This window comes from Crotalus tigris, unplaced genomic scaffold (genome assembly GCF_016545835.1).
Source record: "Crotalus tigris isolate CLP2741 ecotype Arizona unplaced genomic scaffold, ASM1654583v1 scf7180000023966.114003, whole genome shotgun sequence".
NCBI classification, from domain to species: domain Eukaryota; kingdom Metazoa; phylum Chordata; class Lepidosauria; order Squamata; family Viperidae; genus Crotalus; species Crotalus tigris.
Genome location: NW_024100299.1, coordinates 1 through 114003, shown reverse-complemented (window position 1 = coordinate 114003; position 114003 = coordinate 1). Strand labels below are relative to the sequence as shown.

Below are 114003 nucleotides of genomic sequence, written 5' to 3'. Positions count from 1 at the left end.
TCCATATTTTCTATTCTATTCTATCTTCTATTCTATTCTATTCTATTCCATATTCTGTTCTATTCTATATTCTATTCTATATTCTATTCTATTCTATATTCTGTTCTATTCTATTCTATTCTATTCTATTCTATTCCATATTCTGTTCTATTCTATATTCTATTCTATTCTATTTTATTCTATTCCATTCCATATTTTCTATTCTATTCTATTTTCTATTCTATTCTATTCTATTCCATATTCTGTTCTATTCTATTCTATATTCTCCATTCTATATTCTATTCTATTCTATATTCTATTCTATTCTATTCTATTCTATTCTATATTCTATTCTATTCTATTCTATTCTATTCTATTCCATATTCTGTTCTATTCTATATTCTATTCTATTCTATTTTATTCTATTCCATTCCATATTTTCTATTCTATTCTATTTTCTATTCTATTCTATTCTATTCTATTCTATTCTATTCTATTCTATTCTATATTCTGTTCTATTCTATTCTATTCTATTCTATTCTATTCTATTCTATTCTATTCTATTCTATTCTATTCTATTCTATTCTATATTCTGTTCTCTTCTATTCTCTTCCTTTCCGTTCTACAGCCACCCAGAGTCGTGACTGCCGTAAGGCCAGGCCTCTAAGGGGCTGCTTGAAAGGGTCCCACTTTCGGAGACTTATAAGCTCCAGGGGATGGGTGGTGGGTGGGTGGTGGGTGAGCAGGAGAGCCCCTTTGAGTCGGCTTCTGCCGGTTGGGGCCTCCCTGAACGAGGAGCGCCGGCAGCATCCTGGCCAGGTGCCCTTGCCTCCTTCCTAGGGCTGAGGGGATTGGCTGGCTTCCCGCCTACGGTCGGTCGGACCCGAACTCGAGACCCCTTGCTTTCTAGCCCCCCCCCCGCCTCTGCCCCTGCTCCAAAGAGGCTCTCTGGGGCTTAGTCGCTGGCTGGGGGAAAAAAAACGAGTGAATAGTTCCGAATCCGAGCGGAGAGGGGACCCCGAGGCGAGCGGCGCAGATGGGAACGTTTCCCGGGGTCGTGCAGAATCCACTTTGGGCGGCCAACACCCCAGGAGACACACACACACCATTTGGGGAGGTCAGAGAAACGGGATGGGGGCGGGAAAAAAAAAGGAAACGAAAGGGAACCGTCACAGGTGCAAATGCTCGGCCGAAGCAGGCCTCGGATGCACCAGGCTGGGAAAAGGATTTGGGTCTAGATTGCCGATTGAGCCGGCACGACGTTATCCGGCCGGCAAACGTCATTTTTGAGATGCAATTTGGGCTTCACCCCCAGAGGTCTAATTTTCCGATCAGGGCTCCTCCGTTTTTCCCTTCCCTCCCAGTTCGATCGGAGTCTGACCTGGGGGGGGGGTCCCTCTCTCTCCCCAGCTGAAAAGGGACCCGGATCCAAGACAGGAGGCCGCAGCCGAGACCCCCCAAAGAGCAGCTGGAGGGGCTGGATTCCTGAAGAAGACCTGGGGGGGAGAGGGGGAGGACCGCATTCTTAAACCTGACATTCTCGGTGGCATCGGGTTCAAAAGATGGAAGCAAAGGAGGAGGGGAGCGCAGGACCCCCCCCCCTCCGAATGGCTTCTCTGGCGGGGATGGGGGGAGCCCCCCAGCAGCCCAGGAGGCGGTGGGCCCTCCACACGGTGGGGATGGGGTGGGGGCTTCATTTCGGTGCCCGCTGCTAGGAGGGGCCCTGCCCAGATCTTTTCTGTTGGCATTCAGCCTCAAGAGAGGGGGGGGGACTCCTGCTTCCCCTTCCCCACTCTCTCTCTCTTTCTCTCTCTCTCCTCTCCCTTTCTCTCTCTCTCCCTTTCTCCTCTTTCTCTCCTCTCCCTTCTCTCTCTCCCTTTTTCTCCTTTCTCTCCTCTCTCCCTCTTTCTCCTTTCTCTCCTTTCTCTCCCTTTCTCCTTTCTTTCTCTCCCTCTCTCCTCTTTCTTTCTCCTCTCCCTTTTCTCTCCGTCTCTTTCTTCTTTCTCTCTCTGTCTCCTTTCTCTTTCTCCTCTCCCCTCTTTCTCCTCTTTCTCTCCCTTCTCTCTCTTGCTCCCTCTCCTCTCTCCCTCTTTTTCTCCTTTCCTCTCCCCTTTCTCTCACACCTCCCTCCCCTTTCTCTCCCCTCCCTTCTCTCCCTCCCTCTCCCTCTTTCTCCTCTTTCTCCCCTCTCCCTTTCTCCTCTTTCTCTCCTCTTCCCTTTCTCTCCCTCCCCCTCTTTCTCCTTTTTCTCTCCTCTCTCCCTTCTCTCTCCTCCCTCTCTCCCCCTCCCTCCATCTCTCTCCCTTCACTCCCTCTCCTCTTTCTCCCTCTCTGTCTCTCCCTCTCTTTTTCCCTCTCTCCCTCCCTCCCCCTCATTCTCTTCTTTCTCTCCTCTCTCCCTCTCTTCTTTTTCTCTCTTCTCCCCTTTCTCTCTCCCCTCTCCCCCTCCCTCCCTCTTTCTCTCTCCCCTCTCTGCCTTCCCCTTTCTCTCTCCCTTTCCTTCCCTCCCTTCCCTCCCTCTCTTCTCCTCTTTCTCTCTCCCTCTCTCTTTCTGTCTCTCCCTCTGTCCCTCTCTCTCTGTCTGTCTCTGTCTCGTTCCAGGCCTTGGGCCTGGGTAGAAAAAGGCTCTCCATCCCTGGCTTGGCACAAGGGTCCTGGGCACAAGCCCCAAAGCGGGCTCTGCTTATTTCAACGGAGCTGTTAGGTTACGCTCCGGAGCTGGCAAGGGGGTGCGTGGTACGCACACGGGGGGGGGAGTGCCCCCTGCAAGGTCCTGTTTGCTGCCTTCACCCTGGCTGGCCCGGGGGGAGGCCGATGCCAAGAGGGATCCAGGGATCCAGAGCGTGGTGGGAATTATGGGCAGGCATTCCTTGGGATGGGGGAGGGGGGGCAACTAGAGCTTGCAGTAGCTCTCCCCCCTCCCCTCCCCCCCGGGGGGGGGGCTTTGGCGGAATCTTCCGGATTCAGGAGGCTCCGCCGGGCCTTGCGAGGCTGCCGGGCTGCATCTCCCCAGCAACGGAGATGGCATTATACAGTTCCCATGGAAACTCCGGCGGCGGCGGCGGCGGAGGCGCAGCAGCGGCAGCATCATTCGGGCAGGCGGGCAGGGAGCCGGCGGTGGCGCTTGGCAGCTTCGCGGAGCTGCGGCGCTCTTTGTCTGCCTGCCTGAGCGGCCGGGCGAGGGCTCCGGGCTCCCGGGGAGGCGCGCTGCAAGCCCGGCGGCGGAGCCCACCTTCCCAGCGCCCCAGGACCGGGTGGCGGAGCCGGGCGGGCGGCTGGCACTTCCGTGCCCGGCCTGAGAGGCACTCAAGAGCCGGAGAGCGGGGCTGAGGCCGGGCGAGGGCTGCAGCAGCCCCGCCGCCCCCGCCGCCCCCCACAACAGCGCAGCAGCGGCGGCGGCAGCATCAGGGTAAGTCAGGGGCTGCTCCTTCCCGGGAGACCCCCGGGGTCGGCCGAGGGAGGGCGGCTGTCCGGGCCCCGGTGGGGATCGCGGCACCGAGGGACGGGGCTGCCGGCGGCAGCCTCGGCTTAAAGCGCCGCCGGTGCCGGAGAGCCGCTGGCGCTGAATGCCGACGGCTGGCGCTGCCCCGGGCCGGGAAGCGCCGAGCGCCCGGCCAGCCCTCCTGGCCGGCGCTGCGGAGCCCGGAGGGGACGGGGAGGTTCGAAGCCGGGGACCCTCCCAGGCGGAGCTCCGCCTTAGCCATTTGGACCCCGCCTAGCTCGGGCCCCAGCCAGGGGGAGTCTCTCCTCCTCTTCCTCCTCCCTCCGAAACAAAAGGCCCGGCACCTTTTCTCTAGCCCCGAACCTCCCCCGAGCCCCCCCCCGCCGCCGCCGCTTGAGACGGAGGACCCCGGGGTGGGTAGAGACCGCGCGCGGGGCTGCCTGCCCCTTTCCTGCCCGCTGCTCACGGGGACGATGCTCTCGGTCGGAGCCTGCCGCTGCCCCCCCCCCCGCTTGGAGAGCCCAGCGGGTGGACCGGGGGGGGGTGAACCAGTCCTGGGCGGGTCGGGCCCTCGGCAGTAGCGGCGGCAGCGGCGGCAGCAGCAGCTGAAATTCTGGACGGCAGCCCTTGCCCATCCGCCGGCCTGGGAGGGGTGGGGAGCGCCCCTTAAGGTAGCACCCGGCAGTCCTGACTCCCCTCTGGGTCGTTTGCCCAGACAACGGAAGGCTGAAATGCTGAGACGCCTCCCGGCACTCTTTCTGCTCGTCGCGTAAGGCCGTGTCAGCCACCCGGGGCGGGCTGCCCGCCTTTCAGCGGAGCCGCCCCGGAGCCAGCTGCTGCCCCGTGGCTTCAAGGGAAGCGGGCTATCCCAAGAGCCCCCTTGCCCCCTCCCCCGGTCAGGTGGACAGAGAGGTTGCGGGGGGGGGCTCCCTGATCTCTCCGTTGCCTTTGGGAGATTCCTGGCTTTGGAAGGAATAAGGGGGGGGGTCCGTCTGCTCAGATTTGGGTAGAATGGAGGGAAGCTCCCTCTGCGGGGGACGGCGTGGGGGGGGGTGTCCCAGCTCTGGGCCCCGGTGTCCTTTGCAGCGCGGGGGGGGGGGCGAGAGCGGGTCCACCCAGGTGCCCATCCTGGCATCCGGTTCCTAAACTGGCCAGCTGCTTTTTACATTCTTGGTCCAAGATGACCGACCCGGGTAAAACGGTGCAATTTAACCTGGTGTCAAAACACGTACACACACACACACACACACACACACACCACACACAACACACACACGGTATATTGTTTGCGTGGGAGGTCCGCCGGACAGGTGAGGATGGACAAACACGTTGTGCCTCAGGCCCGGAGGGGGTTATATGCGATAGTGTGTGTGTGTGTGTGTGTGTGTGTGTGTGTGTGTGTTTCTGCTTGCTTGCCCTGTGCAAATGGCCTCTTCAGAGCCAAGCTGGGGGGGGGGGGAGGGGAGAGAAACGGTCCCCGCTTTCTCCCCCCTCCAAGGTTTGTACTCATCCAGCATCCCCCCCCCCTTTTTTTCCCTTAAGGGAGATCCTGGTGGATCTCCAGTTTCACTTTCTGCACCTGAGCAGTACCTGCCAGACCCATCCCTCCCTTGGTGCGGCCTTTGCCGCCCCCTACTCAAAGGGGCCGGGGCCTCCCCCCCCCCAGGCCCAGCAGGAGACGGGGCGGCAATCCCGGGTCTTCCCAGCAGCTGGAGCTCCCCTCGGTGGGGAACGGGGGGGGGGGGATCCGCACAGAGGTTTCCGTGGCCCTTGGGAGAAACCCGGAGCGTGGGGCTGCCCCCCCTCCCCCAGAGAAGGGAGGGAGCGGGGGGGGGGCGACCCAGTTGGATGGACCACAGGAGCGGAATTCCTGGCTGGGAAGGATGGGTCCTTGCAAGTGATGGCCAGTGCTGACAGGGGCTGGATGAATGGGGGGGGGGCTTTTGCTATAATGCTCAAATAAAAGGTTGGGGAGCCTGGATCCCAGCACACGTGTGTGTGTGTGTGTGTGTGTGTGTGTGTGTGTGTGCGCGTCTGTCTCTCTCTCTCTCTCTCTCTCTCTCTCTCTCTCTCTCACATACTCTACTTGGTATCAGTTGGGTAGGTGGGGGGGGTGAGTTTGTCCAGGGACAGGATTTATCTTTAGCAGGTTTCTTTCTTCTTTTTCTCTGGACCCCCCCCTTAGAAAAGGGCATCTGGGCCAACCTGGCCAGCCCCCCCCCAAGCTTTTTCATCCTTGGAATCGGAGCCTTCTTGGTCCAGCCAACTCTATCTGGGACTTAGTGGAGGGCTGGTTTCCCCCCCCCCCGCGGTTACCTTTTCCTCCCGTTGTTGCCAGCAGTGCCTGCCTTGGGGGGGGGAGGGGAGGCAGCTTGGGGTCAGCACGGCCTTCCAGGGGAGAGAAAGGAGCGGTGCCAGGGGGCAGGACTTATCCTTCCTTAAGCCCCTAACCTGGGTGGGGGTCTGCCTCTGGCCCAGTGGTGGGATTCAAATAGGGGAATGACCGGTTCTCTGCGTGGATGCCGCTTCCGGAAGTTCCTTCTGGGCCTCCCAGTTCTGCCGAAGGGGTGCGGCTGAATCCCACCACTCTATCTATCTATCTATCTATCTATCTATCTATCTATCTATCTATCTATCTATCTATCTATCTATCTATCTATCTATCTATCTATCTCTACCTGCCTACCTACCTACCTATCATCTGTCTATCTACCTACCTACCTGATAATATCTGCTATCGACCATCTCTTTCCTATCTCATCTAATCTATCTATATCTATCTGCTATCTATCGATTATCTATATCCATTATCTATCTGTCTATGCTATCTCATCTAATCTATCTATATCTGTCTATCGATTATCTATTTGCTATCTATCTCATCTATATCTATCAACTGTCTATCATCTATCTATCTATTATGTCTATCTATAGATTATCTTTCTCTATGCTATCTCATGTAATCTATCTTTCTACTGTATATCTATGTATTTATGTATCTATCTATTATCTATGTCTATCTATCTATCCATTATCTATCTGTCTATGCTATCTATCTTATCTAATCTACCCACCCACCCACCCATCCATCCATCCATCCATCCATCCAGTGGTGGGATTCAAATATCTGAGCAACCAGTTCTCTGCGTGGATGCCGCTTCCGGAAGTCCGTTCTGGGACTGGTGGGCAACAAAACAGGAGCCCCCGGTTCTGCCAAAGTGGTGCGAACTGGCTGAATCCCACCACTCATCTGGGCCCCGGCCGCCCGCTGGCTCCCGCTTTCAGGGTCGGCCTCAGGAGAGTCGGGAGGGGGGGTTCAGGGGGAGGGTGTTTCCGGGAAACTGGACAGGTTGAAGGAAATCTCCCCCCCCCCAGTTCGAGAGGGGCCTTGGAGGAAAGGAGAGGCGTCAGCACCCAGCGCTGGGTTCCGTTCCTGCGTTTTGCCAGTCCAGGAAAGGATCTGCTGGCTTCAGTCTCACCGCAGGGGGAGCGCGTACATCTTGGTTAGGATCTCGGGCGGGGTGGGGGCTTCTCCCTGTGTGGTGCCAACCCATCGGATCCCACGGGGGCTCATCTTTTCTGTTCCAGAGCAAGCGGGTCAGAATTCCTAGTCCTGGGCCTGACACCCCCGCCCCCCCAAAACTTTCCATTTGTTTTCAATCCGAATAGAGCTGGAAGGGACCTTGGAGGTCTGCTAGTCCAGCCCCCTGCTCCAACAGGAGACCCTAGACCAGTGGTTCTCCACCTGTGGGTGGGGATCCCATTTGGGGTCGAACGACCATTTCACGGGGGTCGCCAAACAACGCCGTCCGCCATTTTTTCCCTCCTTTTCCTTAGCTGTACTCCTCCCTTTTATTCTATTGGCTTTGGAAAGCCAATCGAAGAGACTCTCTTGAACAGAGTCTAATTCTATTGGCTTTCCAAAGCCAATAGGAATTGTCCAGGCTGTCTCTGCCCTGCTGAGCACGCCAAAAGTCCCATTCTGCAAACGGGGCTGCACCCGTTGAGTAGTCCTCGACTTACGACCGGTTGAGTAGTCCTCGATCAATCAATCGATCGATCAATCAATCAAGAGAGCCGAAAGGGACCTCGGAGGTCTGCTAGTCCAGCCCCCTGCTCAAGCTGGAGACCCTTTAGATCATCCCAGACACGTGACTGTCCAGTCCCTTCTTCCAAACCTCCAGTGACGGAGTGCCCACGATTTCTGGTGGCTGGCTGTTCCGCTGGTTAATTGTTAGGGCAGATCCCACGATGGGAGACCAGCAGCCTCTGGGAGCGAGATGGGGGGGGGAGGAGAGGGCAAGGTGCCCCAAAGGGCATGAAGGGGCTGCAGTCTCCCCCCCCCACAGAGCAGGCCAGGGAGGGCGGAGGGGCTCCCGATCCAGCTCCCTCTACGCCAGGAGCCCCACCCCACTCCAGGCCAAGCCCTCCTCCCTATCAGAGATGGAGGGGGGGGCAGCACTTCCCCCTGTGCTGGCACAGGCTGCCTGCTTGTGGTATGACTGCTTCTCTCTCTCCTTTCTCTCCCTCCTCTCCCAATTTTTCCTTTCTCTCCCTTTCTCTCTCCCATTCCTCTTTCTTTCTCTCTTCTCTCCCTTTTTCTCTCCTCTCTCCTCCTCCCCTCCCTCCCTCCCTTGTCTGCGGTCACATTTCTTTCCCTCCCTCCCTTCTCTATCCCTTTCTCTCCTTTCCCTCTTCCTCTCCTCTCCCTTCTCTTCTTTTCTCCTCTCCCCTCTCCCTTTCTCTCCCGTTCCTCTTTCTCTCTTCTCTCCCTTTTTCTCTCCTCTCTCCTCCTCCCCTCCCTCCCTCCCTCCTCTGCGATCACATTTCTCTCTCCCTTCTCTTTCCCTTTCTCTTCTCTCCCTTTCTCTCCTCTCCCTTCTCTTTTCTCCTCTCCCTTTCTTTCTCTCCCTTTCTCTTCTCTCTCCTCCTTCCCTCCCTCCCTCCCCTGCGATCACATTTCTCTCCCTTCTCTCTCCCTTTCTCTCCTCTCCCTTCTCTTTTCTCCTCTCCCCTCTCCTTCTTTCTCTCCCCTTCCTTTCTCTCTTCTCTCCCTTTTTCTCCTCTTTCCTCCCTCCCTCCCTCCTCTGCGATCACATTTCTCTCTCCCTTCTCTCCTCTCCTCTCCCCTCTCCCTTTCTTTCTCTCCCCTTCCTCTTTCTCTCTTCTCTCTTTTTCTCTCCTCCTTCCATCCGTCCCTCCCTTCTCTGCGGTCACATTTCTCTCCCTTTCTCTCCTCTCCCCTCTCCCTTTCTTTCTCTCCCCTTCCTCTTTCTCTCTTCTCTCCCTTTTTCTCTCCTCTCTCCTCCTTCCCTCCCTCCCTTCTCTGGTCACATTTCTCTTCCTCTCCCTTCCCTCTCCCTTTCTCTCTTCTTTTCTCCTCTCCCCTCTCCCTTTCTTTCTCTCCCCTTCCTCTTTCTCTCTTCTCTCCCTTTTTCTCTCCTCTCTCCTCCTTCCCTCCCTCCTCTGCGATCACATTTCTCTCCCTCCTTCCCTCCCTTCTCTCCCTCTCCTTTCTCTCTCCCTTTCTCCCACCTCTCCCTTTCCTCTCCTCTCCCTCCCTTTCTCCTTTCTCTCCTTTCCCTTCTCTTCCTTTCTCCTCTCCCTCTCTCCCCGCCCTCCTTCCCTCTCCTCTTTCTCTCCCTCTCCGTCTTTCTCCTTTCTCTCCTGCCTTCTCTCCCTTCCTTTTTCTCTCTCCCCTCCCTCCCTCCCCTCTTTCTCTGCCCTCCTTTCTCTCCCTCTCCTCTCTTTCTCTCCCTCTCTCTGTCTCTGTCTCTTTCTCTATCTCTGTCTCGTTCCAGGCCTTGGGCCTGGGTAGAAAAAGGCTCTCCATCCCTGGCTTGGCACAAGGGTCCTGGGCACAAGCCCCAAAGCGGGCTCTGCTTCTTTCAACGGAGCTGTTGGGTTACCCTCCGGAGCTGGCAAGGGCGTGCGTGGTACACACACAGGGGGAAGGGGGGGCACCCTGACACGGCTCTCCCCCCGGCCAGGTCCCCTTTGCCGCCTTCATCCCGGCTGCTGGCCCAGGGGGAGGCCGATGCCAAGAGGGATCCAGAGGCTGGCATCTGGGCTTCTCAGGTGCACAGCTGGAGCCCACAGGCCAAAGTCTCTGAACCCCCCCCCCTTTCTCTGCTGGCATCTGCCAGTTGGGTCACCCCCCAAGGGCCAGGCCTGAGTGCCAGGTCATTTAGCCAGCCTTGTGTGTGTGTGTGTGTGTGTGTTTGTGTAGGTTCCAAAGAGCTCACCACCTGGCCTTGGTTACTAGCAAAGGGGGGGGGCTCAGAAGCACCTGCAGGTGAGCCCCACTGCACTCCTTGGCCTTCGGAGAGCCCCCCTCCTGGGTGCCAGCCGGCCTCCTCCTGGGCGATGGGCTTGGGTGCAGAGTCACGGCTACTCCTGGCCTTCAGAGCGCCCCCTTGCGTGCTTTTCCAGGGGGGAGGGCCTTTTCTGCCCCCCCCCGTTTGAGGCCTTCTGTTACCGCTCTCGGAGAACTGCCCTGCCCCAGACGGGAGAGCCGTCCCACGGTCTCCCTGGGAGAGGTCTGGGCCTGGCAACCGTGGCCTCCCCGGGGGGGGCTGAATTATAGCCCCCAAAGCCACAGGAAGCATGGCAACCTCCCGGCTGCTTCTGTGGCTTGAGCAGGGGGCTGGACTAGAAGACCTTCAAGGTCCCTTCCGGCTCTATTCTATTCTATTCCATTCCATTCTATTGTATTCTACTCTATTTCTGTTCTATTCTATTCCTATCCTATTCCATATTTTCTATTCTTTTCTATTCTATTCTATATTCTATATTCTGTTCTATCCTATCCTATCCTATATTCTATTTCTATTCTATTCCTATCCCATTCCATATTTTCTATTCTATTTTCTATTTTATTCTACTCTATTCTATATTCTATTCTATATTCTATTCTATTCCGTTCCATTCTATTGTATTTTACTCTATTTCTGTTCTATTATTTCTATTTCTATTCTATTCCTATCCTATTCCATATTTTCTATTCTATTCTATTCTATATTCTATTCTATCCTATATCCTATATTCTATTTCTATTCTATTCCTATCCCATTCCATATTTTCTATTCTATATTCTATTCTATTCTATATTCTATTCTACTCTATATTCTATATATTTTATATTCTATTCTATATTCTATTCTATTCCATTCTATTGTATTTTACTCTATTTCTGTTCTATTATTTCTATTTCTATTCTATTCCTATCCTATTCCATATTTTCTATTCTATTCTATTCTATATTCTATTCTATCCTATATCCTATATTCTATTTCTATTCTATTCCTATCCCATTCCATATTTTCTATTCTATATTCTATTCTATTCTATATTCTATTCTACTCTATATTCTATATATTTTATATTCTATTCTATATTCTATTCTATTCCATTCTATTGTATTTTACTCTATTTCTGTTCTATTATTTCTATTTCTATTCTATTCCTATCCTATTCCATATTTTCTATTCTATTCTATTCTATATTCTATTCTATCCTATATCCTATATTCTATTTCTATTCTATTCCTATCCCATTCCATATTTTCTATTCTATATTCTATTCTATTCTATATTCTATTCTACTCTATATTCTATATATTTTATATTCTATTCTATATTCTATTCTATTCTTATTCTATTCTTGCTTGTGCTGCACACGCACACACACCCTTCAGCTGCTCGTCTTTCATGACTTAGCGTGGAAAGCTGGATTTCGGGGTCCCTTCAACACCACCCCTGGGGCCTCTGCGTGGACTTTCTGGGTCTCTGTGGCTTCAGGGGGCTCTGCTCCAGCCACTGAGGACCCTGGGGGGGGGCAATCTATCGGTCCCATGGCCAGACCAGGCCCAATGCTTGTTGAATGCCCAACCTTGGCCTTACGGGAACAGGCTTCTCTGCCCCCCCCCCCAAGAAACCGGGACAAACGGCGCTTAAACCTTTTGGCAGAAATGCCGGGGAGGGCTCCTTCCACTCTGGCCAGGCCCGCCAGCTGGCTCAGCTGTTCGGAAGAGGGCTCTTCTGCCTGGGCGCTTGGCGGGGGGCCTCCAAAGGAAATCTAAACGCCCCCCCCCTTTTCTACTGCCCTCTGTTAGCTGGAGGTTGGTGCCTCCTGGGCTAGGCAGAGGGAGGGTAGGGGCTGTCCCTCCCCCCAGGCAAGGACTGCCCTACATGCAGAAAGCAGAGGCTCTGGCTGGCTTTGTGACGGATGCCCCCACCCCTCCAATGGCCTTGGCATGGCTGGGCCCCACAGCTACCCTCAGTGGGGGCCTGCACGCCCTGTGCCCACCCCGTGACCCTAGACATTTTGGGGCTGCCTATTAGGGCTGGGGGGGGGCAAACCCTTGCTCCTCCTCCTCCGCCCTGCTGACTCAGGAATTCTGGGAGTTGAAGTCCACGAGTCCTCAAAGGGCCAAATTTGAAGACCTCCCCCCCTCACTAAGTCAAGGGGAAAGCAACCTTGGCTCTTGAACGCCTGGTGGACTTCAACACCCAGAATTCCTGAGCCTGCCCTGCCGGCTCAGGAATTCTGGGAGTTGAAGTCCGCGAGTCCTCAAAGAGCCAAGGTTGCCTACCCCTGGGTCAGGCTCGGGGAGGGAGGGGTTACCAGGGGCACCCCCCTCCCCCCCCGGAGACCCCAGGCCGCCTTCTCCACTGCAGGATCCAACTTCACTTGCCCCCCCATGAGGGGGGCGTGGTTTCCTTGATCCAGGGGAGCCCCAATGGGACTGAGTCACGTCCGGCAGACTTGGGACCCTTTTCTGCCCCCCCCCGCGTGTGTGAGTGTGTGTGTGTGTCAGAGAGAAAGGGGGGGCGCACCAGCGGCGGGTGGTGGGTCTATGCCAGAAGCATCACTTCTCCCCTCCCTTTGGGCTCTGCTCATATAGGTGGGGGGGGGACGACGACCCCGCAGAGACGGTCGCCTGTCCTGGATTCCGTCTCAGGAGCAAAGCCGTTTGGGGGGGGGAGCCAAAGCTAGATGGCGGCGGCTGCCCCCTTGGGGGGGGGGCAGAGATGCTGCCCCCTTGGGGGGGCAGAGATGGTGCCCCCCTTTGGGGGGGAGCAGAGATGCTGTCCCTTGGTGGGGGCAGAGATGCTGTCCCTTGGGGGGGGCAGAGATGCTGCCCCCTTTTGGGGGGGCAGAGATGCTGCCTTCCCGGCGCCTCCAGACGATCCTCGACGGATCCCTTTGCAAAAGCCAGCCGTCCTTTGCAGAAGCGGGGACTGCCTTCGGGCTTCGAGACGGGAAGGGCGGCCGGGCGGCCCGTCCGAGGAGTCTCGGGGCGGACGGTCCCGACGGGGCGGGCCGGGGGGGGGCGCCTTTCCCGTCCGCGGGCGGCGGAGGAGAGCCCTGGTCTTCCCGGGCGGGGGAAGGGGGAGCGACAGAGGACGCCCCCCCCGCGCTTCCCTCGAGGGGCGGAGGGGGCCGCTTCCCCCGCCCGGAGACTGGCGGGGGTGGGAGGGAAGCGGCAGCACCAGCAGCAGCCGTGGCCGGAGCCTGGCTGCAAATGGCGGGCAAGGCCGAGGAGGAGGAGGAGGGAGGGGGCCGAGGCGGGAGGCAAGCCCCGCCCCTTTTCCTTTAGCCCGCTCCGCTGACCTTCAGAACAGAGACAGACCAAAAAAAAAAAAAAAGGGCAGCCTCCGCGCTGCGCATGCGCCTCTCTGCCTCCCTCGCCACCGCGGGACCCCGGTAACGGGGCGGGCCAATCAGAGGGGCGAGGTCTGCAGAAGGCCCGCGGGTGGGTGGGGGTCCCTCCCTCCCTCCCTGCTTGGCCCCTCCCCAACGGAGCTGGAGGAGCCGGACAGGGGGGCGCGAAGGGGATTCCCTGCCCGGCCTCGGCCCTGCCGCGCCGGCTGCTCCCCTCCCCGGGAGTCGAGGGGGCGGCCGGGCCTGGGGTACCCCACCCGCCCGTTACCTGGCAACGCTGCCTCTGTTGCCAGGGCGACGCGCACCGCGAGATGCCGCCGGCGGACGTGGCCGCGCTCCGCCCCCCCCCCCCGGGCGGCAGGGCAGCTCCGGCATCAGCGTCTCTTCCCCCGCCGCCGGATGGGCGGCCGCTGCTTCCTGCCCTCCGGCTGGGTCGGGACTGCGGCAGCCGCGCCCCGCGGGGACGGCAGCTCCGCCGTCTGTCAGCCCGGGACGGCGGACGGCAGCTGCCTGGCCCGGCCGGCAGCCCTTCCTGGGGGATGCGGGCTGGAAGCGGCGGAGGGAGGGGCGGGAGGGCGGGCAGTCCTTGCGTGTCCGCGGAAGGACGGGCAGACGGCGTGGCCGGCGCGCTCGCCCTCTCCTCGCCTGCCTGGCGCCTCGCCCGCCGGCAGCCGCCCCTCCTCCGCCCGCGGCGCTGCCGGCAGCCCCCCGCGCCCGGCTCGTCGGCGGAGGAGGGCTCGGCCCGCCGCTGCCGCCGCCGTGGGCCGTCGCGGCCGCCCTGCCGGGGCCCCTTCCCCGCTCGGCCGGCGGCGCTGTTAGAAGTGCGAGCCGAGCGCCCAGCAGCAGCAGGGCTCGGCGGGAGCCAGGGGGAGAAACGGCGGCGGCGGCGGCGGCGGAGGAAGCGGGGAAGAAAGGAAGGCGGCGGGGAGGCGGAGCGGAGCCGGCCCGATGGCCGCCGAGGAAGTCAGCGGGGGCGCGCGGAAGGCCACCAAAAGCAAACTTTTCGAGTTTCTAGTCCACGGGGTGGTGAGTAGGGAAAGTTGGGGACTGGGCGCCAAGCCGGGAAGCGGCCTGGCGCCGGGGCGGGAGGAGCGCTCCGAGCCGGCCGGGGTGGGTGAGGGGGAGGGTCGCCGCTCCTCCCCCCCGGTATGTGCTTGGACCCCGGGGAGCAGGTGCGTCGCCTGGGGGGGGGCGGCCCGGGAAGTCTTCCCCCCCTCCGTGTGAACGGACTGGCTCCTTCCCGGAAGGTGGGCAGCAGGGCGAAGGTGCCCAGCCCGGCACTTTGCAGCTGGAGCGGACAGGGAGCAGCGCTGGCAGATGCTGGGTGGAGGGCAGGCAGACCGAGAAGCCAGGTCAAGCTGTGCCCCAGAGGAGCCCCTTCCGAGGGTGGCCCTCTGAGCCCCTGCTGGCCGCTGCCGGAGCCCGGGTGGCCCCGCCGAGGCTTTCTCCCTCTCTGCCAAGGGCCACCCGGCTCTTGTCTGTGTCACCGGGAGGGGGCCAGGATGTGCTGCAGTTGCCAAAGGACACGGGGGTGGGGGGGCAAGTCGACAGGCACTCCGGAACCCAGGGTGCACTCGGTGGACCATTGATTGGCCTTAGTTTTCGTTTGCGGAGGCCCAGGCCCACTCCCCGTGGGTCCTCCGGTGGCCCTTCCTCCGGGCAGGAGGGTGCTTTATAAGGAGCCATCACGGTGGGACGGCTGAACAGAAGGGGGAGGCACAGGCCTCCTGCCCGGGTAGGGTTTGCCCCGGGCTGGGTGGCCCAGGGGTGCCCCTCGCCCACCTCATTCCGGCCCTCTCCTCCCTGCGCTGTAGACCCGGCCTCGGTGGGGCCTGGTGCTGGCAGTTCCCAAAGCCTCTCCTGAGGCCGGGGTGGGGGCAATGGGTGGGGGGCTGGAGAGCTGTCTCTGTTGGGTGGTGCCGCCCAGATGGGGAGACCCCTGACCTTTGAACCAGACCTATCCAAATCTTGCAGGGCCCGGCTGGACCCCTCTAGAAGCCGCACAGAGGGGAGGGGAACGGATATATATATCTATATATGTGTATATATTATATATATCTTCCCAAGATGGGTTCAGGCATTGCTAGGGCTTCTTTCTGTCCTGTGGCGGGATCGGCCTTATCTCTTCCTCCCAAACGCTCCTCCGCGCTTGGAGTCCCCACAGACAGGCTTTGGCGGGGGTGGACAAGGAGGAGGAGGAGGAGGAGGAAGGCCGTGTCCCTTTAAGAGTCTTCCGTCGTCATTTTTTTTACCAAAAATGAGAGAGGAGGCTCTCCAGCGGCAGCTTCCGAGACTCCATCGCTCCTCAAAGTTGCAGTTGGCACTGAATTCCCGCCAAACTCTCTCGGCAGGCCTCCCTCTGAGTAAAGTTGCTTCTCGCCTCTCCTCACTTGAGCCCGGAAGAGTCGAGGAGGAGGAAGGTGGGAGAGGGAGGGAGGGAGGGAGGAAGAAGAGGAGGAAGAGTTGTTAGAGAGCCCCTTTAGCTCAGAGGCTCCCAGGCTTTTGTACACCCTGCACCCCTAGAACGCTTCTGAGATGTGACTTCCAAAAGTTTGAAATAAGGGCAACGAAATAGGTGTGTATGTACACTACTGTGATTTTGAAAAGCTGAGTTTTTTCACGCTCCCCTGGAATATCGTCTCGCACCCCTGGCTGGGAAGCACTGCTTGCCTGAGGTACTCCCCCCCACCCCACCCCGGAGGGTGGTCCCTAGTCTTCCTCCCCCCCCACTTGGAGAAGAGGACGGGAAGATCTCCCGAGGCCCCGGGCTGGGTGGACGGAGGGAGGAAGGGCCGCAACTAGCCAGGAGGGAGCCGGAGGAGCGCCGGGCTGGACAGCCAAGGGCCCTTCAGCGTCCTCCGGCCAGCTCTGACGCCTGGCAGCCATAGTAATAGCACCCAAACAATAATGGCAGGAATAATATTTTAAAAAAAGAAGAAACACGGCCTGGGCGATACAGACCAAGGTTTGGCAAATGTCCCTCGCGGCTTGGTGGCCTTCCCTGGGCCCGTGGCATCGAGGGCAGCCCCCGTGTCTGCCATCCCTGCACGCCGCAAGGCCGAGGGCACTCAACGGGCCGCTTGGGCCAGATGGCTGTGGCGAGTGACTTTGGCGTGATCCACCCGGATCTCCCGCCTGCCTTCACCTGGGTGATCCCGAAAGGGGCCGGGTGACCGATTTGGCCAAAGGGGGCGAGGCTGCCTGTCGCTGCCCTCCCCGTGGATGGATGGGCGAGCTGGGTGTCCTTCCATCGACGGTGTGGAGGTCGGGTGACCGTAACCTCGTGTCCCAGACCGTGTTCTGCCTCCATGGCCGATCGGGGGATCATAGCTGGCCTTCATGGAGCCAGGCTGAGATCACGGCAAGTGCCACCACCACCACCGGCCTTCCTCCCACCCACCCACCTCTGGCCTGTAAGGAGAGGAAGAGGCAGCGTCGCAGCCTCTGTTCCCCGGGTCCCCAAACCCCCCACCCTCCCGGGCCATGGACCGGCACCATCCTGCGATGCGCCAGGAACCGGCCCAGGCAAACGAAGGACGCCCCATCTGAGCACGCGTGGGGTGCGGGCAGCCTTCCAAACCACGTCCCCTCCGGTCGGTGGAAAATCTTCATGGAAAGCAGCTTCTCTGGCTTCCAAAAGATGGTGGGGGGGGGCTGCTGATTTAGACCCTGGATTTCTTTCAACGTGATGGGTGGCTTGGTAGGTTCCTGGCTGCTCCTTTCCCCTTTGTGAAGCGGAAATGGCGTCTGCTGCCTCCTGTAGTTTGGCCTCTTGGAAAGCTTACCGAGCACCAGGCAGAGGGTGGGAGGGACCCCCATCCCCCCCCCACAGCTCCCCATCCCCCCCCCACAGCCCTTCTCCTCCTGGTGAGAGACCTTAGGACGGTGGTGAGCAAATGGCCTCCCTGGGGCTGTTGTTCCTTTTGCCCACCCAACAGAGGTGTCTCTTCAGGCAGCGGACGGACAGACGGGACGGATGTAGGAGGCCAAACAGCCCGTTTCCATTACCTTGCAGGGGGGGGCTGCCCCAGTGGCTGATTCCTTTTCTTGCTTAAAAAGAAAGCCCCCCTTCCCGCAAGGGAGGGAAGAGCCGATCCGAGGCTCCCACGGATGCCTTGATTTGGCCGTTGTGCCCAGCCCTGCCGCAGAGGCAGATGGAGGTCTGGTGAGGGATGGCCATCCGGGCTTTGCTTGACCCCATTCAGGGAGGGGAGCCAGTTGGCCGGCTGCCTCTTTGGGCCAGAGGTTCTGATGGGGTGGGAAGCCTTCTGCAACTTAACCCCTCGTTCTGCGCCCTGGAATGAGGGCTTAGAAGCGAGACGCCCGGAGGGGACCATGGTTTGCCCAGTCCCTGCACCGTGTCTGTTGGGTGTCTCGTGCCCTCTTAAAGGGGCTGCCCTCCTTTCCAGCTGGCGCCCTTCTTTCTTCCCAGTAGGGGTGGGAGGCATCCCCTTTCCACTCAGCTCACCAGTCTCCCCCCCCCCCCTTGGGGCTTGGACCGCCCACCGCTTTCTCGCGGGAGTCCAGCCGGAGCACCAGAGGCTCCCTTGGGGAGCGCTCGTTCCCAGGGCCCCGCTCCGGAGCAGGACTGGACCAGGCCGGCCAGCCGGCCGTGGGATGTTTTGACCAGGGCCTGGCCGTGATTGACAGGAAGCAGCTGAGCATCCAGAGCGGGCAGCAACAGGCGGCCCCAACTTGGCGGCAGGCGTGGCGCCAGGGAAGCTGCCAGGGGGGGGGTCCTGGGCCAGGTGGACGGGACATGTGGTCCTGTTGCTGTCAGACTGGGGATGGGGGAGGGAGGGTTGGTAACAGCAGCAAGTGTGCCCTGTGGGAAGAGGGTTGCGTTGACCCCCCCTGCTGCCCCCCTCCCTCCCCTCCTGGCCCTGCAGCCCCCTGCACAGCTGCCACCCAGCAGTGGGGGTGGGGAGGGTCCTCGGAGCCCGGCCAGCCTCCTTCCAGGCAGGGAGAGCCCGAGGGTGGGGGTGGGGGGAAGAATGAACGGGGGGGGGGGCAAGGCTGCCAGCCCCTGCGTAGCAGAGAGGAGCTGTTCAAGAAACAGCTTCCAATGCGGAGAAGGGTCCCCCTTGGGTCCCGGAAGGTGTCCGGGGGGGGGGAGGGAAAGAGGCTGGCAAAAGCAAGCGGAGGTCTGGGGCCCTGGGGGGGCAGGGCCCGGGCAAAGGCCCAAACAGGGTCTGGGGAAGAACAGGTGGGTGGCTGGGCCTGCCTTTTGGCCTGCTTCTCTCTCAGGATGGGACCCCAGGCCCCCCTGGCCGCGTCGGCTTCCTGCAAGCTACCCATTGGAGTGGGTGGGGGCACTCTACCCGCCCTGGGGGGGGCGGGCTAAAGGCTTTCGTCCTTGGCATCTCTGCGGCCCCGTCCCCTGCTCTTTTTTCCCCAAAGGAAAGGCAAAGCCGGTCAGGGAACGGGGCGACCCAGCTTGGAAAGACCCAGAGCGGCTGAGAAAGAGGCTTTTTCTCCCAGAGGACCAGAAATGGCTGCCTCAGGTTTTCTGCGGGGTGTCCCACAATTAGGCGCCGTGAGGGATTGAGCAGTCCGTGGCCACGTTCCCGCCTTGGACCGATTGGCAGCAGGGGCGTTGGGCTGCTGTTGGAAAGGCCAGACTTGGGGGTGGCCTTAGTCAAGCTGGGCCCCCTGCTGGGAGGCCCCCCCCCTCAGAGGGAAAGCCACCGGAAAGAAAAATTCCCGCCCCCGGGGGGGATCCGTGCTCCGGACCAGGCGACGGATTCTCGGCAGGCCCCGGCTGTTGCCGTCCAAGGCCGGATCGAGGGGGTAGCCAGGCTGGGTGGCTGGATTGTGTGAAGGAGGGCGCTGGCCTGGGGGGGGCAATTCCTGAGAGCTGGGCAAGCCCACAATGGGGGGGGGCTTCTCTCCTGGAAATGGGTTCCCCCCCCCAAGGGCCAGGTTCTGCAATGGCCAAAACATCCGGGAGGGGAGGTAAGGAGGCCACGCAGGACGCAGGGAGGGGAGAGGAACATCTGCCCCATGGGTGATGGGGTGCCAGCCCCTCGTAAAGCAGTCGCTCCCCTGGGAACAGCTGCTGAAGCTACCGGGGAAGGGGGGCCTTCAACCTGTCTCCCAGGGACCGTGGTCTCTGGGGACTGTCCCAAGCTGTAGAGGGCCCAACATGTATTCGGGAGGGAGGGGTTACATGTTCAGTCTGGCTGGGCAGTTCAGGTGTGATACGGCATCCGAGGGGGTGACCGTCAGTCCGTAGCCACGGAGAGAGATGCTTGCCCTTCGTCTTGCTGCCGCCACCCACCCGTGCGGGGAGACGGACACATCCGGCCGGCCTGCCTCAGCGGAGCCCTGGCTCAGTTGGACCTGGGACTCTGCTTAGGGTGACCCAGTTCCTTGCTGGCGAGGGACAGGCCACGAGACCACCTACTTGCCGATGGGAGGCTAAAACCTACGAAGAACAGTTGCGGGAACCGGGTCTGTCTTGTCTAATGAAAAGAAGGACTGGGGGGGGAGGGGGACACGATAGCAGCCTTCCAATATTTGAGGGGCAGCCCCAAAGAAGAGGGGGGGGGGTCAAGCTGTTCTGCAGAGCACCAGAAGGCAGGACAAGAAGCGACGGATGGAAACCAAGGAGAGAAGCAACCTGGAATGAGCCAGCGGCTCCATCCGTGGAGGTTTTTAAGCTGGACAGCCACCTGTCTGAAATAGCATAGGGTCTCCTGCCTGAGCAGGGGACCGGACTAGATGACCTCTGAGGTCCCTTCCAGCTCTGTGATTCTGTTATCCAGGCAGGCTAGGGACATTGCTTCGATTTACACAGCGGGACTCCATCTGGGAGACGTTGCGTGGGACACAACCTTGGGGTGTTGCCTGGGCCGAGAGGGTGGACGGAGTCCGAGTGTGCAGCTCCTGAAGAGAAGGGACGAAGGGTTGCCGTGGCGGTGTTTTCAGAGCAGGGGGGCCAGCCCAGTCGCCTTCCCTCTCACACCCATGCCTGCGCTCGCCGCTTCCTCCGTAAAGGAGTTGTCATCGGCCGCTGTGAAAGTTCAGACGAGCGAGAAGTGGGAAGCTGGGCTGGGCAGGACGTGTGAAGAGGATTTATTGCATCATGCTGTATGCCACTTTCTCTGGTCAAGGAAATTATCTTGCTTAAATAGGAGCCAGCCATGTGCCACAGCTGCCAAAAAGGCCAACACAGTGCTAGGCTGCCTTAACAGAGGGATAGAATCAAGAGCACGTGAAGTGTTGATACCACTTTAAAATGCCTTGGTAAGGCCACACTTGGAATCCTGCATCCAGTTTTGGTCATCACGATGTAAAAAGGATGTTGAGACTCTAGAAAGAGTACAGAGAAGAGCAACAAAGATGATTAGGGGACTGGAGGCTAAAACATAAGGAACGGTTGCTAGAATTGGGTATGTCTAGTTTAACGAAGAGAAGGATGAGGGGGGACATGATAGCAGTATTCCAATATCTCAGGGGCTGCCCCAAAGAAGAGGCAGTCAAGCTGTTCTCCAAAGCGCCCAAAGGCAGGACGAGAAGCAACGGATGGAAACTAATCAAGGAGAGAAACGACCTAGAACTAAGGAGAAACTTCCTGACAGTGAGAACAATTAGCCAGTGGAACTACCTGCCTCCAGAAGCAGTAAATGCTCCAACACTGGAAGTTTTTAAGAAGAGACTGGACAGCCATTTGTCCGAAATGGTATAGGGTTTCCTGCCTGAGCAGGGGGTTGGACTAGATGACCTCCAAGGTCCCTTCTAACTTTACTACTATTACTAAATTCCCGTCAGGGCAGGAGGAAGACGGTTCAAGGACTGGAAAGGCATCCATGAGCCCAAACTCCAGATGGGAAGGTGGAGCTGCCCACTCAGGACAGATGGGAAGGTGGAGCTGCCCACTCAGGAGGGCGAGTGGCTCAGCCCCCACCAGGGAACGCATGAAGCCCCGTGGCTATTTAATGGGTTTATAGAGTGTGTGGGGGGGGTGGCTTAAGGCAGGGCTTTTCAACCTTATCACCCATTGTACCACTTTTAGGATATGGCAACATCTGAGGACCACCAGTCGCCTAGCAAGGGGTCAAAAACTTGATGACCCCCCCCAAAAGGAAAAAAGTGATAAAGTACAGGTAGTCCTCGACTTACAACAGTTTGCTTAGTGACTGAAATTACAGTGGCACTGAAAAAAGTGCCCCCCAAGCCACAGCCGAGCAAGATGCCTGCCCGCCCACCCGGTGGCGCTCTTCCTCCTGTCCGAGGTTTTCATTGTTGTGAGCATTTCTGTTGAGGATTGGCAGCGGGGATGGGGTGGGGGGTGTTTGGTTTTTATTCCCCCCCCCCATCTGCTGGGTGGTTGCAGCAGGTTTTGGTCCCTTCACATGACCCTGGGACACTGTAACCGTCATAAGTATGAATCAGTTGCCAAGCATCTGAATGTAAATCATGAGATCCTGGAGATGCTGCAACATTCCAGCTGATTGGCGCTTCTTCTGGGCTCAGCAGAAGTGCCAGGATCAGTGCTGAGCTCCAGCTGGAACCTGGTGCTGATCCTGGTGCTTCCACTGACCCCTGACAGCCCCGAAGAAGCGGTTCTGCTGAGCCCTGACAGCCCTGCAGCTCCAGCCATCTCTCGCTCAGGCTCGTGCGGTGCTGCCACCCGTTCAGCTCATTCCCCCACTACCACTTTTCTAGGATGGGCGCGTACCACCTGCCAGGTGCCAATGTACCACAGGTAGTACCTGTACCACTGGTTGAAAAGCCCTGGCTTAAGGAACACTCCACCGAGCACTAGAAAGCCTGTGGCTGAACGCACCGCACCTCGTGTGTGCAGAGGCGGGGCTCCATGGCGCTGTGTGGGTGTGGCTGGTTCAGAGGGCCACGAAGATCGGAGTGACGCGAGACCCACAAAGGGGAGCATTTCTGAGATCCGCAAAGGCGCAGGGGGACAGAGAGAAGAGAGCGGCTGGCCTTTTTCTAGAAAGTGGGGGGGGGGTGAATGAATGGAGAAGAGGTAAAAGGCTCAGAGGATGATAGGATGTGGGGCAGTTTGGGGGGGTCTGTTGGCAAGGAGCAAAAATGGCAGGCTGACAAATGGGCTTCCGCCCACCTTTTCACGTGGGAAGGAAAGCCGGGCACGTCAAGGGGCCGAGAAATTCGGTGGGAACAGTGGGACGTCTGGACAATCGCAGAGCAAAAGACTCGGGAGAAGAAAGGACGGGCACGGAAGGGCCACGCAGGCCGCTCAAGGACCGAAGGGCTGGCTTGACCCTTGGGAGAGCCGGAAGGCAGAGCAGGTGGAGGGGACGGGAGGCCGAGGAAGCCGCGCCTGGGTAGAAAGGATGAGATCCCGAAAAAGGGAACGGCCGGGAGGTGGCAAGAATCGATCCCGAAGCAACGGGCGGGCCCGATGGGAGCAAAGCGGGCAGAGGAAACGGCAGCGCCTGTTTTGGGTTTAAGAGTCCCTTCACTTTTTCTGTGGATTCCAATTTCTGACCGTTTTCTGTGCTTGTTCAATCCCTGAAAGGAACTGGCCTAACCACTAGAGGTCCCAGGAATTTCCTCTCCTCTGGAGTGGGAGAGAGAAAGATGCTTTGCGGGAAGAATGGCGATGCCCACATCTTCTTGTGGGATTACAAAATAACAGGAAGAGCCTCTGAAGGGAGCCTGGGGGGGGGGGGGAGGTCCAATCTCGTACTCCTAAAAGCTTCCGGTAGCTTCCACCGATTAACCGTTCTCGCCGTCAGGAAATTTCTCCTCAGTTCCAGGTTGGGTCCCTCTTTGATGAGAGAGATTTCTTAAAGCAGCGGCCGGTCCCGGGGTGGGGGGGGGGAAGGGAGATAACGCCTCTCTGAACGAAGCCCCCCTGGGTGCCGATCCCACTCCTGGCAGGGTCTCCTTAATTTCCCCTGTATGTTTTCCTGGCATTGCTCGGCTGCCTTGCCAGCCCAGCAGCCGATGCCCCAGCCCCCTTGTGGAGGCAGCGGGGGTCCCTCTGTGGCCTTGGACCCCGGAGCGCAGGTGGCCGCTGGGTGCCGTGGTGTCAATCCGTGGCTCCCGTATCCATCCTCTGATCTGTCTGGATCAAAGTCGTTGATATAAACGTGGATGAGCAGGAGGGCCCGGACTGACCTTCGTCTGGAGGGAGCCAGGAGTCGGGTGCGGCCTCCTTCCCGGCACGCCATTGGCCTGAACGCGGTCGCTGCGGGAGAGGAGAGGGGGATGTGTTTAGTCAAAGGCCTGGTGGCTAAAAGGAAACTGTTTTATGCCTCCAGCAGTTCAAATTTGCGTTGGTGGCTTCGGGTAATTACTTTATGCTGGAGTGAAACCAAGGGGCTTTTTATGGTCTCCTTGGTGCTCTCCTTCCTGGCATTTCACACACCAAGCGAGGTAACATCGTCGGTCCCGGCACTGAGGCGGTTACCTAGTTTGGTAATGAAACGTTGGCCAGAGCTACGGTTCAGCCCTGAGCCGCGAATATTTTCTCTTACGGCCCCCTGAGGGCGACGTCCAACGAAGGGCCCAGACCCTCCTGCCGATGGCCGTGGCTCCCCTGGTCCTCCAGGAGGGGAGGGCGGCCATGGCGGAGGGCCCTCCCTTGGACAGGAGGCGGGCAGTTCCTCCGGCCCCCGGAGGATTCGAAAGCCTTGGGAGCCAGCGGGCCTCCCCTCCCCTGCTCCTGTTGGGGGGGTCTCCGTGCCAGTCCTGCCTCTGCCGCCTACCTCAGGCCACCACCTGGCAGGCACCTCTTCCGTGGGATTCCATGTCCGCCCTTCCCGTCTTTCCACCCGGTCCCCCTTCCTCCGCCGTCTCCTCTTCCACCACCATCACCACCACCACCACCACCACCACCTCCTTCTTCTGCTTTTCTTTCCTCCTCCTCCTCCTCTTCTCCTCCTCCTCCTCTTCTCTTCTCCTCTTCCTCTTTTTCTTCTCTTCCTCCTTCTCTTCTTTTTCTTTTCTTCCTCCTCCTCTTCCTCCTCTTCTCTTCCTCTTCTTTTTCTCCTCTCCTCCTCTTCTCCTCCTCCTCCTCTCCTCCTCCTCTTCTTCTTCCTCTCCTCCTCCTCTTCTTCTTCTCCTCCTCCTCCTCTTCCTCTTTTTCTTCTCCTCTTCCTCCTCTTCTTTTTCTTCTTCTCCTCTTCCTCCTCCTTTTTCTTCTCCTCCTCTTCTCCTCCTCCTCCTCTTCCTCTTCTCCTCTTCCTCCTCTTCTTTTTCTCCTCCTCCTCCTCCTCTTCTTCTTCTTCTTCTTCTCCTCCTCCTCCTCTCCTCCTCTTTTTCTTCTTCTCCTCCTCCTCCTTTCTATCCCCCATCGTGGGTCCTTTCCACTTGCTGTGCTGCCCCTCCTGGCCTTTGGGGGAGCAATGGCAGATTCCCAAGAGAAGGGGGTTCCCTCCCAGGAGGGTCTGTCATGGGTCTCCAATCTCCGCTGGCGAAGGGAAAGGGCTGGTGCTGGTCCTGTTGTTTCTTGGCTGCCCCGGGATCCACCGGCTCCCCCTCCCGCTGGCAGACCTCCTCCTTCAGCCCTTGGTTAGAGAGGCCACAGGTGCGAGTTAGGCCTTTGGCCGCCTTTAGTGGGCCTCTCACAAAATGGCTGCCCCAGAGAATGGCAGTCTGTTCCCAAAATGGTTGCCGGAGACCACTTGAGCACCCGGCAAGCTCATGAAATTCTTCCTGGGCTGCTCTCTGTGGCCTCCGACGATCTCCTCCTTTCTCCCCGGCAAGGTGGGCCCGTTTCCACAGACGGCCCCGAGCGGCAGCCCTCCTCCATTTTCTTTTCCTGGGGTGGGTGGGAAGGAGGATCATTCTTAGATAAGTTCCCCCAGCCTTTCCGTGCCCCGTGGCAGGTCCCCAGTGCCCCATTTTGGAGCATTGTGAATGTTTACAAAAAGTCTGCAGGCGCCCCCCCACCCCCACCCGGTCTGCTCCCAGCTGAGGCCCTCTCGCTTGTCACCCCCCCTGTTGGCTTTCTCCTCTCCCAGTTGCTCCCCAGGTCTCTGGGCGTGGAGGGGGGGGTCTCTGCCTTGGCCCTCAGGTTTGGGCGTGGAGGGGGGTCTCCACCCTGAGTCTCCCCAAGTCTCTGGGGAGAGGGGAGGCTGAGGGGGGCAGCAGGTGGGGAGTTTCCGGAAGAGCCGTGGGAGAGTCTGCTGAAGAAAACTGGGGGCGTTTGGGTCTCGTGATCCGTCCACCTGGGGGTTTGGCCCTTTGCACCTTTGGGGCGTGTCCTGCAGGGCTCCCTTCCCGGTGTGCGTGTGTGTCTCTGTGTCTGTGTGTGCTTCACGATTGAAGGACAGCACAAGCTTTCTTGGGGTGTTTGGAGACCCCATTGCAAGCAGACCCACCAAAGAGTAGCGTGGCAAGCCCCTGTGAAAGACACGGGCCGCTCCGGGGAGAAGCATTCGGACGCCCTCCGGCTCCGGCCTGGTGGGCTCTGGGCCTCGGCAGCTGTCCGGCTTGCAAGGGCCCCGGATCTGAGGGGGAGCACTCGGCTTCCCTTGGCCGGGTTCGAGGCCTCGTCCTTGGCCACCCGTCTCCCCTCCGGCCCCCGATCGGCTCGGCTGGGCACCCGCTGCGGCTGAGGGCACGGAAGGGCTCCCGGTCAGAAGGCTCCAGCACGCGGGCCTCTTTGCCACCCTCTCCGCCAGCCGCGGCTCCGGGTCAAGGGGCCAGCCGGGCGGGTGGATGGCTCAGGATGGCTGGTGCCCCTGCAGGGCCTGTTTCATTAACCCCCCCCCGTGCGTGCCGCTCCCCCTGGCCCTCAGCCCGACTCCCCCATGGCTGATGCCCCTCTCCTTCCCCGTCCAGCGTCCTGGGATGCCCTCCGGCGCTCGCATGCCCCACCAGGGGGTTCCCATGGGTCCCCCGGGCCCCCCTTATGTCGGAAGCCCCTCCGTGCGCCCCGGGATGCCACCGGCGGTGATGGAGCCCACGCGCAAGCGGGCGGCCCCCCAGCCGCAGCCACAGCCGCCACAGCAGACGCCGCCACAGGCACCGCAACAGCAGACGCCACAGCCACAGCAGACGCCGACGCAGACGCAGGGAGCTGCCCAACAGAACCGATCCCGCAGGTGAGTGTGGGGGGGTGCAGGAGTGACAGGCGAGCAAGGCAGGCACCGAGGCCTGGGGGGGCAGCTCTGCGGGTCCTCCTCGCCCTTTGGCTCTTTCCTTCTGGCCTAGCTGCCTTTTCCCAGAGCCAGGAAGGAAGGAGCTGTCCTCTGGGGGGCAGGGGGGGCAGTTGGGGGCCACACAGGGGCTGTCCCTCTTCCCAGGTTGTTTCCCGGGAGGGGGAGCCTGGAACTGGAGGGCAGCCTTGCGAGCCTGAGTGGGGGGGCCTGGATGCTCCCTTCTGTCTGCCTGGCGCATGCCTCGCGGGGGGGGGGCTGTCCGGAGGAGGGAGGGAGGGAGGGGGCACCTGCTCTGCCAGCCCAGCCTGTGAAAGCCACTCAGGCAGCCCCCCCCTCGAGGCCTGAGGGGGGGCACGCGATTCTCACCCTCTGGCTGTGTGCCAACTGGCAGCCAGGGCTCCTTGCCCTATAGGTCTCCTGGCCTGCAGGCTCCTGGGGGGGCAGCCGGGTGGACCCCCCGGGAGCCAGTCCTTGTCCCCATCCCTGGGAGTCTGGGGGGGGGAGAAGGAGAGACCCCAGAAGCCCTTCCGGGACCAAGAGCCCCTCCACCGTGGCGGCAGCTGTAAGGGGAACCTGTGGGGGGTGGGCTCCTTCTGAGGCTGGGCTCAGCAGCCGGGGGGTGGCTTCCTCTGACCGCTGGTCCCCCGGGGCCTCGGCCTCTGTTTCCTTGCGCAGTGTGAAGAGGAGGAAGATGGCGGACAAAATCCTCCCTCAAAGGGTGAGCAGCTCTTTCCTGCTTTGTCCCCCCCCTTCCCAGGGTGGGAGGGTCCCCCAAGGCCCCAGGGTGGAGGGGGAAGAGGAGGGGGAGGACTGCAGGGTCCTGGGGGCTCTCTGAGCTGGGTGGTTTCCTTGCAGACGTTTCATGGCCAAACTAGGGAACGTCATCAGTTCTAGAAAGGAGTGGGGTTGGGGAGGGGGAGGGGGAGGAGCTGGGCTGAGGCTGCCACCCACCTGGCCATAGCTGTGAGGACACAGCCTTCCAGGGAGGGAGGGGGCAGCTCCAGCAAGGGAGGGAGGTGGAGGGGGGAGGGCTGGACAGGGTTAGGAGGGCTCTCCAAGACAGCAGAGGGAGGGAAGGACCCGCCGGGCATGGTGGCAGCTTTGATGGTGGGCCCGCCCCTGCCCCCCACCCCCTGCCCCCCACCCCCCGCCCCTGCCCCCCCCCGCCCTGTGGTGCAACAATGCCATCTCTGGGTGGGCAGGCGGGTAGAGGGGGCGGGTGGGGGGGAGAGCTGAGCAAAATAAAAGCCGGACCCCTCTGGGTGGGGAACAGCTCTTGCTGCCCGGTTGTGGCCGGAGGGACCCTCGGTCTCCCTTGGGGTGCCCTCCTCCCCCAGCGCCTCGTCCAGGGACCTCAGCCGGGGTGGTGGGGGGTCTGCTCTGCCACAGCAGAAGCCACTTTCCAGACCTTGGGGGGGGTGGAGGGGGTCCCCTTCCGGCTGGCTTCCCGCCTCCCCCCCCCCTCCCCCCCCAGCAAATCTGAGATCGGCAGCTTCCCCCCAAAAGGGGCAGGGGAGGTGTCCTGCTCCCCCCCCCCGTGTGTGGCAGCCATGCTGTGCCTCCTCCCCCCCCCCAGATCCGGGAGCTGGTGCCCGAGTCTCAGGCCTACATGGACCTGCTGGCCTTTGAGCGGAAGCTGGACCAGACCATCATGCGGAAGCGGGTGGACATCCAGGAGGCCCTAAAGAGGCCCATGAAGGTGGGAGCGGCCAGCCCACCTGCCCTGGGGGGGGGGCTGGGCAGCTGCAGCCCTCGCCTCCTCCTCCTCCTCCTCCTCCTCCTCCTCCTCCTCCCCTCTTCGGGGCTTCTAACTCTTCCTGTGGGGGGGGGCATTCACGGCCAGAGTTTTGGGGGAGGGTCTCTCTGATGGAGCCCCCCCTTGTTTGAGCTCAATTAGGAGGGAGGCTGGGGTCCGTCCCCCTGCAGCTGCCCGGGGAGTGGGTGGTCCCCCCCCTGGAAGGGGCTCCCGGCGGCCCTCACCAGGGTCTCTGCTCGGCCCGCAGCAAAAGCGGAAGCTGCGCCTGTACATCTCCAACACCTTCAACCCGGCCAAGTCGGACGCCGAGGACTCGGACGGCAGCATCGCCTCCTGGGAGCTGCGGGTGGAGGGCAAGCTGCTGGACGACGTAAGCATCCGAGGCGTCCGGGGGGGGGGCACAGGCCAGATGCCCCCCAAGGGGGCCAGCCACTGATGGGGCAGTGTGAGGAGGGCTGGGGGGTGGCCAGAGCCAGTGGGGAGGGGAAGGGGTCGAGTCCGTGGGGGGAGGGCTTGTCTTCTCCTGATGGGGCTGTGTCCCCCCCCTCCGCAGCTCAGCAAACAGAAGCGGAAGTTCTCGTCTTTCTTCAAGAGTTTGGTCATTGAACTGGACAAGGACCTCTATGGACCGGACAATCACCTGGTCGAGGTAACTGGCTTGCCCCCCCCTCCCCCCTCCCCAGGCAGAAAGGAGGGGCTGCCCTCCGTCCTCCATCTTGGGTTGGTGGGGGGGGGAGCAGAAATTCAGCGGAGCCACAGAGAGAAGACAGAAAAGGTACGGTGTGTATGTGTACATGTGTGTACTTCCATCTCCCCCAGAGTTCCTTTCTCTTCCTGGAATAGGGAAACTTTAACCTTTAACCTTTAATCCTCCTGTGTGTCCCCCGTGCCTCCCCACAGCCCCGCCTCTGCTAAGGATTCCCCTGACTGGCCTCATTATTTGTATAGCCACCGCAAAAGCACTTAGACTTATGTGCTGCTCCACAACGGCCCTCTCTGAGCAGTTTACAGAGTCCGCCACTTGCCCCCCCCAATCTGGGTCCTCATTTTACCGGACCTGGGAAAGACGGAAGGCCGAGTCGAACTGCCGACCGTGGGAATGCAGAGCCAGCCTGCAACGCTGCGTTCCGGCCACCGGGGGTCCCTCTTCTGCATTTGCCCAGGGCCACCCCTCCACCAGCCTCCGGGTTCTCTTGCTGCTGCAGCCGCCTCCGCGTAGGGTCTTCCCAGAGGGCAGCTGAAGGGCTGACAGCGGGCAGAGGTGGGACAGGAGCGGTGGCGATCGTCGGTCTCCGTGCCGGCCTGCTTGATCAGGGGCAAGGCTGGCGGGAGTTGCACGCCAGTTCCCGGAAGGCTGCTGGCTGATTTCCCATCCCCAGCACGATGGGCTTCCTTGGCCGAGCTGCCTGCCTCCCCTTGACACCCCGTTGGAATTGGCAGGGCTGCGGACGAAGCCCCTGGGGACGCGGGACAGGGCGGGGCCTAAATGGACTAAGCATTGGGCTCGCTAAGCACTCAGGGCGGCGACAGAAGGACCCTCGGGGAAGGTGAGGGTCTCTCCCCCTCAGGGGCGCTCTTGCTTCTTTTCTGGCAGTGGCACCGGACCCCCACCACCCAGGAGACGGACGGCTTCCAGGTGAAGAGACCGGGAGACGTCAGCGTGCGCTGCACTCTGCTGCTCATGCTGGACTACCAGGTGGGGCGTGGGCTTCGGGGTCAGGCATTCAGACCCCCTGGGGCCCAGCTCCCGAATCACAGGGGGGGGCTTCGTCAGAACAAACCGCTGAGCTGGGCTTTGGGCAGGCCGGTTCTGGGGAACTTCATCGTTGACGGCGGTGGGGTGGAATATGGGGAAGGGAAGCTTGTGGTGACCCCGAGGCCAGCCGAGCAACGTGCCAGCTGGACTTCTCTGCTCTCCCACTGCCATGGTGCCCCCCCTCCCCTCCCCCAGGGCCCAGCCTCCCCAGGGCGCCCGGGGGCCACAGGAGAGATAAGCTGGGTGCGCTTTCCACAGCCCACGCCAGGTTCCTGGCTCTCAGAGCAGCCCCAAGGCCGCTGGGCGCAGCTTCCTGTGTCAGCAGGAGGGCAGCTGGGGGGGGGGAGACTGAGCTGTCCAGTGCCTGGTGGGGGGGGGTCACCTAACCCTGTTTGGCAAAGGTGGGGGGCTCTGGGAGCGGGCAGTGCAAGATACCCGACTTTTTTAGGGAAGGCCGTGGAGAGGCGCTCATAACTGCCGCTTCAGAGAGTCCCGGAAGGAGTGGACCATCCTGACCCCTCTCGGTCTGGATTCAGGCCTGGGTACAGGACAGCCGTGGTTGCGCTCGCCGACGACCCCTGGCAGGAGTGGGGTGGGAGGGGTACGTCCATCCCGGCTTCCCTTCCCAGACTCTTCCTTTGTGTGATGCCTCTGTTTCCCCCCCCCCCCCGGTCCTGTTGAAGCGATTGGCGCGCTCCGCCACTGGCTGTTGGGCATGCGTCGATGCCCAGACCAGGCAGAAAAGTGGGTGATGTGAGGCCCCCCCCAAATTCAAGGCCCCTGTTTGAAGGGCTTGGGCCGCTGCAGCTAAGTCTGTCTCGGGTGCCAATTGTGCCCTTTCGGGGGCACCACTCCCAAGTGGCCGACGATGGTGTGCTGCCACGGGTGGGCCGGGCCTCAGAGCTCCTTTGGTAGCGACAAGTGGCCCGGAATGCCGTGGAGGGGCGAGGGATGGGTGGCGCCCCTACTGCGTAATAGGATGCCTGCTGCTCTGTGGGCTGCATTGGCTGCAGCTGGGAAGCCCTCCGTGCACAGGTTTTTTTTTTTCCCCTGGCTGTTCCCATCGTCCCCCCAGATCCAGCAGGGGTGTGTGGCCTCCCGGTCACCCCTGACCAGCAGTGCCCCCCCATCAGGCCCAGAAGCAGGCGGCTCCTGTGGCAGGCCTTCCCCCTCCCCACGGACAGCCTCTCCCGGAGAGCTACGGAGCCCCAGCGCAGCTCCTGGAGGGCTGGGGAGTCCTGCAAGGCAGGTGTGTCTGTCCTGTCAGGCCTGGGGAGAGGGCTGGATGGAGACCCTGGCCTCTTTTTTGGTTCCTGGGGAGTGGGGGGGGGAGCGGTGTTGCAGCCAGCGTTGCTCTTCCTCGAGGTTTGTGTGTGGTTTTAACTCTCAACGCTGCCCAGAATTGCAGCTGAGAGATGGGCGGCTACAGCATTTGATGCAGCGCTTGTTCACGTACTTATCAAGCGTGTATGTGTGTCGTCCATCTCGCGCTCCTGAACATAATAAAGGCAAATAAATAAATGCTGCCTGCAAAGTGGGTGGGTGGGTGGGATTCCCGCGGGCAGCTTTTCTGGACTGCCCTTTGCTTCCTTTACAGCAGCGGTTCTCAACCTGTGGGTCGGGACACCATTTGGGGTCGAACGACCATTTCACGGGGGTCGCCAAACAACGCCGTCCGCCATTTCCCCCCCCCCTTTCCTTAGCTGTGCTACTCCCTTTTATTCTATTGGCTTTGGAAAGCCAATAGAAGAGACTCTCTTGAATAGAGCCTAATTCTCTTGGCTTTCGAAAGCCAATAGGAATCGTCCAGGCTGTCTCTGCCCTGCTGAGCCCGCCAAAAGTCCCATTCTGCAAACGGTGCTGCACCAGTTGAGTAGTCCTCGACTTATGACCGGTTGAGTAGTCCTCGACTTACGACTGGTTGGGGGTCGCGGCATTAAAAAGGTTGAGAACCACTGCTTTCCAGCAACGTACGATGTTATTCACCAAACTACGAGCGGCCCTTGAGCCGATCCAGGAAGGCAGCAGTGAGGGAACCTGGGGGGGGGGGTGATGGGCTGTAGGGGCAGAGGGGTCCCGGGGTCCCCCCTGGGAAGGATGGAGAGAGAGAGGCTGGCCGAGTGGGGTGGGGGCATTGGGCAGCTGCCCCTTCGTGAGTCCAAGGAGGCCCTCGGTTGCCCAAGGGGACACTTGGCGTTTGCTCTCTGCCCGCAGCCTCCCCAGTTCAAGCTCGACCCCCGCCTGGCCCGCCTGCTGGGCATCCACACGCAGACCCGCTCGGCCATCATCCAGGCGCTGTGGCAGTACATCAAGACCAACAAGCTGCAGGATTCCCACGACAAGGAGTACATCAACTGCGACAAATACTTCCAGCAGGTGGGCAGAAAAGGGGAACCGGGGGTGGGGGTGGGGGGGACACTCTGGGATTAATCTGGCCCTTGTGCCGGACCCCTCAGACGGGGCGTTGGGGGGTGGGGGGGAGAGGGAGAAGCTGCTTGCTGGTTTGTAGCGGGGGGGGGCGTGGCTGGTGTCCAGGTGGGGGCCTCCAGGGGCTCACGGGGGGACGGGACAGGGCTTCCCTCTGTACCTCTCGTCTCCCGGGTGCCCCCCCTCGAGGAGGGTGGGCCAAGGGCCTCCATCTCCCCCACATCAGAGCTGGGGGGCAGGGTGGGGTCCTCCTGGGGGTCCGAGGCTATGGGTCACCTGTGGGGGCAGGGCCTGGGTCACCCGTGGGGGTGCTGAGAGGGAGGGATTTTCTTCCCCCGCCCCAGTGAAGCCCAAGGTGGCCGGTGAGAGCCTGGCAGTGGCTTCCTGTGTGTGTGTGGGGGGGGGTCCAAATGGGGGCAAGGAAGAAAAGAGGGTGGGAGACATCCCCCCCTGGCAGAGTGAGGGCTGCCGGGCTCCGAGCGAGTGAGACAAAGGGGCCGTCCTCGGATGGACCCTGAAGTTCTGCTCAGCCCCCCCCCCCGAGATGGACCCAGGAGGTACCCCGCGAGGGAGCCGGGGGGGGGGAGAGGGCCAGGGAGGGGGGGGACTCCGCTCGCCCGCGCCGGTTCTCTGGCCGGAAGAGGGCGAATGCCGCTCAGCCTCCCTCCCGTTGCCGTTTTCAGATCTTCGACTGCTCCCGGCTGAAGTTCTCCGAGATCCCGCAGAGGCTGACAAATCTGCTGCTCCCGCCGGATCCCATCGTGATCAACCACATCATCAGGTCCGCGTGTTCGGGGGGGGGAAAGGGCCGCCGAGGGTCCGCTGGGTTCGCGCCCCTCGTGTGCAGATGGTCGGCGTAGTGGGGGGGGTGAGGCCCCTGCTGTGCCAGGGGGCCTGGAGGGGGTCAGGGGAGCCAGCCTCTTTTGGGGGAGGGAGGGTGGGCCTCCCCAGGAATGGTGCTGATGCTCTGGGCTCTCCCCCCCCCTCCAGCGTGGACCCCAATGACCAGAAGAAGACGGCCTGCTACGACATCGACGTGGAGGTCGAGGACCCCCTGAAAGGGCAGATGAGCAGCTTCCTGCTCTCCACGGCCAATCAGCAGGAGATCACCGCCCTGGACAACAAGGTGCTGCCGCTGGGAGGGCCGGGCTGGTCGGGCGCGGAGGGTGGAGAAGGCCAGCAGCCTCTGGCTTCTACGACCGTATCGGGCTAGGTTTCTACCCAGCCGTTACGAGGCTGTAAACGACTCAAGGCCCTGAATGTACCTAATGCTGCTTCCTCCTGCTATGTCCCCCGCAGCGACAACCCTGTGAGGTGGGCAGAACGTCTCCTCTCCAGAGCCTTTTGATCCAAACGGGCACTTCCAAGCGGGTGGGGAAGGGGGGGGCAGGGCAGGTTGAGGGGACGCTTCCTCCCCCCCCTCCAGCCTTTGGGGCTGCCCAAAGGTCCCTGACCGGGATGGAAGCCCCACTTTTCACGAATACATCTCTCAAGGAGAGGCCAGCAGGCTCCCCCCGGCCTAAACCGCCCACCCCACCCCACCCCCACCGGACTGCTGGCCCTGGGCATCTGCCCAGAGGCGCCTCTTCCCTCCGAAGCCCCTCCGGCCACTTATGCCAGCCCGGATGTTCCCGTTTCCTGCTCGGGTCACCGGTTTGGCCTGCTCAACGGGGGGGAAGGGGGGAAATGCTTTTGTGTGGGGGGGGGCAGACCGTCCCATCTTGAACCCTCTGGTGGGGGGGGGAGACCGTGCAGGCGCTGCCAGCCTCGGAAGCTGCTACCCAACTAGTGGGGGGCAGGCGAGGGGGGGGGCAGGAGGAGAGCTGCCTGAGCCAGCTGAGCTCTCCGCGTCCGTCCGCCCTGCAGATCCACGAGACCATCGAGTCGATCCACCAGCTGAAGATCCAGAGGGACTTCATGCTGAGCTTCTCCAGAGACCCCAAGGGCTACATCCAGGACCTCCTCCGCTCCCAGAGCAGGGACCTTAAGGTCGGTCGCCTCCTGCACACCGGGGGCCCAGGCCGGGATGGGACCCCGAGGACTGCTGGGCATTGCTGCGCTTGGACCTTTGGCCTGGGGGGGGGGCTGGCCTGCCACCCCAGTGACCCCTGACCACTTTCTTCTCCTCCCTTCTCTCCGGGTGCCACAGGAGGACAGGGGGGGCTTTCGAGCCGGGGTTCACCACCCCCACAGCTCGAGGGCCAGGTGGGGGCAAGCCGTCCCCCCCCGTGCAGCTTTGGATGAAGCCTCGGTACCCCTCCCATAGTCGCAGAGAAAGGCTTGAACACCGAGCTGCTCCCTCCAGCCAGGGCAGAGAAGTGGGGGGGGTCTTAGGGGGGCTGGCGGGTCAGCGTAACACAAAAAAACGGGCTCCTCGTCACCCGGAGGGTCGGGCTCGCTTCTCCGGGTTCTTGGGGGGGGGGTGATGAGGCCCACGGCATCAGAGGCCCGTCTTTGACTTCCCGGCGCCTGAAGTCGTGGCGAGCAAAGGCAGAACTCGGCTGCACCTCTGAAATGCCTTCGGTGCATCCCAGCCTCCGTGCCCTTTGAGGCGCCGGAGAGGCACCCCTCGTTTCCCGGAACACAGTTATGGCCCCGTCGTGAATTTTGGGCTGCCTCCCCTTCCACTCCGCTGTGTCCAGAGCCCCCCGGGCCTCCCCTCCCTCGCGCCGAGGAGATTCTAGTGGGGTTCCGGGTCTGCTCAGGGGCTCCGGGGGAAACGATGGCCGGGGCAGGGAGGGGGCAGTCGAGGGGGTGTCAGATGGCCGGGGCAGGGAGGGGGCAGTCAGGGTGTGTGTGTCAGACTTGTCGGGTTCTTTTCTCCGCCGAGACCCGGAGGGAGCCTGTTTGGGCTCCGCTGCTCACGGGCTCTTCTCGCCCGGCAGGTCATGACGGACGTGGTGGGGAACCCGGAGGAGGAGCGGAGGGCAGACTTCTATCACCAGCCCTGGTCCCAGGAGGCCGTCAGCAGATACTTCTACTGCAAGGCAAGGCAGTGGGGTGAGGGGTGGGGGTGGGGGCTGTCCCTCGAAGGCCCTTCTCTTGGGGCCGGGAAACTCCCGCAGCCCAACCCACTGCTTTTTTTCTCCTCCCCCCTTTCAGATCCAGCAGCGTCGGCAAGAGTTGGAACAGTCTCTGGGGGTCCGCAACACATAAATGTCTACCAGCCTAATTTCCCCCCACCATCACCCTCCCCACCATTCCATCAAGCATGGACTTTTCTGTGTTCCATCACCTGACACCCCCTCCCCCACGGAGAACGGACCGGCTCCGTGACTGGCCTGGGGGAGGCCACCACAGCACCAGCATCACCAGCTATAGGGTCTGCCTCGCAGCCCCCCTGCCCTCCTCCTCCTCCTCCCCCTTGGCTCCGTGGGCTGTGCAGAGGGAGGCAAGAGGCCACGGCCCACAGCAGGAGGCTCCCATCGAGAGTGGACAGCTTGCCCCCTTTGCGCTTCGGTGCCCGGGCTGCTGGTTCGGGTATTCCACAGTGCCCATTTGCCACAAAAGGTCTCACCCACGATCAGCCCAGCCGTAGAACGAGATCTGGGACACATCCCGTTGCGGGCTGCGTGAAGCCGATGAACCACGCGCAACCGGGTGCGACGCTGGGGGATCCTGCAAAGGTCCCGGAAGATTGGAGAATTGCAGCTTCCTCCCGAACTGGACCGGCCTCTGACCGGTGGCTGGCTGGGAGGGTCCATCTACCAGGCAGGGGGAAGGGGTCTCCGGCAGCAGCTCAGAGAGATCCAGAGGCCGGTGACCCTCTTCACAGCAAGAGCCTTGGGCCGGTCCTTCTGGCCAGCAGGTGCTGGAGGCCGGCTACGGAGCTCTGCCTGGTGGGCCCTGCCGGGACCGATCCCCATTGCGGCACCTCCCAAGGCACCAGGGGAAGGGAAGACCCCTCCCGTACTCCCCTGAACCTGTCAGAGTCAGCTTGGACCCCTGGGGAGCCCACCCTGACCAGCCACGGGCTCCCCTGGGAGCAGTTGCGCCCTGCAGGCTGTGGGGTGAGTGTGTGCCAGGCTAGCTGCTGCCAACGGAGGGGGGGGAGGAGGTGGAGGCTTTCGATTGGGGCCCCGGAGAAGAGGGAGACGGGAAAGGGCAGAGAGGCAGCCAGAGGCAGCACAATTCCCGTCCCGTGCAAGATGGGGGTGGGTGGGTGGCTGGGGTGAGCCAGTGTCTGTCTGTCTGTCTGCGTGTCTCTCTCTCTCTCTCTCTCTCTCTCTCTCTCTCTCTCTCTCTCTCTCTCTCTCTCTCTCGCATCCTCAGCGTCAGGGAGGTCAGAAAAGAAAGCAGACGTGGTTTCAGCCGAGGTGGCCGATGACTCTTAGCACCCCCTCCACCTGGGGGGAGGGGGGCTGGGCTTTTGATAGTTTGGATCAGAATCGGGCCCTTGGAATCCTGGTTAGCTGGCAGAGCCTGGAACCCGACACGGGGCAGCCTCCCTGCCTGCCTTGAGTCCCCACGAAGGGGGGGGGCAGCATTGGACAGCAAGGAAAAACTGGCCATCCTCCTCTCCTCCCCCTCCTGCTCAGGGGAGGGGCTGGGACTGAAAGGGGCCTTGGGGGGGGGCGCCTGTTTGGTCATTTCACTGTGTCTGTTTTTAGCACATGAGTGTCTCATTGGCCGCCCTCTGGGGGGGGGACTCCCGGTCCCTGGGTGGAGAGGGCGTCACAGGTCCCATGTTCCACCCCCCCCCACACCGTGGCTGCCCGTTTCTTTGTCGTGTGGTGCCGAGTGATTTGTAGGAGAAGGTTCAATAAAAAAAGAGCCTCGTTGCTTTGTATCTCTTTCATCCCGGGGCCACTTTTATTCGTGGGGCAGTCGGGGGTCCCCGCCGAACAGCAATGATTAAAGCAGAATCACCGGGGAGGGGGGACCCCTGCATTTTGGAGGGAGGGTCTCACTGGCTTGGCTGGAGGGCAGCGAAGAGGGTCCCACCAGCCACAGTCTTTCCACCAGCGGTGTTGAGGGGGGGGACTCTTGTTTGGACTCCCCTCTTTTCCAGATGCCCCAGAGGGGAGGGGAGGGGGGAGAGGCTGGCCAGACTACCCAGAAGCCACATCTATGCGGGGGGGGAGGGGGCAGGGGGGGCAGCCCCACCAAACAGTTCAGGCCCGATTCCCGGCAGACGGCTGTAGGAGGGGAGCCCTGAGTCTGGGGGGGGGCTTGCCCCATTCTGGACGGGATTGGGGGGGTGTTCGTTGTGACTCACAGCCTAGAAAGGGGCCACCCTTGAGCCCACAAGGGACCAGCCTGTGGTGTGGGCGGTCCCTGACCCGGCTGCGAGGCCCCTGTGAAGCCAGCCCCTCTAGGGACTCTCCGGGCAAGGGGGCCTTTTAAGCAAGAGGAAGCAAGGGCCTCTCCGGCCTCCTCCGGGCCTTCCCTCCCTCCCTCCCCAAGGCAGCAGGGGCACAGCTGGGCTTCTGCCTTGGGCAGCAGGGATGGGGCTGCCCCTGCCGCTTGAGGGGAGCCAGCTGGGCACCGGCCGAGGGGTTGCTGGCTACGGCTGCCGGGCAAGGAGACGTCCTCTGGCTGCCTGTGGGCACCGTCTTTCAGCAGGGGAGCTCCCCCGGAACAAAGCTGTCCTTGCAGCAATCTGCATGCTTGCTGAAGAAAGGGCTTCTCCCCCCTCACTTTTGCTCCCCCCCCCAGCAAGGGCTGGTTGGATGCGGACCCCCTTTGCCCGGACCCAGAGTGAGCGGCAGGCCGAGAGTTCAGTGCTGATCCGCTGGACGTGGGGTGCGACGTGAGGGCGTCATCCGATTTCCTTCCTGGGGGGCGGGGGAGCTGAGCCAGGGTCCTCTCCCGGCCTCTCCTCTGGCAGCCAGGTCACCAGGCCAGCCAGAGGAGGAGCGCGACCTTCGGGATCGCAAAGGCCAAGGCGGGCAGGGGCAGAGAGGCTCCTGGGACATAAAAAGGAAGGCCATCAGCGGAGACGCTGTGCGGGAGGATTCCTGCACGGAGCAAGGGGGGATGGACTAGAAGACCCCTAGGTATCTCGCACGACTTAACTGTCGTATTGCAAATCCCAGAAGTAGGAGTGGGGAACCCGACTACGGCAGATTCCCAAGGTGACAGATTGTCCGGATCCTTTTCCGTCCAGGTGGAGACGGGACTGGCCTCTTCATTCCGTCCTGACCCAGAGGGTGGCTGGAGGGGCAGCTGCCTCGGAGTCGGGGGGGCTTCTCCAGGGGGGCTTCTAAACTGAGAGTTGGGGTAGTCTCTCCCCAGAGGCTCTGGTTTTCCCTGGTATCCCCCCCACGTGCCCCCCTGAGCAGCGGCCGTGCGAGGCGTGTTGTGTTGGTGCCCCTTTTAAAGTGGGTCATCACAGCGCAGGTGTGTGGAAAAGGAATGGAGTGGGGATCACAATGTCCCAATGATACGTCCACCGAGTAGCCAGAGGCAAGATCAAGACGGCTTGAGGGCCACTCTGTTGAGCACCCCGTGGTCCCCACCCCCCCTCCCCACGGGCTTCTCCTCCCCCCCCCTTTGGTCCAGCACGCAAGTCCAGATCTGCAGCGCTAACCTTGGGTTGGGGAGGGGATTGCGTAAAGGTCCTACCTGCGTTGGGGAGGCAGCTGGGGGGCTGTCCCGACCAGGTCCCATCCGCCTGGCATCTCCTGACCGCTGAGCCCACCAGGCTGTAGCCGGGATGGCAGCGGAAGCGGAGCTCAGACCCAGCCAGGTAGCGGGTCCCCTCCTTTGCCCCGTTGGAGGGCGGGGGCAGCCAGCCGCAGGAAACCACTGGAGGGAGGGAGGGAGGGGTTTTGATTCAGCCCCTCAATGGGCCAGGCGTGTTGTTGCTGGACAGATAGGAAGATAAGACTCCCTCCCTCCTCTCCCTGCCCCACCCTGCCCGCCCCCACCCGCCCCCTCCCCAAAGGGAGCTGCCCATGCTTGGACTGCCCACCTGGGCTGGCTCCACGTGGCTCTGGCGTCTGTTTCACGGGTGGCCAGGGTGGCCGTGCTAAGATGGGCCACGTAGCCGGACCCCCACCGTTTCCTTCCTTTCTCCTCATCTAGAGCGCGCATGGGGGGGGCACTGGTGCCCTTTGAAAGGCCACTCCACCCATTTGAGGCATTCGAGGTGGGCCGGCTGTCCCTTGTCCTCAGAAGAACTTGGCGCCTGGCCAAGCCGTGCAGCCCCACCTGAGCTATGGGGGCTGCTCATAACCCCCTTCCTGTCGCATCAGGGGCGCTCCAGTCCCCCCCCCGAGGGCTGAGTAGGGAGGCATTCATCCATTCACCTCAGTTTTCACATTACTCAGACTCTGACTGACCGGCAGCTGCCGGACACTTGGTCAGAGGACCCGAGTTGGTGTCGCCACATAGCCGGGATGAGACCCGGAGTCGCTCAGTGGCTGCAGGGACAGAGCTGAAGGCTGGATTGGGAGAACGACCTGAACATTGTCGCTGTGTGGGTCCAGGTTGTGCTCCCGTTCCGTGCCGGGCATAAAACGCCCACTGGCCACATGCAGCAGAGGGGGAGCCTCTGTGCTGCTGTGGAGTTTTGGGGGAGGTGTTACCTGGCTGCAAGCTCTGCTGGAGCTGCCTGAAGTGCTGGTGGGACAGCCGAGTGATGTTCCCAACGGCCAAGTCTCCGGTTGTCAGGACGTCGAAGCGGCAGAAGGGGTCGGCCTGGCAGAGGGCAGCCGCCTGCTGCAGGAGGGAAGCGTCGGTGTCTTCGGGGGGAGAGAAGACGGGGACGAAGGAGGAGTCGTGCTTCGTCCCGTGGACGAAGTCGTGCAGGAGGTCCTGCATGTCGTAGGTGAAAAGGGACGTTTTGTTCGTAATTGCCCCTAAGAAGGAGAAAGGAAAACTGTCAGTCTTGAAGGAGAAGGAATCGAAAACTTTCCTTGTGACACAGAATCTCTCAGTCAGGCATGTCGGCTTCCTCCAGGGGCTTCTAAACCAACATTGGCTTTCCGGGGGGGGGGGGGGAAGGTGCTCATTTAGTTTGGCCACGGGTGTCAGTTGTTTGGTTCCTTGATAGATTCGCTAAAAACAAGGAGCCTCTCTAGGTGTGGATGACGGACACAGGCAGCCTGCATGTACGACGAGCGGGTTTCCTTCGGAGGCAGCTTGAAGCGGCCTTGCGGTGGCCACAGAGCAGAAACCGGGGCGCCTCCACAGCCACCTTCCCTCCGTGTGTCAGAACCGGAGTCTCCCGTAGGCGCCTCTGCTGGACGGGCAGCCAATGGAACAATATAAGTTGGCCACGTGGAGCCCACGGGGGCATCAAGTGGGGGCATCCTCCCGTGGTTTAAAACAGCTGACCACGGGCGGCCTCTCCTGCCTCCACCGGCGACTGTTGAGCTCAGGTGTCGCCCCTGGAGACGGGGGAATCCTCAAGGCCCTTAACAGCCGGAGGACCAACATTAGTACAACTGGAATAACATCTAACAAAGCTGCTTCTTTTAACGGCCTGAGACATTTTGGGGAGGCACCAGGCGTTCTTTTACTTCCCAGGAGCCCCTGCAAGCCCCCCGCCACTCGCGTGCCTTTTCTTCAATGTTGAATTCTCTTGTGGCCGGCCCTTTTGCAGATCCTACATGCCAAGAGGGTCTAGCTGTCTTGGGCGACTCCGGTGGCCAAAGTCCAGCTCTGCCTATCCTTTCTGCCTTGCTTCCCCCCTCCCCCCATTTTCCCTCCAGAATGGCCACACTCACAATCTGCTCCGAAGGCGAAGTGCTCTCGGGGGCCGCTGCTGGCCACGTCCAGGGCCGTCCCCTCGGGAAGGGTCAGATCATCCTGCGGCCGGCCATTCATCGGCCCGAAGAGCCCCTCCGTCTGGCTCAGGAAGGTCTCCGGCAGCAAAGCAGTCAGGCTCAGCACCTTCCCTCCGTGGCCCCTGACCTCCAGGCCGGCTCCGGAGGAGAACATCGCAGTGACGCTCTGCCCAGGGCTGCTGTAGAGGAAGAGGCCTGCAGGGGAGACACAGCGAGACCCTGGCCACTGCGAGGCAGACACCCCCCTGGCTGGACTGAGCTTTAGTCTCCCGCCCCCCACTCTTCCTTCTGGGGCGAGCACAATCGCTCCTGCGCCAAGGTCAGCTCCTCTGCTCTACCTGCCCAAGTTGCTTAAAGGTTGGCCGTGAGCAGCCGGCAGTGCCCGGTCATCCCGTGCCTATCGCTCTGCAGCAGCCCCTAAAGGGAAAAGGCTGGTCTGCTGGCAGGCCCTGCTCTGCCTTGCACGAGGCTGGTAATCTCCCCTCTCCAAAAAAAGAGAAAGAACTTGGCAGTGCCAGTGAGGGGCCTGCTCCCTCTTGCAGTGATGGCAGTGGGCGGAGTCCTTCTTGATCAAGAGCGACAAAGGCCCCAGAGGAAGGGAGGGAGGGAGTCTTCTCCTGCTCTGGCCACCAGGGGGCGTGGCTGCTCCGTGTCATCAGAGCTGGGACAGCCGGCAGAAGTGGACAGTGGGCCCTGGAAAATGTGTGTGTGTGTGTGTGTGTGTGTGTGTGTGTGTGTGTGTGTGTGTGTGTGTGTGTGTAAGGGAGGGTCTCTCCCTCTTCCTCGCCCTGCGGCCTCTCTTTGCCAGTGGGGACCCTTCAACGGGGACCCCGCTGAGGAAGCTGAAAAGGGAATCGCGCTCGTCACCAAGATTTAGTAATAGTAGTAAAGTTGGAAGGGACCTTGGAGGTCATCTAGTCCAACCCCCTGCTCAGGCAGGAAACCCTACACCATTTCGGACAAATGACTGTCCAGTCTCTTCTTAAAAACTTCCAGTGTTGGAGCATTTACTGCTTCTGGAGGCAGGTGGTTCCACGGGTTAATTGTCCTCACTGTCAGGAAGTTTCTCCTTAGTTCCAGGTTGCTTCTCTCCTTGATGAGTTTTCACCCGTTGCTTCTTGTCCTGCCTTCAGGCGCTTTGGAGAATAGCTTGACTCCCTCTTCTTTATGGCAGCCCCTGAGATACTGGAACACTGCTATCATGTCCCCCCTTGTCTTTCTCTTCGTTAAACTAGGCATACCCGATTCTAGCAACCGTTCCTGATATGTTTTAGCCTCCAGTCCCCTGATCCTCTTTGTTGCTCTTCTCTGTACTTTCTAGAGTCTCCACATCTTTTTTACTTCATGGTGACCAAAACTGGATGCCGTATTCCAAGTGTGGCCTTACCAAGGCATTGAAGAGTGGTATTAATACTTCACGTGATGAAGGATCCCAGCCTTTTCTACATCCCGCTTCTGACATGTTCCCCGCCTCTTACAAAAGTCCGAAATAACGGCAATGGATTATGCGTACACACTACCATTTTGAAAACCCAAGTGTTCGCCACCCCTGGAATACCGTCTCGCGCCCCCAGTCGGTGCCAGCACCCCCGGTTGGGAACCCCTGAAGGCTCTGCTCCAGGCAGGTGGGAGAAGAGGAGATGAGCGCCAGGGGAGCCCCTGTTTTATCAATACAGGGTTTTTTTTTGTTCTGTTTTTTTTAAAACAAATCAGAGAATGTCCTGCCTGCCTAGGGAGCCTCATACAACCAGTGGCCAAAATTGTGAAAACCTAGAAATGCCACCTTTGGGGCACTAACTAACAAAATGAAATTCAAGGGTGGAAAAAGCAAGGTTCTACATTTAGGCAAGAAAAACCAAATGCACAGCATGGGTGGCACCATGCTCAATAGTAGTAACTGTGAGAGGGACCTCGGAGTCCTAGTGGACAATCACCTAAATAGGAGCCAGCCGTGGGCTGTAGCTGCCAAAAAGGCCAACACAGTGCTGGGCTGCATGAACAGAGGGATAGAATTAAGATCACGTATTAATACCACTTTACAAGTCCTTGGTAAGGCCACACTTGGAATACGGCATCCAGTTTTGGTCACCACGATGTAAAAAAGATGTTGAGACTCTAGAAAGAGTGCAGAAAAGAGCAACAAAGAGGATCAGGGGACTGGAGGCTAAAACATATAAGGAACGGTTGCTGGAATTGGGTATGTCTAGTTTAACGAAGAGAAGGACCAGGGGGGACAGGATAGCAGTCTTCCAGTATCTCAGGGGCTGCCCCAAAGAAGAGGGAGTCAAGCTATTCTCCAAAGCCCCTGAAGGCAGGACAAGAAGCAACGGGTGGAAACTAATCAAGGAGAGAAGCAACCTAGAACTAAGGAGAAACTTCCTGACAGTGAGAACAATTAACCAGCGGAACCACCTGCCTCCAGAAGCAGTAAATGCTCCAACACTGGAAGTTTTTAAGTAGAGACTGGACAGCCATTTGTCTGAAATGGTATAGGGTTACCTGCCTGAGCAGGGGGTTGGACTAGATGACCTCCAAGGTCCCTTCCAACTTTACTACTATTACATCTATTACATCTACTTAATCATATTATTTTACATCGCTTTCTGGGCGACCGGTCAACTCTTTGCACCAGGACTTTAATTTTACGGCGTTTTCCAAGCTCACTCAATGAAAGAACACAAAAAAAAACCCCCACCAACTTGATGGCGATCACATAACACCCTGACCCATGTCCTTCTATCAGCTTCAATACAGGACGTCAATCACTGGATCCAACTGTGATCTGATTGGCTCGCGGCCAAAACAAGAGGACACCCGATTGGCTCTCTTAGCACTGATGCTCATTGGCTACAGTCAGATGAAGGAAAGCTACCCGAGATCAACCTGGGCAAGTGGTGATTCCTTTTTTCTGGCTATTTGCCTATCAGTTTTCCTAGAATATAGTACAGAGAACTGAACAAACTACGTTGCATTACATCTTGATTCAATGATCTTTCCACGGATGTATAGTTTTATGGTACTACTCCCCCCAAAAAAAGGGGCGTTATTAGCCGTCAAACCTCAAAGATACACTTTTCCCAAAAGGTTTCCACAATTTTGGCCATTAAGAGCCGAGGTGACACAGCAGTTAGGGTGCAGGACTGCAGGCCACTTTAGCTGACTGTGTTCAGCCGGTCAGCGGTTCAAATCTCACTGGCTCAAGGTTGACTCAGCCCTTCCATCCTTCCGGGGTAGGTAAAATGAGGACCCAGATTGTGGGGGGCAATGTAAATATACATTGCTTACTGGTGTACACCGCTTAGAGAGTGCTTGCACTTAAAGCGGTATATAAGTCTCATAAATAAATAAATTACTGTAATTAGCCCTTTGCCTGGGGTGACGAGCCTGGGGCACATTTTCAGCCAGCGTGAGATTCCCCCCCCCAGGGCTGTGGGGGTGAGTGGGGGGGAGGGCTCCGTGGCTCGGACTCGCCCCCTACTGGCCAGCTAAAAGGGGCGGCTTTAAAGGGTCTCCTAGGGTGCGGCCCCCTTGACGGGGACTCTGGGCTGGTCGGGACGGAAGGAGTGGGAGGGTGGGAGAGAGAGAGGGAGGGAGGGAGGGCAAAACCCCCTTTTAGCTGGGGTGTGTTTGTGTGTGGGGGGGGGTCCGGCTCTGTTCCGAACAGAGGCCTGGGCTGAGGCTGGAGCAGGAGGAGGCCGGCCATCCCGTTCCACGCGGTAGCTGATTGGAGGCCTCCAGGCTGCCCAGCACCCTGTCCGAGGTGGGCATCCCCTGGACTGACGGGTCTCTTTCTCTGCCCCCCCCCTCTGCAGGAGAAATCTCCTCCCCCCCCACTGTCGGTGGAAACAAAGCAAAGTCTAGTTTAATGAAGAGAATGACAAGGGGGGGGGCAGGATAGCAGCCTTCCAGTATCTCAGGGGCTGCCCCAAAGAAGAGGGAGTCAAGCTCTTCTCCAAAGCGCCCGGAAGCAGAGCAGGAAGCGACTAAGGAGACGGGGGAAGGCTCGCCCAGCTATGCTTCCGTGATTCTATATCTCCGTCAGCCTGGGGTCGCCCGTGGCCAGGCCCCTCCCCGCGCCCCCTCTTTAAACCCCAGTTCTCCTATCACCTTTTAAGTCCATCCAGGTTTGTTCAGAAAAGTTGAGGGCCTTTTCATTCAGCAGCACCTCCCAGCGGTGGGAATCTCCCGGAAGGCGAACCTCGACGACGTCCGAGTTCTTCTCCTGCATGGCGATCGCCGAGAAGCCCGTCACTTCGGCTTTGGCCCCTGCCGGGCGGGCGGTCCAGTTACAAAGAGGTCAGTGGGGAGGGGGCAGCTCTCCCCCCCCAAGGACTTAACCGAGATTCGCTGCAGACATTTTAAAAAGCAGCCTGGCCCAGGGAGGCAGTGCCCGCCTTTTGATTCCACCGCAACTGGTGTCAGCAGTGGGGTCCAACGTTTCTGAGCTGCAACGGGGACGAGGGCAGGCCCTCCGTTGCAGAGGCGAGTGGACAAGGAGACCTTTTGCGGGAGGGGAGCGGGGTCGGTCCCGAGGGGGATCCTTTGGAGCGGGGACTGAGCTCAAATGGGGTGTCCTAATGCCCTCCACCCCTCCCCTCCTGCCCCCAAAGTGACGAGGGTGACCCCCGGCTTCCACCCGCAAGGCCTTCTTCGCCTGGCGGGGGAGTGGGGGAGGACCCGCGGTCGGCTCTGGTGGGGCAGATTGGGTGCTGGAGAGAGGGAGTTTGGGGACGGGGCAGGGGGAGGGGGGAGCCTCAGCAGCTTCCCCCCTTGTGAGAAAAATCAGCGGCAAATTGTCCTAGGGTTCTGGCCCTCAACGCCTGAAGGTTTTCACCTGAACTGAGACTTAACTTTCCCTTTTAGACAGGCCGGGGGGGAGGGAGGGAATTAACGAAATAAAATCTCCACCGGGTAAGGCAGGAGCCCAGATAAAGTTCAAAAGGGACTCCGGGCCTTGTGGCTAAGCAGGGAAAGAGATCTGATCTTTAGAGACACATTTCTTAGTCTCAAGAGAAGAACCGAGGAGAACAAGAAAGGGGCTTGAGATATCAATTCAGCATAAACGGTCCTAGTTCACGCAGGGCCTCGCATGGGCCCTTGACTTCTCCTTTCCCCTTCACCCGTCCACCCCCGGAGGCTGGCCGGACTTTGCCTGGCTGACCAGGGGCCCCTCCACGCCTGCCTGCGGGGAGGGCAGCCCTTGGCCAGGATAAAGACTCGCTCAGTTAGCCCAGCCTGGTCGGCCCAACAGGCCAAGGAGGGGGGGGGATTGGGGCTCTCAGTCCCCCCCCCCGGCAGTTCATGCTGAAGGGGGGGGAGAGGAAGCTAGGGAACCCACCCACCCGAGACCTGAAGGCCTCCCGGTTAGAAGCCTTAGGACATCGGCCTTGATCCGGGGCAGAACAAGGACACAAGGCCCCCCCATGGTGGGCTCCTCCTCCTCCTCTGTGGACAATGACTGGTGGCGGTTTAATGCGGCCATTAAAAGGGGGGACCTGCACCTGGCGCTCTGTTGAGCAGCTGAGCCCGACGGGTCCTGCCTTGGACGCTCAGGGATGTCTGCTTGGATCCCAGCACCAGGTACTCGCCCAGGCCCTTGAAGGTGAAGTTGAGGCCATCGAAGGTCAGGAAGTGGGGGTCGCCGAACGCCGAAGCTGTGGAGAAAAACACAAACTGGAGCAGAGGGTGGGAAGCCTGACCTGCTCCCCTGACAGTAGTTCTGCATTTGAGAGAGCCCACCCCACCCCCTTGCCAGGGGCCAACGCCGTAGGCCTGGGGGAGCCCCCTGCCCCCGACGGGGGACCGGTGGAGAAGAGGCTCAATCCGCCCAGCTGAGTCCCTTCCGCCCTTCGTCTAATCCAGGGGTCCCCAAGCCCCCCATCTGTGGACCGGCATTGGGCCACGGCAGGCCAGCAACCGTTCTGCGCAAACAAGCGAAGCTCCTGCCGCAGGATGCAAGCAGCACACGAAACCAGCCCCCCCCCCCCGGTCCGCCGAAAATCCTCTCTCCGGGGAACCGGTCCCTGCTGCCCGAAGGGTGGAGGGCCTCTGCAAGTCTCATCCAAGCCGGGTCCCTCTCTCGGCTGCAGAGCAGAGCGGCCTCTGGGCTTCCTTCAGGTTCCCCCCCAAAACTCTGGCCTTCCCCTCCCGTCCCTCACCGGACGTGGCCCCTCAAGCGAGCCCCCTTCTGCAAACAGAGACCTCCCTGCACTGCAGGGACTCCGCCTCATGGCTGTGAGGTCTGGGCACAGGATCTGGACAGGCCGACCAACCAATGGGGCTCCCCTCTTGTACGAGACGCCCCGGTCTCCCCCCCCCACCCCCAACCCCAGCCTTCCTTCCCTGAGGTCGGCAGGCCCGTTCCTGCTTTTCTTCTTCAAGGCGAGCTCGGTCTGGGCCTCCACATCGGATTCTGAGGCCGGGGGCAGCCTCTGGGGTGGGGGCCCCTGGCAAAGGATCTATACCCAAAGGGTGGGAGGACACCGGAGGGCGCTGGTGGCAAACCCCAGCTGAAAAGGAACCCCCCCCCCAGGGCAGTATTGCTGGAAGGGAGGGGAAATGGGGGGCCCCTCCCTCCTCAGGCCCCGGTCCGAGCGCAGACACCCAGGTGAGAGAGGCGACCTGTCGGGGGAGCCAGGTCCGTCTGAATCGAGGGGGGGGGAGCAGCCCAGACGCAGGGAACGCACCGGCTCGGGGCGGCCGGTATCTCTGGCAGCCACTGGAGGGTCGGTGCTTGAAGTAGACGTCGCAGTGGTGGGACCAGAGGCAGCAGTAGTAAAAGCTGAGGACGTCGTAGAGCCAGTGGGAGAAGCCCGGGACGCGGGGGGGCTTCTTGTAGGGAGGGGCTCCCCAGTCGTGGCCCCGGTCTGGGGTGCTGCCCCCCATGGAGTCCCCCGTGAGCACCTGGGCACCGGAAGCGTCGTAGCAGCACTGCGGCCCCGCGGCGTATCGGGGGCTGTTGGGGGACAGGAGGGGAGACGGTCGGAAATCGTCCCGAGAACACCAAGAGGCATTTTGGGGAGGGGACAAGGACACCCCCCCCTCATATGCTCCCAGCCCCTGGGAAGGCCCCGAAGACCCAGCAGAGGTGGTGCTCAATGGGTTCCGTTACTCTTTTCTTCTTGATAGGTTGTGGCCCTGGATTGTTTTTATTTCTTTGTATGCTGCGCTAAATCACACGTGAATTGTGTGTGTGTGTGTGTGTGTGTGTGTGTGTGTGTGTGTGTGTGTGTGTGTGTGGTGTAGGTTGACTTCGTGCCTTGAGGAAATGGGGCCTCACCTGGCCTGGACGCTCCTGACACAGTGCACTGCCCCGGGGTGATAGGTGCAGACGCTGCCCTTCTCTATGTCGCACCCGTAGTCGGTCTGAAACGGGAAGAGGCGGCTTGGTCAAAATCTCTGGAAACTGACTCGGTCGGTTGTCTAATTTCGTTTCAGAAATTAAAGAACAAAAAGATTCAAGGCTTATTTACTTATTCCCCGTAGACCAGGGGTAAGCAACCTTAGCTCTTTTATGACTCGTGGACTTCAACTGTCCTCTACACTTAAGTTTATGAGTTTCTATTTCGTATCTTGTATTTTTATCTCTTGCGCTTTTATTGTAGCGTGATATAAATGTGTCACACAATAAATAAATATCTACGCAAGGTTTCCAGTCTTTGAAAAAGGTCTCCGTTGTTTGTTTCTTTTTTCCCCTCTGACCAGACTGGTCACCTTTGCCATTTCCACAATTTCCATCAAAAAAGTGTGAGATTCACCAGCTACCACTGGGGTCTTCAATATAGAATATATAGAACAGGGGTCTTCCAATTGGACTTCAATGTGAACTTCCAGAATCCCTCAGCCAGCATGCTTTAAGAGAGGGGTCTTCCAACTGGGCCCTTTGGGGACTGGGGGACTTCAACTCCCAGAATCCCTCAGCCAGGCACACTGGCCGAGGAATTCTGGGAGTGGAAGTCCCCAAGTCATCAAAGGGCCCAGTCGGAAGACCCCTGAGCCAGCCCCTTTAAAGCCTCTGCCACCATCCACAAGCTCTCGTGGACGGACCCTGAGCCCAGAGGACGCTCCGCAGGGCTGGAGGGGGCTCCTTGATGTTTTGGGGTCACTTGCTCTCCAGACCTCCCGGGAGGGGGGGGGGCTTCCCAGAGCCAGGGCAGGGAAGGGGCGTCTTCCAACAGGGCAGCCGAGGAGCGAAAGGGCCCCTCCGCCTTCTGGCTGCCTGTATCCGCTTGGCCACCTGAAGTTCACACCTGGCAGAGATGGCCCCTCCCCTGCTTGCTCCCCACGGCGGGCTGAAGCTTTTGCCCCCTTTTCTCCTGGCCCCGAACTGGAGGGTTGGATCCCTTCGCCCCCGCCTGCCGTGGGGTGAGCTTTGGCAACCGGCCGGCCTACATGCGATTAAATCTGGCAGAAAGGAACGGGGAAGATTTCAAAAACCCTGGGCGGCCCGATTCAGCTGTCAAAGTTAAGACCGACGGTTTGACGGGCACGTAGAAACGGCAGAACCCCACCCTCCCCCTCCGGCCGGGAAGGACCCCTTCATGCTTTGGGTCAGGTATCTGGAAAATCCCCCCCAGCCGGGACGTGACCGGCACGTCCTGCCTTGGGCGACTCCCTCTACAGTGATCGGGGGGGGGGGGGGGGAGCAGTTCCTCCTCCATCCTTTTCCAGGCCTTGCCCCCCCTCTCCCCCCAGGAATTGCACTGAGAGAGCATCGGCTGAGATCCCTTTCCAAGGCAGGCAGGCAGGCTGGGGGCAGGGCAGGCTGGGGCCAGGGCAGGCTCTGGGGCACGGCGGTGCCCAGTGTACCACCCGGAGGGGCTGAGACAGCCAGGGGGCCCCCTTGGCTCACTTGCCTCCCTCCCCCCCTCGGAAGGGCCTTCGGACGAGGTTCCGGCTGGTCCCTCCGGCCCAAAGCAGCTTCTCCCGAGCGATGCAGCACCGGGCTGGGCACCATCTGATGTGGATAACAGAGCATCCCTCCGCTGCTGCCGCAATCTACGGGAATCGGCCCCAGGGCCTCTCACCCCCCCTCCCCGAGCTGATGTGGGGCACCCCCTGCCCCCTTTGGCCCCACCTGGCTCTGCCTTCCAGGGCCAGCCTGCTTGGGGCGGAGGGAGAGCCGGGTCTTGGACGTGATTTGAGAGTAATCGTTTATATCTTTGCTTCGATTTGTATCCCACCTTTGCTACTTCGTGAGTAACGCAAGGCCACGAACACACCCGCTGCTCCTTCCGCCTCCTCCTGGTTTCCCCACAACGCCACAACCCCGCGAAACGGACGGGGCCCAGAGAGACCCCCTTGCCTGGGGTGGAACTGGAACTCCCAGCCGCCCGGTTCCTAGCCTGGCGCCCTCATCGCTCGGCGCCGCCCGTCAGCCCTGAATCCCGGCACACACGCAAGGAGGGAGTTTTGACACCTGCGCAACCGGCTGGTCCAGTGACCCACGAGGAAGCGAGCCTCCCACCCGATACCCCCCCACACCTCCCGGAGAGTCCCTGGCCGCCCCGCTTCCTCCTGCCATGCTCCAGAGCGGGTGTGGAGCTGAGCTGGGGCTGGTGCCAACAGGAAACCAATGCTTGGGTAATGAGGATCCGGCCTAACCCGCCCGATGCCCGGCCAGCCACCTCCTAGTGTGAACCAACCTTTCCCAGAAGGGCAGAGGCTCATCTCTGCGTTCCCAGATGGGGCCACGAGTGGGAGGGCCCCGTGTGAGCCTGGCTCCTCCCCTCCTGCAGCCCGAAGGGACCTCTCACAGGGCTCGGCCATCTTCTTCCTTGCTCTGGCCCCACCTCGGGCTACCTGGCTGGGCGGATCAGCATTAGGAAGCCCCCCACCCATGCACCCCCAGCTGCCGCAATTAATTCTCAGGGTTCGATCATGAGTGTGTATGGGGGAGGGTCTCTGGGAGGCGGAGCCCCAGAAAGGAAAGGGACGGTCATCCCGTAGCATCTCCGCTTTGACCCGGAGCCCTTCAAAGGCACCACCCCAGCCTTCCCCCTCCCAGGGCTTGTGAGCAGAGTGACCAGACCTCGCCTTCGCGGCCAGCCTGGAACCACGCCTGCCACAAGCGGAGCCTCTCCGGGCACCCGGAGCACTTACATGAAAGCGGCCGGAGTCAGCTCGGGCTTGGGCCAAAGTGCAGGGACAGTCGGGGATCTCCTCCAGGAAGTTGGGCAGGTCGGCCTCCTTCCTGTCCCACTGCCGGCACTTGGCGGCCGCCCAGGTGGCGGAGTCCTTCCGGAAGGCCTCCTCCAGGTGCCAGGCCAGGGCGTGCTCCGTGCTCCAGATGGCAGCCACGTTCCTGACGTTGGGGAGAACCAGAGGGAGAACGAATGAAAAGTCTGGAAGAGTCACCGGGAGACGAAGTGGGCAAAAGCGAATCTGCTCACGGGGACGCATTGTTTCTACTAGGAAAGGGCCTTTGTTGAGTTTGCACGATGCGTTTTATGCTGAAAAACAAGGCAAGTCATGACTCCTTCGAGCGGAGCCCGGCTCGTAGGGGCATCCCAGACGTCCCCGCGATTGTCTGGAGAAGAAGACACGATCGGCCAATGCCGCTGTCTTTAGTTCTCCGTCTACGGACAGCTCTGCCGTTTCCCGGTGGCCTCCCTACCAAATACTGACGGGGCCTGACCCAGGTTAACCTTTGGGGATTAATCCGGATCAGGAAGCCGTTCAAACGGGCACCTCTTTGCTGAAACCAAGGTGGGGATTAGCCTCAGGAAAGAAGCTGAATTGCTTCACCAGGAAGAAACTGGGAGAGGCATCTTCTAAGTGGGATCGGCTGATTTCTGCTTGACAGAAAGGAGACCGTGCCAGAAGCCTGTTGCAACCAGCCAGGCGTAGCCGCCCTCCCTGCTTTCCCACGCCCGCCTGGCCTGTCCGGGTTGGGAGTGCATTGACGTCCCTCCTGCCCTGCAGTTCCTCCTGGGATACTCACGGCTGCCCTTCCAAGGAACTCTGGGCTGAAATCCTCAGCGCACCCACCTCCCAGCCCCCGTGCTGAGCGGAGGGAGCAGGCAGGAAGGCGAAGCGTCCTTCGTTGGGGTAGTTCCGCGCCAGGGAGTAGAGATACCTCCACTCAGCTGCCCAGTGGTCAGAATAAGGCTTGCCTGGAGAAGGGAGGAAGGGAGGGAGGGAGGGAGGAAGGAAGGAAGGAAGGAAGAGGAAGGAAGGGAAGAGGAAGGAAGGAAGGAAGAGGAAGAAAGGAAGGAAAAGAAAGAAAGGAAGGAAAGGAAGAGGAAGGAAGGAAAGGAAGAGGAAGGAAGGAAGAAAGGAAGGGAGGGAGGGAGGGAGGAAGAAAGGAAGGAAAGGAAGAGGAAGGAAGGAAGGAAAAGGAAGGAAGGAAGGAAGGAAAGGAAGAGGAAGGAAAGGAAGAGGAAGGAAGGAAGAAAGGAAGGGAGGGAGGGAGGAAGGAAGGAAGAGGAAGGAAGGAAGGAAGGAAGAGGAAGGAAGAAAGAAAAAGGAAGGAAGAAAGGAAGGGAAGAGGAAGGAAGGAAGAGGAAGGAAGGAAAAGAAAGAAAGGAAGGAAGGAAGGGAGGGAGGGAGGAAGGAAGGAAGGAAGGAAGGAAAAGGAAGGAAGGAAGGGAGGGAGGGAGGAAAGAAGGAAGAGGAAGGAAGGAAGGAAAGGAAGAGGAAGGAAGGAAAAGGAAGAGGAAGGAAGGAAGGAAGGAAGGAAGGAAGGAAGGAAGGAAGGAAGGAAGGAAGGAAGGAAGGAAGGAAGGAAGGGAGAGACTTGAATAATCCCACCAGCTGCACCCTCAAGTCTTCGCAGGGGGAGGCTGCTGGATACAGCCCCCCCCCCAGTGTCCCCCTGGGCGAAAGAAAAGCCGCAGCTGGGCCAGTGGGGGCCCCTGGAAACCCTTAGCCGGGCAGCTGCATTTTCCACCCAGGCAGGTCCCTGGGCCTAAGACCCTTGGCTCTGCCTGGCGAGAGCCCTCTGCCCCTCTCTCGACGGGAGGGCTTCTCCTCCCAGTCCTGCCGGGGCCGGTGGCAGGAGAGGGGAGGCCTGTAGGCCTGGCAGCCGTCGGCTCCTGGGGACGGGAGGCTCGACCAGACGGCTCTGACGACAAAACAGCCCCTTTCCCATCCATCTCTGGTTCCATTTTAGAGCCGTTGAAGCCGTGCCACGGCCTTCCCTGGTGATGAGGAACTGTCGCGTTGCTGTTGTTATGCCAGATGGGGCTAGCAGTGTGTACTTTGGAGGCCCGTTCGGACTCTCTGCTCCTGCTTGCAGGGCGGAGGGTGGCCGTGGCCCAGAAGCCTTTGCACTGCTCCCTCTTCTGCCGCCCGCAGGGCCCGCTCCTTGACCAGGAGACCTCCTGGTGGCCACCGGTCACTTCCCTCTTGGGCTCCTGCAACGCACTTTACCTGGGGCAGCCGTGGGGGGCCACCTGGAGCCTGCCATTGGCTTAGAAGGCAGCAGCAGTTTTGGGGGGGGGGGTGCCACACAAAGTAAACCCCACTAGATCACAAGCTGCCCCTGGCTTCCTACAGGCTTCCCGGTGCAATTCAAGGGGTTGGTTAGAGACAGCCAAAGCCTTTCATTGCAGCGGCCATTTTACTGGTGGGACCGCCTGTCTGGGATTGGAACTCCCTGCCCCATGAGACCTGAGGGGGGGAATGGGAAAGGGCCACGGGGAGGGCCAGGGGACGGCATGCTTCCTCTGCGGCGGCAGCTCCTCTCCGGAAAGGCAAATGCCTCAAGATGGCTGCAGCCAGACTTGGTTTCCCTCTGAGGCACAGCCGAGGCGGAGTTTGGGACGGCCCTTCCGAAGCCGCCTCTGGCTTGTCGTTTTTTATGTGGCCCTCAGTTTTTCTGCTCTGCCAGAGATCGAGCGCCAGGGCTGCCAGATACAGGCAGCAAAAACCTGAAAATCCGCCGGATGGCAGCGCTACGGCTGGCTCTTTCCAGAAGAAAACAGGCGTAGCTCAGGGTGGAAACGTGGAGTGTGACCGCCGGCCACAGGTGCTCCACTCCCTACCTAGGCCACCTCATCCACGCCCACCGAGACGCCTGGCAAACCCTCTGGGCTTCTCTGCGGCCCTCTTTTTGGTCGACCCGGCAGCTTTTGGAAGCTGCCAAGCCAGGCCGATTTCTTCCACGGATGTCCCATTCCATCAGCTGGAAAGGCGAACATCTGATGGTGGCCCCTTCTCCACCCAAACGGCCTTCCTCGCACAGTGAACGCGGCCTGCAGGAACGAGAGCCGGGTACCTGTTTCGTGATATCCCCAAACCTCTAGGTGGACGTGGCTGGAGGGCAGCACGTGGGAGTTCCAGGTGACGGTCAGGGATCCCCCCGTGCCCGGGGTGCCATAGTATTGCCACTTGGTCTCGTTGACCAGCGTGCTCTTCTCGGAAGGGGGAACCTTATTGTGATGAACTGCGGGGCGAAGCAGAAGATGCTCTGGTTAGTTGCTTCCTGCATGGCCAAACGCACGCGACGTTATCCCAGCTTGCTGCGCGTGGCCTCCGAACACGGCTTCCTTAGAAGAAGGGGAGGCGGGGAGCCTGGACGGGCAGATGAGGAAAAGCAGAGAAACTGCTCGCCTGAAGTCCAAGTTCCCGACCAGGGAAACGTCTTCCCGCCATCCAGAGAAATTTCCAGGCTGACCAGGCCGATTTCATAGAGCAAAGGGGAGACGCAGTGCAGCCGCCCGTCCCGGTCGACGTATCCCTGGGTCTGGGTGGCCCCGGCGAACCTGTCGGGTGGAGAACAAATGCCAGGATTAGGGCAGACCCCCGGCATGCGAGCCCCCCCTTTCTCTGTCCGGAGAAGCACTGCATTCCCACGCCCACCTGACCTGCACCTCCCCCTCCCCCCATTTCCACCACGTTCCCTCACTTTCCCCCATGGCGCTTTTCCTTTCCTTTCCCTTCTCCGCGGGGCTTTTCCCGCGGGGGTCCCTGAAGGGTTTGGCTTCTGGCTTGTGGCCTATTTGTCCTTCTGTCCTTTGTTTATACCTTATTTCTGAATTTATATAGACCAGTGGTTCTCAGCCTTTTTAATGCCGCGACCCCCAACCGGTCGTAAGTCGAGGACTACTCAGCTGGTCGTAAGTCAAGGACTACCCAACTGGTGCAGCACCGTTTGCAGAACGGGACTTTTGGCGGGCTCAGCAGGGCAGAGACAGCCTGGACAATTCCTATTGGCTTTGGAAAGCCAATAGAATTAGACTCTATGCAAGAGAGTCCCTTCTATTGGCTTTCAAAAGCCAATAGAATAAAAGGGAGTAACACAGCTAAGGAAAAGGGGGGGGGAAAATGGCGGACTGCGTTGTTTGGCGACTCCCGTAAAATGGTCGTTCGACCCCAAATGGGGTCCGACCCACAGGTGGAGAACCGCTGATATACACCGTTTCGGACAACTGACTCCAAGGGGTGTGAAAGAACCGCGGCTGAAGCCAATACAATGATACAACGTAACAATGCACAATAGAAACAAGAGCGATACACACTTCAAACTTACAGTTAAGGCAGGAACAGGGATTTATTTCTGGCGCTGAGCGCTCTGCAGTTCTTCCGGAGGCCCCCCTGACCCCCACCACCACACAAGGACAGCCGCTTTCCCCACACCTGCTTGTGGTGTTGGGCCGCTCCTGGTCCTCTGGGGACGCCCCCCAAACGGGGAAGGAACTGCCCACCCTCAGGGAACACCTCACACCCACACCTGGCAGGGGAGCTCAGGTGCCACGATGCGCCTGTCCCTACACGGATCGGAGTCGTGCCAGTCGTGGGGGGTCCCGGGACTCTCTAGGGAACTTTTTCCCAACCAGGACCCCCCTGTTTTTTTCCTCCGCTTCCCCTGGAGATGTGAAACCCCGGCATCGGAAGGCCTGCTCGGCGCGAGCCTCTCCACACCTCGCCCGGCCGTGGTGCCGAAGGCTGCTGTGCTGGGCCTTCGTTCCTCGTGGCTCTTTCGTTTCCTTTTCACCTCTCTCTATACTGCCCTCCGGATTTTATTTTATTTATTCATTTATTTATTTATGAGACTTATATACCGCTTTAAGTGCAAGCACTCTCTAAGCGGTGTACACCAGTAAGCAATGTATATATATATTTCCATTGCCCCCAACAGTCTGGGTCCTCATTTTACCTACCCCGGAAGGATGGAAGGCTGAGTCAACCTTGAGCCGGTGAGATTTGAACCGCTGACCTGCTGAACACCGTCAGCTAAAGTGGCCTGCAGTACTTTACTCTAACTGCTGAGCCACCTCGATGTTCTTCCAAGGCCCCTTTTCCTTCTCCCACCACCCGGGGCACCTACTGCCTTCCAGGCCCGCCTGTCTGCCTGGCTGGGTAGAGCTGCCTAGTCCGCTGGCACGGATGGAAACCTCACGGGGACCCACATTGGCCTTTTGTTCATCCCCAGTGACCCCTCCGCCTTTTGGACCTCCTTTCAGAATAGGCGGCAGTGTGGTAGTACTACTAGTAGTATTAGTAACTGCGAGAGGGATCTGGGAGTCCGAGTGGACGATCCCTTCAAGGTGAGGCAGCCATGTGCAGCAGCAGCAGCCAAAAAAGCCAGCCTGGTCCTCGGCTGCATTAACAGAAGGACAGAATCGAGATCACGAGAACTGACGGTAAGGCCACACTCGGAATACGGCATCCAGGTTTGGTTGCCACGACACAAAAAAGATGTTGAGATGCTGGAAAGAGGGCAGAGAAGAGCAACAAAGAGGGTCAGGGGACTGGAGGCTGAAACACACGAGGAACGGTAGCTGGAATTGGGCAGGTCCACTCTAGGGAAAACAAGGCCTAGGGGTGACAGGATAGCAGTCTTCCAGTATCTGAGGGGCTGCCTTATACAAGAGGAGGAGGGTGGCACCTATTCTCCAAAGCCCCAGAAGGCAGGACAAGGATGGAAACTCACCTAGGAGAGAAGCAACCTGGAACTAAGGAGACATCTCCTAACAGTGAGGACAATTAACCAGAGGAACAGAAGTTGTGGGTGCTTTCCAAGAACAGGTTGGATGACCGTTGATCTGGAACAGTGTAGGGCAGTGGTGGTGAAGCTATGGCACCCGTGCCAGAGGCGGCACTCAGAGCCCTCTCTGTTGGCACACGCGCCACCGCAGCCAGCAGCAGGTGCCTCAGGCCACCACTGCCGCCCGGAGCAGGAGCCCCGCCCAGCACAAAGGAGACGAAGCGACCGACTAGCAAGCTGGAGTAGAGGTGGTAAAGCAGAGCTCACCCACCATTGTCGATTGGTGGACTGGAAGAAAAGGGAGGGGGAAGCATTTTACATGCGTGCATGTGTGCACGGGGCCGCGAGCACACACGTGCTGCAAATGGGGCGGGGCCAGTGCCTGCGTGCTACTCACTAGCCCTGCCCTGTTCTTGCATGGTACAGCACCTTGTATCTGCACCCCACGGCATGGCCATTTTTGCGCCTTGCAGCACGGTGGCCCATTTTTGCGCCCCCGGTTTTTGCATGCTAGAGGCGGCATTCAGAGGCCATGAGGGCACCACAATGCTGATGCGGCCCTGGCACTTTGCGATCAACAAGTGGGTTTGGGTTGCGGTTTGGGCCCTCGGTCTCTAAAAGGTTCGCCCTCACTGGTCTCGGGTCTCCTGCTTGACCAGGGGGCTGGACTAGAAGACCTTGACGGTCCCTCCCAACTCTGTCATTCTGGTCCTCCTCTCCTACGCAGAGGCCCTGGTCAGTGGCTGAGCTGACTCTCTTCCAGCTCTTCAGACGGGAAAACTTTCCATGTTGCAATTTCTGTTCCTCCAGAACAGCTTCACAACAGCCTTTCGGGGTTGTCCGGACTGCACGGGAAGACTCAAACTGGGCTTTCATGAACCCTGCCAGCCTGATGGTGTTTTCCCTCCCCTCCCCTTATGCAGGGGGGGGGAGGAGCTAGCTTGCCTCTCCTGGTAGGACTGCCTCCTTTTCCAGAACACCTGGAGGTAATAGTAATAGTAGTAAAGTTGGAAGGAACCTTGGAGGTCATCTAGTCCGACCCCCTGCTCAGGCAGGAAACCCTACACCATTTCGGACAAATGGCTGTCCAGTCTCTTCTTAAAAACTTCCAGTGTTGGAGCATTTACCGCTTCTGGAGGCAGGCGGTTCCACTGATTAATTGTTCTCACTGTCAGGAAGTTTCTCCTTAGTTCTAGGTTGCTTCTCTCCTTGGTTAGTTTCCACCCGTTGCTTCTTGTCCTGCCTTCAGGCGCTTTGGAGAATAGCTTAATTCCCTCTTCTTTATGGCAGCCCCTGAGATATTGGAACACTGCTATCCTGTCCCCCCTTCTCCTTCTCTTCGTTAAACTAGACATGCCCAATTCTAGCAACCGTTCCTTATATGTTTTAGCCTCCAGTCCCCTGATCATCTTTGTTGCTCTTCTCTGTGCTCTTTCCAGAGTCTCAGCATCTTTTTTACATCGTGGTGACCAGAACTGGATGCAGGATTCCAAGGGTGGCCTTACCAAGGCCTTGTAAAGTGGTAGTAACACTTCACCTGATCTGGATTCTATCCCTCTGTTAATGCAGCCCAGGAGTTTAGTCTGGGGGTCTTTTTTAAACCCCCCTCCTTTCATTCCTTCCTTTTGGAGAGGGTTCAGCTCAAGTGCACTAGCCAGGATGTGGCTCTTGGCACTGTTTCTTGGCTGGGCGGGAGCAAGGGAGGGGGGTGGGGTGGGGGAAGCTCATGGCTGTTGCCATTTATTGTTTTATTAGGCTTATCTGCTGCTCCAATCTCGACCCACAGTGATTAGCTTACATACCTGAGTACAATAGTTCAATTAACGCAAGAGTAACATTCAAAGAAAACCACCCTCCCCTGACCCAGTAAAGGCCCCCCTAAGCATCCCGAAAGGGCTCCCCGGTGGGGGGGGGGCTGCCTTTTCAAAAGACCCGGCAGAAACCTCAATGCAGCGGCCAGGAGCCCTTTGGATCTGAGCTTCCGGCTTAGCCTTAATCTGGGCGGAGGCCCACCAGGGGTGAAGAAGCCCCCTCCCCGCCCCGAGATTTTAATATTGGAAGGGAGGACAGAATTAGCAAAGGGAAACTTTCCCAAGGGTGGAACAATTCCAAGTGAGGAGTAATTTCCTGTCCCTGAGGGGCAGTCCTGGACCCCTGCTTGAGTCAGGGACTGGACTGGATGACCCCCGAGCTCCCTTCCAGCTCTGTCCTTCTGTGATTCTGTCAGGGTCTCCTGCTTGAGTCGGGGGCTGGACTGGATGAGCTCCGAGGTCCCTTCCAGCTCTGTCCTTCTGTGATTCTGTCAGGGTCTCCTGCTTGAGTCGGGGGCTGGACTGGATGACCTCCGAGGTCCCTTCCAGCTCTGTCCTTCTGTGATTCTGTCAGGGTCTTCTGCTTGAGTAGGGGGCTGGACTGGATGACCTCCGAGCTCCCTTCCAGCTCTATTCGTATCGGTACCCTGCGGAGGGACAGCCTGCCTCTTGGGGTTCCGGGTGCTCCGTCGGTGGCCGTTTCCCAGGAAAGACGGAAGGGAGGCTTGTCTGGCGCAGAGCGAGGGGGGCTCCCGTGTAGTGGGGTCCCTCCCGACCCCTGGAGTCTGCGGCTCTGAGGCCGCCCCAACTCTTCCTGCGTCAGCTACCTCAACTTTTGAGTTATCTCCCATTAACCACATTCCGGCTCAGCCTGGCTAGACCGCCTCACAAAATGCTTTTCCCGGCTCACCTGCAGGTCACCGGGACGCCCGTCTCCAACGTCACGTTCAGGACGGTGAAATCCTTCCCGCCCAGCAGGGTGCCCGAGGCGGGCGAGATCCGCACGCAGAACCTCCAGTAATCCGGGCAGCAAGTTCCCAGGTTCTCACAGGTGGCGCGACACGAGCAGCTGGCCAGGATCCCCCCACAGCGAGCCGAGCAAGAGGCTTGTTGGGCCCCTGGTTGGGAAACAGACACAGTGTGTGTGTGTAATTGCTCGTACCCATACTTACACCTCGGAGTAGCGGTTGTTTACTCCTGAGAAGCATTTCTAGGCACCGTCTCTGTTCCCCTTGCAATATTCCCCTCCGGCGTTGAACTGGGATGACGTTCCCTGCCTTTGCTTTGACCCACCACGAGGGAGTCTGTGGCAGCCTGCCGTTCACCATTATCTCCCAGTCTGTGGCAGGAGGGATCCACTGCCAGACCATAATATCAGACCCAAATTGACCCTCCCTGTCTCCAGAGAAAGCCCTCCCCTTCCCCGGGGCCCACCTAAGCCAGGGGACGGAAGGACCTCCCACCCAGGAGGATTCCCCCCTCCCCAAATTTTTGGCCCGTGCCGAAGGGCCCTTTGCCCACCCATAGAGGTGACCCTCCCCCAAGTAGACGGACGAGGACCTGCCCAGCTCCCCCCAAAGTGGCCAATCAGATTCCTGGGGTCTCCACTTTGGCACCCGTGGGGGGAAAGGGGGCTCCCCTCCCAGGGTTGGGCGTCTTCCTTTGGCACGATCCCAAGGCAACCGACGCAACATTTGCCCGGTCACGCTGAATCAAAGAGGAAGGACAGGTAAACACTACCCACACACGACAAACGGGTTTTGTTTTTTTGTTCTTCCTCCCGTTCTCCCCCGCAAGGACAGGATCTGCTTTGTTCGGATCCACCGAGTGTAATCCCTTGGACTGCAACTGGGGCGGACCCACTGGCTCGCCACCCATGGCTGATGTGCCGGGCGGAAGGCCTCCCCCCCCCAACTGGCTTTCGTGCTTCGGGGGTGGGACTGGAACTCGCTGCCCGTCATTTGGCCTGGGGGCTTTGCCGTGCGGCCCAAAAAAAAGCGGTGCACTGAGCAGAACTTGGCGGGTCCGCTGGGCCAGGACGGTACATTTTCAAGGGGCGGAGAGGTCGTGTTCCCTTCCCTTGTGTTGGCACCTGGATTGGGCCAGCGCCCGGCCTGGTGCCCCCACTACCCGGGGGCCTTGGGCGGATGCTTGTCCAAGCTCAGGTGTTGTGCCTTTCGTCTTTCCTGCATTCCACGGAAAGTTTCCAGGGTGAATCCTCCCATCTTGTAGCCGGCACGTCCGTTCAGGTCCCTTCGGCAGAGGCAGGACAGCAATGGCTCCCTCGCAAATGGCGGGGACCGTTGGGAGGGGAGAAGGGGCGGGTGAAGCTGGCTCCTCTGGGGGGCCAAGTGGGGTCTTTGGCCAGCCCCTTCGGCCCTGGGCCTTCCCTCGCCTGCCCCATCCGGGGCGCCCTTTCCGCCCGCAGCGAAGGCCCCAACGTCCCTCAAGGTACCCCGTCAAGGATCCCTCCCACGGCCTTGCCCCGACTATTCGGACATGGGTCTTCCCAGCCGTTCTGTCCCTTCTCGCCTGGGGTGGAGAAAGGGTGTGGGGGTGTGGGTGTTTGCCACCTGCGCCTTTGGGCAGTTTCCATCCGAGGGGCCGGGGGCGATGGCTCTGCCTTCCTCTCCCCCCCCCACCCCTCTCAAAATCCTATTTCCCGCTCCCAAAGGAAGGTGGGAAAGGAGACCTACCTGCGTCGGGCAGCATCACAACCCAGAGGAGGAGGAGGATGCGGAGGATGTGGCAGGAGGTTCCAGGAAGCTTCATGCCGGGCAGGCAGAGAGAGACGTTCCCTGCTGCGGCTGATCCCGAAGGAGGCGAAAGACTCGGTCCCCTCCCCGGGGCAGGACTGGGAGCTTGGAACTGGGCTCAAAGTGTCCCTGGGAAATGCTGACTTGACACACAGCGGCCTCCTCCTTCCTCCTTCCTCCTCCTCCTCCAGGAGACCCACCCACTGCTGGCAGACCTGCCAGGGCTCAACCACCGCTGGATTTCCCGGCTGGGTTTGCCCCGTCTTCTTCTCCCTGGCTGGGTTTGGTTTAATAAATCCGATCTGCTCAGGGCGGGGATCTTTGACATGCCTGGAGAAAGGGGAGGCGGATCCCAGCAGGTCAGGGTGCCATGCAGGCTCTGCCTAGGAACGCAAGGAGCCTCTTCTCCTACGGCTGGGTCCCCCCCCTCTTTTTTTCTCTTTCTTTCTCTCTCTCTCTCTCTTTCTTACTTTCTCTTTCTATCTCTTTCTCTCCTCTCTTTCTCTCTCTCTTTCTCTTACTTTCTCTCCTCTCTACTTTCTTTCTACCTCTCTCTCCCTTTCTACCTCTTTCTCTCCTCTTTCTTTCCTTCTGTCTCTTTCTATTTCTTTCTCTTTCTTACTCTTTCTGTCTCTACCTCTCCTTTCTCTCTCTGTCTCTCCTCTTTCTTTCTGTCTCTCTTTCTACCTTTCTCTCTCCTCTTTCTCTTACTTTCTTTTTCTTTCTTTCTGTCTCTCTTTTTTCTGTCTCTTTCTGTCTCTTTCTTTCTTTCTCTTTCTAACCCTAACCCTATCTCTTTCTACCTTTCTTTCTTCTCTCTTTCTTTCTTTCTTACTTTCTCTTTCTGTCTCTATCTTTCTACCTTTCTCTCTCCTCTTTCTCTTTCTCTCTCTCTCTTATTCTTTCTTTCTGTCTGTCTCTCTTTCTCTCCTCTCTCTCCTTTTTCTCTTTCTTTCCCTTTCTCTCTTACTTTCTCTTTCTCTCTCTTTCTGTATCTCTTTTTTAACCTCTCTCTCTCTCTCCTCTTTCTCTCTATCTCTTTCTACCTTTTATCTCTCCCTCTCCTATCTCTCTCCTCTTTCCTCTCCCTCTCTTTCTTTCTGTCTCTCTACCTCTCTTTATTTCTCCTCTCCCTCTCCTCTTTCTCTCTCTCTTTCTCTCTGTCTCCCTCTCTCCACCCCCCCCACCCCCCCCCCCGGCGTTTCCTTTTCTTGAGGCACTGGCGCTGAAAGCCCGTTGCAGCGTGAAGACTTTGTAACGGGCTGAGCACAGAATGTGGGATCCTGGGGCTGGAAGGAACCTCAGAGGCCTTCTAGTCCAACCCCCCTGGTCAAGGCAAAAGACCTTACGCCATCCCGGTCCACCGGTGGTCAGCCAGTGTATCTCTCCACCCCGTAAGGAACCCCCCTCCCCGCCAGAGGAACGCCCTCTTCTTCCGGGTCTGGTCCGGGCCGTAATAAAATGAAAGGTCTTCCTGCGGTTGAGTTTAAAAAAAACACGACCCATTCCCATTCCATCATTGTGGAATGGAAGAGGGAAGCAGGAGTTCTTGCGTCTTTCTGCCAATCATCAAGAGGGTTCGGACTGCCAATCAAGAGGGTTCGGACTGCCAATCATAAAGAGAGTTCGGCCTGCCAATCATCAAGAGGGTTCGGCCTGCCAATCATCAAGAGGGTTCGGACTGCTTGAAGCGGAGCCAGCCGAGCGCCGAGGGGGGCGGCGGGGGGGGGTCCCCTGCTTCTTCAGCTCAGCGCCCGCGGTGGGGGGGACGGGGGGGGGAGGTGTTGGGATCCTGGAGACGCGCACGCTCGTGGCTTGGAGAGTCCGGGCAGCTTCCTCGATCAGATCCGGATGTGAAAGGTGCTGTTAAAGAAACAAAGCACGATCGGCTTGGGAGCTGCGGGGAGCGGAGCCGTCGGAGGTGACTCGAAGCTGCCAGCCCAAAAGCTTCGGCCAAAGCCGGCTATCCCCAGGCTTGGCGACTTCCAGCCCCCCCCAGAACCTGCCCTGCCCGCCCCCTTGAGCCCCCGGCCTCTTCAGAGGGAGCCCCCCACCCCACCCCACCCCAGGGGGATCCGAGGGTCTTGCTGGATGGCCTTCTGCACAGAAGAAGATGGGGAAGATGCGGGGGGGGACGGTTGGGCACGACCCTTTTGCCCCCCAGAAGTGCTCTGCCTCAGCCGGCGCCGGTTATTTCGGGGTCCCTCGAGGCTCCCCCCTGAGCCAAATTCTTCAGAGGTCTCTGGGCGGTGGTGCTCCAAAGCCCGGCCCCGCCCACTTTCCCAGCTGGCTTGAAGGGAGGGGCCCCACTCAACGGGGGGGGGAGAGAGGGAGGGAGAGGGAGGGGGGAATGGCACAGAGAGAAGAACCGGCTGGGGGGGGGGGGTGGCCTCCCTACCTGAGGAAGTCGGGCGCCCTGACGATCATGTGCTGGAAGTCTTCCAGCGAGAGTTTCCCGTCGTTGTCCAGGTCGGCCTCGTCCATCACTTTGTGGCACACCAGGCTGACCTCCTCCGGGGTCAGCTCTCTGCGGGTCAGCTTGTTGACCGTCTTCTCCAGGTCGGACGTGCAGATGTAGCTGTCATCGTTGAAGTCTGCCCAGGGAGGCCCAGCAGAGGCTCAGCGCTGGCTGGAGAGGGGGCGGGCTCCTTGTGCCCACCCTTGGCTGCCCCTCCCTGGCCACAGAGGGAGGGAGGGTCTCTTTTGTCTGGAAGACGGAGCTCCCCCCAAGTCCAGGCTCGGGGCTGCCCCTCGGACCCTCCCCCCATTTCCCCCCCTCTGCTGCAGGACCCTCTTTCTGGGACGGCTTGGGGCCTGGCCCTTCCTCCAGGGACGTCCAGCCAGGCGCAGAGGAAAAGAAGGCGCCCCCCCCCCCCCGAGTTCCAGCTCATTGGCCCAGAGCGCCCGGCTGGAGGCCTCGGTGTCCTTGTTGGCCTGGATGAGGAGGGACAACGCAGCGGCTCCCGGTCCGCTCCTGAACTCCCTCTGAGCAGCCCGCAGGATCCGCCCGGCGCCCCCCCTCACCCCTCCTCCCCCCCCTCACCGTAGATTCGGAAGGCGTAGTAGGCCTTGAGGTCACGCGGGGCCATTTCGCTCATGACCGAGAACATGTCCAAGAAGTCGTCCAAGGTCATGTTGCCCTCCCCGTCCTCGGAGAAGACCTCGGCGATGCGCTGGCGGAAGGGATTGTCCTGCAGAGGGACGGAGGGCAGGAGAAGGCGTGGAATCGCAGACGGGCCCGGAAAGGACCTCAGAGGCCTTCTAGTCTAGCCCCCTCCCCGCTGGAGGCATCCTCCTGGACAAAGGGTTGCGCCATCTCCTGAAAAGACCTCCAGCGATGGAGCCCCCAGAGCAGTGGTTCTCAACCTTTTTAATGCCGCGACCCCCCCAACCGGTCGTAGGTCAAGGACTACTCAACCGGTCGTAAGTCGAGGACTACTGAACTGGTGCAGCACCGTTTGCAGAACAGGACTTTTAGCGGGCTCAGCAGGGCAGAGACAGTCTGGACAATTCCCATTGGCCTTGGAAAGCCAATAGAATTAGACTCTATTCAAGAGAGTCTCTTCTATTGGCTTTCAAAAGCCAATAGAATAAAAGGGAGTAGCACAGCTAAGGAAAAGGGGGGGGGGGGAAATGGCGGACTGCGTTGTTTGGCGACCCCTGTGAAATGGTCGTTCGACCCCAAATGGGGTCCCCACCCACAGGTTAGAGAACCACTGCTCTGGAGGGAAGCTGCTTCCCCGGATGAATTGTTCTCGTGGTTCCTCCCGGCCGAATCTCCCTCTGCTGAGCTTCCGCCCGCTGCTCCCAGCCCTGCCCACAGGTGCCACAGAGAATAACTCCACGCCCGCTTCCCTCGGGCGGCCCCTCCGGGGTGGGAAGTCGGCTAACCCCTCCGCGCCTTCTCTCCCTTAGGCTAAGCACACCCGGTTCCATCAGCAGCAGGTTTTGAACTCGAGTCTCCTGGCTGAGCCTAGAAGAATCCTATCCCTGTCACCCGGCCAGAGGAGTCCGGAGTCCCCTTGGATCCTCCCGGGAGAATGGAGGTTTCGGGAAGGCAGGGACGCCCCCTGCAGAAGCCCCCCAAAAGCCGTGATTGACAGGAGCCCCCCCCCACCTTCTCCTCCCCCCCCTGTCCATCTCTCTCAATCCTCCTTGGGCTGGCAAACCCCTTTGTGATGTCCGGCAACGAGCCTGGCAGAGAGGCCTGAATCCCACGAAGGCATTCTCTCTCCCCCCCCCCCAAGGCAGGACCAGCTCTAAATGTCTTGCCTCCCCCCCCACACACACCTTCCCAAGCATGCTGAGGGCCAAACTGGCCGCCGTCCCAATAGGGAAGACCCTTCTCCCCGTCCCCCCCAAACCTTGAGCTCCGGCATGCTGGCAATCAGTTCGTAGGGGAGCTTCACGCTGGGCTTCCTGGTGTAGTCCTGGGGCACCAGCTGGGGCGCCAAGTCCCGGTACTTGTCAAACAGCCTGGAAGGAAGGAAGGAAGGAAGGAAGGAAGGAAGGAAGGAAGGAAGGAAGGAAGGAAGGAAGGAAGGAAGGAAGGAGAGGGGAGGGGAGGGGAGGGGAGGGGTCTCCTTCTCAGCTGGCGGACGCCGGCCGGGTCCTGTCCTCACTCGGCCAACCAAAGCCAGGGGACATCCCCCTTGCTGCCACCCCTCTTGGGCTGGGAACAGGCCGCCTTGGCCCAGAAAGGACTCTTCTGCCCGGCACGGGTCTCGCCAAGCGCCCCCACCCCCTCCAGGGAGGCTGCCGAGGTGGGCTGCTCTCCGGCATCCCCCCCCCTGCTTAGGGTTGATTTATTTATCTATGAACATAATGAAGGCTGCTTCCTTCTCCCACTTTCCCCATCACAACAACCCTTTGGGGAGGGCTGGGCTGAGCGAGAGAGCGAGAGAGTGGCTGGCCCAAAGCCCCCCCGCCGGCTCTCCCGCCCAAGGTGGGACTAGAACTCTCGTCTCCTGGTTTCTGGCCTGGGGCCTTCAGCGCCAGGCCCAGCTGCCTCTTTGGGCGGGGGAGGGACCCTTCCTCCCTTGAGCTTTTTTCTCGCCCGTTCCTTTCCGTGACTTCATTCTGCGCTGCTCTGAGTTCCGGGATGCAGAGTTTCCTTCGAGAATCGTGTCGCCGTGTCCCCCCTTTGGGTTGCCCCCAAATTAAACCTTCCCGGTTCCCTCCAGCCTGTCCTCGGTCAGCCAGAACGCCCCTCTCCGGAACCCCTCTTTCTATGGAACCAGGTTTCCCTGAACCCCCGTTGGAGACTCTTCGGGTCTTCCCCGGCTGGCGGATGGACATCCAGGCGCCCTCAGAGTCATAGAATCGCAGGGCCCAAAGGGACCCTGCGAGGTCATCTAGTCCAGGGCTTTTCCACCTCTTCCCCCATTGTACCACTTTTAGGATATGGCAACATCCGAGGACCACCCGTCGCCTAGCAAGGTGGTAACCCCCCCCCCCCCCCGAAAAAAAGAAAGGAAAAAAGTGATAAAGTACAGGTAGTCCTCGACTTACAGCAGTTCGCTTAGTGACTGTTTGAAGTTACAGTGGCACTGAAAAAAGTGCCCCCCCAAGCTGCAGCCGAGCAAGACGCCTGCCTGCCCACCCTGTGGTGCTCTTCCTCCTGTCTGAGGTTTTCATTGTTGTGAGCATTTCTGTTGAGGATTGGCAGTGGGGGTGGGGTAGGGTGTTTGGTTTTTATTCCCCCCCGTCTGCTGGGTGGTTGCAGCAGGTTTTGGTCACTTCACATGACCCTGGGACACTGTGACCGTCATAAATATGAATCAGTTGCCAAGCATCTGAATGTAAATCACAAGACCCTGGAGAGGCTGCAACAGTCCAGCTGATTGGCGCTTCTTCTGGGCTCAGCAGAAGCGCCAGGATCAGCGCTGAGCTCCAGCTGGAGCCTGGCGCTGATCCTGGTGCTTCTGCTGAGCCCTGACAGTCCCAAAGAAGTGCCGATCAGCTGGAAAGTGGTGCTGATCCTGGCGCTTCCGCTGAGCCCGGACAGCCCTGCAGCTCCAGCCGTCTTTCGCTCAGGCTTGTGCGGTGCTGCCACCGGTTCAGCTCATTCCCCTCCCCCGCTACCACTTTTCTGGGATGGTCGTGTACCACCTGCCAGGGGCCAATGGACCCCAGGTGGTACCCATCCCACTGGTTGAAAAGCCCTGTTCTAGTCCAACTCTCTGCTCAAGCAGGAGGACCGTATAGCACCCCGGACAAACGGTTGTCCAGTCTTCTCTCGAAAACCTCAAGCGATGGAGCGCTCACAACGCCTCCCCCGAGGATAGGTCGACGCCCCCCCTCCTCTCTGTGGCTGCCCCTCAAATGCTGGAAGGCTGCCGTCCCTTCGCCCCTGGTCCTGCTCTGTCAGGCCTGAGGCACCCAGTTCCCTCAATCGTTCCTCCCTGGGCGGTTCGGCCCTCGGATTGTCGGAGGAAAGCTGGAGACCCCCTTGAGTTGGCAAACGTAGCCTAAGATTTTGGTTCCCCTGCTCACTTGGGGATCAGCCTGTCGGACCTGCCGGGGTTCGGGCCAGACCGGATCCTGCATTCCCAATGGGGTAGGGAGGATCCCAGTTGCAATGTATGGCTGTGAAAGCTGGACCGTAAGAAAGGCTGAGCGCCAAAGAACGGAGGCCTTTGAACTCTGGTGCTGGAGAAGACTCCGGCGAATCCCCGGGACTGCAAGGTGATCCAACCGGTCAGTCCCTAGAGGAGATCAACCCCGACTGCTCTTGAGAAGGCCAGATCCTGAAGTGGAAACTCAAGTACTTTGGCGACCTAATGAGAAGGAAGGACTCCCTGGAGAAGAGCCTGATGCCCTAGCGTTGTGCCCTAAGCTTTACTGCAAATCTGACTTTATAATAGCTTATTCCCTAATTGAATCTCTTTGCACATTTCTTTTCGTGAAAACGTAACTAACGATCTAGTGGTTGCCTAAGCTTTTTTTCCCCCCCTCTCCTATTCAACATTTTTATTAGTTTTCTGAGTTTACAATTCATAGGTGCTTGGTAAACAACGTGTTGTCTGGGTCCACTTGTTTTATTTAAAAATACATATTAAATTCCTTAGTGACAGATTTTATCTTCCTGGGCTCCAAGATCACCGCAGAGGGGGACTGCAGCCAAGAAATTAAAAGACGCTTGCTCCTGGGGAGAAAAGCTATGGCAAATCTAGACAGCATACTAAAAAGCAGAGACGTCTCTCTGCCAACAAAAGTGCGTATAGTCCAGGCCATGGTTTTCCCAGTTGCAATGTATGGCTGTGAAAGTTGGACCATAAGGAAGGCTGAGCGCCAAAGAATGGAGGCCTTTGAACTATGGTGCTGGAGAAGACTCGCAGGAGTCTTCTCCAGCACCAGAGTTCAAAGGCCTCCATTCTTTGGACTGCAAGGTGATTCAACCGGTCAGTCCTGGAGGAGATCAACTCCGACTGCTCTTTAGAAGGCCAGATCCTGAAGTGGAAACTCCAGTCCTTTGGCCACCTAATGAGAAGGAAGGAGAAGAGCCTGATGCTGGGAAAGATGGAGGGCAAGAGAAGAAGGGGAGGACGGAGAAGGAGGGGGCTGGAGGGAGTCACTGAAGCAGGAGGCAGGAGCTTCAATGGACTCCAGAAGATGGGAGAGAAGGCCTGGAGGAACGTTGTCCATGAGGCAGTGACATCGGACAGGACTTCACAACTAACAACAACAGGGAGGGTCCTTTGCATTTGTCCCATGGGGGGGGGAGAGGGAGAATGGATTGGATTGGCTGACCGCTAAGGATTCCTCCCACGTCCTGGGGTTTTTTGAGGGGGGAGGCCCCATGCTTTGTCAAGTCTTTGCATTTAGGGAAGAGTCCATCTCTTGCGGTGAGGGAATGGTCAGGCTGGGCGGCCGCACGGCAGTTTCCCAAAGGTCAGAGGGCGGCCTGGGTTTCCGTTTCCGAGGCCAGCCCAAGCAACGGGAGCTCCCCAAAAACATCCCCCCCCCCCATGGCTCCTCTTCCCTTCCTGCGCACCTTCTTCCACCGTCCCTCGGCCTGATCTAAGCGCGTCGCTTCCTTCTGCAGTTCGGACCCTCGAACATGGGGCTTTGGGGGGCCGAAGTCATGAAAAAGCGCCAATGGGGCAGTTGCAAAACGGGGGGGGGGGAGAAGAGGAGGAACCTCTTTATGTCCTCCGTGGGGGCCCCGGGGAAGAGCAGAAGGAAGAACACATTTTGAAGAGTTTCCCTCCCTGATCAATTTGATGGACTGTAGCTTGGAGACCTTGACTGTTCATTTTTTCCCCTAGTATCACTAGAGCAGCAGTTCTCCACCTGTGGGTCGGGACCCCGTTTGGGGTCGAACGACCATTTCACGGGGGTCGCCAAACAAGGCTGACCGCCATTTTTTCCCCCTTTTCTTTGGCCACGCCCCTGGCACCCGGTGATGTATAAGTGGTTGGGGGTCAGCACAACATGGGGAACTGTATTATGGGGTCGCGGCATTAGAAAGGTTGAGAACCACTGCACTAGAGTGATTTTGGCTGGAGTAGCTGAGGTTAATTCTGAATAACTAGTTATGACTTCTTTTGCTATTAAGTTGTAATTCGATACAGATCTTTAATAATTTGTATTTTATGTATATCTGAAAGCCACGAGAATAAAGGGATCCAAAGATTAAATAATGCAGAGCCTCCTTCATGATGCCCTTATGGCCTCAGCTGCCGTGCCAGAGATGAAAACGGGCCCAGACTTGGGTTTCACGAGCAGCAGACCTCCCTCCCTCCCAGCTGGGACCAATGGCAAGGGGGAGCAGCTTCCTCTTTCTTCTCCCCATGTCCTGACCCAGCGTGACCCGGGTCCCCCCCCTGGCAAGAACCCCCCAGGCAAGGGAGAGAAGACCCCGTCCCCTGGTAGCACGATAAATCTGTGTTCAAAAAGGTCCTAAAATTGCAATTGCTTTTCAATTGTGGCGGGAATCCTACGCCCTTTAGCTTGGAATTAAAAAGCAGGCTGAACTCCAGAGGAGCAACGTCTGAGTAGACACGCACACCTTGGCTGCTACTCGTCCACCTGTTGCCTGGAGCAAGGGCCGGCCGAAGGGAGAAGGCGCTGAGCCTTTGCCACGGTTCACAACTAGAAGAAGGGATCCCCACTCCCGTCCGCTTGGGGAAAAGTCGAAAATCGGCTTTTTCTATTCCCCCCCCCCCTTCAAAAAGCTTTGGGATCTACGGGAAGGAAGGAAGGCGGCGCAGCAGGGAAAGTCTCACCTCAGGATTTCTTTCCGCGTGAAGAACGTGGCGTCCTGCAAGAGGAAAGCGGGACGGAGCCCAGTGTGAGCGCCAGCAAGCCCAGCACCCTTGGATGCCCGGCCATTTGGGGTCACCTATTACGTAACCTTGGGCTGACCAGATTTCCTCTCTCTTCCCCCCACCCCACCCCGGTTCCCCTGCCAGAAGCACACCCCCCCCCCCGGGGAGAAGCCCCGCCATTTCCTCCTCATTCCCGGCCACCCCCACCCATCCCCAGCTCCCATTGGGCTCCCCCCACCCTGGAGAGAAGCTCACTTGACAAGGAGCCACAGCCTTCCTCCCTCCCCTCCCCTCCTCCCCTCTTCTCTCGCCTAATCTCCTTTCCCCTCTCCCCTCCCCTCCTCTCCTCTCCCCCTGTCCCCCTCCCTCCCCTCCTTTCTCCTCTCCCCTCCTTCCCCTCTCCCCTCCCCTCCTTTCCCCCTGTCCCCCTCCCCCTCTCCCCTCCTCTCCCCTTCCCTCCCCTCCTTTCCCCTCTCCCCTCCCCTCCTCTCCTCTCCCCGTCCCCCTCCCTCCCTTCCTTTCCCCTCCTTCCCCTCTCCCCTCCCTTCCTCTTCCCCTCCCCTCCCCTCCTTTCCCCCTGTCCCCCTCCCCCTCTCCCCTCCTCTCGCCTTCCCTCCCCTCCCCTCCTTTCCCCCTGTCCCCCTCCCTCCCCTCCTTTCTCCTCTCCCTCCTTTCCCTCTCCCCTCCCTCTTCCGCTCCCCTCCCCTCCTTTCCCCCTGTCCCCCTCCCCCGCTCCCCTCCTCTCCCCTTCCCTTCCCTCCCCTCCTTTCCCCCTGTCCCCCTCCCTCCCCTCCTTTCTCCTCTCCCTCCTTCCCCTCTCCCCTCCCTTCCTCTTCTCCTTCCCTCCCCTCCTTTCCCCCTTTCCCCCTCCCTCCCCTCCTTTCTCCTCTCCCCTCCCCCTCTCCCCTCCTCTTCCCCTTCCCTTCCCTCCCCTCCTTTCCCCCTCTCCCCCTCCCTCCCCTCCTTTCTCCTCTTCCCTCCTTCTCCTCTCCCCTCCCTTCCTCTGCCCCTTCCCTCCCCTCCTTTCCCCCTGTCCCCTCCCTCCCCTTTTTTCTCCCCTCCTTCCCCTCTCCCCTCCCCATCCCTCCCCTCCTTTCCCCTCGCCTGCCCTGCCAGAGAAAGCCAGGACACACACACACACACACACACACACACAGACGTACCTGATAGGCGTCCAGCTGTTCCGGAGTGAAGACGGTCTGCTTGTTACCCATTTCGGCGCCCCCCCGCACTCAGCCATGCCCCCCCCCCGCTCCCCGAGGCGGCTTTTCCCACCGAGGCCGGAGGCAGAGAGGAGCCGGAGCTCCAGCCCTGGGCTCCGGGAGGCTGCAGGGGATCAGGTGTCCGCTGGCTTCGCTCCACGGATCCCTGGATCAGAAGAGGGGCAGTTCATCAAATCCGGAGGCGGCAGGTGGTGAGCGGCCAGCAACCCCCCCCCATTCGCAACCCCCCCCCCCGGGCTCCTGCCACGCTCCAGACAGGCTCCGGTTACATCATGCCCCCCCCCCGCTCTCTCAAGCCACGGGAGAAGCTGCTGCACCGTGGCTGCAGGTGTGGGTGCGCGTTCCGACTCACACAGGTGCCAAACGCTTCCTGTTGCTTTCTGTATGGAAATCAGTTGATTCCTGTGTTAAAATTGAGGAGGGGAGGGGAGGGAGTGGGACAGGGGAAGAGGAGGGGAGAGGGGAGGAGAAAGGAGGGGGGGGGAAGACTGGCATCAAACCCCACAGATTGTTTCTTGAAAGTTTGCTCTCAAAAATCCGGCAGGGTGATTGGCGCCGAGGATTGGCACGGGCACAGGGTCAGTTTAATGTGGAATAATGAGCAATCCCTAGAACAGCAGTTCTTAACCTTTTTAATGCCGCGACCCCCAACCGGTCGTAAGTCGAGGACTACTCAACTGGTGCAGCACCGTTTGCAGACTGGGGCTTTTGGCGGGCTCAGCAGGGCAGAGACAGCCTGGACAATTCCTACTGGCTTTGGAAAGCCAATAGAATTAGACTCTATTCAAGAGAGTCTGTTCTATTGGCTTTCAAACACCAATAGAATAAAAGGGAGTAGCACAGCTAAGGAAAAGGGGGAAAAAAATGGCGGACTGCGTTGTTTGGCAACCCCCATGAAATGGTCGTTCGACCCCAAATGGGGTCCCGACCCACAGGTTGAGAACCACTGCCCTAGAATAAGGATGTCTCTGCATAATTACTGCACTGTTTCCCAAACTTGACAATTTTAAGGCATGAGGACTTCAACTCCCAGAATTCCACAGCCAGCGTTGCTGGCTGTGGAATTCTGGGAGTTGAAATCCACATGCCTTAAAATTGTCAAGTTTGGGAAACACTGAATTACTGGAATAGTGCTGTGTTAGTAGTATGTGAGTAACCTAAGGTGCGTTGCACTCGGACACAATGTATGTAGCAAACTCTCCACTGTATACCCGTGAGAAATGAACCCAATGTATTACAATGTGTCTTCCTTTGTTCCTGAGAAAAAGAAAGTATAAAACTGAAGTCTGAACTCGCTCTCGGGGTTCAGAATTGCTGGTTGCAATTGCTTCTGAACCTGCGCAATAAATCTCTCTGCTAAAACCCGCTGGAATTCGTAAGAGTCCTTGCGTTTTCCACGAGAAGTTGGCCCTCTGTGGAGTCGTGCCCTGGCACCCCCTAGTCACGAAACAGCACACTGGCCTGGGCGCCTCCTTCCGCTGCCCTGCGTGGGACACCCCGTGACGCCCCCACCCCCCACCCCGTCCCTCTGGGGCATCCCGCAGAGAGGCTGGGAGTCAGGTAACCTCTCCAGTGGGCAGGAACGACCCCCGCTTGGCCCTGTGGCACCGAAGAGGAGCGGACCACGGAAGAGCTTGGCACGGAGAGGGAGAGAGAGGACGGCCACCGTTCAGATCACAACTTCCAAAGACCTTTAGGGCAGTGATGGCGAACCTTTTAGAGACCGAGTGCCCCAAAACCATCCCCCCCACTGTGTCCACTGGACCACCCACCCCCTCCACGGCCCGCCACAGATCCCCCACTGGACCACCCACCCCCTCCACGGCCCGCCACAGATCCCCCACTGGACCACCCACCCCCTCCACGGCCCGCCACAGATCCCCCAGGCAGCCCAGCAGCGCCATAGTGGCCACGCCCTCCGCCCGTGCCCTGCAGCATCACCTGCGCGCGATGGGGTGCAAGGGTTTGTCCCCACTGCCCGGCTACCGTGCCCTTGGTTGCGCAGCAGTGCGTGGGCCGTGCCCGGGGGCGACTCTCCTCCGGGGGGGGCTGCTGGTGAGGAGGGGGCCATGGGAAGAGGCAGGGCTGGGGCGACGGTGCGTGTGCCCACAGAGAGGGCTCCGAGTGCCGCCTCTGGCACGCGTGCCATAGGTTCACCACCACTGCTTTAGGGGTTAGGAATTTTCGCCAGATACGGTTGTTTTAAAAATGTTTTTAAGCATGAAATTCCACCGAATCTCATTCTGTCGTCTATTTTTGTGTTCCGGCTGAAAAAAACAAAACCGAGGTCTCCTCGCCACTCACGTCCCTGACACACACACACACCCCGGTGACAGGGATTTCTCTTCCCCCAGGCAGCCGATACGTTCAGTTTTGAGAAGCAGCAACCATTTTTAAGGGAGAAATTCTACCCCGAATCTCATCCCGGCATCTGTTTATGTATGTTGGAGGGAAAAAATTGGCCTCTCGGCCACCCGCATCCCTGACCCCAGCAACTGGTTCGTACTTATGATGGTGGCACTGTCTTGTGGCCCCATGATCAGCTTTTGTGATCTTTGGATAAGCGATGTCATGGGGGGGGGGCGAATTCACTTAACAGCTCTGTCACCAGCTTAACAACTGCAACGACCGGCTTAGCGACGGCGGTGAGAAAGGTCATAAAATGCGGCAAAACTCACTTAACAAACGTTTCACTTAACAACATAACATTTGGGCTCGACTGCGATCGCAAGTACACTTTTTTTAATGGGATGTTAAGATTATTCTTTATTATTAAAACCTTATTCATGTTAATGGGCCATCATAGGCCTTCTTAACTAGGTTTAAGGGTTTTGAAGCAGGATTTCGTCTTCTGTGCCTGTGTTGCAGCAAACGGGTCTCCTGTTGTCCTATTAATAATCAGACTTTCAATAATAAAGATACAGAATAATCTTAAAGTGCCCTTAAAACGGTTTATTTCTTTATGGGAGTGCAATACCTGCTTGAACCACAGGATGGCACAGTTTTCTGTCGCATAGCGTTAGCGTTGAGGCCATTCTGGGCCTTTTTTGATGGCCTCAAAGCTATTGCTAAGGGACAGAAAACAGTGCCATCCTGTGGTCCAAGCAGGTATAGCAGCCACCAAATGCCTTTTAAATGGCATTTTAAGGTCTTCATTTTGTATCTTTATTATTGAAAGGCTGATTATTAATATTAATAGGGTAACAGGAGGCGAAGGGGCTGCAGAACAGGCACAGAAGGTGTAGTGCACTTTGGGGGTGACACCATCGGACTGCAGCATTATGTTGCCCTCGTTTTTTCTTACTCCCCAGCGGGCAAATGTTCAGAGGCAAACATTTTAAGGAGCTGTTCCATCCTCTGTCCTGCTTTCCCCTTTTAATCTGAGCTCATGTAGAGACTGACTCCCCACTCGGTCAGGTTTGCTGCAGTGTTTATTACGGAAACGAGATGAATTGGAGGGGAATAATAAAATAAAAGATATGCACGGACGTTTATAGATTTCAGAAAGGAGAAAAGAAAGCCCACCTTTTATACGCAAGTAATAGATGCCGGATCACTGCTTTGTATCCCCACATCCCACCTTTACATAATGAAATTATTTTTTTGCTAAGACCTTCAAAAAGCTCCTTTCCGAGTCCGATGTACGGGTAGTCCTTGACTTATGACAGTTGAGCCCCAAATTTGGGGTCAACCTGTGACCTCGTCATAAATACATGCCCCGTCCAAATTGTGATCACGTGACTGTGGGGATGCTGTGACCGTCCTCAGGGTGGGAAAGCAGGTCCTAAAGTGACTTATTTTCAGCGCTGTTGTAACTCAACGGTCATTAAATGAATGCTTGTAAATTGGGGTCTACCTGCACCAAACACCCTGCTTGCTTGTTTAAGTTATTTTTTATTATTATTATTTTTAACCAACAAAACAAAACAAAGCAAAGCAAAACATAACACACATACACACACAATATATACTCCTCTCCCTTTTTTTTTTTACAGCGATTGCGTAACGGTAATCTATTATTTACATTTCCCCCCTTATTCTTCTTTAGAATATTTGTTCTTATTGCCCCGTTATTTCTTATTTACATTTTTTCTTCCTTCATGTTCTACTTCTTACTAAGAATAATTCATATTATTATTATTATACATTATTATACATATATTTTCACTTTTGACCTTTCCATATTTATTCTCCTCTATTATTTCTAGTCTCCAGCCAGTCATTTGTTCCATGTTATATAATACTCTGTGTTTTCCTTTTCTTTTATCTCTTTTGTTAATTTGTCCATCTCAGCACACTCCAGGATTTTTCTTATTACTTCTTCCTCTGATGGTATATTCTCATTTTTCCAGCACTGTGCATATGCTATTTTTGCCACCATTATTATATGTAAAATTAAGTACCATATTTCTTTACTATATTTTCTGTTTAAAATACCCAACAAAAAGATCTTTGGTTTCCAGTCTACGGATTGGTCTATTATTTCTTTGATCCGTTTTCTTATTGTAGACCGGTATTTTTTTGCAATTGGGCATGTCCACCATAAATGATAATATGTTCCATGTACTTTTTTACATTTCCAGCATGTTGGCGAATTGTTCTGGAACATCTTGGCCAGCTTTGCTGGTGGAAGATGCCATCTGTAAAACATCTTTAGTTGGTTTTCCTTGAATGCTGCCGACATAGTCAATTTTATATTTATTTCCCATATTTGTTCCCATTTCTCCAATTCTATATTATATCCAAAAGTTTTTGCCCATCTAATCATTGTCTTTGACAACCTCGCCTTCCATTTTATATCTCAATAGGTATTTGTATAAATTGCTAATTAATTTGTTTAAGTTAAAGGGAGGGGCGCAGTTCAGCTTCCAAGGTGGCAGAGAGAGAAACTGGCCTGGACAGGAGGGGGGAGGAGAGTTGCGTGTGTGTATGTGTGTGTGTGGGGGGGGTCACAGTAGGAAGAAATGGGAAATTTTCCCCTCTGATGACATTGCATTTCAAAATCTGATTAATAAGGTGACCAACCATCCTCCTTTTGGGAGGGCAGTCCTCCTTTTGTGAGTTCTGTCCTTCCTCGAAAAGTGTCCTCCTAAATGAAATCTTTTTCTATATTTGAAGACTAATCTGCAGGGCTTTTTTTTCCCTTATAGAATGCTCAGAAGGCATTCCGGGACCTTTTTTTTTTGATGGTTTTTTTCAACTTTTGCATGAGCTATGCTACTCCCCCTATTGGCTTTCGCGCGCCAAAACACCCGGGCGGCAAACTTTGCAAGTGCAAGTTGCAGGAACTTTGCACCCCTCACTGCTACCCAACTACACCATCTCCTACTTAGTTCCGAAGATAGCTGGAGGAGACTGGAGTGGTAAGTTTCTCTTCTCTGTTCAGTTCTACACAGGGATGCACAGGGTAGGCGGTGGTGCTGGGGGGCGGCTGGGGGGTGGCTGCAGGGCCGGAGCCGGCATGGCTGGTGCTTTGCGAGCTGCGGGGCTGGCTCTACGGGGATGCACAAGGTGGGCAGTGGTGCTGGGGGGCGGGTGAGGGGACAGCTGCAGGGCCGGAGCTGGGGCAGCTGGTGCTTTGCCTTTGCGAGCCGTGGGACAGGCTCTACAGGGATGTGCAGGGTGGGCGGTGGTGCTGGGGGAAGCTGGGGGGTGGCTGCAGGGCCGGAGCCAGCGCGGCTGGTGCTTTGCCTTTGCGAGTCGCGGGCCCAGCTCTATGGGGATGCGCAGGGTGGGCGGTGGTGCTGGGGGGGCGGCTGCAGGGCCAGAGTCGGCTTGGCTGGTGCTTTGCAAGCCGCGAGACCGGCTCTCCATGGCAGGGCAGCGGTGCTGGTGGGGCGGCTGTGGGTGGGGCGCGGCGGGCAGTTGACCTTCCATGGCCGTGCCAGCTGGTAGTCTACGCAGTGCTGACCTGCGCTGCCACCACCTCGCCCTGCGCACCTACGTGGCCATCCTGGAGCACCTGCCTACGCCGCCCACCCCTGCACAGTCCAGCTGTGTAGAGTGGGCCCCGTGGCTCCCATGTTACTTTTGCATCTACTTTTTTCAATCCATTTTCTTTCTGTCATTAATTCTCCAAGAATAAGAAATATAAATTGTAAGCTCTTCATAGCACAGTTCTATATCATTGTTAAAATACACTGGGCAGTTATGGACATATTCAGTCATATTCATAAATAGATTGAATTGTAACACTTTCTCCCTCACTTAAGTCTCTTCTCTTGTGTGTATACTTTGAACATAGCCAGGGCATTTTTTTATCAGCAGTTGTAAAGAAATAGAAACAAAATGTTTAGCTTGTGTATTAATAACAATTTCTTTGCAATTCATTATCTTGTCAGTAACATGATTCCATCAATTAAACACATATATGTTGAAGGCAGCATGTGCACTTGCACAAGCAGATTTCTTCTTCTGTGCCTGCGCTGCAGCAAACGGGCCTCCCCCGGCCCTATTAATAAGGTGTTAATACCGTTAATAAAGATAGAGAATACCGTCATTTTAAAATGCCATTAAAAAGGCTTATTTATTTGGGTGGCCGCAATACCCATTTTTGACCACAGGAGGGCACAGTTTTCTGTCCCACAGCTTTGGCTTGGAGTCCATCCTAGGCCTTTTTAATGGCCTCCATCCTATAGCTAAGGCAGGGGTAGGCAACCTTGGCTCTTTGATGACTGGTGGACTTCAGCTCCCAGAATTCCTGAGCCAGCCCTGCTAAGGGGCGGAAAACTGGTCAAATCAGATACTGCAGCCAGAAAAATAAATAAACCTCTTTAATGGCGTTTTAAGATGATTATTCTTGATTATTAAAACCTTATTAATATGAATAAGCCACGATAGGCCTTAACTCGGTTTAAGATTGGATTTCTTCTGCACCCGTGTCGCACCGACCGGGTCCCCCGTCGCCACGTTAATATTAATAATAAGGCATTAAGAATAAAAATAGAGAAGAATAAGCTTAAAATGCTGTTAAAAAGTATTTATTTCTTTCGGTGGCAGCAATACCCGCTTTTGACCACAGGGGGGCAGTGTTTCCTGTCCCATAGCATTAACATGGAGGCCATCTTAGGCCTTTTGCCCAGGATGGGGACACCGAGAAGCTAAGCCCCAAAGCGCAGAGTGTCAGCCAAAGGGTCGCCACTCTATGCTCCTCCGAAAGACACGGGCCGTTTCCCGTTTAAATCATCAAGCGGAGCAACCTTATGCCATTGAAATCAGTTCAAAGTAAGCAAAGGACTTGCAGGGCCATCATAGCAACAGAATCCAAAACGGAAAGGAGGGTACGAGACAGGTGAGCGGGTAGCATTGCAGCAAGTGGAAGGCAGATGAAGCCCAGGGTGGTTCCGATATCATTTTGGGTCCTATCGAGTCAGCACTGTTTTTCCAAGCAGAGGGCCAACTTCGGTAGCTCTGTTGCATTTGTCTTTATCCCTCTTTTGGGGCAAGAAGGGCAAAGGCCGAGGGGTCAGGGCAAAGGCCGAAAGGCAGGGCAAAAGGTCCAAGGTGTCAGGGCAAAAGGTCCAAGGTGTCAGGTCAAAAGGTCAAGGGCTCGGGTCAAAAGGTCAAGGGGTTGGGTCAAAAGGTCAAGGGGCAGGGGCAATGATCAGGGCCAAAGGTCAAGGGCCAGGGTCACTGGGTCAGGTCAAAGACCAAGGGGTCAGGTCAAGGAGTCAGGTCTTAGGGTTAGGGTTAGGTCAGGGGTAGGCAACCTTGGCTTTTTGATGACTGGTGGACTTCAACTCCCAGAATTCCTGAGCCAGCCCTGCTAAGGGACGGAAAACAGGTCAAATCAGGTACTGCAGCTACAAAAATAAATAAACCTCTTTAATGGCGTTTCTTGATTATTAAAATCTTATTACTACGAATAAGCCACGATAGGCCTTAACTCGGTTTAAGAATAAAATAAATTCCAAATTTGATAGCAGTCCGTATGTTCTTTGTATGACTCGTGGACTTATTAATATTATTAATATTAGGCCATCCTAGGCTTTCTTAACTAGGTTTAAGAATTTATTTTATTCTTGGTTAGAGCAAAGAATGAAGGATTAGGAATTGAACATCTATGAGCTTAGCAAACTTTTGAAGCAGATTTCTTCTTCCGCGCCTGTGTTGCAGCTAACAGGCCTCCCCTGGCCCTATTAATAAGGTGTTAATACCGTTAATAAAGATAGAGAATACCGTCATTTTAAAATGCCATTAAAAAGGTTTATTTCTTTGGTTGGCCGCAATACCCATTTTTGACCACAGGAGGGCACAGTTTTCTGTCCCACAGCTTTGGCTTGGAGTCCATCCTAGGCCTTTTTAATGGCCTCCATCCTATAGCTAAGGTAGGGGTAGGCAACCTTGGCTCTTTGATGACTGGTGGACTTCAACTCCCAGAATTCCTGAGCCAGCCCTGCTAAGGGGCGGAAAACTGGTCAAATCAGATACTGCGGCCAGAAAAATAAATAAACCTCTTTAAGATGATTATTCTTGATTATTAAAACCTTATTAATATGAATAAGCCACGATAGGCCTTAACTCGGTTTAAGATTAGAACCAGAATTTCTTCTGCGCCCGTGTCGCACCGACCGGGCCCCCCGTCGCCACGTTAATATTAATAATAAGGTGTTAAGAATAAAAATAGAGAAGAATAAGCTTCAAATGCTATTCAAAAGTATTTATTTCTTTGGGCGGCAGCAGTACCCGTTTTTGACCACAGGAGGGCAGTGTTTCCCGTCCCATAGCGTTAACGTGGTGGCCGTCGTAGGCCACTTGCCCAGGATCGGGACACCGAGAAGCTAAGCCCCAAAGCGCAGAGCGTCAGCCAAAGGGTCGCCACTCTATGCTCCTCCGAAAGGGACGGGCCGCTTCCCTCGGCCTTCTGCGCATGTCCGCCGGCTGGTTCTTGACGAGTAATCTGCAAGAGGCCCTCTCTGGACGGCGGGCTTCCTGTCCATCGGTATCGGCCGTCCCCCAGGTGCTGCGGTAAAAGGACCTTTCCATCATGTCCGACTTCCGTCCCTTCGTTCTTAATCTTTCCCCCTACTTCCTTTCGGGTAGACCTTCTCAGCATGTCTGACTTCCTGTCCGCTCAAATCCGCCGTCCACCCGGGTCGTTTAATTGCGACCTTCCCAATATGGCCGACTTCCGGCCCGTCCTTCTTAATCATCCTTCCACTTCCTTTTTTTCGGGGACCTTCTGGGCAGGGCGGACTCCACGTCCGATCAACGAGGCAAGCCTTGAAAACCCCATTCAAAAGGCTTATTTCCCTTGGCGGCCGCAATACCCGTCCCATAGCATTTACCATCGAGGCCACCTTAGGCCTTTTCCACGGCCTCCATGCCGCTATCGCTAAGGGAGGGAAAACAGTGCTCTCCCGTGGGCAAGCCGGGTATAGCAGCCACCAAAAGAAATAAACCTTTGAAAATGGCAAAAGGGCCTCCCGTCGCCCTATTAATATTAATAAGAGGTTACTAATAAAGACGGGGGGAAAATAAATAGCCTTAAAATCCCACTTAAAAGCTTTATTTTTTTCGGCGACCGCAGTACCCGTTTTTGACCACGGGGGGGCACAGTTTTCCGTCCCGTAGCATGACCACCGACGACGAGGTTCCCAGCACGGCCGAGTTCCTGTCCATCCGCCGAGGCCGTCCCCAACTTCCTGTCCGTTCGCAGCACGGTTCCTTGCTTTTTCCCGTGCTCTTTTCTGCACTACGTTGATGAAGCGGACGTCTACCGGCGAGGACTCGGGAAGGACAAAAAGGAAGCCTGCTACTGCCTCAGGTGAGCCGAGCCATCCCCGCATTTCCTGATTCCAGAAAGATACCGGCTTTCTCTGTTACCGTAGTTAGCGGGGGATCCCCACCTTCCCCCTCCCCCGCCTCCTCCCCGGCCACTCGTTTGGTCCTCTCCCCTAAGATGTCCGCCTGGCCGTTCCTGGCCTTTCGCCGCCCCCGTCTGTAAGAATGCGACCGAGAACCGGTGGCGGCGGCGGCGCCGGAGGTTGTGAAACCTGGTCTCTTTGCGCTCTTTCCCTTTCAGCTATAGGGGCTAAATATGGAACGTAGAGACGAAGTTAGCTTGTTTTAATAACACACTTCGGGGTCGTTTACGCGAGCTGAGCCGCGGCTTCTTTTTAGCTCCTTTTTAGAGGCGGGGCCGGCGGGACACGCTCCAGGCTTTTGGCGTCCCGGTCGGGAAGGGGGTTCCGACCCGTCTCGGGGGTCTCCTCGAAGGCTGCCAAGCAAGGCAGCCGTTGAATGGTGTTTTGCCAGCGCCCGAGTCCCGGATGTAGAAGAACCAGTCGTATCGCGCTTCCCTGTGTTACACCTTAAGAGGTTGCTCCTAAAAGTGCACCCCGCTCGCCCCCTTCAAGCAAATCCAGGTGTTTTTATTCAAGAATAGTTTTGTTTGTCCTGCCCTGCTATTTCTTTAAGGAGATCGTACGTACGTAGGTTTGTATTTAGGTTTGATGTTTCTAAACTATATTTCTTAGAGATCCCTCTGTATTAATATAGGCGCAATATCAAATCTCTATTTGAAATTGTGTGCATTTTTATTAAGAAACGATCAATATAAAAATAAATGCAGTTTATTTTGAAAATGTGTATAACCTATCGTTCCCTTCTAGGTTTATCATTTAAAGGATGGATAAAAGGGATGAGACGTGAGAAGTTGCAACTAATGGCTTTTATTATTTTGTTCACCGTCCATCTAACTTTATAGACGTTCGTCCAAAACAAGTCAGGGTTAGGAAGGGTAGGAGATTCCTTCCTTTCCTCTCCAGGTTGCCGTAAACAGCCCACCCACCGCCCAGAGGTAAGAGAAAGGAAAAGCTGGTCTCTCTGGGGGAAGCAGAAGACCCGGGTCTTTGAAGAGTCCGGCTTGCAATTTTGCTAACGTCCCCCAGTCACAGCTGCATCAAGTGATGTAGCGGCCAGGAGGAAGGGTGGGGACGCCTGCCGGATGAAAGCTTCAGCCTTTTTGGAAAAGGCAGTGGAGAAAGGAGTTCACGCTCCCTGGATTTCCAGCCTAGAGCCTCCGCCAGATAGGTGACCCCCCACCCCTTGCTGTGGCTGTTAAGAAGGAACTGGGGGGAAACAGATATGTTGTCCTTGAGGATTCTCCCACCCCTTTTTTTGCCACTTTCAGTGAGGTTAAGGCTTTTCCTTTTAAAGAGACAGGGATGGAAATGGAGTAAGGTTGGGAGCCCAGTAAAAACCCCAAGAGGAAGCGGGAAACAGGGTGGGAGGTTGCGATCGCCACCGCTCCTGTCAATATTGCAGTTTTGGTGGGAAATAGCGGGAGGGACCTCTCCAAGGGCCTTCCCACTAGCAGAGCTTGGCAGTCTACCGTAAAGGGCCTTTTCTGGCACACCTTGCCGGCCGTGCGACAGAATCTTTGGGTGATGCTCACGGGCCCCGTTTTCCGGGCATTTACGGACAAGGTAAGAACGCATCTCTTTGCCCGAGCTTTTGATTTCTGAGTAATCCTCTTGTGTAATTTTAAGAGGAAATTTCAATTGCGTTAATGTGGCTTGTAGATTACAGCGTTAGCATTTTATGAAACACTTTGATTGCAGAAGAAACAAAAATCGCCAACGGACTCGGAGTGCTTGGGTATGGTTAGGAGGGCACTGACTTTTCTATGCTGCCTTATCTATGTTTCCTGGTAAAATACATGGGAAAATCCCATTGGAGGAAAATTCCAATTAGGGTTAGGGTTACGTCACCATGAACTCCTAGAGCAAAATGGACATCGCCAACAAACTCGGAGTGCTTGGGTATGGTTAGGAGGGCACTGACTTTTCTATGCTGCCTTATCTATGTTTCCTGGTAAAATACATGGGAAAATCCCATTGGAGGAAAATTCCAATTAGGGTTAGGGTTATGTCACCATGAACTCCTAGAGCAAAATGGACATCGCCAACGAACTCACAGTGCATGGGTATGGTCAGGAGGGCAATGACTTTTCTAGGCTGCCTTATCTATGTTTCCTGGTAAAAAACATGGAAAAATCCCATTGGAGGAAAATTCCACTTAGGGTTAGGGTTACGTCACCATGAACTCCTAGAGCAAAATCGACATCGCCAACGAACTCGGAGTGCTTCGGTATGGTTAGGAGGGCACTGAGTTTTCTAGGCTGTCCTATCTATGTTTCCTGGTAAAATACATGGGAAAATCTCATTGGAGGAAAATTCAATTTAGGGTTAGGGTTATGTCACCATGAACTCCTAGAGCAAAATGGACATCGCCAACGAACTCGGAGTGCTTGGGTATGGTTAGGAGGGCAGTGACTTTTCTAGGCTGCCCTATATATGTTTCCTGGTAAAATACATACGAAAATCCCATTGGCGGAAAATTCCACTTAGGGTTAGGGTTACGTCACCATAAACTCCTAGAGCAAAATGGACATTGCCAACGAACTCGGAGTGCTTGGGTATTGTTAGGAGGGCACTGACTTTTCTAGGCTGCCTTATCTATGTTTCCTGGTAAAATACATGGGAAACTCTCATTGGAGGAATATTCCACTTAGGATTAGGGTTACGTCACCATGAACTCCTAGAGCAAAATGGACATTGCCAAGAAACTCGGAGTGCTTCGGTATGGTTAGGAGGGCACTGAGTTTTCTAGCCTGCCTTATCTATGTTTCCTGGTAAAATACATGGGAAAATCTCATTGGAGGAAAATTCCACTTAGGGTTAGGGTAACGTTACCATGAACTCCTAGAGCAAAATGGACATCGCCAACGAACTCGAAGTGTTTCGGTATGGTTAGGACGGCACTGAATTTTCTAGGCTGCCCTATGTATGTTTCCTGGTAAAATACATGGGAAAATCTCATTGGAGGAAAATTCCACTTAGGGTTAGGGTAACGTTACCATGAACTCCTAGAGCAAAATGGACATCGCCAACGAACTCGAAGTGTTTCGGTATGGTTAGGACGGCACTGAATTTTCTAGGCTGCCCTATGTATGTTTCTTGGTAAAATACATGGGAAAATCCCATTGGAGGAAAATTCCACTTAGGGTTAGGGTTACATCATCATAAACTCCTAGAGCAGGGGTAGGCAACCCAAAACACTCAAAGAGCCACTTGAACCCGTTTCCCACCAAAAACAAAACACCGGGAGCCGCAAAACCCTTTTGATATCTAAAATGAAGATAACACTGCATATATCCTTTTTTATCTTTATTATAGGTGTGTGTGTGTGTGTGTGTGTGTGAGAGAGAGAGAGAGTGTTTGTGTATGTGTGTGTGTGTATACACACACACACACACACACACACATTAAAAATAAAAGTAAAAATATGACTCTTGGGAATATCCATACTATTAAAACAATGATCACCGAGAGAATGCTTTAAGAGAATAAAATTACATACACACACAGGTAAAAAAAGGATATATGCAGTGTTATCTTCATTTTAGATGTCAAAAGGGTCTCTCTCTCTGTGTCTCTCTCCCTCCCTCCCTCTCTGCCCTTGGTCTGCCACTCCTCTTTCCCCACTCTCTTTCTTTCTCTCTCTTTCCTCTCTCTCTTTCCCCCTCCCTCCCTCTCTCTCTCTTTCTCTCTCTCTCTTTCTCCTCCCCCCCATCTGCTGCTCACCTGGCAAGCTTCAAGTTGTTCTCCAACAATCTCAGGGGTAGGCAACCTCGTGTCTTTTATGACTCATGGACTTCAACTCCCAGAATTCCTGAGTCAGCCTAGCTGGGCTAGCTAGCTCTCTCCTGCCCTTCCTGCTTCCTGCAGAGACGCAGCAAAGGGAGGAGCTCAGCCCAATAAGCTTTTCAGCTCCTCGGAGAACAATGTGAGTGCAGTCTCTTTTAAACATACACACACACACACACACACAACACACACACACACACAGAGAAGCAGGGAAGCGCAATTGCCTCTCTCTGTCTCTGTCTCTCTCTGCAAAGGCAGAGGAGGCTAGGAGCCACAAGGGAAGGCTCAAAGAGCCGCATGCGGCTCCGGAGCCGCAGGTTGCCGACCTGTGTCCTAGAGCAAAATGGACATCGCCAACGAACTCACAGTGCTTGGGTATGGTTAGGAGGGCAGTGACTTTTCTAGGCTGGCTTATATATATTTCCTGGTAAAAAACATAGGAAAATCCCATTGGAGGAAAATTCAACTTATGGTTAGGGTTATGTCACCATGAACTCCTAGAGCAAAATGGACATCGCCAAGAAACTCGTAGTGCTTCGGTATGGTCAGGAGGGCACTGAGTTTCTCTAGCCTGCCTTATCTATGTTTCCTGGTAAAACACATGGGAAAATCTCATTGGAGGAAAATTCCACTTAGGGTTAGGGTTACGTCACTATGAACTCCTAAAGCAAAATGGACATCGCCAACGAACTCGGAGTGCTTCGGTATGGTTAGGACGGCACTGAATTTTCTAGGCTGCCCTATGTATCTTTCCTGGTAAAGTAAATGGGAAAATCCCATTGGAGGAAAATTCCACTTAGGGTTAGGGTTACGTCACCATGAACTCCTAGAGCAAAATGGACATCGCCAACGAACTCAGAGTGCTTGGGTATGGTTAGGAGGGCAGTGACTTTTCTAGGCTGGCTTATATATGTTTCTTGGTAAAAAACATGGAAAAATCCCATTGGAGGAAAATTCCACTTAGGGTTAGGGTTACGTCACCATGAACTCCTAGAGCAAAATGGACATTGCCAACGAACTCGGAGTGCTTCGGTATTGTTAGGAGGGCACTGAGTTTTCTAGGCTGTCCTATCTATGTTTCCTGGTAAAATACATGGGAAAATCTCATTGGAGGAAAATTCAACTTATGGTTAGGGTTATGTCACCATGAACTCCTAGAGCAAAATGGACATCGCCAACGAACCCGGCGTGCTTGCGTATGGTTAGGAGGGCAGTGACTTTTCTAGGCTGCCTTATATATGTTTCTTGGTAAAAAACATGGAAAAATCCCATTGGAGGAAAATTCCACTTAGGGTTAGGGTTACGTCACCATGAACTCCTAGAGCAAAATGGACATTGCCAAGAAACTCGGAGTGCTTCGGTATGGCGAGTTTTCTAGGCTGCCCTATCTATGTTTCCTGGTAAAATACATGGGAAACTCTCATTGGAGGAATATTCCACTTAGGGTTAGGGTTACGTCACCATGAACTCCTAGAGCAAAATGGACATTGCCAAGAAACTCGGAGTCCTTCGGTATGGTTACGAGGGCACTGAGTTTCTCTAGCCTGCCTTATCTATGTTTCCTGGTAAAACACATGGGAAAATCTCATTGGAGGAAAATTCAACTTAGGGTTAGGGTTATGTCACCATGAACTCCTAGAGTAAAATGGGCATCGCCAACGAACTCGGCGTGCTTGCGTATGGTTAGGAGGGCAGTGACTTTTCTAGGCTGCCCTATATATGTTTCCTGGTAAAATACATGGGAAAATCCCATTGGAGGAAAATTCCACTTAGGGTTAGGGTTACATCATCATAAACTCCTAGAGCAAAATGGACATCGCCAACGAACTCACAGTGCTTGGGTATGGTTAGCAGGGCAGTGACTTTTCTAGGCTGCCTTATATATGTTTCTTGGTAAAAAACATGGAAAAATCCCATTGGAGGAAAATTCCACTTAGGGTTAGGGTTACGTCACCATGAACTCCTAGAGCAAAATGGACATTGCCAAGAAACTCGGAGTGCTTCGGTATGGTTAGGAGGGCACTGAGTTTTCTAGGCTGCCCTATCTATGTTTCCTGGTAAAATACATGGGAAACTCTCATTGGAGGAATATTCCACTTAGGGTTAGGGTTACGTCACCATGAACTCCTAGAGCAAAATGGACATTGCCAAGAAACTCGGAGTCCTTCGGTATGGTTACGAGGGCACTGAGTTTCTCTAGCCTGCCTTATCTATGTTTCCTGGTAAAACACATGGGAAAATCTCATTGGAGGAAAATTCAACTTAGGGTTAGGGTTATGTCACCATGAACTCCTAGAGTAAAATGGGCATCGCCAACGAACTCGGCGTGCTTGCGTATGGTTAGGAGGGCAGTGACTTTTCTAGGCTGCCCTATATATGTTTCCTGGTAAAATACATGGGAAAATCCCATTGGAGGAAAATTCCACTTAGGGTTAGGGTTAGGGTTAGGGTTAGGGTTAGGGTCAGGGTTAGGGTCAGGGTCAGGGTCAGGGTTAGGGTTAGGGAAAATTCCACTTAGGGTTAGGGTTACGTCATCATAAACTCCTAGAGCAAAATGGACATCGCCAACGAACTCACCGTGCTTGGGTATGGTTAGCAGGGCAGTGACTTTTCTAGGCTGCCTTATATATGTTTCCTGGTAAAATACATGGGAAACTCTCATTGGAGGAATATTCCACTTACGGTTAGGGTTACGTCACCATGAACTCCTAGAGCAAAATGGACATTGCCAACGAACTCGGAGTGCTTCGGTATGGTTAGGAGGGCACTGAGTTTTCTAGGCTGTCCTATCTATGTTTCCTGGTAAAATACATGGGAAAATCTCATTGGAGGAAAATTCAACTTATGGTTAGGGTTATGTCACCATGAACTCCTAGAGCAAAATGGACATCGCCAACGAACCCGGCGTGCTTGCATATGGTTAGGAGGGCAGTGACTTTTCTAGGCTGCCTTATCTATGTTTCCTGGTAAAATACATGGGAAACTCTCATTGGAGGAATATTCCACTTAGGGTTAGGGTTACGTCACCATGAACTCCTAGAGCAAAATGGACATTGCCAAGAAACTCGGAGTCCTTCGGTATGGTTACGAGGGCACTGAGTTTCTCTAGCCTGCCTTATCTATGTTTCCTGGTAAAACACATGGGAAAATCTCATTGGAGGAATATTCCACTTAGGGTTAGGGTTACTAGGTTACGCCGGATGGGTGACCCCCCCCCTTGCTGTGGCTGTTAAGAAGGAACTGGGGGGGGGAACAGGTAAGTTTCCCCTTTTTTTGCCAGTTTCAGTGCGGTTAAGGCTTTTCCTGTTAAAGAGACAGGGATGGAAATGGAGCATTTACCATCGAGGCCACCATAGGCCTTTTCCACGGCCTCAATGCTGCTATCACTAAGGGAGGGAAAACAGTGCCCTCCCGTGGCCAAGCCGGGTATAGCAGCCACCGAAAGAAATAAACCTTGGAAAATGGCAAAGGGGCCTCCCGTCGCCCTATTAATATTAATAAGAGGTTATTAATAAGATGGGGGGGAAATAAATAGCCTTAAAATCCCATTTAAAAGCTTTATTTTTTTCGGAGGCCGCAGTACCCGTTTTTGACCACAGGAGGGCACAGTTTTCCGTCCAGTATCATGACCACCGACGTCGACGTCCCCGGTACGGCCAAATTCGTGCCCAACTTCCTGTCCGTTCGCAGCACGGTTCCCTGCTTTTTCCTGTGCTCTTTTCTGCACTACGTGGACGGAGCGCACGTCTACCGGCGAGGCCTCAGGAAGGAAAAAAGGAAGCCTGCTACTGCCTCAGGTGAGCCGAGCCATCCCCGCATTTCCTGATTCCAGAAAGATACCGGCTTTCTCTGTTACCTAGTTAGCGGGGGATCCCCACCTTCCCCCTCCTCCCCGGCCACTCGTTTGGTCCTCTCCCCTAAGATGTCCGCCTGGCCGTTCCTGGCCTTTCGCCGCCGGTGTCTGTAAGAATGCGACCGAGAACCGGTGGCGGCGGCGGCGCCGGAGGTTGCGAGACCTGGTCTCTTTGCGCTCTTTCCCTTTCAGCTATAGGGGCTAAATTGGGAACGTAGAGACGAAGTTAGCTTGTTTTAATAACACACTTCGGGGTCGTTTACGCGAGCTCAGCCGCCGCTTCTTTTTAGCTCTGTTTTAGAGGCGGGGCCGGCGGGACACGCTCCAGGCTTTTGGCGTCCGGGTCGGGAAGGGGGTCCCGACCCGTCTCGGGGGTCTCCTCGAAGGCTGCCAAGCAAGGCAGCCGTTGAATGGTGTTTTCCCAGCGCCCGAGTCCCGGGTGTAGAAGAACCAGTCGTATCGCGCTTCCCTGTGTTACCCCTTAAGATGTTGCTCCTCCTAAAAGTGCACCCCGCTCGCCCCCTTCAAGCAAATCCAGGTGTTTTTATTCAAGAATAGTTTTGTTTGTCCTGCCCTGCTATTTCTTTATGGAGATCGTACGTATGTAGGTTTGTATTTAGGTTTGATGTTTCTAAACTATATTTCTTAGAGATCCCTATGTATTAATATAGGTGCAATATCAAATCTCTTATTTGAAATTGTGTGCATTTTTATTAAGAAACGATCAACATAAAAATAAATGCAGTTTAAGAGCGATTTCAATTGCGTCCATGTGGTTTGTAGGTAACAGCGTTAGCGTTTTACGAAGCACTTTGATGCTAGAAGAAACAAAAGCTGCCGAGATATAAAATAACTTAGAAACAAACGTACCCAATGTAAACTTAGAAATAACTATAAAGATAGATTACATCTTAAACCTTAGCGTACTAAACTCTAGGAATAAACATCACCGTAAACCAGATTTTGAAAACGGTTAGCGTTAATTGCCGTCCACCCTTTTAAAATAAAAAACACAAAAGCGTAACTGTAACGGCACCTGCTTGCAACAGCGGTACTTTTGTTTTTTAAATCATCACAGGGAAACGGGAGGAACCTTACGCCATTGAAATCAGTTCAAAGTAAGCACCAGGATAAGTTTCAGGTCGAAGCTCGGTCAAAGAGATGCAAGATTACCCTTTTTCTTCCAGGGTCCCGTCTCACAGTCCGGTTAGCTGTGCAGACAAGGCCCTTTCCTACGGGCCTAATGCTTTCCTTTTTGACCGTGGTGGTGGTGGTGTTAGTCAGAAAGGACTTGCAGGGCCATCTTAGCAACAGAATCCAAAACGGAAAGGAGGGTACGAGACAGGTAAGCGGGTAGCTTTGCAGCAAGCGGGAGGCAGATAAAGCCCAGGGTGATTCCGGTAGCCTTTTGGGTCCTATCGAGTCAGCACTGTTTTTCCGAGCCCAGGGGCAACTTCGGTAGCTTTCAATTTTGCTAACTTCCCGCAGCCTGATGTAGCGGCCAGGAGGAAGGGTGGGGACGCCTGCCGGCTGAAAGCTTCAGCCTTTTTGGAAAAGGCAGTGGAGAAAGCAGGTCACGCTCCCTGGATTTCCAGCCTAGAGCCTCTGCCGGATGGGTGACACCCCCCCCTTGCTGTGGCTGTTAAGAAGGAATTGGGGGGAAACAGGTAAGATGTCCTTGAGGATTTCCCCCCCCCCTTTTTTTGCCACTTTCAGTGAGGTTAAGGCTTTTCCTTTTAAAGAGACAGGGATGGAAATGGAGTAAGGTTGGGAGCCCAGTAAAAACCCCAAGAGGAAGCGGGAAACAGGGTGGGAGGTTGCGATCGCCACCGCTCCTGTCAATATTGCAGTTTTGGTGGGAAATAGCGGGAGGGACCTCTCCAAGGGCCTTCCCACTAGCAGAGCTTGGCAGTCTACCGTAAAGGGCCTTTTCTGGCACACCTGGCAGGCCGTGCGACAGAATCTTTGGGTGATGCTCACGGGCCCCGCTTTCCGGGCATTTAGGGACAAGGTAAGAACGCATCTCTTTGGCCGAGCTTTTGATTTCTGAGCAATCCTCTTGTGTAATTTTAAGAGGAAATTTCAATTGCGTTAATGTGGCTTGTAGATTACAGCGTTAGCATTTTATGAAACACTTTGATTGCATTGCAGGAAAATTCCAGTTCGGGTTAGGGTTACGTCTCCATGAACTCCTAGAGGAAAATGGACATCGCCAACAAACTAGGAGTGCTTGGGTATGGTTAGGAGTGCACTGACCTTTCTAGGCTGCCCTATGTATGTTTCCTGGTAAAAAACATGGGAAAATCCCATTGCAGGAAAATTCCAGTTAGGGTTAGGGTTACGTCTCCATGAACTCCTAGAGGAAAATGGACATCGCCAACAAACTCGGAGTGCTTGGGTATGGTTAGGATAGCATTGACCTTTCTAGGCTGCCCTATCTATGTTTCCTGGTAAAAAAGTGGGAAAATCCCATTGGAGGAAAATTCCACTTAGGGTTAGGGTTACGTCACCATGAACTCCTAGAGCAAAATGGACATCGCCAATAAACTAGGAGTGCTTGGGTATGGTTAGGAGAGCACTGACCTTTCTAGGCTGCCCTATCTATGTTTCCTGGAAAAATACATGGGAAAATCCCATTGCAGGAAAATTCCAGTTCGGGTTAGGGTTACGTCTCCATGAACTCCTAGAGGAAAATGGACATCACCAACAAACTCGGAGTGCTTGGGTATGGTTAGGAGTGCACTGATCGGTCCAGGTGCCCCATCAGCGTAGGGACTTTTATGTGCCAGTTTGAGCAGGCTACTATGGAACACGGGATGAATCTTGCCTAGAGAGGCGGGTAACCGTAGTTGGACGGTAACCGGGTTGACCACCTTGAGGATCTGGAAAGGCCCCACATATTTTGGGCCCAGTTTCTTGCACGGCACTTGCAACCATAAATATTTGGTGGCTAAATACACCCAGTCCCCCACCTTGAATGGTTTATGCTCTGCTCTCCTTTTGTCAGCTTGGAGTTTGGCAGTAGCTTCGGCCTTCCTCCGTGCTGCCTTCACCTGGTCCCACAACCCTGTGATCTTGGAGTACCATGTTTGAGGGGTCTGGCCGCTAGCTACCTCTGGTGACAGGTCGGGAATGGGGTTAAACTCCACCCCGTACACTATTTTAAATGGGGCGTACCCCGTGCTGTGGTGGACAGTGTTATTATATGCCACTTCAGCAAACGGCAAGAGGTCCACCCAGTCCGTCTGCTGGAATGACACATAACTCCGGAGGTACCTTTCCACCATGGCGTTTGCCCTCTCTGCCGCCCCGTTGGTGCTCGGGTGATACGCTGAACTCAATGCCTGTGAGGACCCTAGTGAACGAACGAACTCCCTCCAGAACTTCGCGGTGAATTGCACTCCTCTATCTGATACAATTCTCCTAGGTCTGCCATGGAGCCGGTAGATGTGTTGAATAAACAACCGCGACAATCGTCGCGCTGATGGCAGGCCTTTGCATGGAATAAAGTGCGCCTGTTTGGAGAAGAGGTCTATCACGGTCCATATCACGCTGTAGCCCCGGTTGTTGGGTAGTTCTACAATAAAATCCATGGCGATCTCTTCCCACGGTCGGGATGGATTGGCCACTGTTTGTAATAATCCCATGGGCTTCCCTACTCGGGGCTTTGCACTGGCGCATACGTGGCACCCTTTTACATACCGTTCCACGTCTACTTTCAGTTTGGGCCACCAGAATTGTCGTCGTAACAGGTGTAGGGTTTTTAAAAACCCGAAATGGCCCGCTTGTTTTGCGTCATGACATTTTTGGAGTACGGTTAGGCGTAGGCTCTCGGGCACATATATCCTATCGCCTTTCCATGCCATACCGTCCCGAGTAGTCAACCACCCCGAATGCTCCTTCGCCCACGTATCTGTCAACAGGGCTGTTCTCATGGCTTCTAGTTCACTCACCTGAGACCTATGACTTACAGTCCTCGCGGTCTCATACCGAGAAGGAGGCATCAGTGCCTGTATCACCTCCTCCCGCTTGCTGTGGTACTGCGGCATTCGTGACAACGCGTCGGCTAGGAAGTTTTTCCCCCCTGGCACATACTTCAATGTGAATTGGAATCGGTTGAAATATTGGGCCCACCGGACATGTTTGGGGGCTAAGCGCCTCGGAGTTTGTAGCGCCTCCAAATTCTTATGGTCTGTCCACACTTCAAAAGGTTGCTTGGCCCCTTCTAACAAATGCCTCCATGTTGCCAGAGCCCAGCGGATCGCGAAGGCCTCCTTCTCCCAGACGGCCCAGCTACACTCGGCCGCCGTAAATTTGCGCGAAGTATAGGCACAGGGCTGCAACACTCCCCCACTGTTCTTTTGCAACAACACCGCCCCCACCGCCACATCGCTTGCGTCCACCTGTACCACAAAAGGGGCACTTTGGTCCGGGTGGCGCAACACGGGTTCCTTAGCGAACAACGTTTTCAGTGTTTCAAACGCCTTTTGACAACTCATAGTCCACTCTATTCGTTGGCTTGGACGAGCCCTCGCCGTAAGATGTTTCGTCCGCAGCAGCTCCGTGAGGGGATGCACCACGGCAGCAAAGGACGGGATAAACTGGCGGTAAAAATTCGCGAACCCGAGGAAACTTTGCAGCTGGCGTCTAGTCTGGGGCGCTTGCCATTCCTGTACTGCTTGCACCTTGCTCGGATCCATTTCCACCCCGGCCCCCGAGATACGGTAGCCCAGGTAATCTAGCCGCTCCCGGTGGAACTCGCACTTAGACAACTTCACATAAAGCTGTGCCTCCAGTAACTTCCGCAGCACCTGCCTCACCAGACTGACATGCTCTTCCCTTGTTGCGGTATATATTAGTATGTCGTCCAGGTACACAAGCACCCCGCGGTATAGGTGTTCATGCAACACCTGATTGATTAACTGCATGAACACCGCAGGGGCCCCTCGTAACCCGAACGGCATGACGCGAAACTGGAAGCTACCCAATGGGCAGTTGAATGCCGTCTTCCATTCGTCGCCAGCCCTAATTCGCACCCTATAGTACGCCTCCCGTAAGTCCAATTTGGTATAAATGCGGCCCGTTCCCAGGTGTGCCAACAGGTCCTTCATCAGGGGAAGGGGGTATACATGCTCGACACATACTGCGTTTAGCCCTCGGAAGTCGACACATAAGCGCAACGACCCATCTTTCTTTTCCTTGAAAAGCACGGGAGCCGCTATCCGGGACCTAGCAGGCTGGATGAATCCTCGCGCCAGATTATGGTCGATATATCTACGGAGTTCCTGCAGCTCCGGCAACGTCATGGCGTACATCCGGGGTTTCGGAAGCTTGACCCCCGGCAATAGCTCTATGGCACAATCCGTCGGCCGATGAGGAGGCAGGTGGTTACACTCCTCCTCGCTGAAGACCATCGCTAGATCCCTGTATTCCTCTGGGTAAGACACTTCCCCCCCCCTCTCCTGGAGTTGCGCCGTCGTCTCCGGGGCGTCGGGAACTTGGCCACCGTTACCACCCGTCCTTGGGATTGGGCCCATCCCAAGACGCATCTTACGGTACCCTTCCTCCCACCATATAGTTGGGGTCCATTTGTCCAGCCAGGATAACCCCAATATGACAGTCTCTGTCGTAATGGGTATCACGATGAACCGCAACACCTCCCAATGATCTCCTAGATCCATGCGTACCTGTTCCGTCACATGGGTTGCGGGGACTCCTCCCAACAGTGACCCGTCCACCTGTTCGAACCGTATTGGTTGTGGTAATGGATATATTCGGAACCCACTATCCACCGCTACCTTCCTACTCATCAGACACCGCGTGCACCCCGTGTCGATCAAGGCCTGACACGCCTTCTTCGCTCCTGTCACCGGACTCGTGAGGATTATAGGGAGGACGAATGGGCTAATAGGGTCACTCACCATGGGATCGCCCACTCGGTCATCCGAGCCGTCCTCCTCGTCTCCCGTCTGGTAGCGTGCCATGGCCGTAGACTCCACCATGGCCGGAGACCCCGTTTTCGCCCCTGGGGCTGGTGGCTGAATAACCGCCCTCGATTTCTCCGTAGCTTTCTTCATGGGCGTAGCTCTACCAACTGTTGCGGCCTTACGTGGGCTGGGCGCTGGGCAGTCGGCTGCTCGATGGCCCGGCTGGTCGCAGCGGAAGCATCGAAAGCCGCCTCCTCCTGACGCCCCAAGGGGTTTTGGTGTGGTTCCCTGTTGGTCTTGACTCCCCTTGCGAGGCCTCTCTCCGGTACGCCGCGGCCGCGGGGCGTCCCCAATCCCTCGATAAACGGCTTTAAGGCCTGTCTCGAGTTCGACCCCCACTCTGAACCAGTCCCTCAGCCTGTTGGGCACACCCCGGTATACGCAGGCTTGCCGTAGGTCCTGGTCTAGGCCTGCTCTAAATTGATGTACTAACATCCGCTCCGGCCATGAAGACTGCAAGCGGCCGGCTAACTTCCGGAATTCCCGCACGTATTCGATGGCCGGGCGGTTCCCTTGTTGGAGTGCCAGCAGGTCTGCCTCAGCCCTCTGTGCCCGGGTTGGATCCTCAAACCTCCCATGCAGAGCGTCCAAGAATAGCCCCGCACTCCCCAACTCCCGGGCATGGTCACTGTACAGGTCGGCTGCCCATGCGGCCGCCTCTCCGCGCAAGGCGGCGGTGATGGCGCCGACCATAGCCCATTGGGAGACATATAGCTGGGCAAACTGGTCCAGGTGGCTTATGGCTTGCCCCAGAAACATTGCCAGTTCGTCGGGGTTTCCATCAAAAGTGACCGGAATGGGAGGAACCCCCCATGGATATCCTGGCCCCCATGGGCCCTGGGGTTGGCCTGGCACGAGGTTAGGATACCCAGCCGCCAAGCTCTGCTGCTCCACACCCCCTAGCCTCGCTGGTCCTCTTGCCACGTTCTTGGGGCCGCCCGGCTGAGCTGGACGCGCGTGACCCGGCGAGCCGCTCGACGGGAGTCCCATGGCGCCCGGCCCACCCGTAGGCAACCGCAGCCGCGGACTGCTCAAGCGAAACCTAGATGAGGGGGTGCGTCCCGCAGCATCCCCTTCCGATTGCCACATATCAGCAGCGCCCCTGTAGCTTGCTTCGCCGAACCGACGACGCAATATATCCATGGTCTCTTGGCCCGGAGCCGTGGAATAGCTCCAGTCGTCGTCATCCTCTATGGTGGCGCATCTCTCCCTCCATCCCGAATGACTGGGCTTCGGTTTAGGTGTTAATAGCCGCTCGGTCTGCATTCCCGTCACCGCCGGGCTTTGCCACCACTCCTCCTGTGGCTTTGCGGCCCGTGCCTCCCCCTCGTCGAGTCCCGGGATTGCAGGCAGTAGCAGCTTCGGCCGCACCACCGGCTGGGCTGCCGCTGGCTCCAGCACCGGAACAGTGTCCGCAGGCCCATCGGCCGCCATCTCTCCCTCAACCAGGGCGGCCCCCTGCGTTCCCTCCGCCATACCTTAGCCGTCCACCGCACGTGGGAGCTGGAGGCTGGAGAGGAAGTAGGTGAGTGCTGACTTTCTGTCAGCGTATCCGACGTCGTTCGCAGCACGAAGGCAAAGAAGACCGGCACACACTGACACCCAACAAGCACTTTATTATTCAAGTGAGATAAAGTCAGCACTGGGGTTAGTTTCCTCCCACCGCCATATATCGGCGTGCTCCACCCTGTGACCCCGCCCCTGGTCCCAAACCACCATCCGCTCAAGATGAATAAATGCTCCACCCTTTCCCTGTGCTTTCCCTTTCCCCGACGGGACTCCGCCCCCACGCCCCATTGTCCATGCACTCGATCCGCGCGTCAGTTGCCCGCCGCCAAACTTGCCCTGCCAAACGTCCTGATTGCTAGGGGGAAACCCCCTGCTCCCCCTTGCTGGGCCCGGCCGCCGGAGTGCAGTCCTCCCGCCCCCGAAGGAGCCGTTCGCCGCTCTCCCTTCCGCAGGCTGCAGTCTCCGCTCGTGGGCTTCCTGCCCCGTCAGCGGCAGGTGCCTCTTGGGTTTTGGTGGCATCTGTAGTGCAGCTTGTGGAGATGTCTGCGCAGTTGACATTCGCCCGGTGCGGCTGTGGGGTGTGGCGGGGTACTGCTCAGCTGTTACTCGGGCTGGTAGGTCGTTGTCCGTGCTCCCCCGTCCCCGTTCGTATGGCAAGCCTTTGGGGGCTTGACATCTGCCCTATCTATTTTTCCTGGTAAAATACATGGGAAAATCCCATTGCAGGAAAATTCCAGTTAGGGTTAGGGTTACGTCTCCATGAACTCCTAGAGGAAAATGGACATCGCCAGCAAACTCGGAGTGCTTGGGTATGGTTAGGATATCATTGACCTTTCTAGGCTGCCCTATGTATGTTTCCTGGTAAAATACATGGGAAAATCCCATTGCAGGAAAATTCCAGTTAGGGTTAGGGTTACGTCACCGTGAACTCTTAGAGCAAAATGGACATCGCCAACAAACTTGGAGTGCTTGGGTATGGTTAGGAGTGCACTGACCTTTCTATGCTGCCCTATGTATGTTTCCTGGTAAAATACATGGGAAAATCCCATTGGAGGAAAATTCCACTTAGGGTTAGGGTTACATCACCATGAACTCCTAGAGCAAAATGGACATCGCCAACAAACTAGGAGTGCTTGGGTATGGTTAGGATATCATTGACCTTTCTAGGCTGCCCTATCTATTTTTCCTGGAAAAATACATGGGAAAATCCCATTGGAGGAAAATTCCACTTAGGGTTAGGGTTACGTCTCCATAAACTCCTATAGCAAAATAGACATCGCCAACAAACAAGGAGTGCTTGGGTATGGTTAGGATAGCATTGACCTTTCTAGGCTGCCCTATGTATGTTTCCTGGTAAAATACATGGGAAAATCCCATTGGAGGAAAATTCCACTTAGGGTTAGGGTTACGTCACCGTGAACTCTTAGAGCAAAATGGACATCGCCAACAAACTAGGAGTGCTTGGGTATGGTTAGGAGGGCACTGACTTTTCTAGGCTGCCCTTTCTATGTTTCCTGGTAAAAAAGTAGGAAAATCCCATTGGAGGAAAATTCCACTTAGGGTTAGGGTTACATCACCATGAACTCCTAGAGCAAAATGGACATCGCCAACAAACTCGGAGTGCTTGGGTATGGTTAGGAGTGCATTGACCTTTCTAGGCTGCCCTATGTATGTTTCCTAGTGAAATACATGGGAAAATCCCATTGGAGGAAAATTCTGTCAGAATACAGCTGGAAGGGACCTCGGAGGTCTTCTAGTCCAGCCGCCTGCTGAAGCAGGAAACCCTAAGTGGAATTTTCCTCCAATGGGCCCTATTAATAATGTGTTAATACCGTTAATAAAGATAGAGAATACCGTCATTTTAAAATGCCGTTAAAAAGGTTTATTTCTTTTGTTGTTGTTGTTAATTGCAAAGTCGTGTCCGACCCATCGCGACCCCATGGACAACGTTCCTCCAGGTCTTCCTGTCCTCTACCATCTTCTGGAGTCCATTTAAGTTCACACCTACTGCTTCAGTGACTCCATCCAACCACCTCATTCTCTGTCGTCCCCTTCTTCTAGTGCCCTCAATCTTTCGCAGCATTAGGCGCTTCTCCAGTGAGTCCTTCCTTCTCATTAGGTGGCCAAAGTATTTGAGTTTCAACTTCAGGATCTGGCCTTCTAAAGAGCAGTCGGGGTTGATCTCTTCTAGGACTGACCGGTTTGAACGCCTTGCAGTCCAAGGGACTCGCAGGAGTCTTCTCCAGCACCATAGTTCAAAGGCCTCCATTCTTTGGCGCTCAGCCTTCCTTCTGGTCCAACTTTCACAGCCATACATTGCAACTGGGCAAACCATGGCCTGGACTATACGCACTTTTGTTGGCAGGGTGATGTCTCTGCTTTTTAGTACGCTGTCTAGATTTGCCATAGCTTTCCTTCCCAGGAGCAAGCGTCTTTTAATTTCTTGGCTGCAGTCCCCATCTGAGGTGATCTTGGAGCCTAGAAAAATAAAATCTGTCACCACCTCCATTTCTTCCCCGTCTATTTGCCAGGAATTGAGTGGGCCGGATGCCATGATTTTGGTTTTCTTAATGTTGAGTTTCAAGCCAACTTTTGCACTCTCCTTCTTCACCCGCATCAAGAGGCTCCTTAGTTCCTCTTCACTTTCTGCCCTTAGAGTGGTATCAGCTGCATATCTTAGGTTGTTGATATTTCTCCCGGCAATCTTAATTCCAACTTTTGTTTCATCTAGCCCTGCCTTTCTCATGATGTGCTCTGCATATAAGTTAAATAGGCAGGGCGACAGTATACAGCCTTGCCGGACTCCTTTTCCAATTGTGAACCCATCCGTGGTTCCGTGTCCAGTTCTCACTGTTGCTTCTTGACCCGCATATAGGTTTCTCAAGAGACAAATAAGATGGTCTGGTATTCCCATCTCTTTAAGAACTTGCCACCATTTGTTGTGATCCACACAATGAAAGGCTTTAGCGTAGTCAATGAAGCAGAAGTAGATGTTTTTCTGGAACTCCCTAGCTTTCTCCATGATCCAATCGTATCGCACTTACCTGTGTTACACCTTAAGAGGTTGCTCCTAAAAGTGCACCCGGCTCGCCCCCTTCAAGCAAACCCAGATGTTTTTATTCAAGCATAGTTTTGTTTGTCCTTCCCTTCTTTTTCTTTAAGGAGATCGTACGTATGTAGGTTTGTATTTAGGTTTGGTGTTTCTAAACTATATTTCTTAGAGATACCTATGTATTCATATAAGCGCAATATCAAATATCGATTTGAAATATTGTGTATTTTTATTACGAAACGATCAATCTAAAAATAAATGTAGTTTATTTTGAAAAAGTATATAACCTATCGTTCCCTTATAGGTTTATCATTTAAAGGATTGATAAAAGGGATGAGACGTGAGAAGTTGCAACTAATGGCATTTATTAATTTGTTCGCCGTCCATCTAACTTTGTGGACCTTCGTCTATTAATAAGGTGTTAATACCGTTAATAAAGATAGAGAATACGGTCATTTTAAAATGCCATTAAAAAGGTTTATTTCTTTGGGTGGCCGCAATACCCATTTTTGACCCCGGAAGGGCACAGTTTTCTGTCCCATAGCTTTGGCTTGGAGTCCATCCTAGGCCTTTTTAATGGCCTCCATCCTATAGCTAAGGCAGGGGTAGGCAACCTTGGCTCTTTGATGACTGGTGGACTTCAACTCCCAGAATTCCTGAGCCAGCCCTGCTAAGGGACGGAAAACTGGTCAAATCAGATACTGCGGCCAGAAAAATAAATAAACCTCTTTAAGATGATTATTCTTGATTATTAACACTTATTAATATGAACAAGCCACGATAGGCCTTAACTCGGTTTAAGATTGGAACCAGGATTTCTTCTGCGCCCGTGTCGCACCGACCGGGCCCCCCGTCGCCACGTTAATATTAATAATAAGGCGTTAAGAATAAAAATAGAGAAGAATAAGCTTCAAATGCTATTCAATTTATTTCTTTGGGCGGCAGCAGTACCCGCTTTTGACCACAAGAGGGCAGTGTTTTCCGTCCCATAGCGTTACCAGGGAGGCCGTCGTAGGCCACTTGCCCAGGATCGGGACACCGAGAAGCTAAGCCCCAAAGCGCAGAGCGTCAGCCAAAGGGTCGCCACTCTATGCTCCTCCGAAAGGGACGGGCTGCGCTTCCCTCGGCCTTCTGCGCATGTCGGCCGGCTGGTTCTTCACAAGTAATCTGCGAGAGGCCCTCTCTGGACGGCGGGCTTCCTGCCCGTCGGTATCGGCCGTCCCCCAGGTGCTGCTGTAAAAGGACCTTTCCATCATGTCCGACTTCCGTCGCTTCGTTCTTAATCTTTCCCCCTACTTCCTTTCGGGTAGACCTCCTCAGTATGTCCGACTTCCTGTCCGCGCAAATTCGCCGTCCTCCAGGGTTTTTAAATTGCGACCTTCCCAAGATGGCCGACTTCCGGTCCGTCCTTCTTAATTGTCCTTCCACTTCCTTTTTTTCGGGGGCCTGGGCAGGGCGGACTCCACGTCCGATCAACGAGGTAAGCCTTGAACACCCCATTCAAAAGGCTTATTTCCCTTGGCGGCCGCAATACCCGTCCCATAGCATTTACCATCGAGGCCACCTTAGGCCTTTTCCACGGCCTCAATGCCGCTATCGCTAAGGGAGGGAAAGCAGTGCCCTCCCGTGGCCAAGCCGGGTATAGCAGCCACCAAAAGAAATAAACCTTTGAAAATGGCAAAAGGGCCTCCCGTCGCCCTATTAATATTAATAAGAGGCTACTAATAAAGACGGGGGAAAATAAATAGCCTTAAAATCCCATTTAAAAGCTTTATTTTTTCGGCGACCGCAGTACCCGTTTTTGACCACAGGAGGGCAGAGTTTTCCGTCCCGTAGCATGACCACCGACGACGACGACGTTCCCAGTACGGCCGAGTTCCTGTCCATCCGCCGAGGCCGTCCCCAACTTCCTGTCCGTTCCCTGCTTTTTCCCGTGCTCTTTTCTGCACTACGTTGACGGAGCGCACGTCTACCGGCGAGGCTTCAGGAAGGAAAAAAGGAAGCCTGCTACTGCCTCAGGTGAGCCGAGCCATCCCCGCATTTCCTGATTCCAGAAAGATATCGGCTTTCTCTGTTACCTAGTTAGCGGGGGATCCCCACCTTCCCTTTCCCCCGCCTCCTCCCCGGCCACTCGTTTGGTCCTCTCCCCTAAGATGTCCGTCTGGCCTTTGGCCGCCCCCGTCCGTAAGAATGCGACCGAGAACCGGTGGCGTCGGCGGCTGCGGCGTCGGCGGAGGTTGTGAGACCTGGTCTCTTTGCGCTCTTTCCCTTTCAGCTATAGGGGCTAAATATGGAACGTAGAGACGAAGTTAGCTTGTTTTAATAACACACTTCGGGGTCGTTTACGCGAGCTCAGCCGCGACTTCTTTTTAGCTCCTTTTTAGAGGCTGGGCCGGCGGGACACGCTCCAGGCTTTTGGCGTCCGGGTCGGGAAGGGGGTTCCGACCCGTCTCGGGGGTCTCCTCGAAGGCTGCCAAGCAAGGCAGCCGTTGAATGGTGTTTTCCCAGCGCCCGAGTCCCGGATGGAGAAGAACCAGTCGTATCGCGCTTCCCTGTGTTACACCTTAAGAGGTTGCTCCTAAAAGTGCACCCCGCTCGCCCCCTTCAAGCAAATCCAGGTGTTTTTATTCAAGAATAGTTTTGTTTGTCCTGCCCTGCTATTTCTTTAAGGAGATCGTACGTATGTAGGTTTGTATTTAGGTTTGATGTTTCTAAACTATATTTCTTAGAGATCCCTATGTATTAATCTAGGCGCAATATCAAATCTCTATTTGAAATTGTGTGCATTTTTATTAAGAAACGATCAATATAAAAATAAATGCAGTTTATTTTGAAAATGTGTATAACCTATCGTTCCCTTATAGGTTTATCATTTAAAGGATGGATAAAAGAGATGAGACGTGAGAAGTTGTAACTAATGGCTTTTATTATTTTGTTCGCCGTCCATCTAACTTTGTAGACCTTCGTCCAAAACAAGTCAGGGTTAGGACGGATAGGAGATTCCTTCCTTTCCTCTCCAGGTTGCCGTAAACAGCCCAACCACCGCCCAGAGGTAAGAGAAAGGAAAAGCAGGTCTCTCTGGGGGCAGCAGGAGACCCGGGTCTTTGCAGAGTCCGGCTTGCAATTTTGCTAACTTCCCCCAGTCACGGCTGCATCGACTGATGTAGGGCCAGGAGGAAGGGGGCGGACGCCTGCCGGAACCATCAGCCTTTTTGGAAAAGGCAGTGGAGAAAGGAGGTCACGCTCCCTGGATTTCCAGCCTAGAGCCTCCGCCGGATGGGTGACCCCCCACCCCTTGCTGTGGCTGTTAAGAAGGAACTGGGAGAAAACAGGTAAGTTGTCCTTGAGGATTCCCCCCAACCTTTTTTTTTGCCACTTTCAGTGAGGTTAAGGTTTTTCCTTTTAAAGAGACAGGGATGGAAATGGAGTAAGGTTGGGAGCCCAGTAAAAACCCCAAGAGGAAGCGGAAAACAGGGTGGGAGGTTGCGATCGCCACCGCTCCTCTCAATATTGCAGTTTTGGTGGGAAATAGCAGGAGGGACCTCCCCAAGGGCCTTCCCACTAGCAGAGCTTGGCAGTCTACCGGAAAGGGCCTTTTCTGGCACACCTGGCAGGCCGTGCGACAGAATCTTTGGGTGATGCTCACGGGCCCCGCTTTCCGGGCATTTAGGGACAAGGTAAGAACGCATCTCTTTGGCCGAGCTTTTGAGTTCTGAGCAATCCTCTTGTGTAATTTTAAGAGCGATTTCAATTGCGTTAATGTGGTTTGTAGATTACAGCGTTAGCGTTTTATGAAGCACTTTGATGGCAGAAGAAACAAAAATTGCCAACAAACTCAAAGTGCTTGGGTATTGTTAGGAGGGCACTGAATTTTCTAGGCTGCCTTATCTATGTTTCCTGGTAAAATACATGGGAAAATCCCATTGGAGGAAAATTCCACTTAGGGTTAGGGTTACATCACCGTGAACTCCTAGAGCAAAATGGACATCGCCAACAAACTAGGAGTGCTTGGGTATGGTTGGGAGAGCACTGACCTTTCTAGGCTGCCCTATCTATTTTTCCTGGAAAAATACATGGGAAAATCCCATTGCAGGAAAATTCCAGTTAGGGTTAGGGTTACGTCACCGTCAACTCCTAGAGCAAAATGGACATCGCCAACAAACTCGGAGTGCTTGGGTATGGTTAGGAGGGCACTGACTTTTCTAGGCTGCCCTTTCTATGTTTCCTGGTAAAATACATGGGAAAATCCCATTGGAGGAAAATTCCACTTAGGGTTAGGGTTACGTCACCGTCAACTCCTAGAGCAAAATAGACATCGCCAACAAACTAGGAGTGCTTGGGTATGGTTAGGAGGGCACTGACCTTTCTAGGCTGCCCTTTCTATGTTTCCTGGTAAAATACATGGGAAAATCCCATTGCAGTAAAATTCCAGTTAGGGTTAGGGTTACGTCACCGCTAACTACTAGAGCAAAATGATCATCGCCAACCAACTCGGAGTGCTTGGGTATGGTTAGGAGTGCACTGACCTTTCAAGGCTGCCCTATCTATGTTTCCTGGTAAAATACATGGGAAAATCCCATTGCAGGAAAATTCCAGTTAGGGTTAGGGTTACGTCACCGCTAACTCCTAGAGCAAAATGGACATCGCCAACAAACTAGGAGTGCTTGGGTATGGTTAGGAGTGCACTGACCTTTCTAGGCTGCCCTTTCTATGTTTCCTGGTAAAATACATGGGGAAATCCCATTGCAGGACAATTCCAGTTAGGGTTAGGTTTACGTCTCCCATGGAACTCCTAGAGGAAAATGGACAGGCCAAACAAACTAGGGAGTGCTTGGGTTAGGTTAGGAGGGCACTGACCTTTCTCAGGCTGCCCTTTACTATGTTTCATGGTAAAATACATCGGGAAAATCGCATAGGAGGAAAAGTCCACTTAGGGTTAGGGTTAGGTAAGCATGAACACATAGAGCAAAATGGACATCGCCAACAAATACGGATTGCTTGGGTATGGTTAGGAGAGCAATTAGTTTTCTAGAATGTCATATCTATGTTTCCTGGTAAAATACATGGAAAAATCCCATTGCAGGAAAATTCCAGTTAGGGTAGGGTTACGTCTCCAAGAACTCCTAGAGGAAAATGGACATCGCCAACAAACTCGGAGTGCTTGGGTATGGTTAGGAGTGCACTGACCTTTCTAGGCTGCCCTATGTATGTTTCCTGGTAAAAAACATGGGAAAATCCCATTGCAAGAAAATTCCAGTTAGGGTTAGGGTTACGTCTCCATGAACTCCTAGAGGAAAATGGACATTGCCAACAAACTCGGAGTGCTTGGCTATGGTTAGGAGTGCACTGACCTTTGTAGGCTGCCCTATGTATGTTTCCTGGTAAAAAAGTGGGAAAATCCCATTGGAGGAAAATTCCAGTTAGGGTTAGGGTTACGTCTCCATGAACTCCTAGAGGAAAATGGACATCGCCAACAAACTCGGAGTGCTTGGGTATGGTTAGGAGTGAACTGACCTTTCTAGGCTGCCCTATGTATGTTTCCTGAAAAATACATGGTGAAAATCCCATTGCAGGAAAATTTCCAGTTAGGGTTAGGGTTACGTCTCATGAACTCCTAGAGGAAAATGGACATCACCAACAAACTCGGAGTGCTTGGGTATGGTTAGGAGTGCACTGATCGGTCCAGGTGCCCCATCAGCGTAGGGACTTTTATGTGCCAGTTTGAGCAGGCTACTATGGAACACGGGATGAATCTTGCCTAGAGAGGCGGGTAACCGTAGTTGGACGGTAACCGGGTTGACCACCTTGAGGATCTGGAAAGGCCCCACATATTTTGGGCCCAGTTTCTTGCACGGCACTTGCAACCATAAATATTTGGTGGCTAAATACACCCAGTCCCCCACCTTGAATGGTTTATGCTCTGCTCTCCTTTTGTCAGCTTGGAGTTTGGCAGTAGCTTCGGCCTTCCTCCGTGCTGCCTTCACCTGGTCCCACAACCCTGTGATCTTGGAGTACCATGTTTGAGGGGTCTGGCCGCTAGCTACCTCTGGTGACAGGTCGGGAATGGGGTTAAACTCCACCCCGTACACTATTTTAAATGGGGCGTACCCCGTGCTGTGGTGGACAGTGTTATTATATGCCACTTCAGCAAACGGCAAGAGGTCCACCCAGTCCGTCTGCTGGAATGACACAGAACTCCGGAGGTACCTTTCCACCATGGCGTTTGCCCTCTCTGCCGCCCCGTTGGTGCTCGGGTGATACGCTGAACTCAATGCCTGTGAGGACCCTAGTGAACGAACGAACTCCCTCCAGAACTTCGCGGTGAATTGCACTCCTCTATCTGATACAATTCTCCTAGGTATGCCATGGAGCCGGTAGATGTGTTGAATAAACAACCGCGACAATCGTCGCGCTGATGGCAGGCCTTTGCATGGAATAAAGTGCGCCTGTTTGGAGAAGAGGTCTATCACGGTCCATATCACGCTGTAGCCCCGGTTGTTGGGTAGTTCTACAATAAAATCCATGGCGATCTCTTCCCACGGTCGGGATGGATTGGCCACTGTTTGTAATAATCCCATGGGCTTCCCTACTCGGGGCTTTGCACTGGCGCATACGTGGCACCCTTTTACATACCGTTCCACGTCTACTTTCAGTTTGGGCCACCAGAATTGTCGTCGTAACAGGTGTAGGGTTTTTAAAAACCCGAAATGGCCCGCTTGTTTTGCGTCATGACATTTTTGGAGTACGGTTAGGCGTAGGCTCTCGGGCACATATATCCTATCGCCTTTCCATGCCATACCGTCCCGAGTAGTCAACCACCCCGAATGCTCCTTCGCCCACGTATCTGTCAACAGGGCTGTTCTAATGGCTTCTAGTTCACTCACCTGAGACCTATGACTTACAGTCCTCGCGGTCTCATACCGAGAAGGAGGCATCAGTGCCTGTATCACCTCCTCCCGCTTGCTGTGGTACTGCGGCATTCGTGACAACGCGTCGGCTAGGAAGTTTTTCCCCCCTGGCACATACTTCAATGTGAATTGGAATCGGTTGAAGTATTGGGCCCACCGGACATGTTTGGGGGCTAAGCGCCTCGGAGTTTGTAGCGCCTCCAAATTCTTATGGTCTGTCCACACTTCAAAAGGTTGCTTGGCCCCTTCTAACAAATGCCTCCATGTTGCCAGAGCCCAGCGGATCGCGAAGGCCTCCTTCTCCCAGACGGCCCAGCTACGCTCGGCCGCCGTAAATTTGCGCGAAGTATAGGCACAGGGCTGCAACACTCCCCCACTGTTCTTTTGCAACAACACCGCCCCCACCGCCACATCGCTTGCGTCCACCTGTACCACAAAAGGGGCACTTTGGTCCGGGTGGCGCAACACGGGTTCCTTAGCGAACAACGTTTTCAGTGTTTCAAACGCCTTTTGACAAACTCATAGTCCACTCTATTCGTTGGCTTGGACGAGCCCTCGCCGTAAGATGTTTCGTCCGCAGCAGCTCCGTGAGGGGATGCACCACGGCAGCAAAGGACGGGATAAACTGGCGGTAAAAATTCGCGAACCCGAGGAAACTTTGCAGCTGGCGTCTAGTCTGGGGCGCTTGCCATTCCTGTACTGCTTGCACCTTGCTCGGATCCATTTCCACCCCGGCCCCCGAGATACGGTAGCCCAGGTAATCTAGCCGCTCCCGGTGGAACTCGCACTTAGACAACTTCACATAAAGCTGTGCCTCCAGTAACTTCCGCAGCACCTGCCTCACCAGACTGACATGCTCTTCCCTTGTTGCGGTATATATTAGTATGTCGTCCAGGTACACAAGCACCCCGCGGTATAGGTGTTCATGCAACACCTGATTGATTAACTGCATGAACACCGCAGGGGCCCCTCGTAACCCGAACGGCATGACGCGAAACTGGAAGCTACCCAATGGGCAGTTGAATGCCGTCTTCCATTCGTCGCCAGCCCTAATTCGCACCCTATAGTACGCCTCCCGTAAGTCCAATTTGGTATAAATGCGGCCCGTTCCCAGGTGTGCCAACAGGTCCTTCATCAGGGGAAGGGGGTATACATGCTCGACACATACTGCGTTTAGCCCTCGGAAGTCGACACATAAGCGCAACGACCCATCTTTCTTTTCCTTGAAAAGCACGGGAGCCGCTATCCGGGACCTAGCAGGCTGGATGAATCCTCGCGCCAGATTATGGTCGATATATCTACGGAGTTCCTGCAGCTCCGGCAACGTCATGGCGTACATCCGGGGTTTCGGAAGCTTGACCCCCGGCAATAGCTCTATGGCACAATCCGTCGGCCGATGAGGAGGCAGGTGGTTACACTCCTCCTCGCTGAAGACCATCGCTAGATCCCTGTATTCCTCTGGGTAAGACACTTCCCCCCCCCTCTCCTGGAGTTGCGCCGTCGTCTCCGGGGCGTCGGGAACTTGGCCACCGTTACCACCCGTCCTTGGGATTGGGCCCATCCCAAGACGCATCTTACGGTACCCTTCCTCCCACCATATAGTTGGGGTCCATTTGTCCAGCCAGGATAACCCCAATATGACAGTCTCTGTCGTAATGGGTATCACGATGAACCGCAACACCTCCCAATGATCTCCTAGATCCATGCGTACCTGTTCCGTCACATGGGTTGCGGGGACTCCTCCCAACAGTGACCCGTCCACCTGTTCGAACCGTATTGGTTGTGGTAATGGATATATTCGGAACCCACTATCCACCGCTACCTTCCTACTCATCAGACACCGCGTGCACCCCGTGTCGATCAAGGCCTGACACGCCTTCTTCGCTCCTGTCACCGGACTCGTGAGGATTATAGGGAGGACGAATGGGCTAATAGGGTCACTCACCATGGGATCGCCCACTCGGTCATCCGAGCCGTCCTCCTCGTCTCCCGTCTGGTAGTGTGCCATGGCCGTAGACTCCACCATGGCCGGAGACCCCGTTTTCGCCCCTGGGGCTGGTGGCTGAATAACCGCCCTCGATTTCTCCGTAGCTTTCTTCATGGGCGTAGCTCTACCAACTGTTGCGGCCTTACGTGGGCTGGGCGCTGGGCAGTCGGCTGCTCGATGGCCCGGCTGGTCGCAGCGGAAGCATCGAAAGCCGCCTCCTCCTGACGCCCCAAGGGGTTTTGGTGTGGTTCCCTGTTGGTCTTGACTCCCCTCGCGAGGCCTCTCTCCGGTACGCCGCGGCCGCGGGGCGTCCCCAATCCCTCGATAAACGGCTTTAAGGCCTGTCTCGAGTTCGACCACCACTCTGAACCAGTCCCTCAGCCTGTTGGGCACACCCCGGTATACGCAGGCTTGCCGTAGGTCCTGGTCTAGGCCTGCTCTAAATTGATGTACTAACATCCGCTCCGGCCATGAAGACTGCAAGCGGCCGGCTAACTTCCGGAATTCCCGCACGGATTCGATGGCCGGGCGGTTCCCTTGTTGGAGTGCCAGCAGGTCTGCCTCAGCCCTCTGTGCCCGGGTTGGATCCTCAAACCTCCCATGCAGAGCGTCCAAGAATAGCCCCGCACTCCCCAACTCCCGGGCATGGTCCCTGTACAGGTCGGCTGCCCATGCGGCCGCCTCTCCGCGCAAGGCGGCGGTGATGGCGCCGACCATAGCCCATTGGGAGACATAGAGCTGGGCAAACTGGTCCAGGTGGCTTATGGCTTGCCCCAGAAACATTGCCAGTTCGTCGGGGTTTCCATCAAAAGTGACCGGAATGGGAGGAACCCCCCATGGATATCCTGGCCCCCATGGGCCCTGGGGTTGGCCTGGCACGAGGTTAGGATACCCAGCCGCCAAGCTCTGCTGCTCCACACCCCCTAGCCTCGCTGGTCCTCTTGCCACGTTCTTGGGGCCGCCCGGCTGAGCTGGACGCGCGTGACCCGGCGAGCCGCTCGACGGGAGTCCCATGGTGCCCGGCCCACCCGTAGGCAACCGCAGCCGCGGACTGCTCAAGCGAAACCTAGATGAGGGGGTGCGTCCCGCAGCATCCCCTTCCGATTGCCACATATCAGCAGCGCCCCTGTAGCTTGCTTCGCCGAACCGACGACGCAATATATCCATGGTCTCTTGGCCCGGAGCCGTGGAATAGCTCCAGTCGTCGTCATCCTCTATGGTGGCGCATCTCTCCCTCCATCCCGAATGACTGGGCTTCGGTTTAGGTGTTAATAGCCGCTCGGTCTGCATTCCCGTCACCGCCGGGCTTTGCCACCACTCCTCCTGTGGCTTTGCGGCCCCTGCCTCCCCCTCGTCGAGTCCCGGGATTGCAGGCAGTAGCAGCTTCGGCCGCACCACCGGCTGGGCTGCCGCTGGCTCCAGCACCGGAACAGTGTCCGCAGGCCCATCGGCCGCCATCTCTCCCTCAACCCGGGCGGCCCCCTGCGTTCCCTCCGCCATACCTTAGCCGTCCACCGCACGTGGGAGCTGGAGGCTGGAGAGGAAGTAGGTGAGTGCTGACTTTCTGTCAGCGTATCCGACGTCGTTCGCAGCACGAAGGCAAAGAAGACCGGCACACACTGACACCCAACAAGCACTTTATTATTCAAGTGAGATAAAGTCAGCACTGGGGTTAGTTTCCTCCCACCGCCATATATCGGCGTGCTCCACCCTGTGACCCCGCCCCTGGTCCCAAACCACCATCCGCTCAAGATGAATAAATGCTCCACCCTTTCCCTGTGCTTTCCCTTTCCCCGACGGGACTCCGCCCCCACGCCCCATTGTCCATGCACTCGATCCGCGCGTCAGTTGCCCGCCGCCAAACTTGCCCTGCCAAACGTCCTGATTGCTAGGGGGAAACCCCCTGCTCCCCCTTGCTGGGCCCGGCCGCCGGAGTGCAGTCCTCCCGCCCCCGAAGGAGCCGTTCCCCGCTCTCCCTTCCGCAGGCTGCAGTCTCCGCTCGTGGGCTTCCTGCCCCGTCAGCGGCAGGTGCCTCTTGGGTTTTGGTGGCATCTGTAGTGCAGCTTGTGGAGATGTCTGCGCAGTTGACGTTCGCCCGGTGCGGCCGTGGGGTGTGGCGGGGTACTGCTCAGCTGTTACTCGGGCTGGTAGGTCGTTGTCCGTGCTCCGCCGTCCCCGTTCGTATAGCAAGCCTTTGGGGGCTTGACATCTACCCTATCTATTTTTCCTGGTAAAATACATGGGAAAATCCCATTGCAGGAAAATTCCAGTTAGGGTTAGGGTTACGTCTCCATGAACTCCTAGAGGAAAATGGACATCGCCAACAAACTAGGAGTGCTTGGGTATGGTTAGGAGAGCACTGACCTTTCTAGGCTGCCCTATGTATGTTTCCTAGTGAAATATATGGGAAAATCCCATTGGAGGAAAATTCTGTCAGAATACAGCTGGAAGGGACCTCGGAGGTCTTCTAGTCCAGCCGCCTGCTGAAGCAGGAAACCCTAAGTGGAATTTTCCTCAAATGGGCCCTATTAATAAGGTGTTAATACCGTTAATAAAGATAGAGAATACCGTCATTTTAAAATGCCATTAAAAAGGTTTATTTCTTTTGTTGTTGTTGTTTTTAATTGCGAAGTCGTGTCCGACCCATCGCGACCCCATGGACAATGTTCCTCCAGGTCTTCCTGTCCTCTACCATCTTCTGGAGTCCATTTAAGTTCACACTACTGCTTCAGTGACTCCATCTAGCCATCTCATTCTCTGTCGTCCCATTCTTCTATTGCCCTCAATCTTTCCCAGCATTAGGCCCTTCTCCAGTGAGTCCTTCCTTCTCATTAGGTGGCCAAAGTACTTGAGTTTCAACTTCAGGATATGGCCTTCTAAAGAGCAGTCGGGGTTGATCTCTTCTAGGACTGACCGGTTTGAACGCCTTGCAGTCCAAGGGACTCGCAGGAGTCTTCTCCCGCACCATAGTTCAAAGGCCTCAATTCTTTTGCGCTCAGCCTTTCTTATGGTCCAACTTTCACAGCCAAACATTGCAACTGGGAACACCATGGCCTGGACTATACGCACTGTTGTTGGCAGGGTGATGTCTCTGCTTTTAGTACGCTGTATAGATTTGCCATAGCTTTCTACCAGGAGCAGCGTTCTTTTTAATTTCTTGGCTGCAGTCCCCATCGAGGTGATCTTGGAGCTAGAAAAATAAAATCTGTCACCACCTCCATTTCTTCCCCATCTATTTGCCAGGAATTGAGAGGACCAGATGCCATGATTTTGTTTTCTTAATGTTGAGTTTTAAGCCAACTTTTGCACTCTCCTTCTTCACCTGCATCAAGAGGCTCTTTAGTTCCTCTTCACTTTCTGCCATTAGAGTGGTATCATCTGCATATTTTAGGTTGTTGATATTTCTCCCGGCAATCTTAATTCCAACTTTTGTTTCATCTAGCCATGCCTTTCTCATGATGTGCTCTGCATATAAGTTAAATAGGCAGGGTGACAGTATACAGCCTTGCCGGACTCCTTTTCCAATTTTGAACCAATCAGTGGTTCCGTGTTCGGTTCTCATTGTTGCTTCTTGACCCGCATATAGGTTTGCAAGGACAAATAAGATGGTCTGGTATTCCCATCTCTTTAAGAACTTGCCACAATTTGTTATGATCCACACAATGAAAGGCTTTAGCGTAGTCAATGAAGCAGAAGTAGATGTTTTTCTGAAACTCCCTAGCTTTCTCCATGATCCAGTCGTATCGCACTTCCCTGTGTTACTCCTTAAGAGGTTGCTCCTAAAAGTGCACCCGGCTCGCCCCCTTCAAGCAAACCCAGATGTTTTTATTCAAGCATAGTTTTGTTTGTCCTGCCCTTCTTTTTCTTTAAGGAGAGTGTAGGTATGTAGGTTTGTATTTAGGTTTGGTGTTTCTAAACTATATTTCTTAGAGATACCTATGAAATATTGTGTATTTTTATTACGAAACGATCAATCTAAAAATAAATGTAGTTTATTTTGAAAAAGTATATAACCTATCGTTCCCTTATAGGTTTATCATTTAAAGGATGGATAAAAGGAATGAGACGTGAGAAGTTGCAACTAATGGCATTTATTAATTTGTTCGCCGTCCATCTAACTTTGTGGACCTTCGTCTATTAATAAGGTGTTAATACCGTTAATAAAGATAGAGAATACGGTCATGTTAAAATGCCATTAAAAAGGTTTATTTCTTTGGGTGGCCGCAACACCCATTTTTGACCCCAGGAGGGCACAGTTTTCTGTCCCATAGCTTTGGCTGGGAGTCCATCCTAGGCCTTTTTAATGGCCTCCATCCTATAGCTAAGGCAGGGGTAAGGCAACCTTGGCTCTTTGATGACTGGTGGACTTCAACTCCCAGAATTCCAGAGCCAGCCCTGCTAAGGGACGGAAAACTGGTCAAATCAGATACTGCGGCCAGAAAAATAAATAAACCTCTTTAAGATGATTATTCTTGATTATTAAAACCTTATTAATATGAATAAGCCACGATAGTCCTTAACTCGGTTTAAGATTGGAACCAGGATTTCTTCTGCGCCCGTGTCGCACCGACCGGGCCCCCCCGTCGCCACGTTAATATTAATCATAAGGCGTTAAGAATAAAAATAGAGAAGAGTAAGCTTCAAATGCTATTCAAAAGTATTTATTTCTATGGGCGGCAGCAGTACCCGTTTTTGACCACAGGAGGGCAGTGTTTCCCGTCCCATAGCATTACCAGGGAGGCCGTCGTAGGCCACTTGCCCAGGATCGGGACACCGAGAAGCTAAGCCCCAAAGCGCAGAGCGTCAGCAAAGGGTCGCCACTCTATGCTCCTCCGAAAGGGACGGGCCGCTTCCCTCGGCCTTCTGCGCATGTCGGCCGGCTGGTTCTTCACGAGTAATCTGCGAGAGGCCCTCTCTGGACGGCGGGCTTCCGGCCCGTCGGTATCGGCCGTCCCCCAGGTGCTGCGGTAAAAGGACCTTTCCATCATGTCCGACTTCCGTCGCTTCGTTCTTAATCTTTCCCCCTACTTCCTTTCGGGTAGACCTCCTCAGTATGTCCGACTTCCTGTCCGCGCAAATTCGCCGTCCTCCGGGGTCTTTGAATTGCGACCTTCCCAATATGGCCGACTTCCGGTCCGTCCTTCTTAATCGTCCTTCCACTTCCTTTTTGTCGGGGACCTTCTGGGCAGGGCGGACTCCACGTC

At 56.1% G+C, this 114003-nt stretch overlaps 4 protein-coding genes across 6 annotated transcripts; 1 reads left to right on the top strand and 3 right to left on the bottom strand.

Moving 5' to 3' along the window:
* The first annotated feature begins 2618 nt into the window (after window positions 1-2618).
* On the top strand, window positions 2619-36921 carry SMARCD3 (SWI/SNF related, matrix associated, actin dependent regulator of chromatin, subfamily d, member 3). 3 transcript variants are annotated; one of them, XM_039322324.1, is made up of 14 exons: window positions 2619-3388; window positions 25865-26127; window positions 26860-26902; window positions 27761-27883; window positions 28188-28310; window positions 28494-28589; window positions 29535-29636; window positions 30145-30297; window positions 31911-32072; window positions 32807-32904; window positions 33114-33249; window positions 33990-34112; window positions 35009-35110; window positions 35226-36921. In XM_039322324.1, the coding sequence occupies exons 2-14, from the start codon at window positions 25874-25876 to the stop codon at window positions 35277-35279; spliced, it is 1569 nt and encodes a 522-aa protein (XP_039178258.1). In that variant the 5' UTR covers window positions 2619-3388; window positions 25865-25873; the 3' UTR covers window positions 35280-36921. The 3 variants fall into 3 exon arrangements, with proteins under 3 accessions (XP_039178258.1, XP_039178257.1, XP_039178259.1); XM_039322323.1 differs by lacking the exon at window positions 2619-3388 and adding an exon at window positions 13821-14113; XM_039322325.1 differs by lacking the exons at window positions 2619-3388; window positions 30145-30297 and adding an exon at window positions 13827-14113.
* Window positions 36913-61865, bottom strand: SUSD2 (sushi domain containing 2). Its single transcript, XM_039322322.1, has 14 exons — window positions 61297-61865; window positions 59511-59718; window positions 54413-54564; window positions 54078-54245; window positions 51801-51972; window positions 50960-51161; window positions 48138-48223; window positions 47545-47813; window positions 46360-46512; window positions 44966-45124; window positions 40799-41053; window positions 39656-39928; window positions 38691-38873; window positions 36913-38032 (listed from the first exon to the last, which is right to left on the bottom strand). Exons 1-14 carry the CDS (start codon window positions 61370-61372, stop codon window positions 37959-37961), a joined length of 2430 nt encoding a protein of 809 aa, XP_039178256.1. The 5' UTR covers window positions 61373-61865; the 3' UTR covers window positions 36913-37958.
* Window positions 61866-62559: 694 nt separating this feature from the next.
* CIB3 (calcium and integrin binding family member 3) lies at window positions 62560-71843 on the bottom strand. Its single transcript, XM_039322326.1, has 6 exons — window positions 71792-71843; window positions 70587-70621; window positions 65721-65832; window positions 64400-64547; window positions 63755-63950; window positions 62560-63219 (listed from the first exon to the last, which is right to left on the bottom strand). Exons 1-6 carry the CDS (start codon window positions 71840-71842, stop codon window positions 63198-63200), a joined length of 564 nt encoding a protein of 187 aa, XP_039178260.1. The 5' UTR covers window position 71843; the 3' UTR covers window positions 62560-63197.
* A 20936-nt stretch (window positions 71844-92779) lies between these two features.
* Window positions 92780-97621, bottom strand: LOC120298525. The gene is made up of 2 exons (XM_039322328.1): window positions 93225-97621; window positions 92780-92871 (listed from the first exon to the last, which is right to left on the bottom strand). The coding sequence occupies exons 1-2, from the start codon at window positions 96817-96819 to the stop codon at window positions 92780-92782; spliced, it is 3687 nt and encodes a 1228-aa protein (XP_039178262.1). The 5' UTR covers window positions 96820-97621.
* Between the last annotated feature and the right edge of the window lie 16382 nt (window positions 97622-114003).

Bases quoted from the DNA above. Each gene is read 5' to 3' on its own strand.
- LOC120298525 (XM_039322328.1), bottom strand. From the start codon at position 96,819: ATGGCGGAGGGAACGCAGGGGGCCGCCCTGGTTGAGGGAGAGATGGCG. The intron at 92,872-93,224 runs GTATGGCATGGA...TTCTCCAAACAG, and splicing joins GTGGTTGACTACTCGGGACG to GCGCACTTTATTCCATGCAA.
- SMARCD3 (XM_039322323.1), top strand. From the start codon at position 14,036: ATGGCCGCCGAGGAAGTCAGCGGGGGCGCGCGGAAGGCCACCAAAAGC. The intron at 26,128-26,859 runs GTGAGTGTGGGG...TTCCTTGCGCAG, and splicing joins CAACAGAACCGATCCCGCAG to TGTGAAGAGGAGGAAGATGG. The intron at 29,637-30,144 runs GTGGGGCGTGGG...CGACTTTTTTAG, and splicing joins TGCTCATGCTGGACTACCAG to GGAAGGCCGTGGAGAGGCGC.
- SUSD2 (XM_039322322.1), bottom strand. From the start codon at position 61,372: ATGAAGCTTCCTGGAACCTCCTGCCACATCCTCCGCATCCTCCTCCTC. The intron at 48,224-50,959 runs GTAAGTGCTCCG...TTCCCGTTTCAG, and splicing joins CTGACTCCGGCCGCTTTCAT to ACCGACTACGGGTGCGACAT. The intron at 41,054-44,965 runs GTGATAGGAGAA...TCTCCCCTGCAG, and splicing joins AACCTGGATGGACTTAAAAG to GCCTCTTCCTCTACAGCAGC.
- CIB3 (XM_039322326.1), bottom strand. From the start codon at position 71,842: ATGGGTAACAAGCAGACCGTCTTCACTCCGGAACAGCTGGACGCCTAT. The intron at 65,833-70,586 runs GTGAGACTTTCC...CCTTCCTTCCAG, and splicing joins ACGCGGAAAGAAATCCTGAG to GCTGTTTGACAAGTACCGGG. The intron at 63,951-64,399 runs GTGAGGGGGGGG...CTCCCTGGGCAG, and splicing joins CTACGCCTTCCGAATCTACG to ACTTCAACGATGACAGCTAC.